General features: G+C 36.6%; 2 protein-coding genes across 2 annotated transcripts; one reads left to right on the forward strand and one right to left on the reverse strand.

Annotated features, from left to right (window-relative positions):
- Nucleotides 1-2309: 2309 nt before the first annotated feature.
- FAM171B (family with sequence similarity 171 member B) lies at nucleotides 2310-69683 on the forward strand. Its single transcript, XM_037850367.1, has 8 exons — nucleotides 2310-2631; nucleotides 44150-44383; nucleotides 47030-47122; nucleotides 49997-50155; nucleotides 58162-58332; nucleotides 58905-59021; nucleotides 64641-64758; nucleotides 65014-69683. The coding sequence occupies exons 1-8, from the start codon at nucleotides 2406-2408 to the stop codon at nucleotides 66356-66358; spliced, it is 2463 nt and encodes an 820-aa protein (XP_037706295.1). The 5' UTR covers nucleotides 2310-2405; the 3' UTR covers nucleotides 66359-69683.
- An 18534-nt stretch (nucleotides 69684-88217) lies between these two features.
- ZSWIM2 (zinc finger SWIM-type containing 2) lies at nucleotides 88218-118280 on the reverse strand. Its single transcript, XM_037849780.1, has 9 exons — nucleotides 117593-118280; nucleotides 116363-116439; nucleotides 113875-113915; nucleotides 103073-103283; nucleotides 101953-102204; nucleotides 98846-98930; nucleotides 95938-96050; nucleotides 89985-90138; nucleotides 88218-89066 (listed from the first exon to the last, which is right to left on the reverse strand). Exons 1-9 carry the CDS (start codon nucleotides 117755-117757, stop codon nucleotides 88254-88256), a joined length of 1911 nt encoding a protein of 636 aa, XP_037705708.1. The 5' UTR covers nucleotides 117758-118280; the 3' UTR covers nucleotides 88218-88253.
- Between the last annotated feature and the right edge of the window lie 25899 nt (nucleotides 118281-144179).

Below are 144179 nucleotides of genomic sequence, written 5' to 3' on the forward strand. Positions count from 1 at the left end.
ATATGTTTCCACAATTGGAAAAAATAAAAAATAAAAAAGACAGTCTAAATAGATGACAATTGAATGCTAAGGATGAACCTGGATGGGATCGGAGGATGGAGGACAGGAGGCTCAAAGGAACACAGCTGAGACATAAGGAAAAGGAAATATAGAATGTAAGCTTGATATTATTGTTGAATCTCTTGTGCTTCTTAGCTGCGCTTAATGGGATTGCATGAATGTTCTTGTTCATGGGAAGTGTATATGTGAATTATAGTGTTTGTTCAAGGATGTGTGCAGCTAGCTCTCATATGTTCAGAAGACAGAGCAATAAATGATGGATGATTGATAGGGAGGGAGGGACAGAAATAGCAATGTGACAGCATGTTAAAGTTGGTGGATTGGGGTATCGGGGGAGGGGGGTCAGGGTATGCTGGAGTTCTGTGTATGGGGTTTGTATTGTTTTTGCAACTGTTCCTATAACTATGAATTTATTTCAAAAAAAAAAAAAGAAATGACTGGAAAAAGGAGTGCAATTTACTCAAGTCACAAATGAAGGGGAGACATTACTTACAGAAACAAAAAACATAAGAGGATACTATGAACAGTTGCACACCAATATATTAGATAAACCAAAATAAATGGACAAATTCTTAGACTTACAAAAATACCTAAACTGAGTCAAGAAGAAATATATAAAAAAAAAAGTTAACATATAAAGTGCTTGAACAGTGCCTGACACACAGTAAATGCTATAGAAGTGCTTGCTGCTATCATCATCATCATCATCATTATTTTATTATTTCCCCTTTTTGATCTAAAATACTGAAACGCCCTTCTGTCAAAATCATTGCTCATGGTTTTCCAAGCTTACTGAGTTATTACACATCTCTGGGCTTTGCACACACACACTGCTCCACTTTTTAGACAACCCTTGCTGTCTTCTATGTGTGGAACTCATATTTTCCTTTAAACCCTCTCCTCCGCAGGTATTGGAGCCCCCATCCATACACCTGATTGTTTTCTTCCAATTCTGTGCAACCTCTCTACTTTGTAATGTTTCTCCCACTGCACCCATACACCTGATTGTTTTCTTCCAATTCTGCGCAACCTCTCTACTTTGTAATGTTTCTCCCACTGCACCCATACACTGGATGATAATTTGTTTATATGTTTTCTCCTGACCAAGTGGTGAGCTCTTGCAAAGCAGGGGTTGTATTTAACTTATTCCAAGTACCTGACTAAATGCTGACACATAGTATGCACCTAATACACATGTAGTGAAACAATTTTTGAACAAATACAAGTAGAGTCTGCAATTAGATAAAATGTAATTAAGAATATTTTATGAAATATGAAGAAATCCCCACTTGTGCAGAAAAGGCAAGTTTAACAAAAATCAGGAAGGATGCACTTTAATTTTTAGCCAACCAGTGATGCAACAAAGCCTATATGGTTAAGAGACCGTGGGCCTTGCAATTAGACTGTCTGGGATCATTCTCAGCTCTCCATCACCTGTTGGGTCTATGATCATCAGCCAGTTACTTAACCTCTCTGTCTCAGGTTTCTCACCTATAACTTGGGGATAATAATAGTGGCAAATACTGCTAGTAAATCAGACATATACCACACAACCCTTTACTGACAGGACTGCGAAAATCCCAGACTCGACAGAAATGAAGGTTTGGGTAGCAGCCCAAAAGAGGTAAGGTGGAACCAGAAGGTGAAAGACTCACAGAAAAGGTAGGGCCGAAGAGGAGAGGAACGAGTGATTATGTCCCCCATTTTTCACACAGGTCAGGAAAAATCAGACACTACTTTCTGAAGATAGACGCGTTTCTTCTCTGTGGAGGCAAAATGAATTCGGTCTAGGGTGAAAGGTGAAGTTTTTTATTTTGTGTTCTCTTTATTGCAAGACTATAGACTACGAATTGCCCTCTCGGTTTTTGGTAAAATGAAGAAATAAAAACCTGTGCACTTAAAAGTGTTAAGTATTTTTTGATTGGCTACCGTGTGCTTACAACAATTTATCGAATCTTGATTAGTTGGTGCCACGGTAAGTGTTGGGGGTGGGTGTTATTCCGTTTTTTGCAAACGTTCCTGGTGCTGCGAAAGAGGCTGCGGGATCGAAGTCTACCTTCCTCGAGAAAGCTCCGAAGCCTCCATCCAGCCCAGAGCCGCCGCACAGCGCCAAACACGTCCTCGCGGAGCAGCCAGTGGGGGCTGGGGGCTCGCCCCTCCCCGCGCGTCACGTGCACGAGGATGCAAATTTACTCCTTTTCCTCCTCCTCCTCTCGGTGAGGGTGTGCTGAGCAGACCGCGCCAGGGGGAGCCAGCGAGCGGGCGCGGCCGTGAGCCCGCAGCCCTGGCGTCCGCTGCTGCCCCGAGCCCCGCAATATGCCGCCGCGGCCCGCTGGCTCTTGGCCATGGCGAGGCTGTGCCGACGCGTCCCTTGCACCCTGCTCCTCGGCCTGGCGGTCGTGCTGCTGAAGGCGCGGCCGGTCCCCGCGGCCGCCAGAGCCGAGCTCAGCCGCTCGGACCTCAGCCTCATCCAGCAGCAGCAGCAGCAGCAGCAGCAGCAGCAGCAGCGGGAGGAAGCTGAGGAGGAGAAGCCAGAGCTGCCGGTGGCATCCTCCAACGTGACGGTTCCAGGTAGGTCCCGGCAGCCTTTCCACCTCTGCTTGCGATCCCATCTGGCCTCGCTGACTTCCTCACTCCATCCCTAGCCAATCGCTTTCCGTCGCCTGTCCCTGCTCATCCCCATCCCCGCGATCTCCCAACACTGCCCTCCCAGGACTCGGTCTTCGGCTCTTGTCGGGAATCTGCCCTTTGGATGATGAGCTTTCTGGGAAGCGCAGATCACTGCAGTCGGGTGGGGAGGGGTCGGGAGGTGAGGGAGTGGGGAAGGTGGGGGGTGGTGGTGGTGGCGGAGAACATTGCCTCGATTGATCTTTTTCTTCTCCCTTCTTTCTCAATTCTTCTTTTGCTCCGGTAACGATTATACACATACATAACACACACGCACACACACTTCTCGAATCCCTTTAGCATTTTGTTCTCTATCCGTTTCTTCCCGACAGACCGAGATTTCTTGCGATAGACACCCACACACTCTTTTCACCATATCTCCCCTCTCCCCGTCTGCTATGTTTAAATTTAGAGGAAAACAATCTGGATTTATTTTATTATTTATTTCCCTCTTTCCGTATCCCAGGAAAGACTTAAGGCAGTTTGCAAGAATACCTTCGGTACTGTTAAGATGAAACAACAAAATGAAATAGGAGGTGGTAATTGAAAGAAAGGGAAAAGGAAAGGGGTACAGATAAGATAAAGGCTGGAGTGATGTTAGTACAGCAAATGCCGGCCCCTAGAGAGGGAAATTTCTTTCTTTGTTGGTAGAACTTAAATGAGGCAGATTCTTCACACTGTTCACTGAGGGTGAGGAAATACAGCTGGGGTATATGTGACTGAAAAAGCCCCCCAGGTCCTACCTTTTTTCCCCCATTAAAGCTCCACTGGTAAGCAGAAGCTGTATTATCCATTTTAATAGACTCTCCCCATCCCCCATGCCAGTTCCCTTCACTACTGTAGAAATTGCCTGTTATTTGGGAAAGGACAAATCCCTCAATTTTCTGACAAGTGGGATTAGGTTTCTATACAACCAAAGTGAATTATATGTAGTGGTTTTTGTTTTTTTTTTTTAAAACACTCTCCTTCCTAACATTATACGAGATGCTGAAAATGAGGTTTAAAGAGTAGAATCAGCATTTTATTTTGTACTGCTTGCTCATCACCCAAGAGCAATACTCAGGGATGCCAGCTGCTATTCATGACACAGCCAGGATGATTTAATTTATCAGAGTGCGCTGCTCACAGGATGAAATCACAAAAGTGTGCAGGAAAGCGAGTGTTTCTGACCCCTTCGTAACCAATTAATAACACTCAAGTGTAAATAAAAGTCCTGAAAGGTATACAGTGTTTGGTGGTTTTCTCCCCAGATTTTATAACTGAATGTGATAATATGGTTTGGGTGAGGCTCCTGTAGTCCTGCTATTCACTAAACTTAAGGAAATTAAGATAGGAGAGTGATTGAGAGAAGAGGGATTTCAAAAATTAACTATGAAACGGAAGTCTGGGAGGTGTTGATAAATTTTTTTTGGTTTGCAATATGTTTTTGTTTATATTTGTCTTTCAGGAACATTTGTTAAAAGGGTTTGACCACAACAATGTACAAAACAGAGCCTATAAACAAAGTTAAAATATTCTTCTGAGCATACTGTGATCCCTCTAAATTCAACTTGTCTTTCTGCTTCAACCTTTGTTTCCCTACCATCTATAATCCAGACACAGCTAGAATGATTTTTTAAAATCGTTAGATAGGATCATTCCTGCTCACGGTACCCCGGTGATTTCCCATCTCTCTCCCATTAGAAGCCCTTCAAAAGCCTAGATAATCTTTATCCCCCTCCCCCTCTGCCCCGTCTCCCACCTCCTTCTCCTACAGCCCTTAGCCTAACTCTACTCCATCCTCATTGGCTTGGCTGCTTTCATGTTTCTTGAATTTGCATTTGGCTTTGGCCAACTTGCTAATTCTTCTGCCTAGAATTCTGGAACTTCATTTTCTTTAGGCTTTGCTTAATTGTCAGACTCTGAACAAAAAGATCTTTTCTGACCAGCTGATATAAAATAGTAATCTGCATACCCTTTTGCCCTTACCCTGATTTATCCTCCTCTATGGCACTTTTTATCCTCTGCCATTCTTCAAAGTCTATCTTCCCTTACTAGAATGTAAGCTCCATGAGAGTATGAACTTTGTTTTGTTCACTGTTGTATTTCTAGTACCTAGAAGAGTACCTGGTACACAATAGGCACTCAAATGTTTGTCGACTGAATGAACACGCTGGCCTTTGGGATCACTTTCTGGGAATTTGCTATTTAATGTCTTGTGAAATTCTCCTTCAGCTATAGAAAATTAATATAGAAATATTTGCAAGGAGAGGGTATAAAATATGTAATTTGGATCTTTAATTTTAGCTAATTTCAGTGTTTTCTCTTACGCTGACCATAGAGAACCGACTGATAGCAATAGTTGAGTCTACTCATTAGGTTCTGTCGAGAAGATTCTTTACCCAAGTGCACTTACAATCCTCTTATAACCTACAAGAGTATTAACATTTTTTAACTTTAAATAGCTGAGTTTAAATAGTTGAGCCTGAGTTCATTCTCTGTATGGTGCTTCTGATTCTTTGGACATGTTTTGTGAAAACTACAGAACTTTTCTCAGGCAACATTTAGAAAACTAATAAGAGATTCAGTGACTGGTACATGAATGGGCCTTATCTGTCCATACCTGGGTTAGTAGCCTCTGGATTTTGTTATTCTGAAAATTTATGTCATTAATTAGAAAGTGAGGTAAAAAAAAGTTGAATATGAGGTAACCAAATAAATCCAATTTGATTTGGTGGAAAGAATTATAGATTAAAAATCAGGATTTTTTTAAAAATTAAATATCCATTTTCTCGTTAATTTATAAAACACTGTCTTCAGAGAGTGGTGAAAATAAGACAAAAGTGGGAATCTGCCAAATCAGTGTTTTCTCCATCTGCACCAGTATTTGCTAGAAATAAATATTAGAGGGACCAGAAAGGAATTAATTTGGGAGTTGGTGGTAGCTAAGACAATCATATCATATTCAGTCTGACAGCCCATTAAATGGAAGATGTGCTGGGGGTAGGGGTAAGGAGAGCTGGAAAAAATAACGAGCTCTGTTTCAGATTCTCCATACGAAACACAGATATAGGCAATCTTCATTGTTTTTAAAGAAATGTCCTCTGTTCACAGAAGAAGCTTCTTGAGAGTTATTTTCATGTCATGAAAAATTTGATTGTATGGTTCAGTGATGTATATTTTTAAACTTTTTATTTTGAGAAATGTCAAATATGTGTAAAGTAAAGAATAGTATAATGAATGCCTTTACCCATCCCCCAGCTTCAACAATGATAAAAATTTTGCCATTATTTTTTTACCTACATGGTCATCCACTCCCTCTATATGTGGTTATTTTTACGTTTTTTTTTTGTTTGAGGTAAAATGTAGATATATGTAAACATATGGTATTGAAATGTATATAACAGTTCTATTTTGACAAAGAGATACAGCTGGGTAAAACTCACCCCTATCAAAATATAGAACATTTATATCATCCAGAAGGTTCCCTTGTGTCCCCTTCCCAAGCAATCCCTGTCCCCCATCCAGAGACAACTACTGTTCTGATTTTTTCATCACAGATTATTTTTGCATTTTTATAACTTAATAAAATGGAATCATGCAGCATGTACTCTTTTGTGTCCAGCTTCTTTAGCTTAGAATATTTTACATAGGTTTCATCCAAGCTGTTGCATGTTCAGCAGTTTATTCCTTTTGATTGCTGAGTAGTATTGTGTTGTATGGTTTGTTCCTTCTTACGTTCGTGGACATTTGGGTTGTTTCCCAGTTTGGGCTATTGTGAATGAAGCTAATGTGAGCATTCCTATATAGATCTTTTTTGGACATGTTTTCATTTCTCTTGAGTAAATAGGAGTGGAATTGCAGTCCAAGTGATATACTTTGGAAAGGTTAAAAAAATTTTTTTTGTTCGTATTGTATGGCAGGAACCTATCTCACTTAAAATGATTAACTAAAAATAATGAAATTTGATAGAGGGTATTACTGAATGTTTGTCTTAGGCTCAAATGACTTGATTTAAATAAACTTGATTGGACTCTCCTATCCATGAAAACATTTATTTAGTTAGTTTTTTCTGTTCAAGGAATTTGAAAATCAGTTGGAGGAGTGGGATTAGAAATTGACTTTTTATCTAAAGTATTCCTACTTTAAAGGCCATATTCCCAGATAGAGTAATTATGACTTCTTCCCAGGATTTTAATAACCAAAAGGAGCTATTTCTTGGTATTGATTGCAGGTTGAAAAACACATGCCATTGTGTTGAATATGAATCCAATTTGTTTTAATGGTGGTTTTACAGTGTTCTTAATGTGACTGAACAGCAACTGTACCAAATATTTTTCTGAAACAAAACTCTTCTCTCCAAGTATATAAATATTGAACTTGATTCTCTTTCAATGTTCTGTCTGACTGGGTTAGCTACAGCATTGTTGTCATCCGTTCACTTGGCTTAGTGTAATATTTCTTAATTTCCTTTTGTTCACATTTCCTTGGCTAGGAAATAGAAATGATATTTTCCATCTGTTATTGGTAAAAAAGTGTGCTTTGGAATATTTACCTGGAAAATTCTAAAACTATGGAAACTATGTGTTGTAGCAAAAGATATCATAAACTTAAAACAACTGTTTGCTTTCAAGATTCTGTTTGGAAATGCCTCTTTAATTGGCCCTTTGTGAAAGCACAATCCACATGGCCAAGATACATCAGGTTCTGTGCTTTTAAAATTCTTTTTCTATTATGAGTGTATCCATGTACTGATGACTAAGTAGTATTCTTAAATACTTGTTGACGATGTCCGTGAGTATAAAGGATGGTTTACTTGGGCCTGAAATGAGCGAATGATTCTGAGGGCCATTTCACATAGGGGAGAGGGTGTTAAGGAAATGGTATTCGCTTTCCATCATTACTGCTGTGGCAAACCCACCTCACTGACCGAGTGAACCAAGACTGTACAATGCCTCAGTAATGTCATATGCCTCTGTGAAACTTTGAGTTGGTAATTGATAATGCATGTCAAGCTCTCCATATTAAGGTTCTATGTCTTCCACAAAAATTGAGATTTAAAATTAATTTCATTTATATATGAGTGAGATTTCAATTTCAATTTAATGTGCTTTTTTTCTCAAGTTTCTGTATCATAACATTTAGTAAATAATTTAAAATTAAAAGAAACATGCTAGTTCTGTCAGTTACTGCACTTAGTTTAGTTTTATTCTTGTGCAGTAAATAAATATGATTTACAAACTCTATATTTTTAACTCATTTGTTAGTTCTGCTGAAATTTAGAGTACCTATGTAGCTATGCTCATAGCAATTCATGTCTGTGGACCTGAATGCTAGCCGGGCTTTAGGTGATTAGCCGATGGGTTAGAAGCTGGTAGAAATGTCTCGCCTCAACCCAGTGCTTGTGTTGTGAGTTAACCTGGCTTATCTCTGGGGTTAAGTGTTTCAGGGACGTTGTAGAATTCCATCTCCTTTGGACTTTCTAAAATAAAATAAAGCCAGTTTCCATGGTTTTATTCCTACTTACCCACTCCTCTGCTTTTTCATAATAGGAATGTTACACGTATAGAAACAGGATGGGTGGATAGATGATATTTTTCCCTAAGAGGTTAATTATAACCGAAATTGAATAGAAGCTGCAAAGCCCCTGGATTGTGTGATTTACTGAGTTTCCCATTCCACCCTTGCCCACTTCTTTATGCTTTTGGAAAGGATAGAAATTAAGCTGTGAAAATATGGCTCTGTCTATATGAAGGGATTATGTTTCCTCAAAACTTTTAAACATCTTGCTTAATGTTCTTTCACATTTGCATGAATAGAGTTTATAAATGTTTGAATGACTTGAGTCCAAGTGAGGAGAGACAAGATCATGAGACAGAATTACCAAGAGAATATCCATTTACTATAAAAATCAAGTAGAAGGAGGACACACATTTGTGTGAGGGGGAAATGTCACCAAGAATAATGGAGATAGAATTTATTTGACTATTTAACTAAGTAAAATGTACCATGCACGGATCAATAAGTGTGCTGTGAAAAAAGGATTATGATTAATTCAATAAAAACCTGTGTACTCATTTATGTTTAAATATAGTTGTATTCCAAACGTTTGCATTTAAAGATAAATTGTTCTCTTCATAAAGTAAATACTTCCCAAAGTATATTTTACAATATATGTGTTATTAGATTCTTGAATTTTAGTAGAAAAGTTGATTTCATACTTCTCCAAGTTTCAGTGTCATTATATTAATCAGAGTTTAATTCATCTTCATAATCATATGCAAGAAAAATATTTTATAGTAATGTGTTAATCAACCAATCTGATTTTCTAATGCTATTTACAATGATGCAATATCTAATATTAACTAAAATATGTAATAAGTTTTTAAAAAGAAAGGTGTTCACTTCTCAGATATTATTATGCTCTATGCTTCACCATAAGCCTTCTTGGAGTCACAGGCACTTGGATAGAATGAGGGAGAAACAACCTTCTTCTGAGTGCTTTGCTCTGGCAATGTTTGGAAGTGTTTGACACAAGCTGGAACACATCCAGATCTTAAAAGAAATTGTGGGACCACCTGGCAGTTATAAAACTTTTGGTTAAATATAACTTTCCTTAATAGCAAATATGACTAAGGTAAGAAGAGTGCACTTTTTCATAATCTAAACTTTCACTACCAACTGATTCAAGTTTGTGAATCAGAAGAGTCAAAAGAATGTGTATTTTAAAATTGCTTCTATACCATATTATTTCAAGTAGGGAAGAAGCTTTGTGAATCAGGAAAGTTTGGCAAATGTAGGGCATAAAGATGTAGGAAGTGAAGACTTTGGAGGCTCAAGAGAAAAGAAGAAAGAGATAATATTAACTCGTGACAAGTTAAGTTGGTCAGTAACCTTTAGGGGAGAAAAGTACTCACAAGTGGTGAATCTATTTTTTTTTTCTTGTTTTTTTTCCTCCCCATTCCTTTTACCTTTATTGTGCAGAGCTTCTAAGGAGCCAGTGGAAAGATGTGGGGGTTCATGAACACTCCAAAGTTAATTATACAGTGTTGCATTTATATAGTGTCTAGAGAGTCTATAGGATTTTTGAAGAATTCTTGATCTCCAAAAGGTTAAGAAAATCTGCCATGGTTAATTAAGCCCTTGTAAGGGGACTCAATATGAAGGGAACAAAAGGTAACATTCAGAATCAAATAACATTTGCACTCAAACGATATTTTTGTGTTTTCCTAAAGTGGGATTTTTCTGTTATTGTGTGCAGATGTGATGAGTAAAATCAGTAAGCATGACAGCAGTCTAGCCAATCCTGCTAGAAGGCTTTAACCCTTTAAAGAACTGATTGCTCTGGGTGTACATATCTTGGTCGATTCTTACGGCCTTTGGCTTTTCCTGTCAGTTTGTAGAATGGCTCCTAATTTGCAATAAATATCTTTCGATGAGTCACATGACCTTGAATTATTTTATAACCAAGTTTCACATGTATAATAAACTTGTATGATAACTTATACATGAAAAAACCCTCTGTTCAGAATTCTTTGGCAGTCAACACAGAAACTCTGCATCTTGGCTCCTGGCTATTCCACTGAAGGATGGAGTCACTGAGATTAAGTTAATAACTTTAATAAAGGCCCTAATGACTTTGCAAGACATCTAATCCCTCCAGGCCTGATTATAAACTTCAATCAGTTTTAGCAGATGAGGGTCTGCCCTGGTTGTTATTAATTCCCAAATAAGGCATTTAGAAATTTAGAAAGGACCGCCTTTCCCCCCTCTCCCTCCTGCCTCTAACAAGTATTAAACTTTGCTCTTTAAACAGTTTGGGGGTTACAAAAAGCAATTTCAGCCCACACTGGTTTAAATCAGTGGCTTAACCTGCTATTTTCATCATCAGCTCTGTTCCAGGCTTTCATCTCTAAACTCAAGGAAAACCATGTTTTTCTCGTCTGCTTTTTTGATTCACACCTCTCCTGGTTTCACTAAGAACTGACTGTATTAGAAAAGCTAGATGCTAATAAAGAATGCACACCAGAGCGGATAATTTCTTTGTTTTGATGAATAGCTTTACCTTGCAAAATTTTTCTTTTCCCTTGAAAATCCAAATGGAGTAATTTGTATTTCAGTACATTCTGATATTCTAAAAAGAAACAGTAGCACGTATTGAGACTTGGAAAGCTGCAATGGGAAACAGCACAGGAGCAAACGTGGAGGTAGAAAAGACACAGGCATCCCTGGCAAACGCAAGTCCTGTTGTGGCCATTGTGCTTCTTGTAGCAAAGGATGGGCTGAAACTATATAAAGGCCCTGTATGTGTGGCCCATCGTGATCCAGCAGCATAGAGGTAGTATGACAAAGGCAGGTGAAAATATGGCAACTCATTTTGCTTCCTTATCTTCCCCAAGACAATAGGCATATCAGTAATACAGTGTGAAGTCTGTAACTCTTGAATAATATTTAAATTATACCTAAATATTAATAATGAAAGTGTAAAATGTTTAATGCTGTAATTTGTAGGTCTTTAGAATATTTTTATTTTTTTAAACATCAAACTAGAAAAATATAGTTTATTTTTCCATTTAAATTTTAAATGCTCTGTCTGTTCTTGTCACGCTCCCCTCTCATAAGGTGACCTCCCATCCATTTGCTTTAAATGCCATCTCTATATTAGGACTCCCTGAGCTCACTCCTGAGTATACCCACCAGTTATTTTGACATTTTTCTGTGGATAGATCACAAGTATCTCTGTTTAAGTATGTCTAAAACTGAACTCTTGATATCCCACCACACCTTCCAGAATAAAAATTCTGCTCCTTCTTTATTGTTATTAAAAACCAATAAATGGCCCCATTGGCAAGCACGGGAAAGTCGAGGGTGCTGTCCTTGTAACCTCCACTATCTTCTTCCCTTCAGCTGATCAATCACCAGACCCCATGAAGTCTGTCTCCTAAATACTCCTCATCTGTTAATTTGTTTCCATCTTTGCTGCCCCTCGCCTAGCCCAGGTCACTTTTAGGCTCTAGTTCAGGTTAGCGTATTAACTGATCTCCTTTTATCCATTCTTGATACCCTAAAATCCATACTTGCCAAAGCAGCCTTGGGTATTACCCCCTTCCCCACCATGGTGATCAGGCTTTCATTGAGGACCATATTTTAACATGACATGTAAGGCTTTGCCTGATGTACAGCTCCAGTCGCAGCCCTAGCTTCTCTCCCACTCCACTATGTTCCAGTTCTCAGTACCTTGAGAGTGACAGGTTTTTCAGCTGGCCTTTGCACACATTTCCCTACATGCAACCCTTCCCCTATCCAGTACACACACGTGCACACACACACATTCTCCAGTCCCACATTGACTTGGCTAATAGTGTTCAAATTTCAGATATCAGCTTAAGAGCCACTTCTTTTAAAAAGATTATTCTTGGCTCTCAGTCTGATCCGGGTTCCTCTGTTATGTGTTCTCGTAAACATCCCCACTTGCCCATAGTCTGTAATTGATCTGTGGGTAGACAATGTTTCATATCTGTAGTCTTCTCTAGATTGGAAATTCCATGAGGCTAGAGACAATAATTATTTTTCTTGGGGCTGTATCCCTGATGCTGTATAAATATTTATTGAATTAATAAATTGATGTATCCATGTAGGTAAATATTTGGATAATTGAGTAACTTCCTTCATCCTCAAGCTTGAGCTGCCTTCTTTAGAAAGTTTACATGTGAACAGGTTCTTCTATAGAAAAGGGCTGGAAGGCTTTAGGAGTGAAGTGACTGCCAAAGTATACAGGTTTGGGATCAAAAGCAGTGTTTACTTTGAAAACAAACGTGTAGGAAGAGGCAGTAGTATTTACTGGAATTCAGCACAACATATGGTTTCTTTATGGGGTCAGAGGTAACAGACAGGATTCCTCCAAGAACTGATTCCTCTGTCCCTTCCTCCTTCCCTTTTCTCTCTCCCTCCCTTCCATCCTTCCTTCTCCTTCCTTTTTTCTTTGTAATAAAACTCATTGGGTGTATAGTATCTTCCGGGACTAGTTGCCTTACTAAAGATACAGAAATAAAATAGATTGTTACCACTTGCAGAGAACATCCAGGGTGGACATAGATAAAGAGACAAAAATGATAGTAGACTGTAAGTGCTATATTAGAGGAGCGTATAAGGATGGAAATACAAGATGGGGGAAAGTAATTCAGCCTAAGTTTACTAAAAGAAAGCGCATTTAAAGGGGAGTTTCAAATGATGTAGAAAGGCAGAAGAAGGAAATAATTTGTTTTCCTAGTTTTGATTTAGATCTATTTTTTCCATTTCCATTTCTTTCAGTGATAACAATACAATAATTTTTCCTCCTTTAAATTTAGTGTTCCCTAGAATTCTTTTTATTTTCTACTTTTATGACTTGTCATTCCAGCGATGATATTGCTAGGATGAAACAAAAGATTATTACTTCTTCCAAAAGCCCAGTCTGTTTTCTTGAAGGAAGTAGACTGATGACAGATTTTCCTTAAATAATTAAATTCAGAATTCAAACATAATCCCCATTTCTATCAATTTACTCCTGGGAGCTAGCAGTTGGTATTTTTTGCCTTTACATTGATACATAGTGGAAATACTTCCCCCTGCCACTAAAACAGTGGGGTGTCACCACCTTGACCAAATCGTGATGCTTTCGTATCAATTTTCAACATGAACACAACATAGACCAATTATGTCCTGCTCTTGCCTATAACCTCTCTCTCTGTCTCCCCCATCTGTGCCAATCTCCCAGACATTTCCTCAGTCTCTCATGAAAACAATCTGTCTTCTCTCCTTTCCTCTTCATTGACCCCAAATTTCATTCCCATACCCCACCACAAGTCAGTGAGTCATTTAAAATATGTCTGCTAATGATTGTGGTTGCAACATCTGAATTGAGAATCTTAAAAAACATAATTGCACAGAGCAGTTACCTGATTTATTGCTAAATTGGAAAGTTTATGAAAACTCAAGACAAATATCATGAATTTTATGTATTTATGAAGCTTTTCTTCATTAAGGTTAGATTAGAGATATACTTGCAGCAAGAAGCTACTTAGCTGGAAGTTACCAAAGCATAAGAAAGGATATCTCTTTTACCTCAAGCTATATACACTAATGTATTTTTGTGGATATAGTCAAAGAAGTTTGGCTTAAGCATCCTGTTGTGTTCCCTCTCTCCCTCCCTCCCTCTCTGTCTCTCTAAGTCCTGAAATTCTGTAAGCTTTCCAGGCTAGAGGGACTGAAATAATGAAACAGGTGGCTTACCACAGCAGGCATATGGGCTGTCTGCGGCTGTCTTCCCTCCGGCTCTGGCCCCAGTGGGTTCAGGTTCTCAGTTTTCTGAGGATACTTATGTGGCAGGTTGTCATTTTGAGCTTTCAAAGACTAAGGGGAGATTATACCTCATACACCACAATTGAGAATGTGAACTATATTGGCAGTATATGGAAGAGGCAATATGTAAATCGATTTAACGAAAGGTACTGTCTTAACAGAATGACTCCCCTTTTAGGCCATATCTATTTCTATCATTTCTCTGATCATCTACCCTGGAATCATCTTCAGCTATATGGCTTCTCTCATCTTCTTCCTCTCCTACAACTTGTCACTCACCAGGTTTTTTTTTTCTGGGGGGGTGGGGTGGAGGTGGGGGGTGTTAAATATAATTATTATTATCAATTCCTTTTTCTAAAAATTCAGTTTTATTAGGAGATGTTCACATACCATACAGTCATCTACAGTGTACAATCAGTTGTTCACAGTACCGTCATATAGTTGTGTGTTCATCACCACAATCCATTTCTAAACATTTCATTCCTCCAAAAAAATATAAAAATAAGAATAAAAGTGTAAAAGAACACCAAAAACATTTCATCCCCTATCCCACCCTATTTTCATTTAATTTTTGTCCCCATTTTTCTACTCATCTCTTTATACACTGAATAAAGAGTGTGAGCCATAAGGTTTTCACAGTCACACAGTTGCACCATGTAAGCAACATAGTTACACAGTCGTCTTCAGGAATCCCTATTACTAGGTTGCAGTTCAGCAGTTTCAGGTATTTCCTTCCAGCTATTCCAATACACTAAAAACTAAAAAGAGGTATCTATATAGCACATAAGAATACCCTCCAGAGTGACCTCTTGACTCTACCGAAAATCTCTCAGCCACTGAAACTTTATTTTGTTTCATTTTGCTTCCCCCTTTGGGTCAAGCATATTTTCTCAACCCCATGATGCCGAGTCCAGGCTCATCCCTGGGAGTCATGCCCTGTGTTGCCAGGGAGATTCACACCGCTGGGAGTCATGTCCCACGTAGAGGGGAGGGCAGTGGGTTTACCTGCCGAGTGGGCATAGGGAGAGAGAGGCCACATCTGGGCAACAAAAGAGGTTCTCTGGGGGTGACTCTTAGGCATCATTAAAAGAAGGCTTAGCTTCTCCTTGACGGCAACAGGCTTCATAAGGGCAAGCCTCAAATTGGTAGTCCTCAATGCTTGCAAATCAGTAGTAACCCAGGTGGGGAAGTTTAACATTTCCGCATTTTCCCCCAGTTCCTCAGGGGCAGGGGGGCCCTGCGAATACATTTTTATTCTCTTTCCAAATTACTTTCAGATGTATCGGGATTTCACACTAACCTATACAAGCCTACAAGATCTCACTTCCCACTCAGAGTTCCATAGAATTATTGTGTTTGAATAAACTGACTGTACAAGTTAAATTATTTAGTGTGCTACAGAAAACATAGGTCCTGCACCAAATAAACATCTCTCCCCTTGTTCTCATATGGAAGTTGAAGTTTTATAACACAGTCAATATTGTCCTTTACCCTATCATCAGGTTCTTTTAAGTATCTGATCACAGTGTCCTGTGGAAACATACCCATATTTTTCCACTAAGATGCAACAGTTGTTAAAATTTTATCATATATGCTTTATCTCAATTGGTATCTGTATTAGTCAGGGTTCTTCAGAGAAACAGAACTTCCAGGATACATTATATGTATGTATGAATTGGCTCATGCAACTGTGGGGATTGACAAGTCAGAACTCCGTAGGGCAGGCTACAAGCTGGAGACTCTGATGAAGGTGAAGTTGAATTTTCCAGCAGAAGCTGGCTGGCTGAAGTAGAGGCAGAAATTCTTCTTTCTGACTTCTGAAATCATCAGTTCTGGCTTTTAAGACCTCCCAACTGATTGGATGACGAGACTCCCTCATTGCTGAAGATAATCAGCCATAGATGCAAACAACTGATGATAGATGCAAATCCATTAACGAAATAACTCCGCAGTAACAATCAGGCCAGTGCTTGCTTGACCAAACAGCTGGCCACCATAACCTAGCCAAGTTGATAAATGCAATTAGCCATCTAAGTGTCTGCCTTTCTATCTACACACACACACACATACACATACTGGTTGCAGAGAGCCAGTTGAAACTTAGTTATATACATCATGACTTTTCATCCAAAAAAACTTCAGCATCCATCTTTTAAGTTCAAGGTAGCTTTCAATGGGCAAGTAATATATATTTTTGAAATAGTAAAGCAATTATTAAAAACTTTTCAGTAAACAATATAAAAAATCAGTGAAAAAAAGGTGTAGAAGTTCAAGTAATGAATGTATAAATGAGTCTAGTAAACTAGCTCTGTATGTGGAAAATTCTTACGATGGTTTCAGTTTGCTTTGTTATGTTTGTGCACATATTGTCTTACGTGTCCTCCAAGTTGTAGTAAAACTGAGTTTTGTGTAAAGATGAACATTTTAGCTATATTACTTTCCAAAATGGGAGGTGTTCTGCCAGGCTTTCAATTTATTTTGTGTTTGGCTCATTTCCTGCCAATCTAGGGTTGTTTTCCATTTGTCAACTCCACTCATTATATATAATTTTTGTGGTGGAGATACACAGAATTCTCTGGTCCCCTCTTTGCCTTTCTTCTGCTCATGCCCACGCTCATACATCCTTATGGCTGCTCTGGAAGCTACTGTGATCTTACCCAAATGAGACACATCCCTGGAATTTTTTGAAAGTGAGATTGAGAATCAGTTTTAGATGGAAGTGGTAAGATGTAAAACCTTTAAGTTGTTATTGGCCATGTACCCCACCATGTAGAGAAAGCCAGCCTGTGAATGGAAAGGATGAAGCCAGTACACAGAGATAGAATTCCTGATTCCAGTCATTCCTAGGATCTGGGTGAATAACTGTCATCCTCATGGTTTGGTTGTGCAACCTTTCCTTCTATTCCATGAGTTGATAAATTCCCATTTTTGCCTCAGTGAATTGTGGTTGAATTTCTGTAACATTGAACCAAAGAAATCCTATTTCTGTATGTTGGCTCTTACACTAAGTCCTAACTCTCAGCAAATTTTAAATCAATTGACACTCTTTTCCCCTATTGGCACTGCCCCACCCTTTTTGAATCCCTAATTTTTTTTTTTTTAATTTTATTGAGATTGTTCACATACCATGCAATCATCCAAAGAGCCGAAGTGCACCGTCATTTGCTAATGGTACCGTCATACAGCTGTGCATCCATCACCACAATTTTTTTTTTCAATTTTTAGAACATTTTCATTACTCCAGAAAAGAAATAAAGACGAAAAAGAAAATGCGAATCCTCCCATACCCCTAACCAACCCCCCTCCATCACTGACTCATAGTATTGGTATAGTATATTTTTTACTGTTGATGAAAGTGTTAAAATACTACTAACTGCAGTACATAGTTTGCAATAGGCATATTTTTCCCTATATACCCCTCTATTATTAATTTCTAGTTATAGTGTCATATATTTGTTCTAGTTCATGAAGGAGTGAATCCCTAATTTGAGCAGAAATTAATTTAGCTTTACTTTCTCCATGAAGCATTTGCAGTCTGTGATTACCTTTCTCTTTAGGATCTCATCAAATCACTTATAATCTCCTTCTGGTGATCAGTGCTTGATAATATGTTATCTTAAATTAGTCTCTAGTTGTTTCTGGTGTGCTGATCTTGTCTTTCTTGAATATTTATTCCCAAAATGTTTAGGATAATTTAAACAGTATTTTACTTAACATTATTAAATTCCTATTTCATTAATTTTGCTGTAGTTTAAAAATATAATGTTTAATTATCTAAGCACTTCATTATGAGATGTAATTTCTCATCATATCCTTTCCTTTGTACCCATTGCATGTTCTGCAATATTTTTAAGTTGGAGTAATTGATAGTTGTCTCTCTCCCTTTAGAATAAATTCCATGAAGTGTATGAGTTTGGTCTTCTGATGTATCTTCCTGCCTTTCACAGTGCCAGACACACAGTCTGTACTCCAGAATTCTTAATTTAAAAATATTTGTTCATTTCCAGATTTCTGGGCTTGGGGCAAATGCTGTAGGTATTAAGATGAATTTGAAGACAGTGAATTGGATAATACTATGAGATGCTTTGAGGCTAAGACCTGTCAGTCATATTAATATACAAAGTACAATTCTTAGTCCTGGAGTACTTTTTAGGCTCCTTTTTTTGCCCCATCTGTATTTCTGTTTCATTCCATTTCTATCCTTTTTTTTTTTTGTCTCTTATTAGCACTTAGTTTTGTTACTTTTTTGGTCCATGCTGATAACCTTATGCTTTCTCGCTCCTGCTCCATTTCTCACCTCCGTTTTTCCCCTCACTTCACAGTCCTAATTTAGATATCCTTAGGAGTCTGTCTTCCAAACAAGAATCCTATTTTTCCCCCCAAATACTGTCCACATTGCGAATAAGCACACTTAATCAGCCCTCAATAATTGTCAAATAAAAGTTCTCTTTGCCACAAAAAGCATGACAAATTAAGGCAGTCAAACTATTTTCGTGGCACTTAGAAAAATGAGTTTGAGCTAACTATTAGTTCATGATCATATTGTTGGACAGGAAAGACTGTGGTGAATTTGAGACTCAAGAAGGCCAGTGTGGCTGCCCTGGAGAGCAGGAGCAAGAGGGTTGTGGGATGGGGCTGTAAGTCTCTTCCAGCAGAGGAATCATTCTAGGGCTGTGTAGTTTCATGGCGAGAGCATGGGCTTTGGAGTTTGTATGGTGGGTATTTGAAACCTCCTCTACCCTTTTTAGGTGTGCTTTTGGGCAAATTAAATTTTCTCAGAGATGGAGAGGATGGTATTTATCTTGCAGAATGGTTAGAAGTTTTTGATATAATGCATGTAAAATACCTAGAATTTATACTGATGTTTATCAGTTGCTGTTATTAGAGAGGGTTTTTATTAAGTATTTCAGAAGTATGTGTATTCTGTTTTGCTGATTTATAGTCTATGATATTATGTTAGTAAGGGTTGAGCATGTAGACTGAAAAGTTAACAAACCAGTTTTCCCATTCTACCATGCATTGTTTTCATTGTTTAATTCATCTTCCTGAAAATTGAATCTAAAGTGCATGTATATTTCTGTAGTAAGAAATACTAAAGCATATTGTGGAATAATATTACTGTTTTTCTTTTAAAACAACCTAGAAACAATATTGTCTTTGGAACATTATTTAAAGCAAGCAAGCCAGCAAGAAAAATATATTTGAAAGCCCAAAATCAGAGTAGGGTATTCATATGTCAACTTCAAGTTTTCACAATTATAGTGATTACTTTTGTTTTGCTGAGAAGATAAATTGGCTTTTAAGAAAGGCTGAATTCAAACAGTAGTCTTCATTAATTTTTTCTGTCTGGAAAACCTCAACATGAACCAGTGTATTCACAGCATAGCAAAAAAGTCAACTAATATTGGCCGGGGGAAGTCCTTTGGAACACTTTTTACTGAAGAGAGAATATTTCTTCTTTATGGGAAAAACAAGAATGCTTTGCCGCTCTCCTCCTTTTTCTTTGCTAGCCTTGGCATTGTGCTGGGTAACAGTATTCTGCCAGTAAAACGGTATCTTGGAACAGTCTCTTTAGAAAAGAATTTTGCCACAAAGCAGATGAAATCTTATTTTTTGAACACTTTCCCCAAAGGAGTAGTAAATTATATTTCTCTCTATTATTGCAGTTGCTACACCATGGCAGAGAAGGACTTTAGCATCCTAGTGGAGGCAGCTGATTGATTAATATATTGATTAGATCTAGAAGATTATCTCATGTGAAATTCAAGCCAGAACTCTCAAATTGGTTTGGCAGTTGCATCTAAACACATTCAAATTTTCTAATGTTACTAATATTCACAAGTAAAATGACATTTTAAGGCGTTTTTCATTTAAAGATAAGATGAAAGAATGGAAGAGATAGAAACTGTACATTAAGAGAGAAGTGTTCATAAAATGTTTTTTATTCTTCTTTCTATGAGTAGGAAATGGGAGTAAAGTCATAAATTATAAAGGCCAAATAGGATTCACAAGGACGTAACTAAAAATTCCTAGTCAGGATAAGGGGTATGTCCAATTTAAAGTAGTAAATCAGATGAATATTTAGAAAGTTGGTGGGAAAAAACTGAATCAGAGCAAGTCATTTAGGAATTGTTTTTCATCCACTTTGGATTTACAAAGAATGAAGCAATATCAAACCAATCTTTTTACCTCCAGAGCCTGAGAAATGGCGGGAAGGCAGGATCAGCACTGGATTTATGTTAGGTTGACGGCAATAGTTTCTTGATGGTTGTATTGATGAATAAATGTTTGCTTGTTGATCAGTTAGATGGAATTGATTGACAGCTGTGGGAAAGGCTAATAAGACAGCTGAGTCTAAATTGATGGCTGGCTAAATGTAAGATTTGACCTCCATTGCTCAGTTCTTAACCTAAAGCAGCTTATGTTATTCTCTCAGGCTTTGTAAAAAGGTAATGCAAATTAGAAAAATTTATTTTAGAGGAGGTAATCTCTTAAAGTCTATGAAGTTCAATAACTAGAAAAATTAGATATGATATACTGTAATTCTAGGATAGAAAATTATTCAAACAGTCAAATAGAGAGATGGGCATAAAGTACAACACTCAAATTCAATTTAGCAATGCAGGTGAACATTTATTATGCTCTTTTTAAATGTGTATAAGAATTTGTCCAGTTTTCATACAAAGGATTAGGATTCCTGAATTCTATTGTATGTGCATTTTTAGCATTTCTAGGTCTTCCCAGATTGTAGTCTGTGAGTTTCTTTCCTCATGGGGTCTTGGCAGTTGATATTCTAAAGTTTTAAAAATATTTACCTATCTGATGGGGTGAAATATCACTTGATTGCTATTTAAATATCCATATTCCTGGCAATAGTTCAGTGCCTAGCATTTTTCCATATTTTTTCTCATCTGTTTTTTTTTCTGTGAGTTGTCCTTTAGTATGCATTGCCCATTTTTCTATTGGTTGGTTTTTATTTTTCTCATTGATTTTGTGGTTCTTTATATCTTCTGAATATTAATCCTTTGTAGCTTACATGTTTTGCAAATTCCTTTTTTTTTTTTTTTTTTTCCAATTTCTGGCTTGTCTTTTAAGATTGTTTTTTAGAATCTTTTGTGGCAAAAGTTTTTTATATTTTAACATCGCTAAATTTATTAATCACCACTTTTTTGCACCTGGTTTAAGGATTCTTATGTACCTTATTTAAGAGCTCTTTACCTAGTCTTGTGTAATAATAAAAACAAAAACAAACTCTGTATTTAATTCTAAAAGTTTTTCTGTCCATATTTAATTCATCTGCAATTTATTTTTGTGTAAGGTGTGATGTAGAGACTTAGATAAAATTATTTAAATCTTATTAGATTTTTTTCTTTTAATTAGCAAATTAAAAAAAAACCTATACTTTTTATTCAACATTTACAGTTAATTGGTGCTAAATTATTTTTAGTTAAATATTTATTCTTTTCTCTTAAATTATTTTATTTGTGAAGTAATATGGCTTTTAAAGCATTCAAAATGAAAGTGATGCATAGGGAAAATGATGTCACGACATACATGGGATTGGTATGAAGGACGCAATACTAGGCCTGGAAGGATGTTAGCAGAATTATTTATTAATGTGGAAAATGTTGCATTCAGCTTTTTTCTAAGGCCTGACATGTCAAAGATGAGGCTACCACTCATTATCTGAAACAAAAACCAAATGCTGAATTTATTGCTTGTTTGAGAGGGAGAGCTGTGCTGGTCTGGCATGGTCTCCCCCAGTGGAGCAGGAAACGGGCCTCACACAGGGATTTTGGCAGGTGTTGAGTTCTGAGATTGGGGGACTTTCAGGAGTAGTTGTGAGATGACCTTGAACAAGTTACATTTTGAATCCTGTTTCCTCATTTTTGAATTGGGAGGGGATATACCTAAATTGGGTTTGTGAGACTTGAGATGAGTTAATGTATAGAAAACACTTAGCCACTGAAACCTTATTTTGTTGCCTCCTTCCCTCCACCGCCCTTTTGGTCAAGAGGCTGTCCTGGAGGTTACTCCTATGTAAGCTTCACCTAGCTACACCAAATGACCACAGTATAAGTCCACGGCAACAATAGTCCCGAGAACCTTAAAGAATACCCAGATCCCTGAGACTCTGTAAAGGTTTCACTCACTAAGTTTATTCTTCAGAAACTTAAATTCTCCAGAAAACTCCTATGCCAGCTAAGTCCCAAAACCCAGAGGCAATAGCCTCTTCAAGAACATCAACCAGATGTGTCCTCCTTTCCCATAAAGTCAACACCCCTTTTTAACATGAACAGGAAAGTGATTAAACTAGAGAAAGGGGTAGCAACAGACAAGATGGAATTTAACAAAAGTTTATTTATGAATACTGAATCTTTATAAAATTTGCTTTTTCTTAGTTGCTGGGGTATTAGAGGAGCTAGAAGGAAAGAATTGAAATGATGGAACTGTAACACATAGCATCCTTCGAAATTTGTTTTATAGCTACTTGTTAAATTGTAATTTGAAATCTATCACCTTTTTGTATACATGTTATATTTCACTATAAGGAAATAACTGAAACTATGGTACTATAACTCATAACAACTTTGGAAATTTCCTATATAACTGCTTGTTAAAGCATGCTTTGAAAGATATTACCTTTTTTGTATATATGTTTTATTTCACAATAAGGAAATAAACTGTGGAACTATAACCTAAAATATTGTTTGAAATTTGTTCTCTAACTACTTGTTAAATTTCACTTGGGAAGTTATCACTTCTAGGTATACATGTTATATTCTACGATAAAAATTATGATAGAAAAAAACACTTAGAATGCTGACTCAGTAGGTGAAAGTGTTCTTATCCATCCCAGTGTTAATCTTTCTTGGTCAGTAAATGTATGTTGAAGACTTGAAATTTCTTACTTGAACTGGAGTTCCTCTTCTCTTCAGTTCATCTCAGATCAATGCAATGAATATTAAAATATATGACTAATATCTCTGCCTAACAGAAGTAATAAAAACAAATCAAGTGTTTTTTTCCCTCGTTGGTAACTTATCAATGTGGATCATTTATAAAAGTTTGCTTTAAGACTTTTTAGCAAATGTTAATGATCCTAACCCACTATATTATATAAATTGTCTTTTATGCAGAAGTATTTTATTGACATTGTTTAGTTTTGTAGAATGAACAGCCTTCATATAAACTTATTAAAGTGAAAGAAAAATTTCCAGAAGGGCCAAATTATACATATTGAAATATGTGCTAATTTTTCTGAGGAAGGTTTTGGTTAAGTTAGAGCATCTCTTCAAAAGTATTAGAGGAGATTTATGCTAAGAAGCTAAAGAAATATTTAATGTATAGAATAATAATACCAATCACTGTTAATATTCACTCAGGGGCAAGTGGTGTTCTAAGCACTTTGCATATATTATTTCATTTAATCTCCAGTAACCCTATAAGGTAGTCCTATTAGTCAAGTACTGTTATTGTCCTCATTTCATAGAATAAATTGAGGCACAGATAGGCTGTGTAACTTGCCACAATCACATCCCCTGGGTAGTAAGATGGAACCAGAATTGGAATCCTGGCTCTTAGAATAGATTGTACAAACTTTCTGGGAAAATGTGAAGCAGGGAGCATGTTGATGTCCCTAACAGTATTTAGAAACCCTCATTAATGGGAGTCTCTGAGCCCAGTGAAATTGCATGCAAAATTATGTGTGTGTGTGTGTGTGTGTGTGTGTGTGTGTGTGTGTGTGTGTTTGATGAGGGTGGGGGCGAAGAGAGATCTATAGATTCATCAGATTCACTCAAAGGGGTGTAAGATTAAACTGCAGCTGCTGCCGTATAAAGAGGAGAGATCTTTTAAGGGAAGTTATAGAATCACAGGGAGGGCCCAACGTTGAAAGCTCATTTAATTTATGTTTCCTTCCAGGCGGACAGTCTTACCGCTCAGTCCTCGGCCTTCAGTTCCATGCTCTAGTCAGGCTAGAATCTCTCCTGTCTGGATAGTTTCTGCCTGTAAAGGTGACCAGTGACTTTCTTCTCGTCACTTCTCTCAGGAATTATGCATGATGCTCCCAATCTGGCTTGGTGTCCCTAGTCTGCGTCTCCATAGCACTTACTCAAGCACTCTTCACATTCAGTTGAAATGGCCTGTTGATTTGTCCATGGCTTCCCACTAGGCTTCCCAGTCCATCAGTGAGTGTCAGCTTGATTGACAATTATTATGTACTCCATAAATAGTTGTTAAATAAATGAATACTATTTCCATTCTCCTAGTTGCCTCAAAAATTTCATCATTTTTAATCTTCAATTTCCAATGTTGAGTCAGTTGCCAAATCCTAAATATCTTTACTTTGAATCCTTTGTCACTGCCTTAGCTCTAATTTTGGCTTTCTTTATTTCATCCTTGATTTTCTACTAGCTACCCCCAGTTTCTCACTGTCTCAGTCCATTTTATACATTGCTCCTAGTGAGAGCTTTTTATACCAAAAAAATGCATTTCACAACACTGCTTAACCCTTCATTACATAGGCAGTAGAATGAAATTCAGTTTCTTCCTTGCTATACCTATCATTTTCTTAACATTGTTTTTATTTTCCTTTTTTTTAAAAAAAAAAAAAACCTCGCTGCCCTTTCTCATGCTATTCCTTGTTCCTGAAGTGCCCTTGTCTCAACTCTGTATTTTAAAATTTATCAACTCTTTAAAGTTCAGTCTTAATTAATTCCTATTTGAAAATGTCCCCGATTCCCTCATTTAGAATTCATATTCATATTTCCCTTTTCTGTATACCCATAATACTTTGTTCATATCATTTTTATTTTATTTTATGAACTACTTCAGGCTTGAAATTTGGCAATATTAAATATAACAACATATATAAAAATTTAACAGTTTCTAACACAAAGAAGATGTTGGATAAATGAAGCTATTCTGATGTATGCTTCCACTAAAGTTGGCACTTTACCTTATGCCTAGTTAGTATTCAATAAATATTTACTGAAATGGATTAAATCAAAAGATTAATTTTTGCAAATATTTCATGCTACCTTTGGATTTTTGTTTCATACAAAATGCATACTCTGTACTCATTGCTACTTGTCTTTTAAGATCCTTCAATTTAATCCTATTTTTCAATGAAAAAATAAATCAAGGAGTGACTCATTTGCTTAAAATTTCCAGGCCTGGCAATATCTTGCCTATCTGCTAATTCTGTAGACTGTCCCATTCATGCTCTGGAATTCATGCTGTGCTAATGCTTTATGTACTTGTTCTCATAACACCTGAATTTCTGTTTACTGGTCAGTATTCCTTTAGATGTCTGATCATGGGGAAGAATATTACATTTTACTCAAATGACAAAGGGGCATTGCAGAAAATGCTGGTGGCTCATTCTGTTTAAATCTAACCACTTTTAACAGCATGGTGGGTCTCATCTGCTTAAATATAATGCTGACAGCAGGTTCCACACTCTTCTAAAACATGTGCTAAAGTGTGTGTCTAGCAGGTTCTAAATAAGTTCCATTTTCTCTTCATTGATTTAAACATACTTTGCAAGTAGAAAGAACAAGGAGAGAAAGCCTTCTGTAAAAGGGATAATGGATGTTTCATTAAGTCCTTTCTGCTTTATTTTTCCATGAATAAAATCTATGAATTACCTAATGGAATCCCAAATCAACAAAGTAGTATATATTGGGTTCTTGTTCTTTGTCAGGTCATTGTTTGTGTATTTATTTTTCTTCATATGAGGTGCTCTCAACCCATTAAAAGGGTGTTAAGGAAAAAAAAAAAAACCAATGTTGGAATAAAAGGTAAGTTAATGGAAAATAGAATGATTTCAAAGCTTTGCTGAACATTCTTTTTCATGTTAGCTCCCTGGGGAGACAGGAACCATCACTTTATTACATTGTCTACAGTAAAATAAAATATGAATACTCTCCTGTTTACAGTCTAAATTATACTTTCTGGAAAGCAATTTAGTAATGTATATTAAAAAAACAGTATTATTTCCCCTCCCAAGGAAGTACTTGGAAATTCAGACAAAGATAGATGTACATGGATTTCATTATTTTAAAATGTGAAAAATTAGAAATGACTAAATATACAGCATAGGAGGAGAGTTAAATAAATAATAACCTATACGATGTTCTTCAATAATGAAATATGGTAATTTTGAAGAATATTTAATACCATGGATACATGCCCACAATATGATATTAGCTGACACACAGCATATTACATTGTTTATTGGCTTCTTTTTCCCTTTTTCCCTCTAATACATGCTCACTATAGTCAGATCATACTTTGTAGCAAGTCAAATTATACTCTTTCCAAATGACCCAATTGATGTAATCAATATTAACAATTTGGTGACTTTATTTCACATCTTTCTCCATTCTTACACAAACATGTATTCACATGTATATGCATATATACGATATCTTAATTTTGTAAATCTATTTTTTCAGTATGCTTTTTAAAAGTACTGGATGAAATCCAAGTTACCTCTGAGAAATGGGATTGCAAAATATTTTTATTTTCTTACATATTTTTCTGTTATTTTCAAAAATTTCCATTTAGAACATATAAAAATTTTTTTTTAAGTGAGTTAGCCCCACTCCAAGTTAAATAGTTAGTTTCAGTATGTGGAGAAAGGAAGAAATGACTAGAAAGTAGAAGATATTGGTGATTAAAAAATCAAAAAGGGAAAAATACCCTAAAGGACATTTTGGGGACATCTGAAAAAATTGTAATATAGACCATAAGCTTTTTATCAGTGTTAAACATTTCTTGAACTTGATAACTGTATATAAGCTGGTTATATAAATGAATGAATATGCTTTTTCTTAGGAAAGGTACACAAAGTATTAAGTATTCAAGTAGCATTATGTGTACAACCTACTCTCAAATGTTTAGAAAATAGATAGATAGATAGATAGATAGACAGACAGAAAGAAAGATATGACAAATGTGGCAAAATTTTAAAAGTTGGTGGATCTGGGTATCTGGGTAGGGGGTATGTTGGAGTCCTCTGTTTTTTTTTTTTTTTTTTTTTGCAATTGTCCATAAGTTTGAAGTTATTTAAAAGTAAAAAGTTTATCTAAAAATAAGCAACAATAACTATCAGTAGAAATAGTAGCCACCAAGGTCAATTTTAATTTATGTCTGTCCTACATCTCTGATTCTCGGGTGTACTCAAGCCTCTAGGGTTATGCAAAAGAAGGAACAGGAGCAAACCATGGAATAAATGTGGCATGCCATTTTATTCAAAGAAAAACAACTTAAATTCTTAGTTTTGTATTAAAAGAAACAACGTAGTTAAATTATGTATAAATTTTAAGGAAAAATATGAGTTTTAGAGGATAGCTTTAGGTCATATCCTTATTCCCTTGGGGGATACTTTTTAAAAATTCTAGTTCAGCAGTCCTTTTGAGTGTGCATGAATCAGCTGACACTTTTTACAAAGCTGATATTCTGGCCTCATCTGCAGTGATTCTCACATAATTGACTGGGGTGCGTCCTGAGAATGTAGCAAAAATTCCCCAGATGATTCTAGTGTGCACCCAGGGTTGAGAACCACTGTCCTAGGTCAAGAGAGTTAAGCATATGAAAATGATGAACAACAGAAATCCATTATGCAAATTGATAATCTTGAGGTTTTGTTAAGATTCTCATTCACTATTTCATTTATTTATTCATTCAAGCAACCAGTCATACATTCAGAAAACAGTTAAGCAGACATATGTCTACTTATAATACTAAATGTGTTTTTATCAAAGAAATATTATGTTTCCAAGAATATTCTAAGGCAAGAAAGTAAACAGGCACCTTTTAGAAAGATGTACAAGAGTTTACATATGATGGATTTCCTGCTCAATTTTGTTAGCCAGAATAATTTAATCATATAGTTCTCTGGACTCTCAAATAGTTCATCTGTACTTCTCTGGGTTCTATTACTTATCTTAGTCTTTACTACACATATTTTTTTTCCAGTATAATAGAACCCTTGACAAGGGCAGTGCTTGCATGTAGAAGGTACCTAATAAAAGTGATGGCCCAAACACAGAGGTTCCCAAACTAATATATCCTTAGTTTCTCAGTAATTTGTGTGTGTGTGTGGCAATCCTAGGCCCCCCCCAAAATATCTAATGATTCTATTTATTAAGTAGTTATGTTCAAGCAACTTAATAACTGTTAACAACTAAGTAGTCATTTGAAAAAAATAATACTTATTTGCTAATTACTGAATGATATGTATGTGCTTGTTAGGCTCTATACAACTTCTCAGACCTTGGAATGAGACTGAACACTTCCACCCTCATCTTCTGCTCGATACTGATTTCAATGTGGTATTTGTTTGCTCTTTATGAGAGCAACCAACTTCACAAATGCATAACACTCAAATCAAGTTTAGCGTGATCTGTTGTTGAAACTGAGCTCTCTCAAGTTTGTGTGTTGTTCAACAGAGTATCACTGTGCTTGCCTTGAAAATTTAAAATACCTTCTGTGAGTTGGTAGTGTCACCTTTGGTATCTTCTAGCATCAAATATTCAATATTCAATTCAGTATTTAGTTGCTAAGCCTATGCATACATTCTAAGAGAGAAGACTGGTCATACTCGTTCTTCTCAGCTTTACCTTACAAGACCTCTAAAATAGGTACTTTCAGAGGGCTTACTTAAAGTTTCAAGGCACTGTGACTCTGTGATAAGTACTTTACCGTATCATATTCCTTGAGTCTGAGATCAATTTTTTTTCACATTCTACTGTTTCTGAAATTTAAATGCATCATACAACTGATGGTAAATAAACATCCCTGCTGTGGGATAGAAATGTGTAGGTTATTCTGTGCCTAGCACCTAGGGATGAAGGCCTTTGGGCCATGCCAGGTAGTTCTCTTGGCAGGAGGCCAAAGCCTCTGGTCATCCCAGTTGGTACAGACAGTAACCCCACCTTAAAGCCCTATCTGTTGAAATGCTTTAACATTGTGGTGGTTTGGAGCTGTGTACCCGAGAAAAAACATGTTCTTAAACTTGATCCATTCCTATGGGTGTGAACCCATTGTAAGTAGGATTTTTTGCTGAGGTTACTTCAGTTAAGAAAGTATAGCCATCCTCAATCAGGATGGGTCTTAATCCTGTTACTGGAGTCCTTTATAAGCAGAATGAAATTCAGAAGAAGCAAAAAGCTGAACATGAACAGAACCTAGGATGGAAGGGAGAGACGAGGAGACGCTGCCATGTGCCTTGCAATGTGACAAGTTAAGGACCAAGGATTGCCAACAGTCAGCACCAGAATGCCACAGGCTGGACAGAAAGCGTCGCCTTGATGATGCCTTGATTGGGACTCTTTTTTCCAACCTCAAAATCAAGAGCAAATAAATTCCATTGCTTAAACAGAATCATTGCGTGATATTCATGTGAGCACAAGGAAACAAACAAACTTCGACTCCAGCAATAATGAATTCTCTTACTGACCTTTCAGAGCCCCTGGCTTACTAGTACTGCTCAAAATAGTAATCACCCTTTACAATTATTTGCTGTTTGGGGGTAGTACATCCTTGTCAGAAACTTTGAAGGATAATGTTTTGGGGATACTTTTTTGGGGGACATTTTCAGTTGAGGATGTTAAATCCTTTTCAGAATGTTAACTATATAAATAGCAGTAGTAAAATGCTGTCCTCTCCAGACTTCATCCATCAATTTATACCAAATGGGGAAGATTTAAAGGACATTGAGTCTTTGAGTGCAAAGGAGGCTAGAATAATCTGAATCTAATTCAAGAAATTCACACTTAATTAATTCATCCCAAAGGAGGTATTGTACCACAGCTAACTCTTCTAACCTAATTTCCATTATTACATTCATGAGAAGGAACACTCTGTCTGTTCCCCAAAGATTTTCTTGTCCTGCCCACATACCATTATCAACATATTAGAACACCTAGGGAGGAAAAAAAGCACATATTATACAGGAATGGATGACTCTTTTTAAATAACAATTTATTAAGGAACCTGAGTCTGTGTGAAATAGATTTTATAACTTTATATTCAAAACTTTTCTTGAATCATTTGCCCCCAGTTTTTCTATTAAATGGGGCTTCTTCCTTCATAGCAACCTTTTTGTTTTCACCTATATTACTTGTTCCCATTTTTTTATTGCCACCTCAATTTTGGTTCCAAGATGGTAAACTACCTAGTATTTTTCCAATTAATTTTTTTAAAGTTGGGTAATAGATAATTGGTAGAACTTTGTATTCAGATATTTGTTTAAGGACATTGGTTGTCTTAATCTTGTTTTTTGAAATCCTTTATCAGTATCAAAAGAATTAGCCTATTCATATTGTTGCATGTCTGTTGTAGAAGTTACCAAAGGGAGAAGTGGTCAAGAATCAAAGAATTTGTACTTTTGTATAAATGTTCTGTGCTCAGAAATGGTTACTCCCACACTTTCTCCTTGTCCTGCCCTCCACTGTAAGGTTTATTTACCTCATTTCACACATCTGCATCCTTTCTTGCAATTATTAAGGGGTTCTGAGCCAGTGGTTCTACCAAGTATTATCAGAGTAAAGAGTTTATTCATTCAGTTCAATGATTCATTCATTCAAAAATAAGTATTGATGTTTGAGGATACCTCAGTGAATAAAATGAAAAAAATCCATGACCTCATAGAACTCACTTTCTGGTAGGGGAGATAGATAATGGGTAAATTACGTAGTGTGTTAGAAGATAGTATGAAAAAAATTATGGGAAAAATAGATCAGTGTGTGAGGAGAATGTTAACATAGCAGGTCTGGTTGCTTATTCCTTGCATGTCTCCAGGGGTGGCTGGACCCATGACTGCCCCTTGGTCAGCCCCTGGGAATGTGGTCCCAGGAATGTTCTTTATATTCCTGATTAGTGGTATTTAATATGCCTGGAACAATAGTGCATGCTGTACTAGCTTGTCAGGACTTCTCAGGATTGTTTAGCAAGATTCATATGTACACCTGGTGTCTGTGCTGGGGTCCTGTGTTTTGGCTACCACGGCTGGTCACGTAGCAGTAGTGTATCTACATGGCCACTGCCCCTGTAACAGACTTGGACACTAAAATGCGATTGGCCTTCCCTTCACTGACACATGGATCTCTCCCTGCAGTTCACAACTAGAGAAAACACATCCTGAGCAGTTCCAGAAGGAGAACTTGGATGCCTGTGCTTGAACTCTCCGGACTTTGCTGATGCATATCTTTCTCCTGTTGCTTTACACTTTGTCCTTTAATGTAATAAACTCTTGCTGTGAGTATAACCTGCCTCACAGCAGTTTAAGTGCTGGGAAATCACCAAACTTGAAGGTGATTTTGAGAACCCTGAAATATAGAGTAAGAGGAATTGGGAAGGTAGAGATCATGAGAAGGTGTCTTTTGGACAAAGACCTTAAGGAGATGAGGGAGTGAGTCATTTGAATATCTGGGGGAGGTGAATGCTAGGAAGAAGCAACAGTCTGTGCAAAGACCTAGAGGTGAGTGCGTGCCTGGCATGCTCAAGGAAGTGCAGGGCGGCCAGAGTGTATCAGAATTGGGGAATTGAGCTGAGAGATGCAGGGAGGCACATCATGAGACTAGCACATTCTTTAGGTCAAAGAATGATGTCAGTCAGCACATGCTTGCTGAACAAATTACTAAATTCCCATCTTTCCTCTGAGGTGGAATACTCTGCTCTTGCGTTTTCTCAGCTAATGTTATTTCTGTTTTAGGTAGAGTCTTCACATATTCTGCTTACCCTTGTAGTTCTTGCCTTAATCTTTAAAAATCCTTGCTGAAGTAACCCAGAACAAGGTTCCCTCCTCCTTCCTCTCAGTATTCTTTTCACAATGATGCCAAGCATGGCCCTGATCTCAGATGGTAACTCAGTTCAATCTGAGCTAATGATATATCAATATCAGGGAAGAAGAAAACCAGTTCCCTCCACTGAAATTGGGCATGGTCACCTGGAGAAGGTTTAAGTATATGCCTGAACTGAGTGTTAAGGATAAGCAGTGTGATTGAATTCCCATGTTTTGGGGGCTATGCTATTCACCTCTTCCCCACATCTCTTTTTCAAAATTCATTACTGGTTTTGCCTCACAAAGGAGCCCTCTTGGACCCCTTAGTCTAAGTTAGGGGCCCATTCTGAAACCAGAACTTCTGTGACAGTCATGCTTGCCTCTATACAATGCTTCTTTCAGACATTTTAAATAAATAAAGTGATCTTTCACTTTTATCTCACCTGTGAACTGCTGGCTGTAGATTCTGCTAATGCTCCACACCCAGTACCTTCACATATAACGTGCTTAATACATGTATGTTGAATGAATTTGTGAGTGAGTGAGTGAAAATAATTGGAAGTTATTCTAAAGCAGGTTGAAAAGTTGGGAAGAAAAGGTAAAAGGGCGATAAATGCCTGTGGAGTGAACTTAGACAATATGTTTTAGGAGCTTGTGTCAGATTGATTTATTTCCATTGGAAAAAAACGGACCTTCTGGGTTGGCAACACGGAATCGAGTCCAAATACTAATGGTTCATCTCTTTTATTTGTTCCCTATTGAGTCATCTGTTATGTGCTAATTCTTCAGTTATGAGGACTCTTTCTGTTACCCATTTCATTGGTTTTGATGAGTCACTCAATTAAGCCTTCAGTCCTGAGGGAGTGAATGCATATTTTATTTGCTCCGTGACATTTTTCACCTTTTGAGATCATGTCCTTAATTTATCTTTTAAATTTTTTCTTAGATTTGACATTTTCTCTGTAATGAACATCAGCTTATTGCAAATATTTTTTTTTTCTTTTTTCTTCAAACACTCATATAGATTTCTTTTGCTTTTAAACTCTCATATCAGTAAGAATTTTGGATCCAATCTGGGACTTAAGCAATGAAAAAGGAGCCTTTTGTATTTTACTGAGGGTTTTTTTTTTTTTTAATTGAGCACCCTTTTGTTCTTGTCAAAGAAGGAGACTTGTGTATCAGTATTTGAAATGCTGTGAAGATTAAATGGTTTAAGCCCTTTTTTACTCTGCCTTACAGAATGTATAATAATATGGTCTTTTCTCTTTATAAGCTGCTTTGGTTTCGTCAGCTCTTAACTAAACTTTCAGCCCTTGGTCTGATAAAATGGGAAATCTGTGCTACTTCTCTGAAAGAAAGAGTTTTGAAACTACTTTGTTGGTATTTTGTAATAGTAAAAATTATTTAATCTTTGTTGTGATATACTTGCATGATAATTATTTAGCAGGTTTTGCTGTATATATAGTCTCTAGTCACAATTTCTAGATTAAATATTCTTATGAAAAAGTAGAGAAAAGTTGTATGAATTTCCAAGAGAAAAAGGAGTCTTAGTATTTGTTGTAACTACTATATTAATGCAAAATATTTCTCACAGACAACAGTTGGATTAAGATCAAGCTTTTACACTGAATCCTGGGGCAGCTGGCTATAACTTTAGGGAGCCTCTGTGTGGAAATGCTACAGTTATCTTTCCTTCCTCGGGTGCTTGGCTGCTTCTGATCTTCTGCATCTTCTTGCTTTCTCTACCTTTCTTCCTTCATTCTCCCTTTTTTTTCTTTGTTTTTCTCCACCCCTCTCCCATTCAGCTTCAATCCATACATTCTGAACATTTTACTAAGCTCAGTTTGAAACAAAATTGGCTGTCAAGAAGCCTACTCTCACGGACAGGGAAGACAAATACACAAAGAAGTAAAACATACATATTCTGTGCCATTAGACCAGTCAGTATGGAAGAGAAGATCCCACCATATTGAGATAAGGGCAAATTTATTTGAAGAGAGGTCATTTTACCTAAACATTGAAAGATGGATTAGGATTTTGAAAGATAGAAATGAAAAGGGGGCATTTAAGATAGAAGAAAGAAATGAATAGTGATATTACAGTAGGAAAGTAGGTTAGGCTTGGATAGTGGCCAGTGGCCTGTTTATATGACAGAGTAGAGCATAAAGTACTAGATAGTAAATAGTTTAGTCTTTTGGGGCCATATGGTCTCTGACGCAACTATTAACTCTGTCATTATAGCAGAAACAACCATAGGCAATACATAAATGAATGAGCATGGCTGTGAACCAATAACACTTTTAAATACAGTTGGTGGGCTAGAGTTGGTCTGTAGTTTGGCAGTCCCTGATAGAAGACTATGATTGATGGGAAATAAGTCTGGAAAGGGAAGTGGGGGCCAGATCTCAGAAGATTTTGAATGCTATGAATCAATTGATATTCTCATTTGTAAAATGATGATTGTTATGGCTCTACTAAAAGTTTTAAATACATAAACATTTAAATTTGGAACCAGTGTTTTATGTTTATATCTTAATATATTTGTATAATTATGCCCAGCTATAAATGATGATTTTTCAGTGACTGAATATTTTGTGTGAAAATGGTGAGTGGGAGCGAACTAGGCCTCCAAATGCCTCCAGTAAAATTTGATTTGGGTACTAGCCAGAAGTCTGGCATCTTTTGGATTCTCATCATGAAGTCTCCACTGGAATGAACCAAATACTCAGATTGTGGAAAGTGGGAGAAAATGTATGGCCCTTTGGGCATTTGAATTCCAAAGTACATAATAAATCCATATTTTTGGATAGTTATTGTAGGAATTGTTATATATACTGATTCTAAATTAATTTCTACATAATCTCATAGAAGAATCATACTATAGAAAGTCCTTCTCTTGCCTGTGTTGCTTTTTTTTTCCTTTATGTTGGTAAAGGAAATATTGTTTTTTCCTTTATGGTGGTAATTCTGTGTTATTTTTCACATGGTTTTCCCCTCAGAATAAACTTCAAGGCGGGATTGTGTCTTACTAACATTTGTATACCTAATACTTACCTAGTGCAGATCTTACCTAAAGTAGGCATTCAATAAACATCTGTTGAATGAATGAATATAGGTGAACATTTCTAATTGTTCCCAACCATTTTATTGAAATCTGTTTTTGTGTTCTTCATTTTTGTTTTCTAGTTCTCATCATAATGCATAAACCTCCATGAAGTTTTCTGAATTTTTAATTGTTAAAATATTTAATTTTTTATTTGACCTGTGATATTTTCATAAAAGCTTCCTGTAATGGTTTAGCAGGATTTTCCTGTAAAGGAAAAGAGTTGTAGTATATGAAATGAAATTATTGCTTGATGCTTGAAACATAATGGAAACCCAGTGGGCTAGTTTTTCTACTGGAGATATCTGAGAATGAGGTGGCGTTTCATCCTTTATAAGGATGATATCAAGTTTTCTTAAAAAGAAGTAGGATAGTAATTTTATCATCCCTGCTCACCTCAAGCTCTAGATGTCATCCAAATAAATATTTAGTAATAGTTTTTAACCCTTTCTGGACTTTGAATTTTGTATCTGTGTCCTATAGCAAAACCATAATACAGTGTTGGTTCTAATGTGCTTGCTCTAAGACATTAGTTTATACCTATTTTTCTTTTGTATTTTAGTGTTCCTTACTATTTAGCAATGCTTCTAATCATATGGTAGTTAAATCTTTCCCAGCAACTCATGACTTTGCTTATTGAAGCACATTTTATTTTTACTTGTTTCTCTCAGCATTTAGATTATATGTTTTCTTAGAGTACACTTGAAATCATTTGATATTGAACCATTTTTAAACCAGTGGTGACATATTGAAAGGAAGATTATGTAGGCAAGTTGTAATGATAATAATTAAGTGACAGAGAAAATAACATGTGCATGCATGGAAAGCTGAAAAATACAATGGACCAGAGTAGGCAGATTTTGGAGACAAAAACACCTCTGGTTGAAAATCATATATTTTATCACAGAATCTGCCTGATGTAAATGCCAAAGTACTTTTGTTGAAGGAGAGAACTATTAAGGGGATTTCTTAGGCATATATATTGCTTCTGGCTGCCGTCCTTGTTTGCTTGATCAAACTGTTGACACCACAGAAGTCAGAAGCATCCTGTTGTAAGTCATGTCCAAGTAATTGTCTACAACTTTTCCTTTTATTTGTAGAAAAAAAAGAGTTTTCATGCCTCTTTAGTGGCTTTGACTATTCTTGCAACCTAGTGTCTTTAAATGTTCCTTTTGCTGCTGCTTGTTCTGGAACCAGACACCCCAGGCTTGGGGATGGAGAAGAGAGATTTAAAGAATTTAAATTTAAAGAATGAGCATTTTCTTCTTGGCAGTGGTTGGGAGGAAATAGGCAGACTGGTAAATATGATGAAAACCAAATCCCTAAAGCTTTTCAACAAGAGATTGTGTGAGGTAAAGGAAAGCGGAACCTGTGAATATTGGCTATACCCTTATCAGGGGTGTAAATTTTAGCCTCAATTTCCTTGCCTTAAAAACAGGGAAATGTCTTGCAGGTTTATGTTAGATGAAAGTAGATAGTATGTGTAAAGTTTCTAGTACTGGGCCTGGTGTATGTGTGTGTGTCTCACATGAATAAACACATACATGTATATGCAACCTGTGTGTATATGTATGTGCATTATACACACACACACACATATATAATCACGCAAAAGAGCACATATGCATACATAAAACCTATGTTTTATGATGTTAGCAGTCACTAAATCGAGGGTTAGGGATGGACAGTTGCAAGGTAAGAGTTAGCTTTTTCCAGGTCGAGCTAGAGAGGCTCCTGCTAGTTGGGCCTATGTTATGTATTAAGTGTATTAAGCAACCTAATGTATGGATTTATTTAGGGGATCCCATCAGAGTGGGATACTGTGATTTTGATGGCTGAAGATTTGACCTTTGCAAATCTTTTTTTTCTAAATTTGATGTATATTTTCTCATCAAATTTATTATATTAATGTCATTATTATTCTTGAAAAGATAAAAACATCCATTCTGGATTAGAAAATATTTTAGAAAACATCTTGTGCATCAAACCCAGCTTGAAAATGTCAGGAGGTTTTAGTGTGTCTTATTTTGGCAACTGAATTGTTGCAAGGTTGAAACAGATGGGATATGCAGACTTTTTTATGAATTTAATTTAGGGTCTTACTACACAGAATAATTTGTCAGTAAATCCAAAGGCTCTGAGAATTTCTGAAATTAAGCTCTGGAGCAAATGAATCAATAAAAATATTGAGTCACATTCCTGAATATGATGTTCAAGGAGCCATTGTAAGTATATTTGAGTTGAGTAAGACTCATTTTCAAATTGTAATAGAAAATTACAGTTCCTTTATCTTTTAATTAGTCCAGTTTCTTGATCACATGAATTATCATCTTTTTGGACCTAAAACTATCCTTCCTTCCTTTACCTTCTCTTATAAAAGATAATAGTTGCCTATTAAATAAGATTGTATCTACAGTTGCACTCTACATCATATATTTTTTTTAATTTTATTTTGAAATAAATTCAGACTAACAGAAACAGTTGCAAAAACAGTACAAACCCTATACACAGAACTCCAGCGTACCCCAACCCCCCACCCCCGATACCCCATCCACCAACTTTAACATCCTGTCACACCACCATTTCTTTCTTTCCCTCCCTCCCTATCTATCATCCATCATCTATTGCTCTGTCCTCTGAACATATGAGAGCAAGCTGCACACATCCTTGAACAAACAATATAATTCACATATACCTTTCCCATGAACAATAACATTCTTTTATGCAATCCCATTAGCACAGCTAAGAAGTTCAAGAAATTCAACATTAATACAAAGCTTACATTCTATATTTCCTTTTTTTTTTCTTATGTCCCGTCTGTGTCCCTTTGAGCCTCCTCTCCTCTATCCTCAGATCCCATCCTTGGCATTTAATTGTCATCTATTTAGACTGCCTTTTTTTTTTTTTTTTTTTTTTCAATTCTAGAAACAGATGTACAGCCTAAATCTTCCCATTCCACCTCCTCCCTTGCATTCCATTAGTGGAATTAATAACATTTAGAATGTTGCAATGCTATCACTTTCCCACCATCCATTTCTAGAAGTTTCCCTTCACCCCAAACAAAAACCCTACACTCATTTCTTAACTCCCCATTGCCCCTTTCCCCACTTCTCGTAACCCATACTGTACTTTTCATCTCTTTGGTCATATTCTCTGATACTTTCTTTGTGTTTACCGTGGGGCTTAAATTTAATCCCTTAAATCTATAACAATCTTGTTTTTCTTTGATACCAACTTAACTTCAATAGGACACATAAACTATGTTCCTATACTCCATCATTCCCCCTCCTTTATGTAGTTCTTGTCAAAAATTACATATTTTATATTCAGTCCAAAACCACTGATTTATCATTACAGTTTATGTATTTTAGATCCTGTAGGAAGTAAATAGTGGAGTTACAAATGAAAAATACAGTAGTATTGGTATTTATATTTACCATGTGATCTTTACTGGAAATCTTTATTTCTGCATGTAGTTTCAATCAGTTGTTTAGTGTCCCTTCCTTTCAGCCTGCTTAACTCCCTTTAGCATTTCTTATGGGACTGATCTACTGGTGATGAAGTCCCTCAGCTTTTGATTATCTGGAAATGTTTTCATCTCCCCCTCATTTTTACCCTCCAGGTGTTTGTGAATTTTCTAAGTCTCTGATGGTTATTGACCTCTATTTGTACTCCATGTGGTCAGAGAATGTGCTTTGAACAAATTCAATTTTTTTTTTTTTTTTTTTTTTAATTTATTGAGGCTTGGTTTATGTTCCAGCATACGGTCCATTCTGGAGAAAGATCTGTAATCACTAGAGAAGAATGTGTGTCCCGGTGACCTGGAATATAATGTTCTATATATGTCTGTTAAAATTCTCTCTCTCTCTCTCCTTTCTTTGTTTCTCTGTCAGCAGGGCTCCCTTTAGTATCTGAAGTAGGGCAGGTCTTTTATTGGCAAACTCTCTCAGCATTTGTTTGCCTGTGAAAAATTTAAGCTCTCCCTCAAATTTGAAGGAGAGTTTTGCTGGAAAAAGTATCCTTGGTTGGAAATTTTTCTCTCTCAGAATTTTAAATATGTCATGCCACTGCCTTCTCACCTCCATGGTGACCGCTGAGTAGTCACTAGTTAGTCTTATGTTGTTTCCTTTTTATGTGGTGAGTTGTTTTTCTCTTGCTACTTTCAGAACTTGCTCCTTCTCTTCTGTATTTGACAGTCTGATCAGAATATGTCTTGGAGTGGGTTTGTTTGGATTTATTCTATTTGGAGTTCACTGGGCATTTATGCTTTGTGTATTTCTATTGTGTAGAAGGTCTGGGAAGTTTTCCCCAACAATTTCTTTGAATACTCTTTCTAGACCTTTACCTTCTCTTCCCCTTCTGGGACACCAATGATTCTTAAATTTGGACGTTTTATTTTATGTATCATATCCCTGAGATCCGTTTTGATTTTTTCAATTTTTTTCCCCATTCTTTCTTTTGTTCTTTCATTTTCCATTCTGTGGTCCTTGAGGAGGCTGAGTCGTTGTTCAGCTTCCTCTAATCTTGAATGATGAGTATCCAGAATCTTTTTAATTTGGCCAACAGTTTCTTTTGTTTCCATAAGACCTTCTTTTTTTTATTTACTCTTGGAATGTCTTCTTTATGCTCTTCTAGTGTCTTCTTTATGTCCTTTATATCCTGTGCCATGCTTTTCTTCATGTCCTTTATATCCTGGGCCATGCTCTTCTTCATGTCCTTTATATCCTGGGCCATGCTCTTCTTCATGTCCTTTATATCCTGGGCCATGCTCTCATTGTCTGTCTTTAGTTCTTTGATTAATTGCGCCAAGTACTGTGTCTCTTCTAATCTTCTGATTTGGGTGTTTGGGTTTGGGTTCTCCATATTGTCTGGTTTTATCATATGCTTTAAGATTTTCTGTTGTTTTTGGCCTCTTGGCATTTGCTCTACTTGATCTCTATTTTGTTAGAACTACAGCTTGGTGGCATACAATTTCTCTAACTAACCAGCAGATGGCATCCGTGAGTCACCTATTCCCCTCATGGTAGTTCTCCCCAACTTTGTCTTTGTGGTGTGTGGGGATCTGATTCTTGTGGGGTTCAATTGGTGCACTAAATTTGGGTATGTTGTTGGTGCTGTCCGCCCTGAATGTGGGGCATGTGTCTGGGTGGTTAGGGAGGCAGGGCAGCTTTAATAATCAAACTTCCCAGGTGTTCCCAGAGATTTAAGGCTGTTGCAAGAGCCTAAGCCTTCATTTCAGTCTTGTCACAGATTGTCTCTGCCGCTGACCCGCAAGTCCTTGGTATTGGCATAGGGTCCCTGGGATTTCCGAGCAGGTCCCCCTTCTCAGCCGTGCTCTTCCAGGACCTCTGCTGAGGGAAGGTTGTTCCATGTCACAAGTGTGCGCCGGCCCTCCAGGGAAGCCCTGAGCCGCCGGGCATGCTGGGGCATTCCCAGCCTGCTGTAAAGATGGCTGAATGGGATGTGTTAATTTCCCTCTTTTCGCATGGCTCCACCTTCCCAGCTCTGGGACAATTACTAAAGGCCACTGTCCATGGCCGATATTGTGGCGTGTGCGTGGTGCTGTGGGAAAGACTCCCCGTCGCACTGGGTTTCTTGGCGTGGCTCTGGGCTGTGGGTCTGGCCCTGGGCAGGAGCGTCCCCAGGCTGCCGGGGAGATGGCTGCAAGGGGAGCGGTTTCTTTCTCCTTTTGGCTCCCCTCTGCTCCGCTGGCCCCGAGACAATCAGCAGCAGGTGTGGGAAGGGCTATCCTCCACGCCAGACACTGAGGTGTTGGCCCAGCCCGCTCCTGCCGTGCCTCACTGCTTGGTTCTCCCAGTTGTATCCACAGCCGCTCCTGGGTTTTTTTGTTTTTTTTTTTAAAAGAACTAGTCCGTTTCCAAATGCCAACCCACCATTTCCCCATACCGCAGTGCAGCCGCTGGACTTTCAGCTGGCTCATTCACTCATTTCAGAATGCAGACTCCCAGTTTCACCTAGTGCATGGTCCCTGTGGATTTAGCAGACCTTGTCCAGCTGGTGCGTTGCTGGAACTGGTGTTCTGGGTCACTTTCTGGTTTTTATCTAGTATTTTTCACAGAGGTGTTTTTTTGCCCTGTCTCACCTAGCCGCCATCTTAGGTTCTCCCTGCACTCTACATCATTTAAGATTTTTGGAAGCAAGCAGCAGAAACTGACTCTGGCTACAAGCAATAAAGGGAATTTATAGAAAGGATTATGATGTAGCTTACAGATTAGCACAACCGAACTTCTGGAAGGTGAGGGAACAGGGAAGCTTTGGGAAGCACAGTAAGTAGAAGCCAGTAGACTTTTTCTGTAAGATGATTCAGCTCCAGCAATCTTTAGTTTCTGTATTGTCATTCACCTTGCACGCTCTTGATAGAGTTTGTCTGACCAGCATTAGTAAGGTATTTCATGCTAATGGCTCAATAAATTAGGGTGGAAAGATTAGGGACTGGGCAGTGAGATTTTAAATTGGACAGCAGCTACTTGTCCTCTACACTCATAAATAGTTTTTTTGTATTGGATGGACCATTTCATGAGCCCATCATGTATTATTTATTACAACATTTTATTTTATTTTTTTAACCCTTAGAAGCCATGGTTTGGCATAAGGGTGTGTGTGTGGCCAGGGGAAACATTTTTATCTTTTTAATCGACTTTAAACAAGAATTTGAGTTCTTGTAAATGATCACAATCGTATATTCCATGAATTAATTTTAGTAGTGTAACCCCAAAACTCACTATTACATGGTTCAAAGAAGGCTTTAGAGTCATTCATGGGTGAACTTGAAGGCTGGCGTGGCCTCTTAATTTTGGTGAGACTTTGGGAAGTTTGTATATCCTGTTCAAATCCTCATTTCCTTCTTGGGAAAGTCATTGAACTCATTATTATGTATTATACAAAGTTATATTGAGATTTTTGTGATAATCTATATAAAAGGCTTGGCTCCAGGAAGATATATTTATTTCCAACCTTTCTTCATATTTTGATTATAAATTATTACAAACATGATTTTTTAAAAATTTTAGAGTGAAATAACAGTTATGAGCTGAATTTATGATATTACTGAAAAAAATAGTTAAATAATTTGAGGAATAGTTGGAGTCAAGGCCCAAGTCCTATTTGACCTTTTAGTGCTTGAGTCTCCTAAATGTGTCTAATAAAATTAGTGATAGTAATGACTACTTACAAATAATTTGACCTTCTTCAAGGTTATTTATTATCATTAAAAAATTCAGAGGTGTGGATAAAGTTTAGTTACCTATATTTTGCTTTGGAATCTCATTTCCATATTTACTTTTGAATATATATATGAATATAATTATCCTAGAAATTAATAGTGTTTCAGACACACTAATGGTACCCCCATTTTAAGATACGGTTGTCCAGAACATAATCTTCCTTTTTCTCTCCTTTTCTCAATCAGTTCTTCCTCTTCCTACACAGTAAACTGGGAATAGAGTTGCTGTAGGGTATAATTAAGCAGTTGTAGTGTGATAGTTTAAGAGCACAAGCATTGAGGAGAGATGGTGCCAAGTTTGTATCCTGTTGCTTCATCTACTGTGGGTTGACAATGGCTAATTTACAAACCGTGCTCACTCTTTGTTACCAATATGTAAACTGAAGAAAACGACAGTATCCTTCACAGTGCTCAGTACCTGGCTCATTAACCCTCAGCACATTATTTATATATAATTATTATTTTATATAAGAGGAAATATACCAAAAATTTGCTTGTGTCTGAATATATAGAGATGAATATATAGGGAATAGTGTTTGGATAACATTTAACTTCATGTTTAGACTGATGAAGGATCAGAGCTCTTTTCCAATTTGCTGAATCATACCTTCCCTAGGACTGAGCAATTATTATAGTGGTTCTATTTGTATTTAAAAAGTCTTTGTTAGGATCCAGAAGCAATTTAAAGTCCAGTTTATTTTAACTAATTTAGAATAGTCAAGGCCTAACAACAATTTGGTAGCAATGTTCTGGCTCAATCGGCATTGATTAGGATTTTTTATTTGATGTCTGTTCTTTATAAAAATTATTATTTTGAGTAAAAATGGGTTTGTCTATGCATCTGCATAGTAGCATAATCAAGTCTTTTGAGATATTTCTTATCAGTGTACTCTGAAGCTTCTGAAGTGGTCTCCTATGTGGGGTAATAATTGTTATTACTAATGATAACCTCACATTTATTAAGGGACAGGCAGACACTGTACTAAGCACATCATTTGCATTATTTCATTGTATTACTTCAAAGTAGTTACTATTCTCCTGATTTTACAGATGAGTAAAAGAGGTGAGTAACTTACCCAAAGATACACACTAAGGAATGGCAAAGATGGATTTTGACTGATTCCAAAGTCTATTTGCAGTGGAAGAGAAAGCATCTTTGGCAAAGAGGTTGTGTACATGCTTTACAATGCCATTTTCATGGTGGTACAAGTTCTTTTGCAGCCAGTAATTACCATTAGTAAATGTTATTTTTTGAGAACAGTGCAAAGAAAAAAATTAAAATCTATACTGTTGACTCAGGATCCATGAACATATCATCAAAATCGGTACTCAAGGAATAAAGTGAAGATTTAAGTGGAAGCAAGCTTTAATTCACATTTTCCTCAATTTATTATGCTGGTATGTTTTCTTATATATTTAACAGATAATACTTTTTGATATTTTAGAGAAAGATTTTTGTTTGATGTTTTGTACACCTGGAACTAAAAAATACCCCCTCTTTTCCAGACAACAGAATAAAATAAAGGACCTAGCCATGCACAAATGGGTTTGTTTAGGTGACATTTTATTCTAAGAAATTTGGCTACTTGGGAATTAGTATTAAATTTACATGATTTAATAACATTAGAATTAGAGAGAGGAAGTAAAAATGCTTTATTCTTGAGGAAAACCTCTGTCTTTCAATTATTCACTGCCATCATTTTTTTCTTTTAATTGGTAGAAAAATGGAATAAAAATATTGTGCCTTATTAATAATAAATATTCAAATTTATTTAGTTTGAGGAAGACTAATGAATTTATTGGAATGTCTTTATGCTTCTTTTGTTCCATCACCTATACATAGCTATTTCCTAAATTTAACCAGTTTTGTAGTTTTTTAGATGTCTTGTCATGTCTTTTAAAATATAGTGACATATGCGTTCTAGGATCTAACCTGCAATTTGTGGCTTTCTTTTTCTTTCAGTATCTGTATTTATGCTGAAAGTCCAGGTGAATGACATCATCAGTCATCAGTACCTGAGTCAAGCTGTTGTAGAAGTGTTTGTAAACTACAAGAAGACAAATTCCACACTAACTAAAAATAATGGAGCAGTGTTCATAAACGTACCCTATAAACTAGGGCTCAGCTTAACTATTATTGCCTACAAAGATGGCTACGTGTTGACACCACTGCCTTGGAAGACTGGAAGAATGCCAAGTAAGCACGTAATGTTTTCCCTTCATTAAATGTAAATGATATTTCCTCTGTTTTGGACATCTGTTCTGGTATACTGAACATGAGAAGTCAATTTAAGGAGATTAGAAGGGAGTGCCAGTTTGAAGAAAACATGAAGGCATTTTTCCTCTTAAAGAGGTTTGAAGGAATCCTGAGTAAGGCTCTGCTGTGGTGTAAAGCTTGTCTGCAGGTGGCAGTAAGGGGAGGGGTGCACTCAAAGGATGAGCAGGGCCAGGTGATGACATCTTCAAAAGATGAGACAAGCAGTTTAGATTCATGTGCTAAATAATAAGGCAGGTACTGTAACATCTTGAGCACATTGTGTGTAAGTTGTTTGGCAGTGAGAGTCACTCAGCAGTGTATAATGAATAGGCCAAAAGCAGGGCTTGAGTTGATTCAGGGACTCCTGCTAGGAAACTGCTGGCAGTGCTCCTGATATATGGTAACAAGAGCCTACTTAAATAAAGTAAATGCACAAAACCATGGCCTGGCAGTTTTCAAAATTGGAAATACAAGTGATTAATAAACGTGTACAGAATGTCTCCCTGGTAATCTTAAGATCTGTAAACTAAAGAAATACATATTTCTTAGATTTTTCACTTTAGAAAATTTCTTATAAATGATTATACTCAATATTGACAAAACAAAGTGAGATCAACATTCTCACGCCCTGTTTGTGGGAGTATAAATTGGCAAAATTATCTGTATTAGTTTCCTAGCTGCTAAAACAAATACCATTCAGTGGATTGGCTTAAACAACTGGAATTTGTTGGCTCACAGTTTTGAGGCTAGGAGAAGTCCAAAATGGAGGTGTCAGCAAGGCACTGCTTTTTCCTGATAGCATTCTGGGGGGCTGGTTGCTGGTGATGCTTGGTCCTTGGGTTTTCTGTCACTTGGCAGTGCACATGGTGTGACGTCTTCTTCCTCTTCTGGGTTCCATTGGCTTCCCCCTTCTGGCTCTTCCTGTGGCTTCTCTTTCCGTGTCTGATTTCCTTTGCTAATAAGGACATCAGCCATAATGGATTAAGGCCCCCCTCATGCTCTTTGGGCATACCTTAACTAATATTATCTTCAAAAGTCCTGCTTACAAATGGGTTCACTCCCACAGGACCAGGGGTTTGGACCTGAACATGTCTTCTGTTGGGGATGTGATTCAGTCCCCAGCGTTATCTGAATAACAATTTGGAAATATATATTTCAAAACTGTTCAAAGTCTTCCTAATCTTTCATCCAGTATTTCACTATAAGGAATCTTTTCTAAAGACCAACATATAAATAAGAAAATGGACAGATATTCATGCACAACAATGTTTATTCAAAGATTATTTTTATAATAATAGTGAAAAATGGGAACAATCGATGCAATATTAGTGTAGTGATTCAGTAAATCTCGATGCCTCAATAAACGTAATATGAAACATTAAAAGCCATGTTATGAAAAGTTTTTATTGAGAGTGAGAAGTGCATATGATATTATCTTAAGTGAAAAAAGTGTGAAAATATTCTGAATACATTGTCATACTCTCTATTTTAAAAATCACAGGAAAAATCTAGGAAGAGCTATACCAAATTATTACTCATGGTTGTCTCTATGGTAATACTGCAATGATCATTTACTTCTACCCCTACATCAGTGTGTACTTTTGGTTTTTACCCTAGTTTCTCCATATTTTCTTTGAAGTAACTTAAAATAGTAAATGTGTTTCCATGCAAACATAGCTTATCCTCTCATAAGAGGTTTGGGATATTACACTATTTCTATTAATTTTAAGTACTTACATAGCATACAGGAGAGATATCAGATGAAAACACATGCTTTTGGTAACTCCTCAAAACTTATTTTTCTTTTGCAGGGTCGGTAAGCTTATTTGATCTGTTCTTGCCATAAAATGATTTTTTGGCATTGTTACTTTTGGCATTTGGTATTTTGTCCCAGCTTCTTGCTCCCAATCTTGAAATAATTAAGTCATCTTTCAGGTGATCTACATTTACTCATTCCACCAGTTAATCCGGGTGCCTTCCCTAGTATTCAGACCCAGCCCCATCCTGTGTGAGTACTAAAGGGTTGCTTATAAATCATTTTGTGTGTTAAACCATTTCCTCCTTTGCCAACTCAGAGTCGTCTGGCAAACCATACCCTGTGAAGAAGAGCATTGCACTCTTATATGGGAAAGGAAAAATGAAGAGTGGATATAGTTTCTAACTTGGAGAAACTTGACTCATGTAACCAAGAAAAAACAATTTCAAAATCTTAAGTAAAAAAGTAACAGTTATGTAGAGAAGATAGCCAAGAGCTATCCAACCTTTTAACTTGACCATATATATCTGTGGTTAGTTACAGAACATGATTGATTGCCTTGGTACAATCTACTATATGAAATGGAAAAGATTAGTAAAATAAAACAGTGATACCTGGTGTTTTTTTCTCTTTACTGTGATCCTCTTTTTTCCTCCATCATATTTTACATTCATTCTTCTTTATTTATTTTGAATTGCTCCTCCCATCACATAGTTTGTTTTTTCCCCCACTTTTTAGGACCTGTTGGAACAGAACTATACTTGTCCCAGTTTTTTTTTTTTTTTTTTGCCACATTTAATAAAATGTTCTGATTGTGCTATATTTCACAGTATATTCATCAGTTACACTTTCACTGTTCCCGCAAAACCAAGCAAATATATGGCTATTTGAAGACACTGTTTTAATTACTGGAAAATTAGCTGGTAAGTAAAACACTTCTTAGCTGATAAATAAACACTTGATTATTATGTAAGTGTACTTCTTCACTAATGAAGTGAATTATTCATTAGTGAAGTGAATAATAGTGAATAATTAGTGAAGTGATTATTATGTAACTGTACTTCTTCACTAAAGAATCTGTTTTTATTATAGCTTGGAAAAAACCTGAGTTGATCAGGGATGATTAGTATTGACTATGAGTTGATCTAAACTGATTCTCATTTCACTATCAAACTTTGGTATGGGTTTCTTTTGTGTAGGAGAAATCATTCTCTCCTTTACTGTTTTAGTCTCTCAAATAGGAATGTTTGACTTTCAGAAATATTGGAAGAAAATTCTGCCCTTCTTTACAAGTCTCATCTTTTATTCTTCCCCTTGGGACTCGAGTGGTTAGTGGAATTGGGAAAAGGATTACACATATGCTTCTCAGACCTTTGAGGCTTTCTAATTTGTAGGTCACTTTCTTTCCTGTCTCCAGCAGGAGGTCTTACTGCATATCATGTAAAACATCCATAAATGATTATTTGCTTTTTTGTTTGTTTCTTTCTTTCTTTGTTTTATATTGGGGAATTAATGTTTAGGACTAAAGCATCAGTAGGAAAGTCTGATAAAAGCAGAAATTCATCAAAATAGGGTCTGATAGAGTCATGATAAAAAGATTTGTGAAAATTTTTTTCATTTTCAGAAGTGACCTCTTACTTATTCCTAATACTGTTATTTGGGGAAAAAATTAAAGTAGGACTTGATTAGTCTTGGAATAATTTACTGAGTGAGGCTGTAGAATCTCTCACTCTTGAAATGCCAAGGCTTTTGGCAGATTTTGAGCCATGGAATTTGCAGGTGCGTGGCAGAAAGGATGGATGTGGAATTGCGTGTGGAAGGATTAAAAAGTAAATGGGAACCACATACATGGAGAGAGATGCTTCATTTTCTGCTGGCTATATTGAAATCACGTTCTCCAAAGTCCTCTTCAGTGTTTTATTTATTTTGGTTTTGTTTTGACATATTCCTACTCTTACTGGGCTCTTCAAACCCTGTTGCAAATTGTAGTTTCTACTGGAATACATGAAATGGGTCACTGTGCCAAGCCATGGTGAGTGCACATTTGTACTGGCCATGCTTTGGCTTGTCTCTGTGAGAACAGGACAAGCTTTCTTGACTTCTCAGGTCACTTCCTTTTACTGCCTCTTCCCAAATAGTTGTCCTATTGGTAAGGCCAACAAGGAAGGATGGATATTCTGATGATGTGAAATCTTTTCATAGAAAAAACACATCCTCACCCCCTAACCTCGATAAAACTTTTGTATTTTTCCTTGCAAGATTTGATTAGAAAGGTGCTCAGTTTGTACAATGAAAGTGTGTTAGGCCTAAGTGAATGTGTTTGCAGGCAAAAGGAGCAGGAGAAATTGGAAACTTGAGTGATGTACAAAATCTTAAAGAAGCTCAGCTAGATATTGTCCTTAGTGAACCTTTTTTCATTTGTAAGAAATTTGTATTTTCAACAACATTAAGCCACATATTTTAAAAGAGTAAGTTGTAGATTATACCTATAGGTGATAAGAAAGTATGAGATTGGGCCTTCAAACAGCTCAACCAAAGGAGAATATATTCTGATTGTGTTGTTTTTTCATATATCCCTTAATCATTATCTTGATTATTTTCCTAGCTTCAGTCATAAAAAATAAACCATAAACTGATTTTGAGAATTACCTTGCATTATTGTATTCATCAATCGTCATGTAACTCTTTAAAAACTGATACTTCTTTTTCACCCTAATAATTTGACCAGTGGCTTCTGTCTTTACCAGTGAATTTATGAAAGTCCAAAGCAAAAGCAGATGTTTCTGATAATTTTTGGTTTTAATGATTTCAGAATTGACTGGCCCTTGAATTGTTAAATAAAATGTATTGATTACAGAAATATCAACATTGTCACTGAGTTCTCACTCCATAATTTATGATAGAAGATAGTCACTTCATAGTTATTAAAATGTGATATTTATCTGACCTTTGGAAGAATTTTAATGCAACAGTTTTAAGTGTAAGCAGTTTTAAGTTTCTCTATCAGAAACCTACCCACTTAGGTATATATTTGAATATCACCAAAGACTCTTATCTGTTGCAAGTTGCAGAAAACCCAGTCCTAAAGTAGCTTAAGCAAAAAGGAGGTATTTATTTATTTACTTATCAACTAATTAATAAGTGTAGAGGTAGGGGCAACCTTAGACATGGCTTGATCAGGGCCTCAGTTGAAATCATTGAGATTTTTCTCTCTCCTTTTCTCAACTCTCCACTCCTTGAATATTAAATTCATTCCCAAACAGGTTCTCCCTTTTTGGTAACAAAATATCTGTAGCAACTCCCAAATACATATCAGCTCACCTAAAATTCGGTGAGGTCTTGTCCTCCAGAAGTCCCTGCAAAACTTACATATGACTGGGGCAAGGGCCCATCATTGAACAAATCACTGTGGCCAAGGGAATAATGAAATGCTTCTGATTGGCCTCAGCCCATCCTGCCATGCATCTGTTACAGAGATAAAACACCAAGTACAATTGTGGTGAGTAGTTTTTCTCTAGATTCCCATCTAGAGAAATCAGGTTACTGTTACCCAAAAAATATATATATATTGGGCAGCAGAATCAAGGATTCTATAGTATAAAGGCAACCTGTGGGATCTAAAGAGAGATCTTATTTCGTCAGTTCTGAATTTAAAATAATAATTATATGATGATATGTCAGTGATGTTTAGAGATAATTACAAGTGCTTCTTTAAAAGTAAAATATCTTGACAAATGAGGCTGTACTTAATATGTATTTGTTTTGTCTGTTTGTTAATTGAGGTTTCCTTTTTCCAGATGCCAAATCTCAACCAAGTGTTCAGTTTTCAAAAGCCTTGATTAAACTACCCACCAACCATCATATTAGCAACATTACAGGATATCTTACAGTCCTACAACAATTTTTGAAAGTGGACAATTTTCTGTATACAACTGGAATTATTCTCAATAAATCAGGTATTATTTAATTTTTACATGCTGTAATCATTTATAGTAAATCATTCATCAAATACTATTTAGATAATTGATGTTCAACTAAGCTTCAGAGGATACATATCACCTTTGAAACACAAATCTAGTTATTAAAATGTTGATAAGCAATTCCCTTTGATCTAATGAAAGAAAGATTATACCAGAGTCTTCTGCATTTATTAATTCAAATTAATGGAAATTTCATTTACAGGGTACTTCTGATTCAGTGGAGGGGTAAGCAAGATATAGAAATGAGTTATGATTATCATGTAACTTTGCAAATTTAAAAATACATTTTATAGGGGAAGGAAACAAACAAACAGACAAAGGTACCCAGTGTTCTTTTTAACTTTAATTGCTCTTTTTCACTTGAATTATTATTCTTGTTATTTTTGTGTGTGTGCTAATGAAGGTGTCAGGGATTGATTTAGGTGATGAATGTACAACTATGTAATGGTACTGTGAACAATCGAATGTACAATTTGTTTTGTATGACTGTGTGGTATGTGAATATATCTCAATAAAATGAAGATTTAAAAAAAATACATTTTAAAATGGAAATTTGTTTCAAAGAGCTTTACATGTATCTTCACAATTTGAGCAATTCATTCTTATCGAACTGGTCAAAAGTTTCAATTATTGTTGAGGTGTAAAATGGTTATATATTGGAGTAAATTGTTGTAAAATTTTCTTTTCACATATATTTGCTTTTCTCTATGAATAAAATTTAAATAAATACTTAAACTATCTCTATGCCCAAGTCAGCAGCATTAACACACTTATTTAAGGCTGTCATGATCTAAAAGTTAAGTGAATGATGGAATTTTTAAAATTTTATTTAACAACACACCCATGAGTAATCACCTTAAAAAACACTCTGTACTCCATCTGTACATTCACACTTGTTCCACCCTTTTTACCACTTGTTGCAACAAAACTGGAACTCTGCTTTTGAAAATCACCTTCAGACAGACTGTAATTGTGACAGTTTCAGTTGTGTCAAATTGTTTTCCTTTTTAGGTTCATTTCAGTTGGGGGGCATCAGCCAGAAATCACAGTGATAAGGGCAGATAGGTGTTTTGGTAAGGTGGGTATTTTTTTTTTTTTGCCTGCTTTAGCCCATGCTGTCAGTACCCCAGACCGACGGCTTTCACAGGTTCTGTTTCAGGTGTGTGTTTCCTATTGCGTGTACCTGTGACTGCACAAGGGCCTCTCTTGGTGCATGAAGCAGGTTTGGGTTAAGTCCTCAACCAGTGATGGATAAAAATTGGTACATAAATACCCAGGGTTCCTTGGCTCAGTCAGAAGAACTCTGAGCTAGGTTCTGTCCCCAGTGAGACAGAGCTGGAGTTGCCCCCGTGATAACCTGCTCATTAACACATTCTGGGTTGGCTCCCCTCCTTCTTTTATTTTACTACTTCATTCCCTTAGTGGTAATCATTACTTGGAATTATCTCCCAAATAAAAGATTTGTACTCAAATCATTGTCTCAGGGCCTGCATTCTGGGGAAGCCAGTCTAAGATATCTGCCACTGTTTTCCATGGGTAAGTTTAAAGGATGCTCAAAATAAAAATGTTTATTATAAGACTGGCAACAATATATACTATCACAAATGAAATGTGCTGTGCTGGGGGGTATTCATCAACAAGATTCAGTGGATTCAGGAGGGAGGGGTCATAATATGTTCTGCCCCTCAGTATTCCTCTAGCGCCTGCTTTTGAGACCATTAAATGTTTCAGTTATCCTGCGAATGCTGCTGACATTTAAAAAGTTGTGGAGCAGAGCTGTCAAATGGGGATGTGCTTCTGTTTAGTCCAGTGTGGCAGCCACTAGCCACGTGCACCTGCCTGGCTCTTGAAATTTGACTGAGGAACTAAATTCCTTATTTTATTTAATTTAAATTTAAATAGCCACATGTGGCCCACTGTATTGGACTGTACGGTTCTAACATCCTGTGATTTATTTTTAAAGTTTTCTCTTATTAAAGTTTTCTTGTTCCTCTCTCATCTTTCAATCTCTACCCCCACTGCCAGTACTGTTTTTTTTTTCTTCCTCTTTGGGTTGGCTTTATCTCAGATGGTGTGGTGTCGATGTCAGCAGCTTCAGCTGCATTCAATTTGTGAAGCCACTAACTGCATAGAGCTGGGGAGGGGTGAGTTAGGGATGGGGTTGTGAGACCAGGCACTTCAGAGAGCCAGCAGCTGACTTTACGAAGTTTGATATTAATATTATAATACTTACATAAAGATTAAATAGGAGTCAGCAAGATGGCGGCTAGGTGAGATGGAGCAAAAATCACCTCCGTGGAAAACACTAGATAAAAATCCAGAAAGTGACCAAGAACACCACTTCCAGAGTAGCACCAGCCGGACAAGGTCTGCGAAAGCCACAGGGAATGTGCATTTGGTGAAACCAGGAGTCTGCATTCTGAAACGAGTGACTGAGTCGGCTGAATCCCTCGGCCATGCTGCAGTGTGGGGAAATGGTGGGTTGGCGTTTTAAAAAAAAAAAAGAAGCCTGGGAACAGCTGCAGATAAGACGGGAGTGGTCTGGACTAATGCCTCAGTGTCTGGGGTGGAGGATACCCCTTCCCACACCCACTGCTGATTGTCTCAGGTCCAGGGGAGCAAAGGGGGAGCCAAAAGGAGAGAAAAAAAAAAAAAACAAAAACGCACGACTTGCAGCCGTCTCCCTAGTGGGCGGGGCTACTACTGCCCAGGGCCAAACACACAGCACAGAGCCGAGCCAAGAAACCCAGCCTGACGGAGTCTTTCCCGCAGCACTGCTCACAAGACACAGTATCGGCTGTGGACAGTTGACTTGAATACACCCATGGCTGATTGTCCCGGAGCTGGGAGAGTGGAGCTGTGCAGAAAGGGGGAAGTTAACGCGTCCCATTCAACCATCTTTGAAGCAGGCTGGGAACGCCCCTACACAGCCCGGCGGCCCAGGGCTTCCCTGGAGGCCGGCGCTCACTTGTGACGTGGCATGGTCCTCCCCGCCTCAGCAGAGGTCCTGGGAAAGCACAGCAGGGAGGGGGGATCCGCTCGGAAATCCCAGGGAACCTACACCAATACCAAGGACTTTTGTGTCAGCGGCAGAGAACAGTCTTAAATCTCTGGGAACACCTGGGAGGTTTGATTATTAAACCTGCCCTTCCTTCCTAACCGCTCAGTCACACGCCCCTCATTGAGGGCAGACAGCACCAACAACACACCCAAATTAAGTGCACCAATTGGACCCCACAAGAATCAGATCCCTGCATACCACAAAGTTGGGGAGAACTGACTTCAGGGGAATAAGTGACTCATGGACACCATCTGCTGGTTAGTTAGAGAAAGTGTATGCCACCAAGCTGCAATTCTAAGAGATTAAAGATCAAGTAAAGCAAATGCCAAGAGGCCAAAAACAACAGAAAATCTTAAAGCATATGATAAAACCAGACAACATGGAGAACCCGAACCCAAACACTCAAATCAAAAGATCAGAAGACACAAAGTTCTTGGCCCAATTAATCAAAGAACTACAGACAGGCAATGAGAGCATGGCACAGGATATAAAGGACTTGAAGAAGAGCATGGCACAGAATATAAAAGACATAAAGAAGACCCTAGAAGAGCATAAAGAAGATATTGCAAGAGTAAATAAAAAAATAGAAGATCTTATGGAAATTAAAGAAACTGTAGGCCAAATTAAAAAGACTCTGGATACTCATAATACAAGATTAGAGGAGGTTGAACAATAACTCAGCCTCCTCGATGAGCACAGAACAGAAAATGAAAGAACAAAAGAAAGAATGGCGAAAATAATTGAAAAAATCAAAATGGATCTCAGGGATATGATAGATAAAATAAAACATCCAAATTTAAGACTCATTGGTGTCCCAGAAGGGAAAGAGAAGGGTAAAGGTCTAGAAAGAGTAGTCAAAGAAATTGTTGGGGAAAACTTCCCAAACCTTCTACACAATATAAATACACAAAGCGTAAATGCCGGGCAAACTCCAAATAGAATAAATCCAAATAAACCCACTCCAAGACATATTCTGATTGACTGTCAAATACTGAAGACAAGGAGCAAGTTCTGAAAGCAGCAAGAGAAAAGCAACTCACCACATACAAAGGAAACAACATAAGACTAAGTAGTGACTACTCAACGGCCACCATGGAGGCTAGAAGGCAGTGGCATGACATATTTAAAATTCTGAGAGAGAAAAATTTCCAACCAAGAATACTTTATCCAGCAAAACTCTCCTTCAAATTTGAGGGGGAGCTTAAATTTTTCACAGACAAACAAATGCTGAGAGATTTTGCTAATAAAAGACCTGCCCTACTTCAGATACTAAAGGGAGCCCTACAGACAGAGAAACAAAGAAAGGAGAGAGAGATATAGAGAATTTCAACAGACATGTATAGAATATTACATCCCAGATCACTGGGACACACATTCTTCACTAGTGATCACGGATCTTTCTCCAGAATGGACTGTATGCGGGGACATAAAAACAAGCCTCAATAAAATAAAAAATAAAAAAATGAATTTGTTCAAAGCACATTCTCTGACCACAATGGAATACAGATAGAAGTCAATAACCATCAGAGACTTGGAGAATTCACAAACACCTGAAGGATAAAAATGAGGGGGAGATGAAAACATTCCCGGATAATCAAAAGCTGAGGGACTTCATCACAAGTAGATCAGTCCTAAGCAGGCTGAAAGGAGGGGACACTAAACAATTGACTGAAACCACATGAAGAAATAAAGATTTCCAGTAAAGATCACATGGTAAATATAAATACCAATACTACTGTATTGTTGATTTATAACTCCACTATTTACTTCCTACAGGATCTAAAATACGTAAACTGTAATGATAAATCAGTGGTTTTGGACTCAATGTAAAATATGTAATTTTTGACAAGAACTACATAAAGGTGGGGGAATGGAGGAGTATAGGAACACAGTTTATGTGTCCTATTGAAGTTAAGTTGGTATAAAAGAAAAACAAGATTGTTATAGATTTAAGATGTTAAATTTAAGCCCCATGGTAAACACAAAGAAAGTATCAGAGAATATGACCAAAGAGATGAAAAGTAGAGTAGGGGTTCCAAGAAGTGGGGGAAGGGGCAATGGGGAGTTAAGAAAGGAGTGTAGGGTTTTTGTTTGGGGTGAAGGGAAACTTCTAGAAATGGATGGTTGGAAGGTGATAGCATTGCAACATTCTAAATGTGATTAATCCCACTAATGGAATGCTAGGGAGGGGTGGAATAGGAAGATTTAGGCTGTATATATCTTTCCACAATTGAAAAAAAAATAAGACAGTCTAAATAGATGACAATTAAATGCCAAGGATGATCCTGGATGGGATCTGAGGTCAGAGAAGAGGCTCAAAGAGACACAGATGGGACACAAGAAAAAAAAAAAAAGGAAATATAGAATGTAAGCTTTATATCAATGTTGAATTTCTTGAACTTCTTAGCTGCGTTTAATGAGATTGCATAAAATAATGTTCTTGTTCATCGGAAAGGTATATGTGAATTATATTGTTTGTTCAAAGATATGTGCAGCTCTTTCTCTTATGTTCAGAGGACAGAGCAATAGATGATGGGTGTTAGGGAGGGAGGGAGGGAGGGAGGGAGAGAGGGAGGGAAAGAAAGAGACAGTGGTGTGACAGGATCTTAAAGGTGATGGATCGGGGCATCGGGGAGGGGGGTCGGGGTATGATGGAGTTCAATGTATGGGGTTTGTACTGTTTTTGCAACTGTTCCTGTAAGATTGAACTTATATCAAAATAAAATGTATTAAAAAAAGATTAAATAATACTTTATTTTTGCTTACAGTCTACTGGTCGACAAAGTATTTATGGCATTATTTTGATCATCTTATGATTAGTGTTGTGGGCAATTTATTAGAGCTAATTGTCCTGTATTGTAAGCGAAATGTTTCAGTAAGCCAATAATTGTCCTGTATCATAACTACAAACAAATACCAGATGATCATAGCAGTGATACTGAGAACCCCTTCCCATGGCCTCTACCTTAGCTCACCAGGGCTGCTCTGACAAATTCCACACAGAGGGATGGCTTAAACAACTTACTATCTCACGGTTTTGAAGGCTAGAAGTCCAAAATCATGGTCTTAGCAGGTCCTGCCTTCTCCGAGTCTGTAGCATTCTGGTGCTGGCTTGCTGCAGTCCTTGGGGCTCCTTGGCTTGCATCTCTGCCTCCCTCACTTGGTGATCTGCTCTTCTTTCCGTCTATTCCTCCTTATTCCACTGACTTCTGGCTTCTGTGATAGCATCTGACTTTCCTTTCTTTATATGGTCTCCAGTCATACGGATTAAGATCCACCCTGATTCAATTTTTTGGTGACACCTTAACGAGCATAATCTTCAAATGGTACTGTTTATAAATGGATCCACATGCACAATGATGTGGATTAAGAACCTGTCCTTTTTGGGCTGCACGACTCAATCCTCAGTAGCCTCCAAGGCCCTATATGTTCTTGCCTCTCTCTCCTACCCTTTGGTCTCTCTCTAGCCCCTTGGTGTTTCTTCCCCAGTTATGCCACACTCATCCTAACTTGGGAGCTTTCACTTGTTTCTTTCACCTGGAAAGCTCTTTAGCTCTTTGCATGGATGGCCCCTTCTTGTCTTTTTAGTCACAGCTCAAATGTCCCCTCCTCCAAGAGGCCTTCCCTGACTACCTAATTGCATTGCCTTCCTAGTTTTTCTTCACAGCACTGATAAGGCACCTTCTATCCTGTGCTTATATTCTGGTGGAGGAAACTGACAAGGAATAAAGAAAATGCCTAAACAAGGATGGTAGATAGATAATGAAGCTTGTGAAAACTTACTGCAGGCAGTGTTAAGAGAGCATGTACTTATTGTATCTTTGGTTCCTGTATGTGTACATGGTGCCAGTAGGGGCTCTGTAAATACTTGTTAAATGAATGAACAAAACCAGCTCTTCAGCTAAAGACTCAAATGTTTAGCCTCAAGGAACAAATAATATGTAGTAAGTATATTTTTATCCAACTACTTTTAATGTGTTAGGAAAATACTTAGAAAATGTAAAATTGTTAAACTGTCTGTAAAAGATTAATACTGTAATTTTAAATTTATCTATAACCATATTATTTTATTCATTGGAAATATTCTGTTTGTGTATTTTAACTTTGGCATTGCTAATATTTCAAAAACAAAAAAGGAATGCACTTTCTAAAAGCTTTTAAAATGGGAGTAATAGAAATTGATAGGTAGTTCCTGATATTTAAGAAGGCATATTATAAATTGTATAATGAAATCTTTACAACCTTAGGCAAAGCAATATAACCAATTTGTCTATTAATCTCTCTTTTCCCTGTTTCAAGCTTTGAAGTCACAGTCAATTCTTTCAGTTGTACTATTAATAATTAAGTATATTTCAAGGCATATTTAATTTTATCAGATAATGATATTACATAGTTATTTTATGTTTCATTGTCAAGTCTATCCGTTAAAAATTGCATTTTGAATCAGAATGGTTTTTACATAAGGCAGCTTTAAGCACTGCAGCTGGGTCTGTTCTAGTTCTCTCTGAAACAGATGATCTTGGGAGAAGAACCAGGTATCGTGGGTCCAGATCTGCCTTGATGATATGGTATCGTAGAACCTTTATTTGGGTATGGTATTAGTGAGATTTGTTTTTTTGGTGGTTAGTTTTTCTGTTTTCAAAAACGTTGATTGGATTCCATTGCCCTTAAAAATCGGATGATTCTGACAGAATTAGATGTCTTAGGCTTTTACTGATTTATCAGTGTTGCATAACATATAACATGTTTGTATTTTATTTTAAAAATTCTTAGTGAGGGTCCAGGATCTATTTGATATTAAAATGGATAACCCTGGGTGAAATAAAAGAACCAGATATTTTAGACACATAGTAGTTTGTCATTATTATGTATCTACTATCTATGTTTCTGTATGATTTTAATGAAATGTCTTCTTTTTTAGGTTTTGAAAGCATTGAATTGACTCCTCTTGCTGCAATATGTGTGAAAATTTATTCTGGAGGAAAAGAATTAAAGGTGGATGGTGCTATTCAAATTTCTCTCCCCCTTCTACATACAAATGGTATAAATGCAGGGGATCATATACCTGCCTGGACATTTGATATGACTACAGGTATGTAAGCTTGGTGAAAATATTTTGAATATTTTTCTTTTGAATATTTGATTCTCCTATCTTAGAACTTGGTATAGCAATAATTTTTTAATAATATTACTTATTTTAAGTATTTTGCCATTGGCTAAAATTGGCCCTGCTATCGGGGAAAATGATGCCAGTAAGTTATGTCAAAGAATCCCTTCCATTTTTATTCTCCCAGTCATACTGAAGCATAAATTGGGATTTCATTACTCATATCCTCACAACATATCTCAGTATGCCCAACTTAAACATTTTTGGGGAATTGTCATGATTTCCCTATGTATGCCTGCATCCTTAGTTTATGATGATTTTATTTCCTTCAGTCATAGCAAAGCATTCAAATTATTCTGTTCTATCCTAAATATTATTTTATGATATATCATATACTATATATTTGATCTCATGGTAACATATTGCCACAGTTTTTTATAATCATTGAAAAAGTCATAAAGTATTTTAGATATGACTCTCAGCAAATGCTTATCAGCTTTAAAGATATATAAACGATAGTTAATGGATTGGTAGTTGTTACTTGCCTTCTTTTTTAGGTGCTTGGGTAAATCATGGCCAAGGAACGGTCAAGGAATATAGCAGTCATTTAATTTGGACCTATGACGCACCACATTTGGGCTACTGGTTAGCAGCTCCACGTCCAGGAACTAAAGGTACTATAAAAATGAAACAAAAAATTTTAAAAAAATAATCCAAATTGTAATGCTGGAATTGATATTAGCAAATCTGGATTTTATTCCAAGCATTGCCACTTACCTGCCGTATGACACCAGAAAAATCACATCATATCTTGACCTCAGCTTTTTTATTTCATGTGTATAAGAAAAGATTAAGCTAAATGAACTCTTAAGTCCCATACAGCTATAAGGTCTGAAGAGTCTTATGAAATATGAGGATTGTTCAAATCAGGTATTTTCTTTTTTAGTGTACTATTTATGAATAAATTCTTCTCTGATAAATTAGAGCTTTTTGTTTAAAAAAAAGCAAGAAAAAAGATTCTGGGTACCTTAAAAAATGTATTAGAAGGATATAGGGAGTTGAGAGGATCACAGAGAAGGCAGAAGAATCATATTCTAAAGGGAGTCTCAGAAGCACCAGAGGGCCCAGTTAGCAGCCTACTCAACTGTCTTCTCCAGGTTGCTCCTGTGTGGCAGATGTCTCCAGTTCTTTGTAGTCTTTTCCTCTCTTTGTTCATGATCGGTCCAGGAAGGAAGAATCTGGTTGGCCCAACCTTGGGTCATGAGCCTATCTATTGGTGGGGGTAAGAGGGAAGAGCTCTTGAGTAATAGTGTGCCCACACTGTTTCCAGAGAGGACAGGTGTTACCCCAAATGAAGACTCACCTGATCTGAAGAACAGCCAGTGCAGACTGGCTGCACTGTCACCTGCTGCAGAGCTCTTCTTCTGGGTTCCCTTCATTTTCATCTGAGTGACTTATTTTTGCTATTCTTTTGTGACTAACTTTTATTTTGTGCATCTCTTATTTTTCATTTTCTTGGTTTACCACATAGTTCTAGAAGTAGTGGTACACTAGTAGCTTCTGAGAAAGGATACATAGAAGATAAGTGTTTTGCAAGCTTTCAGGTCTGAAAGTGTCTTTTTCCTATACTTGTCTATAACTGATATTCAACTGAGCATAGAATTCTAGGTTGGAAATAATTTTCCCTCAGAGTTTTGAAGGGATTCCTCCCATCATCTCCTGACATCCACTAAGTTTCATGCTATTTAAGACTTGATATTTTGTATGAGGCCTATTTTTCTTCCCTGGAAGGTGATAGGATCCTCTCTTTATCCACACCATGCTGAAATTTCATTATACCATGTCTTGGTGTGGGTCTATTTTCAGTCATCTTACAGAACATATAATGGACCATCAGTCTGGAAATGTATGTGTTCCATATCTGGGAAGTTTTCTAGAATATTTTCTCAATTTTTTTCTGTTCACTTTTTTAAGACCTCCTGTTATTTTGATGCTGGCCCTCCTGGAGAATTCTATTATTATTTTGTGATGCTTTTTTTGGGGGGGTGGGGTGGTTGGTAGGCTTATTGATCTACTCTGAAAAATATCCTTGACCTATACCCTAGCCCTTCTATTGAGGTTTCTGTTTCTCATCGTATTTTTCATTTCTAGGCATTCTTTTGTTTTTGCTGAATGTTCCTTTTATAGTTTTTATTTTTATTTCATGATTATAATATTTTATCTCTCTAAGGACATTAATAATATATTTTAAAAACTTCTTTCCTCCTTGTATTATGTGTTCCCTCCAAATATTTATTTGCTTTGATCTGTGTCTTAGTTTGCCAGATCTGCCAAGATACATACCACACCACACATTGGGTTAGCTTAAACACCAAGCATTTACTGTCTCACAGTTTTGAAGGCTAGAAGTTTCTCCAAATGAAGATGTTGGCAAGGCCATGCTTTCTCCCAAGTGGTAGTGTTCGGTGATGGCCGTCCTCGGTCACATGGTGAGCTCTCTCGTTTCTTGTGTCTGCTCTTTGGCTAGGGAATTTCTTCCCTTTATACGGTCTCTGGTCAGACAGAATTAAGGCTCACGCTGATTTAGTTTGTGGAAGATCCTTTTCACAAATTAGTCTATATCTTAACTGATAATATCATCTTCAGAGGTCCTTTGTATACAAATAGGTTCATGCCATAGGAATGTGGATTAAGATTTGAACATGTCTTTTGTGGGGTACCTCATTTAATTCCCAACAATCTGTCTTTCATATTAGATGCTTTAGATAAATAACTGATGATCCTTGGCTGGCAGATCATATTGAAGAGCAGAGCATTGAATACTCAATTGTAAACTCCATGTATGTGGATGGAGCTTACAGACTACGGCATTATAGCATGGCCTGACTGTGCCTTGTTTTGTGGAAAATTTTGATTTCAGTATCTTTGGCTCTTTTTTGAGGGGTTGGTCAGATTTGCCAGAGGACTTTGTCCAGTGCCAGCCAGAAGAAGGCTGGGGATCAATAGCCAAACTTGCCGTATAGAAAGCTGTCAGCTGTGTTTTGTGTCCCCTAGGCCAGAGGTGCTCACTTACTCTCTCTCTTTTTTTAACCTTCTCGAGAGCTTAAACCCCCAAATCATCTGCCAGGGTTGGGAAGGGGAATTTGCTGGCTGTGCATTGTTCGCAGAGGGTGTTTGGGATCTGTTTTGTGCCCGGTTTTCACTACCTGAAGAATGAAATCCTGAGGAGCTTGTTGCTGCCACTTCCTGTCTCTTTCGGGTGTTCTGGTAAAATCCAGATGTGTCTTAGCTTTCTCACTGCCAGCTTTGCTATGTCAACTTTCCAGCATTCATCATTTTGTTGCTGTTGTCTCTTTTCTCATTCTTCCTTGTTCTTACGGGTTTGTGGGATTAAAGAAAAAAAACAAAGCCAAACTTGTAGTGTCACTTGAGTGAGGTTTTAGGAGAAAGTAAAGATTAAATGCATATCATGCATTCCTCCATCTTTAACCACATGCCGGAGATGATTCCTGACAATTTCATGCTGGCCAGGAATAGTCCCAGCACATACCCTGATCCAGGACTATGTTTCTCTGCAGCCTTCTATTATCTCTCTTTATTATGCTATCTATTAATTAGAAGGTTCTCCAACTTTTTTTCTGAGAAAGTGTCTTTAAAATATCATTTGATTTTTGTTGTCATTTATGTTTACAATGTTTGAGTTTTAGACCATGCAAGACACCAAGACTTTTTTTAGTGAAGCCAAAATTTAGTATTCCAATAGGAGAAATATGAGCCATTAACCAAATATGATCAAGAGGGTTATTGTCTCTGTACTATGTGAACTTAGTGCTTAAGAGATTATTTGGAAAACAGGAGGGTGTTTATTTTTGACATTCATGATACAAAATATCATGTAGTCTTGCCAGCTGTATGGCCTTATGTCATTCTAAATTTGCAGTTGTAATGAAATATTGATGAAAAAAGAACAATTAATATTTAACACATCAACTTAACTGAATCCAAGTTATTTAATTTTTAATAAAAATAACCTAAGGAGCATTTGAGTTTTATAGAGAAGTGTATCTTCCACTAAAAAATAATTGAAACAACCAATTTATATAAGTGACTTTATAAATTATAAAAGCTGAAGTCATTTTATTAAATACACTGAAGGTCTGTTTCAGCTTATCTGTTGGAAAAGATTTTATGTGTATTGGAGTACTAAAATAGAAGCATGGGAGTCCTACTTGGCTTGCACTAGATACCTTCTCGTGATGCTTTTGAAAAATTTATTCTGCAAGTATATCCTAGCCAAAGGAATATTTTGCTAAAAGTATTGATAACTCAGTTGTAGCTCTGGCTTTCTCAGTAACTAATTGGATGACTTTGAAATAGGTACTGTCCATCTGAGTCTTCGTTTCTTTGTTTCTAGATTAGGAGAGTTAAATATGGCAGTTCCTTAGAAGCAGAAGTTACATTTCACCCAGTTATAACTTTACTCTTTTACGCCTATGTATCCTGAATAAAAATTTGCAGATAGAATTAAGTTACTCCAATTTCTTTTTAACTTTGTTTGAAGAAATTTCATATTGTGCAGTGTTATACTTGGGTTCCTGTTGTGTATGGTAAACACTTTATTACCAGTTACCATGTATGAAACTGTGGACAATCTTGAAGTATCTGTTCTTATATAACTTTGAATTTTCATTTAACAGCAACAGTGTAGTGTAGCTAACACTTATTGAGTGCTTATCATGTGCCAAGCATTGTTCTAAGTCGTTTATAAATATTAACTCATTTAATTCTCTCAACAACCTATATGAGTTAAGTATAACTATTATTATTTTTATGCTTTACAGATGAGGGAAGTCAGGCAGAAATACATAAAATGTGTCCCAGATCATATAAAAATAAATGTTGAGGCCATAATTCCAATTTAGATACTTTGGCACCAAAGTCTGTATGAATAATCACAATGTTGCTTATTCAAATTTTTTATTATTACTGTTAGTATTACTTTATTTTCATAAAATTAGATGATGGAAAATTTAATGGATACTCCTAAAGACCTTGTGATCCCTCAGTCTCTTCCAGTGTCCTTGGTGCATTGGGAGCCTGTCATATTTGAGATTACCAGTTACCCAGCTGTCCCACCTCCTCTCATCACGCTGTCACCCGGAATATATATTAAAAACTAGTTGATACTCTATTCTGTGAGCACAATGAAGTCTTGGTGATGTGAAGCAGATTACCTCAAGATTAGTGCCAAGTAGCATTAATTTTCATGCAGAATCTTAGTAACCTGCACTCACCATTCTAGAGTTCTAGCCAGCCTTTACTGCAGCAAGGCGTAAAACAGCAGCATTTCACGTGTGCTCTCAGAACATGAGATGAGTGGGTCGACTGTGCCTCTGCTGGTCTTGGCTGATGTGGGATCAAGGCATCTTCTTATTCTAGAGCCCAGGCTGAAGAAGTCGGAACTTTTATTCCTTCAATCTGAGAATTTTGTATTCTCTCTGTTCCTTTTACTCCTGCTTGCTTTTGGCAAATTCTTTTCTGAATTTATCTTTAAAATGTTTTCCCATCAAGTGCAGCTAATAACAATTAACACTCACAACTCACTATTTCAAAGTGTTTTCACACAAAGCTGAAATTAGCTGGAAACACTTTCTCCTAGTTTATTTTACCAAATATTTTGCAACTATATAACTTGGGTCACCACTTTTTTCCTTCCTCTTGCTCACTGTCCACTGCTTGGCTTGGAAGCCCATGTCGTATATTTTAGATTTTTGTGGTAGCAGCATCTCAGCATCTAGGTACAAATTTCTGTGTTACCTATTGCTGCAGTAACAACCCCACTTTCTCAGTGGTTTACCACAGCAAACTTTATTTGTTGCTTACAGTTCATGAATGTCTTGGATTGGCTGCAGCTTTTAGGCTTGGTTTGGCTGAGCTCAATGTGATTTCTTATTCCTGAAATCAGGTAGAAGGAAGAGTGACTCTCTGGGATATACTTATTCATGTATTAGATGTCCAGAGCAACAAGGCAGAGCCAAACCAAGCAAGTTCATTTAAGGTGCTCACATTTTAATGAGCAAAGCAAGTCAAATAAATGGCCAAGCCCAAAGTCATTGAGGTGGGGTAGACTTCTTCACCAATAGGGTAGCCTGCCACGGGAGGAGAACAAACAAATAAAATTGTGTATTAATATTCAGTCTGCCTCATCCATGATATGGCATAATTGAAAATTTGATCCAAAATAATGTATTTTCTCTTTTTCTGTTTGTTTATATTAAACCATGTATGTTCAGGTATAAATGAAGATTCCAAGAACATAACTGCCTACCACACAGTGTTTCTTACAGCCATATTAGGGGGAACAATAGTCATTGTCATTGGATTTTTTGCTATCCTTCTTTGTTATTGCAGGTAAGAACAATATTATTCAATGTTTATAAACACAGGAGACTATCAAATTATAGTATTTCAGTATTTTCTGGGCCTTACAAAGGTTATTTGTGGCAATCAATTTTTTGAACTTTAAAATCTATAGATTAAAACCAAAAATGGATTTATTTTAACATTAACATTATATATATGATGTGCATGTATTGTTTTTTTTTTTTTTAAGGAAGCTTCTAGATCATAACTTTCATACATTTTTTCTCATTTCTTTTATTCTAGGGATAAGTGTGGTGGTTCACAGAAAAGAGAAAGAAATATCACTAAACTTGAGGTCCTCAAGAGAGACCAGACAACTTCAACGACACACATAAATCATATCAGTTCCGTCAAAGTTGCAATAAAAGCTGAGGACAAGTCACAGTTGTTCAACTCCAAAAACTCCTCATACAGCCCTCAAAAGAGGGAACCACCAAAGGCAGAAACAGAAGAAAGAGTTTCCATGGTGAAAACCAGGGATAATTTTAGAATCTACAATGAAGACGTTTCATTTCTGTCAATCCATCAAAATAATTATGCAAGAAACCCAGCACAGTCTTTGGAGCCCAATGTTGTGTCCAAACAAACTAAACATATTAACAACAATCTTTCTCCATCTCTAGGTGATGCTAAAGAAGAAAACAGGTATCTCACAGGTAATGAAGAGGTGTTTGGGCATTCCCACATTCCGGAACAGCTCATGCATATCTATAGCCAACCCATTGCTATCCTTCAAACATCTGACCTTTTCTCCACTCCAGAGCAGTTACATACTGCTAAGTCAGCTACTTTGCCAAGAAAGGGACAGTTAGTCTATGGCCAATTGATGGAACCAGTAAACAGAGAGAACTTTACACAGACACTACCCAAAATGCCAATGCATTCTCTTGCACAGCCCCCAGATGCCAGGGAAGAGAATATTGTACTTGAAGGTCAGCAGAGCTTGCCATCCCAAACTTCAGATTGGAGCCGATATTCTAACAGCTTACTAGAATCTGTCTCTGTTCCTGGAACACTAAATGAAGCTGTTGTAATGACTCCATTTTCCTCGGAGCTTCAGGGAATTTCAGAGCAGACCCTCCTGGAGCTGTCCAAAGGAAAGCCCTCCCCCCATCCCAGAGCCTGGTTTGTGTCTCTTGATGGAAAGCCAGTTGCACAAGTGAGGCATTCCTTTATAGACCTGAAAAGGGGCAAGAGAACCCAGAGCAATGACACGAGTTTGGACTCTGGAGTGGACATGAATGAGCATCACTTGAGTAGGAAGCTTGAGAGGGAGAAAACCTTCATCAAAAGCATGCATCAACCTAAGATACTTTACTTAGAAGATTTAGACCTGAGCAGTAGTGAGAGTGGAACCACTGTCTGTTCCCCTGAGGACCCAGCCTTAAGGCACATACTAGATGGAGGGAGTGGAGCTATCATAGAGCACCCAATGGAAGAGTCCCCAGGAAGAAAAAGCACTGTTGAAGATTTTGAAGCCAACACATCTCCCACTAAAAAACGGGGAAGACCACCACTAGCCAAAAGAGATAGCAAGACTAATATCTGGAAGAAGCGAGAAGAACGCCCACTAATTCCCATAAATTAACACACATGGGTAGTTGTGTTCTGATGTCTTGTGCTGTTCTTGCTTCTTGTTGTAAACTGCCATATGAACTTGTTGAGAAGTTGAGACTGGGCAATCTCATGGTCCCTGGACGTGTCTCAAGCAGAGTAAATAGCAAAATGATAATGCAGTTATCAGGAAGAAAGACACAGAAGAATGCTTTTTCTGGCCTATTCTTTTCATTTATTTTTGGGTGATGAATTTGAAGTATCCAAGTTTTCAAAATGTAGTCTCAAGATGTTAGTTATCTGAAAATGTTGCTCAGTCAGTTAATTTGGCCCTGACTCGCTTAAGGGATAGCATAGTAAAACATGTTCTGAGGTTGCTTCCAAAAATGTTGCCTTTGCTTTGTGCGATGTCACTGTTATGTTGTTCTCTGCCTATACTTGAATGTGACTTGATAAATGTCCTGGACTGATGTTATTCTAGAGTTTAAAGGCCAAACAGCATTTTATTTTATGTGATAAATAGCATGTGTATTTTGTCACCCAAAAAGTAAATCCCAACTCAGTTCATATAAGATGGGTAAGAAGCTACTTGGTGATTAGAAAGGGAAACATCAGCTCTTCGGTTGTTTTTGGATGTAACTTCACGAAATAAATAATGAAGTGTTAATTTGTTATTTAGAAATCTGAGAAATGAATGCCCTGATATTGAATTTTTGTTTTAAATTATCTTTTCCCTCAAAAGTGAAGTGAGTTTAGCTGTCAAGGAAAACTTTTTAGCAATCTAGAAGAAAAACGAAAGACTTTGGTTTAAGGCCGACACTGTATGATAAAATTCAGTCTCAAGATTATTATATTAAAAACCCAAATTCATTCATTTAAAGTTTATTGAACTTTATTAAAAAATCAGTGAGGTAAAAGTTTATTATAAACACCAAAAATTTAACAAAATACATGAAGATAAAGGAAGTAACATTTCAAGTTTTTTTTTCTGAAATTGACAAGCAGAAAAAGAAATGCCATTTCCCTGAGGTTCAAAAATGCCTTCAAAACATTAGGTGTATTTTTAAATGTTACTTTTTTTCTGCTAACATTCATAAAAGATGTTTCAGTTTCATCAGAAAGGTGGAAATTTTCCATTAAATCACTTACGGTCTTTACAACATATTTTTTTTCAGTTTTGGAAGTAATATGTCCATATTCCTTTCATCGTTGAAAGGAATTTAGTGTGCATATATTCAGCAAATGTTTCTGATTTTAAGTGTCTTCAACCCTGAATTATCATTCATATGTCCTAAAAATAAAAGGTCTTTAAAATAAAATCAGTTGATTCCATTTTTCTTAAAATTTCCGTGAAATCAAAATGTCTGAAGTAGCTTCTCCTTTTCCTCAGGGGAAAAATGAAACTAAATGCTTTATTTTCATCCCTTACTCTTCAACATGGAAGCAACTTAGAGACCTAAGCCACATAAATAAGTTAAAAGAACCAAAATAACTACATTAGCTTTAGTAAAATTGTAGATAGATGTAAAATAAAAGAAACAATAGCTTTTTTTCTCAAGATAGTAGACTTCAGCCAATTTTTGTGTGTAACCACTTCTGAAACTATCTAACCTTTCAGATAACTCCTACCTTTCTGTTATTAACCCAAAGAAATTAAAAGAAGTAGACAAAAATTTGCTATATTTTATCCCAATCCATAGAAGAGGTGAATATTTTGGGCAACATCTAAGCTTACTTTTTTTTTTTTTTTCCTTTTTTTTGAGTAGTGGTAAGGTCCACAATTAGAGGAGGCTTCTTACTGATTTTATACAGAAAGATGCAGAAAAGGGGCATAAATGAAATGAAAATGATTTGGAAAAGATTAAGAAGTTAGTGCTCTGCTGAAGTGCCTTTGATACAGACTTGCTTTATTAGAAGGATATAATGACATCTTTCTTAAATGTGCATTTTCTTTCTGTTAGGCAAATTCAACAGATGTGCAGTTTTTAATTAAAAAAAATATAGAGCTAGTGTTTCACGTTGGAACAATTAATTTTGCATGTAAGTAACAAAGATCTCTTTCTTTTGTGTGTTTAATTCTTTTTTTGAATCTGCCATATATTGATAAATTCTTTATGTTGACGTGAAATTAGAAACTATACAGTAGAATATTGCATCTCTTCAATTTTTAAGTGCTTTTTCCCCCCTCTTTTAAATAAAAATGTTTCATTTCTCATCTTGGTAATGGAATATGTATGTTGACATAAGGATATACCATTCAAGTATGCCACTTATTTTATTCATTCTTACATAAAGGAAATGAGCATATGTAGTCCAAGGGCTTTTCTAGAAGTACTTCTTTGGTTTCAGAATAAAACATTATTTTTTATACACTGCACATTCTGTTCTCAGTTGGGAATTAATTTATCTTTTCTAATGATCTAAAGTGTATAACTTCTCATTTATGAGTAGTTCACAAACTTCCTGTTAAAAAGCAGAAGCCATCCACATTTTTCTTAACCCAAGTGATAATAAATGAACAATATTCACAACTTTCTTAAATTTTTAAATTGAAAACCTATACAGTTTTTTGCAAATATAAACCTAGATAATTTTGGTCACAAATTGTTAACATTTGTATATCCTTTGTACATACTTTGGATATATCTTAAAGGCAAAATTATCCCTCAATTAACTGATGGATTTGTTTACTAAAGCACAGTTATATGTATTTTTGAATGCATATTGTGATCTTGAGACTTTATAAAATCAGTTTTTATGATATTTATGCAGTTGTATAGGGATTAAGCCCTTTTTTAATATATAGTATACCACGGAAGTCACAACTGTTGAGGAATAAAAGCACTTCTTTGCTTTGGCAATCATTTTTAGATCATTCTGTGTGTGTTTGAACCCTCTGGTATCAATATGTATTATAGGATTTTAGTGATTTGTGGTTCAAATAATGTCCCTCAAAACTGCCCAGAAAAGTGAAGCTCAAAACTACAAGCTAATTTTTAATGTATGAGTTATTTACTTTTCCCCATGTACCAACATTGTAAAAGACTTTGACTGTATTAATTTCCACCTCAGACCTAGAATTGACATTTTGCCCTCTTATTTCCAAGTGTTTCTATCTTTCATACTCTTTCATTAGAGGAATCTCTCCTTTCAGTGTATTTATTACAGTTACTACTATATTTACTGTTGAAAACTGTAACAATCTGAAGATTTGTAAAATGTTAAACATAGTTCATTAAAGATAATACAAATAAATCTAAAAATGTACTTGATGCATTGTTTAATTTCGGGTAAACTACACAACATTCCTCCCTAAATTGTCATTTAATCTAGTAAATATTCGAGTATTGTGAGTTTTCTTTATTACACTCCCTATAGTAAAATCAGCCATATATTTTTGTTTGTTTATATAATGAATTTGATTTCTCTTTATATTTCATGTTCTCCAGAATTCACATTTTTATATGGACAAATTGATTTCTAGCCAATAAAAAGATTTACTTATTAAAATAATCTGGTAAAATGTAAGATAAATTGCAATTCCCAAAACACCTAAGTGGGAAAATGATACAAGATCCCCCACCTCTTCCTAGTTTTTGGACATTATCTTAGTTTCCTAGGGCTTCCATAACGAAGTTTCACAAACTGGTGGGTTAAACAACAAAAATTCAGACATTTATTGTCTCATAGTTCTGGATGCTAGAAGTCCGAATTCAAGGTTTTGGCAGGGCCATGCTTCCTCTGTAGCCTGTAGGGTTCTGGTGGTAGCTTGTGGCAATCTATGGTGTTCACAGTACTAGAAATACCTTTTTAAATACTACCAGGAATTGGGGTCTGAATCCACTTGACGTAACACGTTCACATATGCTATGATATTGGTGTTGTTGTAGATACTTCCACTGGGTCCCTGCCAAGTGGAGCCAGGCTGTGGCTGCCTGTATTTCAGGGTTTGTTCTGTATCTAGAAGAGTCGGGAGTTTTATCAGGAATGATGTCACCTCTGGAAGAGGCTCATGGCACTTGAACTAACATGGGTCTGATATTTAACAAAAAACAAATTTAATAAATCACAGTGAGAAACAGAGCTGCAAACAGAGTTGATCATCACATTCTCTTCTCAGAAGGGAATGAATATGGGAAGACTAATACTTAAGTGTAGGAAGAAAAAAAACTTAAAAAAGAAGATGAAAATAAAATTTTTAAAAGTCTAGGAATAGTAGTTGGATGGGGATAAGAGCTATTTTACTCAGTTTATCACAAGTGATGCCCTTATCAGTACTTGGTAATTCTGGCAGCTAATCAGGGATTCCTCCCTTGAACTACATGCTGGAAAAATCAAGCGTTAACAACTACACCACAGTGTTCCTTTATCTACACTCCATAACTACCTTTTGGCCGCCTCCTCATAGGTGGATTCCTTCATTATAATACATGGAAACAGCTTAATTCTATCAGTAAGCTCTCTAAATCAATTTGTAGGGTTAATTTCTTCTGAGAAAACTGCCCTATTGTCCTAGATTTGGATTTACTGACTCCTTCAAAATAAGTATTTGTTTCTTAATTTTTCTTTCTTATCTTTTCCCTTTATTTTGAGCCTTAACTTATTTGGGGACTGTAGACTTCTGTCCTTTGAATTAACATTTTTTAAAGAAACATCTTCAGGGTTTGACTAGAAAAGAACAGTCTGGAAACCAATCACAATTTATGTTGAATACCAAGAAAATTAATAAACTTTATTACAAATGGTGGAAAAACATTTTCATCTGATATATATATATATATATATATATATATATATATATATATATATAAACAAACTTGCATAGGAAAAAAATCACCAAAACCATTTTATTTCTAAAATAGCTAAGCAAAAAGATCACATTTTGACTACACTGTGGTGCTTGTTAAAATATTGCCATAACATTTCTCTCCATATTGCTAGCTACCGTAGATGAATGCCTTTCTATTTCTATCAAGAAATTCACATATTTAAAGAAGCGTATATTATTTTTTTTTCTCTTAGATGACAAAAACTTTCCTAGTTGAACCCTATGTTTCCTGATTTTCAAAACGACACTTGCTATGTTGTGAACAGTATTTGACAGTCCCTTAGGGAAAGCCCGGTTACTCACCTGAGTTTCATTTTTTTTCTTTTGTTCTTGCTCAGGTTGACTAGGAGTTTCATAATTCGTATGCTGACTGGGTCTAATCCTTGTAGACCTTATTAAAACACCAAACTAACTGCAGACAGTCTGATTCAAAACAAACCAGATAATTACATTCCCAGGAGACTCTGGTCTTATTACACTTAAACAGCTTGGTTAAAACCCTTTCATAAGTATGATACTAAAAAGATAATTTGAGGCTATTAAGTGACATAGAGTAAATACTCCAAAATAATTTTTATTTTATACATCCTGGTATTTCATTCCAGGAAATATAGTTTTGTTTTACATTAAAAATCCTTCTTAACAGTAAACAAATTTATTCAGCTTAAATTTATCTCTAGTAGCCAGCATTCTCTAATAAGAACCATTTTGAAACCCTGATTTCTAATTTAGATAACTTCTGAAAGATTTATGTCCATTAAACAGAGAAGTTTAATTATTGACATGTACTTTTACAAATATATTTTTTCATTGTTCATCAGTTAAATCTGATTTTTTTCTACCTTGAGTTACTTTTCATTGTTTTATGGATGATTTAACAAAGAATATTACTAATTTGAATACTGATCATTTACAAGGATGTTGATGATAAGTAGCTAAGGTTTTAGAATTCAGGAGTTTGTCACCCTTTTCTAGAGGGTGCGTGCATTTAAAAATAAAAGGAAGAAACACAAAGAAATACTTAGTTCTCTAACCAGTAATTATTTTTTCCTAGTGTATAGATGAATGGCGAAAAAAAAAAAAAAGGTCTGCCAAAGTGCATGTTATGCTAATGATCTTTAACCAAATACCTGTTTTCTGAAACCCTGGTTTTTCAAAAAGTAATACTATTGGTTTGTCATTTTCTTTTTCTGGGATCAGACATACAAGAACTAACTGTAATGAATTAGTTATAAGAGAACTGTACTTGTTCTACTTAATTTGGGACATTATCTGTTTCTTCCTGCTTCTTTTAGAAGTCAAGGTAAAATTTGGCAGCATCAATATTACCCTTAGTAAACAGCTCTACTCTGAATCAGGAAATTTCTTAAATTCTGTTTCTCCAAGATGGACTTCCCAATTAACTTCTAACACATGTACTTATGGCATGTACTGAATTGTATTGAGCTGTTACTTGTCTTGCTTATGTTTGTTTCATTAGGTCATATGATCTTTATGGGCAGGACCATGCTCTATAATCCTTTATATTCCCAACAGTACCTTTGATATCAATAAATATTTAGTAATGGAGTTACAGATTGGAATGAATGATAATGGATTTTGTCCATGGGCAAACTACTGAAAGGTTTTGAGAGAGAAGTGGTGTGATGAAGTGTGCTTCTTAGATTGCTCGGGAAGCAAAAAGTGAAGAATGGCTTTGGGGAAAGGGGAGGTAGGGAAGATGCAAAATTTGTCTGGCAGAGAACTAGCTTATATAATTTGGCGGGCTCTCTTTAAGTGAATAATACAATGTTGTAAATTTAGGCATGAAAATATTTATTAGGATAAGAAATCATGATATATCACAAAATTTAAAATTTAACACACACCACAATCTTCACAAAGTCCAGACAAATAAAATAATACACTCTGCAATATTTTTTCCCTATATTTGGGAATTTTTCTTCTAGCATGGTTGCACAAAATTTATTACAGGTAATTGAGATTCATAAAACATGACTTCAAACATAGATATTCCCACATTTTGTAGTTTTGCTACAAGTTTATATCATATAAACACAGGCATTGTCATAAATTCTATTAAAAATGATTCTTGCCCACTCCACCCCAAAAAAGATGTGGTGTCTTTATAAATATATGCGCTGTATTTTTGCAAATATTCCTGACAGAAGAAAACTTCCCTTCTGATAGGCATTGTTTAGAACAGACTCCTCTACTTATAATTATTTGTGTCTCAAAATTGGGAGAATTTCTCATAGAATAACTTCTGGCTTAGGATGTTTAATATCTTGTGTGTCCTCCACTAACCATGCCCTTCTGATGCCAGGCATAGAAGAACACATTCATATCACGCTATGACTTCTGGATATGAACTTCCATGACTTCTGGATATGAACTTTCATGTTGGTAAGTCTGCACTAGGATGGCTAGCAAAACAACCAAACCTCTCCTAAACGGAACCTTCCTTACCTGGATCCCAAAAGTGCCCTTGGGCACTCCATCACTTTCTGACAGGTGAAGTATGAGGGAGGAAAGTCCAAGTAGAAGCAAACAGTATAGTCTTAATTGATTGCACTTCAAATATCTTATTTTTGCAAATTTTATTAAAATCTCTTACCATGTGAACACACTGGGAAGTTCCCTCGGGGACCTTGAAAGGTGTTTCTGCAAGTGACAGGACAGGCCCTGAGGCCTAAACATCATTAGCTTCACAACAAATTCCACTAAGGATGAGAATGAGGATGGGGAGGTTGCTGAGGCAATTTAGACATCTGTTGAAATAGTCTAAGTGAGGTTGGGTTCCTAAAAGAGTGACAGTGAGGACAGGAAAAGTAAATAGATTAAATTCTACTCATGGGCTTTAATTGGCAGGACCTGATGGATTGTATAAAGTCACTATAGTAGAGAAAAAAGTCAAAGATGACTTCTGTTTTCTACTTGAGGTAAGTTGCTGAATGATTGTGGGAGAGGATATGGAAATTTGTCATTTTCTGTTGGATATTTTGAGCTATACAGAACAATGGGGCATCTAGGAAATTCCACATGTACCTATGAATCACTTTGGGTTTAGATGTTAGAGTAACATCAGATGTTAGGTCTGATGCAGGCAATAGAGATTTGGCAAATTCAGGTGGTCACTGAAGCTACAGGTGGAGGTGGGATGGCCCAGAAAAAGTGCGCAGAGTGAGAAATTATTTCCACTGAAGTTGTTAAATTATTATTTGTATAATTAAAAACAACTTAAAAATATAAATAAAATAGCAATCCTATTTAAGAGGACCAAGTTTTATAAATAAACTGATAAGCATAAGTTTTAAGTTAAAAGAAAAAAGAGACTACAAAGTCTCCATTTAAATTTCATAAACAACTTTATTTTACTATACATCTCGAATAGGGTATACATTCAAGTTTTGTAAGTAGAATCTCATTTAAAAATAAGTGGTAGATAAAGAATTATTTTATGTTAATTTTCTTCCTAAATATAACTGATTACTGAATTGGAATTTTTCTGTATTGCATTTGCACAGTCTTAGCTCAATGTAAATCTTCAATAAGTATTTGATTAACAGGGGAGCACAAACCAGGAGATGCAGATTCAAGTCTTTCTAGAAAACCTGTTTCCTCATCTGTTAGATGGGTTTGGCATAGATAATAATAGTAATACCTCTCTTACATGGCTGTTCTGAGACTGAAATAAGATGTTATGAATGGAAAGCACAGACTAGGTAAATATTACTAACTGTTTTCATGATACTGTGAGTTCCTCTTGGGAGATGCTGAACTGGATGATCTTTATTTTCTTAAACCAAGCAGTCAACCAATGCTTGTGAAATGGATTAATTTAATTTAATGACAAGAGGTTACTCAAGTGATTCAATCTTATTAATCAGTGGGATTATCTCTAATTAAGAGCTAAATATCATCATTGCAACCTAACTCTGTATCACAGATATTTAGTTATCATAGCCTCCAGTGCCAGGTTTCTCCTCACAGCCTTGTTTGTTGAGCTTTTTCATCAACACTAGATACTGGGAAAAGAAGAGAACCACAGCATAGGGGCAGTACTGCTCAGCTATTTTCATGCACAATTTGCCTCCACACTTAATTTGATGTCTCAACTTAATAATAACCTCAGCTTTCTGAAATGATGTAGCAACAATTGTTTAAAAGGCATAAAGAAGAGGGTTTTTATAGGCCTATTATCCATTGATTCATGAATCAGAGAAACTTGGATTGTCCTTAAATGTGCTTCCTCAACAGTTTTTTTCCTAAGTTTTTATTAATCTAAAGTATTTGTATTATACAATTTCCAAGTATATAAATTAAATAGTTTCTTCAGAAAAAAATGATTTTTATGAAACTTTTCTTTTTCTTGATCTTTTCACTGATATTTCTGATGTATTCTAACACTTGTAACAGAAGGGTAGGCATGTTGAGGCGGCGCTTTTCTGCTTTCCTGAAGTCTATAAAAAAGGACAAAGGTACGTGTTTGAAGTCCAGAGAACTGTCAGTTACTAGACCAGCCTTCTCCTCAAGGGGTTTTCTGGGATTCCCTTTCAGCAAATTGGCCCCAACCCTCCTGAACCCACCTTGTCAACTTAAGAGGAGGTCTGGGGAGCAGACAATGTGTCCTTTTCTGGGGAGGGATCGTTTACGAAGGGAAACTATCATCTCTCTCACCTCTCATGATGGAGTAAAAGGGGGCACTTTACTGTGATTTCTCCCAGATGCTTGGGGGACAAGAGTCTCTGGTGATGTTCGGGGGTGTCTGCAGTAAGGGGAGATGCATGAATGGATTGTTGACTTGTCCTGTTACAAGTAGGGGAAAAGCATTGGAGGAGATGGTGTCATGGTGCATCCTGGTCTGGTGGGGAAATTCAGAGAGTGTCTGGGCCCACACACAAAAATGTATCTTTCACGAGGCACAGGTGATTTCAATAATCAGCTGGGTTTGGGGACTGCTGCTCATGTATTTCTAATTTAAATATACTCCTTGGAGCAGCAGCAGCAGCAACACCTTGGAAATTATTTTAATTGAAGAATCTTAGGTGCTGCCCCAGATATATTGGATTCATGTTTGCATTTTAAGAAGATCCCCAGATGATTTGTAAACACAATCTAGTTTGAGAAGCTTGACTTTAATACTCCATCATTACTAAGTAAAATCTTTTATGACCTGAACTACATGATATGGGAACCAGATTCAACCATCTGATAAGGCCTTGCCTTACTATGTGAATCCCATGGTCCTTTCTTTCCTTGGCTCATATGAAAGCCTCATTTTCTACCACTGTTCCTCTTACTGGAACACTGTATTCCAGCCTCACTTGCTTCTTTGTATTCATTGAAACTTCCAAGACTTTACCAGCATTGGGGTGTTGCATTTTCCCTTCTTTCTCTTGGAATGCTCCTATATGGTTCTGGATCTTTGTCATTTAGGTTTCAGCTCAGTTCCTGAGACCACCTCTCACCCAACCTTAGTTGGTTTCTGATCCCTAATCCCAAGGCATTTCCTATCACACTATCCTGTCCTTGTTTTTGTCTATTCATAGAGATTTTTACTATTTGTAATTATCTAGTTTGCTTCCTTGCACATCCATCCATCCATCCATCCAGCCAGCCAGCCAGCCAGCCAGCCAGCCAGCTAGCCAGCCATCATCTCTCTATCATTTATTTATTCCTCTCTTCTCCAGTACAGCATAAGCTCCCTGAGGACAGGGATCTTCTCTGTCCCTTGAAACTGAGATTCAATAGTACGGTGACTACCTACTTGTTTTTCTGAACTGTTATACCAAATTTACATTGTTCCTCAAGTTACTAATCCATTTACTTCTTGAAACTAACACTTTGCTGAAAACACAAAATAAGGTTTTCAGAAGCATACATATCTGTATATCTCTGTGTACACGCGTGCATACACACACATACACACAGTCTCTTGAGTTCTAGTGTCGGAAGCATGGAACCTCAATGTTATATACTGAATGAAAATTACTTCAGAAAAGAAATAGTTTTTCTGGTTTGAGATTTCTTTTCAAGAGAAAAAGCAGACATGTCTTTAGTGGAATAATATTTGTAGAAGAGGGACTGTTTAAAATTTCTGGGCATTTATAAAGAATTCTAAACACAACAAAGATTTTGTAAAATTAAAAAAAAAGTAATAAGACAACCCATTTTGTAATTTAAATAATCCTTGGAAAGATCTCCTCATATAAAGTGAAAGGTAACCTTTAGTGCATTGTATGGAGAACTTCTAGGAATTATACAGCTAAATTCCTATACCTATAGGTATTTTCATATCCTTTTGATCATTTTTTTCCTATAGACAATATACTTTTCTATTAAATTATGTCATACTCTTGTATGAAAGTCTGGAACTCTCTGGCTCCTAGTAAAACAGGAACTCATTTTTATATCATCCTGTAAAATAATGAAGGCATTTGGAAAGCTAAAAATACATGTAGATATGTAATTTTCATTCAGATTTAATTTTTAAACACTTTTAAACAGCAGATAAAATACTAATCAACCAGAGGAAATTTGAGTAAAACTTACATAGGTTACAATATAAAATAATATATCTTAAAACTTACTCTGTCATCAAAATGATCAGCTAAAGGTTAAAAGTATTACATTGGTTATATTTTCTTATAAACAAAAGAATATAAATAAGGGCTGGTGCCTTATTTTATTTTCAAAATCCATACCAGATTTATAATCATTTCATTATTTTAAAGTACCTACATAGTTAGTCCTATAAATATATTGAAATAATCAGTATCAGAGTATCTGTTGTAAAAATTTGCATTTTTCAAAACAGCTGATTTTATGAAATTTTGCATTTGACAACCATGATCATTAGATCCTTATTCTATTTCTTTCTGCTGTAAGTGAACATTTAGAATATTAACTTCTAAATCATTAATTTATATTATCCCTAGGAAGAAGAAAATTGTTATTTTATTGTAAAGAATCAGTGACTTGACTATATGAAATGTTGAGAAAAATTATTTTATCTTAGTGGTTTTCTAAAGAGTAAAAGGAACCAATTTTATTCTTTTAGCTCGCATATGTTTTTCCTAAAGTCATAACTCATAAAGGGGAGAATTTTTGTCATTTTACCTTGGTGGTCTTGCTCAGGTATTGTTGAAATAGCAAGCACTGTAGCAGCATACTTCTAGTCCATTCTTGACAATTTGAAATGAAAGCAACTACTTAAAATGTTTAAATTATCTTTGCTATATTTCTCCTTTGCATTGTAAGAATCATATACTAGCAATACCTACCAAATTAAAGTTGCATATCTGAGGCACAATTTGAATTTCAATTTTATATCCTCCACTTCTTACTCTCAGGGTTTCAAATGTTCAAATAAGGATACATCTTGGAAATGTGTTTCGGTTTTGAAACAGATGGCCACAAAGCAGTACAGTTCATTTACAAACTGAAATTAAACTTTCAAACACTCAAGCCTCTCCAGTGATTTAAAACCTTTGTGATATGCCAAATTGTCTCTTTTTATATGAATCATTGGTCCCTCTTCTTAGCTTGAAAAATGCTGCCTCCACTCCAGAAAGATCAGTCCCTCATCCAATAATAATAACATTTTAGCTTTAAAAATATTGGTCATTGTCTTCAAAGAACCCATTAAATGTAGAACTTGTTTCACAGTAGTCATCACTTAGGAAAAAAGCAGTTCCATCAGTTTTTAATCCTCTAATTGCTTTTGGAAATGTTCCTGCAAACATGTACCTCTGAATATTTCATTATAATGCCTTCTTTGAATAAAATATTTATTACCATATATGCAAGCAGTACATTATATATATGGTAAATAATCATGATAATAATCATGAAGGTATTTGCTCAGTATAATATTGACTATAAATTAAATACACTCCATTGTTAGGAACAAAGTTTTGCCTTCATGGACTCCAAAGAAAATTCTCTAGCTATAATCACCAAAAGATTGGTTTAAAATGGGATAATATAATACACTCCTTCAATTAAATCTCAGAGAGAATGGGGATGGGGGAGGGTGAGAGGGAAGAGGAGGGTGGGATAGGAAGAAAACATTAGATAGACTGGGAGCAAGTAAATTTGGATTTTCTTTTCAGTTTTGGTTCCCCACTTGCTGTGTGATCTTGATGAGACACTAAACCCTTTAAACTTCATTCTTCTCATAAAGAAAATAGGTTGATCTCCAAAAATTCTTTGACTCTTAAATTCTGTAACTTTTGGTGAGGGGACAAGGAAAATGAAGAGAAAAGCAAAAGGATTTGTTCCAACTGCTGGCCTCCAGTCCACCCACCATGTTCCCTCTTTGGCCCTGGTTTACTTTTCCCGCCCTTGCTTAGCCCCAACCGGCCACCATTCTCCTGTGGATCCAGGCTCTTGCTGCTTCATCACGTGGTTTCCTTGCTGCAACACTAGGTGGCACCATGGGGCTCCATAAATTTGCCACTGATGACTCGAGGGTAAGGAGCATAATAATGCTGAGTTGCACGCCAAGCCATTGGGTCTTTCCACCAGGTCACAACTGACCAGGAACAAAAAATCTTAAGTGTTTGACATTTCCTGTTCTCTCTGCCTCAAATTCTCATTTCATGGTCACTTTCTAAGTCCCAGTCATCTTTCTCCTCTCACTTTTATCTGTACTTGCTTTGTGTTTCCTTTCCTCTTGCCTAACATACTCCTCTTCACAACCCAAACCCTACATTTTCCTCTGGACTCTGGATTCCACTACCATGAGCTCTCTGCATACTTTACCTTTTCATAAAACATTTCATATCCTCCTCCCCTCTTTACTCAAGCTGCATCTCTCCTAAGGACTCAACTTCCCACAACCCTGTCAGACACTTTATTTTCTCATGCTGTCCTTGCCTCAGTTTTCTCCTGACTCTTTGTTGGCATTTCAGATCTCAGCTCTGGGTTTTCTAAGTCCCTTGAGGGGTTTACCATTGGTCTGAGGGTCAAGTCGTTTCTTTATGCCTCTCCTTTTATACCCCCGTCATCTGCATACGTTCTGAACACTCCCTCATGCTCAATGATGATTTCTGGCACTGGGCTTACAAATTTTCTTTCCTTCTTACCTACTGTTATCAAGAAGGACTTAAATATAAGGCTGCCCCGGATATCACCTGTTCTTCTCAGTTACCTTAATGTTTTTGCTCCTATGGCCTCCTCTTGGCCATCTCAGTCATCCCATGGCCATATCTGGGACATTACTCAGTGTCCCACCTCTGAAATCTCTTCATTATGCACGATATTCTCTGATCCAAACTTCCTATCCTTGCAGCTTGCCTGATTAAGTACTCCTGTTTGACCAATCTCTGTCTTCTAATCCACTGATTCATTTGTTTTTACCTGATAGGTCAGCCTTCTAAATTCACTTCTAATCTATCTTAGATTTTGAGTGCATCTCTCCAACCTCTCTCTTGTTGAGACCCTAAACTTTCTTGTTCACTTGCCATTAATTGCATTGCCAAACAAAACTGCAACCATGAATGAATTCAACTCTCCAGTTTCTCTACAGTTGAACACAGACTGTTCGTGCAGCTTCAAAACAAAACAAAACCAAAACAAAACACCCATTGTCTTAGTTTCCCAGCTGTGATCACAAATACTGTGCATTCACAAATGCCACATAATGAGTTGGCTTAAACAATGGGAATATATTGGTCATAGTTTTGAGGCTATGAAAAGTCCAACATTGCAGCACCAGCAAGGTGATGCTTTCTCCCCAAAGACTGTGGCATTCTAGGGCTGGCTGCTGGTGATCCTTGGGTCCTTGGCTTTTCTGTCACATGGCAATGCACATGACAGTGTCTTCGCATCTGCTCCTCCATGTGGCTTTGTCTTCATAAAGCCACCAGGAATAAGATTAAGACCCAACTTAATTCAATTGGGCCACACCTTAACTAAAAATAGCGTCTTCAAATGGTCCTATTTACAATGTGTTCACACCTACAGGAATGTATTAAAGTTAAGAACATGTATTTTTCTGAGGTATATAATTCAACCTGCAGTACCTAGTAAGTCAGATTGGTGACACTAAATAAATACATAGCCAACAAATTTAAAAGGTCCTTAAAACTTCCTGAATTTCTGTTGTTTCACTAGTCAGCTTGGTTCCCATTTCCCCGAAAAAAAAGGGGGGTTCTTTAATCATTTTCAATACCTCAAACCTCTTTACTCTATTTGTTCTCTGCCAAGCTAGACGGCAACTTCACTGCCTCCTGCCAGCAAACATACCACCCTAACTACATGATAATATTCTCTCTTTCCTTCTGCTATAGTGGATAAGTCCCTGCAACCTCCTGTAGGCTATCCCACCACTTGTGTTCCAGATCCTTCCCCTCCCAGGATAATTGCTGTATCAATTATCATATACATCAGCTGTATCTTCAATGACATTTAAACAGGTTCAAATTTCAGCTTTAAAAAATCCTTGAATTTTTTGTTTATTGTGTGCATCTCCTTCCAGCTACTATTTTCTCTCTCCTTTCAGTCATCACTTCACTTCTTGAGTTGTACATACCCTGTTTTCACATCCTCAACTGCCATTCTCTCTTCAGCCCAATCCAATCTTGCTTTTGTTTCCATCACTCCACTAAATTGTCCTAGCTAAGGTCACTAATAACCTTATTGCTACACCAAAAGTGCACTCTTTTTTCCTTATCTGAGTGGTCTGAGAAAGTAGGTGGTAAGGGAGGGTTACTGGGAGCTGGGCCAATCCTTTGTTCTGAAATTTTTTTTTCCTGTTTTTTTTCCCCCTCCTATCCTTCTGACAACTTATTTTCATGTATTCAGTAGATCAACAAATATTAAGAGCACCTACATATATCAGGAACTGTACGCTGAGCATATAGCAGTGAACAAGATAGCAAAGTCCTTACCAACAAGTACCTCATATTTTAAGCAGAAGGGATTAAGTAATTTCATATAGTCTTCAAAAGTGCTATGAAGAAAAGAGAAAACAGTTAAATATTCTGTTAGGTACTGTCTTAGCTTTCCAGGGCTACTGTAACAAAGTACTACAGTCCAATTGGCTTAATAACAGGAACTTATTGTCTCACAGTTTTGGAGGCTAAAGTTTGAAGTCAAGGTGTTTACAGGGCCACGCTTCCTCAGAAGGATTCTGGAGATGCCTTGCCGACAATCCATGGCGTAACTCGATCTCTACCTCTGTCACATGGCCATCTATCTCTGCACCAGTCATCTGTATCTCTCCACATTTCCTCTCTTTATAAGGACTCTAGTTATATTGTATTAGGGGCCACTCTCATCCAGTTTGGCTTCATCATAACTGAACATCTTCAAAGATCCTTTTTACAAATGAGTTCACATGAACAGGAATGGGGGTAGGACTTGATGACTTTTGGGGGGACACAATTCAAGCTGTAACATATGTTATATAACAACATATTCCAATTGATAACATTTCTCACTCTTCCTCAGCCTCCTTTGCTTTCATCTCCTCCAGAGCTTTAAATTTGGAGTTGCTGAGAGCTCTGTCCTAGGCCCTCTACTTCCTTTATGTTCTTTCCTGGACTGATATGATCTATTTGCATAACTTCTATCTACATGTCTATGATCTCTAAATTTATATTTCCATCCCAATCCTCTCTTCTGAGCTCTAAAGTTATAGTTAACTGCTTACCTCAAGGATCCAGACTGGTGGAGATTGTGCACGAGATTTTCACTTTGCCTGGAAGTGACATCCTTCACTTTCTCTCACACTTCACTGGGCAGAGCTAGTCACAGGGCTCTGCCTAATGAGAAAGGGGTGGGCATGGCTAGTTTCCCAAATGCCCAGGAAGAAACCAGTTATTTATCAGCACAAATCATATCTAACATAAAGAGAATTGTTTCTCTCTACTTGTTCCTCCTCCCCCTTACAGATCACCTCCTAAATGTTTAATTCATCTGATTTTCTCTCTTTCTTCTTATAGTAAACAGAAGCTGCATTGCTTAGATCTGCTTCAAGGAAGGACTTGTTGCCTCAGCTGCTGAGAGTGGTATCAGCAGGCAGCCTGCAGCCATCAGCTTCTTTAGGGTCTGTCTTAGCTGAGGAAAGCCACTGCACCAAGAGCACACCTTTTCTGAGGTGAACCCCATCCCAAGACTGCTCAAGGGAGGGGAATGACCAAGGTTGTGCGGTTCTACTTCTGCCTCTGGCAAATCCAACTTTCTTTCCCCAGGGCAGGGACTAGGGTGAGAAGAGATGAACAAATGTCAAAATTTTAAATAAAGACAGGATCATTCCACTCCCTTCTACAGATGTTAATGCCTAATAAATATCCTGCACACCAAATTCTAAACATTTGCATTTGGAAAACCCAACAAGTTGGTACCATGAGTGGTCTGAGAAAGTAGGTGATAAGTGGGGGCTGGTAGCTGGACCACTTACCACTGAGCTGGCAATGAGGACTCCCATTACTGGTAAGTGGAACACAGCCCGGGCAATACATGCCAAATTATTTAAACTCTCTCCAGGGTGAATAGTGAGGGTCAGAGGAGTACTTACTAGCTGGTGTGATGTATCAGATATTTGAGAATTACTGGGGAAATTCTAAGTATAAGGACAATGGGATGGGATGACTATTGTTAAAAACCCATTGCTACCCTAAAGAAAGACAATGAAAAATTATAGGCTATTAATATTGAACACCAATTGTGAAAGTCAGTGGGCTTCCCAGGTAGCTTACAAGGAAGTCTCCTGCAATAGGAAAACAGAAAATTGTGGACTAGGACTTAATGGAGTGATGGAGTGGTTGAGCTTCAGAGAAGGCATGTAACTAGGGTTAAATCATGGCATAACCCAGCCAGGGATTTGCTGGGCTTAATAAGGAGACGCTCTTACAGAACTAGGCTCACTGATAGCAGTAATATCATTCTCTGCCCAACCAGTTATTATAAGTTATTTGTTAAATCTTAATTTCTTGGTTACAGCCAGGGTGTCACTCACCCCCCCTCATCCCCCACCCTCCCACAAAATAAAGGCTGGATGTTAGCATTTAACTGCCAGAATCCAAGTGGATGCAATTATGTAATAAGTAGCAGGGTAAGAGTAGCAATAGAGCTGATTAATTAAACACAGTGTCACTAGGAGCAAAATAGATGGGCATCCAACAAGGGTATTTTACTCAGCCTGCACCATCATAAGTAATTAAGGATAGATGGCCAGTAGGTTGAGGGAAATTGCCCAATGAAAAGTTCTGGACCTGAGGTAGTTTTTAGGCCCAGATGAAAGAGAAGTCCAAGTCCCTAGTAGGAAGGAAATTTTAATACCACAGCAAATATACTCAGTAAATGAATCCACCTTGACTTTGTTCCCAACCTGGGTTACTGTTAGAGTGACCAACTATCCTGGTTTGCCCAGAACTGAGAGGCTTCTCAGAAAACAGGACTTTAAAAGTTGGGGAAGTCATAGGCAAACCAGCATGAGTTAGTCACCCTGTTATTGTGCACTGGGAAATGGGGAAGAGCTGAACATTTTGAGGACTGTTGGTCATATGGTTAGAATTGACAGTGATACCCAGAGACTAGAAGCATTATTATGGTCCCTCTGTTAGAGTGGGGGCATATAGAGACCAGGTAATAAATGGAGTCCTAGAAAATATCTGGCTTATGGTGGGTTCACTATTTATGCAGACCTATCCAAGTTATTTCCCAGTCCCTAAAAGTATAATTAAGTACGACATACTAAATAACTGGCACAAGCCCCATATTGGGTCCTTGGCCTACAGGGTAAGCTTATGATGGTGGGAGAGCCAAGTAGAAGCCTCTAAAACTGTTCCTCCCAACCTAATAAAGATAAATAAAAAAAACAGTATTGCACCCAAAGGGAGATGAATGAATTTAGTGCCACTCTTCAGACTCTAAAGGACACATGGGTGTTGGTCCCTAGCAAATCTCCATTTAATTCACTGTCATGGGCCTTGCAGAAACTAGAAGTATTCTGGAAGATGACAGCAGACTACTGCAAACACAACTGCATAATAGCCCCAAGTGCAGCAGCCATGCCAGGTGTGGTGTTTTTGCCAGAGGAAATCGACCTGTCTTCAGGTACATGAATCAAAGCCATTGATATAATGAGTCCTTTTCTATTTCAGTGAGAAAAGAGGATCAGAAAGAGTTATTTACATGGACTAGGCAATAATCCACATTTACAGTTTTGCCATTGGACTACGTTAACCCTCCTATACTCTGAACATCTGAATACCCTGCAGAACATTACACTGATTCACTACATCAATGCTATTTTGTTAATTGGGCCAGATAAATAAGAAGTTACTATTATGTTGGATGCCTTGGTAAGACACATGCTCAAGGGCATGAGAGATAAACTCTTCAGGGGACTTCACATCAGAAAAAACCTTAGGGGTCCAGTGGACAAGGGCATGCCAGGATATCCCCCCCACACACAAGTAAGTAAATGTTCACATCTTTCATTTCCTGTCACTAAGAAGGAAGCTCAACACCTGGTAGGTATCTCTGAGTTATGGAGGCAGCATAGTCCACACCTGGGAATACTGTTGTGACTCATATGCTAGATAACACTAATGGCTGCCAGCCTTTGGTGGGACCCAGACCAGGAAAGAGACTGGTGCAAGAAGCAATGCTGCTTGGGCCATGCAATCTGGCAGATCCTATGGTATTAGAGATATTGACTGTGGAGTCAAGATGACATGTGGAGTTTATGGAAAGCCCAAGTGGAAGAATCACATGTGCACTCCTGAAGTTTTGGAGCAAGGTCATGAAACCTGCAGTAAAGAATTATATGCATTTTGAAAAACAACTTATGGCATGCTCTGGTAGAGATGGAGCACCTGACCATGGGACACCAAGTGATTGATCGTGTATCCCTAAATGCCTGTCATGAGGCGGGGTCTGTCAGATCCACCAAGTCAGCAAAGTTGGTTGAGTTCAGAAACATCATTTTATAGGAGTGGTCATCTGGACTCAACCATGAGCAGTTATCAGAAGGCATGAGCAGAGAGCCCAGTTTACCATGTTATCCATCACTGTTGTACTAGTGCCCCTCCCTATGGTCACACCTTATGACTCATTTTTGGATGAGTCAGCTGGGTATGTGGGTTCAAACTGGACATGTGTGATAGCTGCTCTGCAGCCTTACTAGGGGTGGCCTTAAAAGACAGTGGTGAGAGAAAATTCTCCCAGTGGGCAGAGCTTTTGTCATTGCTTTCACCCACCTGTCCATCCACATGCCTCTACCTTAGACCCCTGGTTGGCAGTCTTTCAATCTTTGCTCTTCTGGGTTGATCAGTGGACCAGGTCACTCATCACTGCCCTTGAGTTTGTATTATGCTAATATTAGACCATTTCTCCTTTCACACACAGAGGATGACCTTTAGTCTTAGAATTCAGACACCTTTTGCGAAGATCACTTTACCTAGTAAATAGGAAACCAAGGCATTGCTTAACTTCCTCCCTTTGAGTAACGTAATTCACATCTGGACTCTTTATGGGCAAGGCTTGCTTAGAGGGACATACTGAATTGTTACTGTAGTAATAAATATCTATTCTTGTTTTGTAATAATGGGTAGAATATTTTGTATATATTACTGCAATAATAAAACTCAGAGTAATTGCAGAATGACCATTCAACAAGTTTGACAATTATAGGAATAGTGTCCATGCCTTTCTTGTAACTGCAAAATGAGTATTACAGCATCATTGTTTTTCTTAAGTAGCATCCCAACTTCTTATTGTTCTTTTATAGTTCTTCCATATATGTTTTGCATTCGCAAGCATTTCTTATCTCTTTTTTGCCTCTCATAACAGCTTTACTGAGATATAATTCACATACCATACAATTTGCCCATTTGAAGTGTACAATTCGGTGGTATTTAGTATGTTCACAGAGCTGTGTAATATTCCTCATTTTAAAATATCCTTTTCAAAAGGAGAGTGCAGTTTCTATTAGAATATAGATACTATTGATTAACTGGAAAATATTTTGCAGTTTCTGTAACCCTACCTTACAAAAAATCAGTTTATAAAATCCTGGATTGCTAACAAATATATTCAGCCTTCCAGTTTTATATCAGAAACAAGCCAAACTGTTTTATTTTTTTAAATGTAGCTCATGTTCTAATTAACTCAGTTACTGTTTCTGAACTGCATTTTTGTATTTACTATCTGTTTGTGATTAACTTCAATTTAATTAATCATTCCCTTAAATTCAAATGCTATTTTCAAAGAACTTTCTTTGCTTGCTATGTTCAAAATTTGTTTCATGGACCTGTGTATTCCATTATCACAAGACAAAAATATCATGTGAGTTTTTTCCTTGTTGAATCATCAATGTTTTAAAAAAATAAAATTTGAAAAGCTACTGAGCCATAGAATTTTAAAAATAAAATAAGAATCAAGGGGTTATATTTTGCAAATGAACATTCTGAAACAATGGTTAATTATTTTGGAAATAGAGCAAGTTTTTAAAAGCAGATCTTTTAATAGTGATTTTATCAAGAAATTCAATCATACTCAAAATAAAATTTTCCTGTAACTAAAATGGTAAAGCCATTATAAATGTGGCACAGCTTATAGCATCATAAATATATTTTACTTTAATTTCATGTTTAAGAAAACTACTAATAGAAAATATATTCAAAAGAAAACCACCATCTAGATAGTCCTATAGGATGTGCGGTGAATTTTAGTGCAAGAAAAATGCAAAAAAGACACAAGTACCTGGAAATAACCCCTACATGTTGTATGCTATCAAGTGGAATATATGAAAACAGTGATTCAAAGCAAGGGTAAATCTGTTTCTTTAACTAAAAATTGTTTCAAAAATCAGTGTAAAATCAGATATAAAAGCTCTACAATAGTTTATAATTCATAATAACCTTAACATACTCATAAAGCTACCTATTACATTAAATCTTATAAAGAATGGGGTCATTTCCTTTAAATGTGGTAAAGCTATTCAGAGACAAGTAAGCAAAATTACCACAAAAACTTTTATATGCATTTGTCAAGAGTATATATGTGTTTTATATATTGTACAAACTAAACATTTTTTTATGTTCAGGATTCAAATATTTCTGATGTTAATCGAAACACTTTTTCACAACTGAACTCCTTCCATTATTAAAGATAGTTCAGTACTTTTTGTATTTAAGGAGTGAGATACAAGTCTTCTAGATAGATAACTAGATTTTTGTCTCATTTTCCCCATACAATTATTGTATCTTTTTGACAAACTAAGTTTAGTTGTATCCCCATTGACAATAAGATTTAAATCCTCTGGGAATAAAGTATTTGATCTCCTAATGTTCTCTTTTGTTTTAATACCAAGAGTCTTCTTTGGACTGTGGTTAATAAGTTTACAGTCTTTGGTCATCTTCTGACTTTGACCAGTGTGATATTTTTCACTGATATATGAACTTTCCATTCTAGTAGAATATATAATCTTCTCGTGAGCAATAGAAGGAAGAGATGTTTGAGATGTCATTTTTCCAAATGATCCAGTGGGTAAATCTTGAAGATACCTGGGGAAATGTTGGCTAATTGTATATTCAAAGATTAACTTCCTTGAATTTGAATCATCTAATTTGATAGAATGCAGATTATCTATTGCTATATTCTGATATGCATCTGTAGGACTTTGTGTTGTATTCAACTTTTCAGAATTACTTTGAGGTATGCTAGGTAAAATTCCAAATCTATTTTGTTTTAAGACTAATCCAGTACCAGGAATAAAAAGTTCTGGTTCTTCCTGCTTTGATGGATGAATGATGTCTGCGTTTGAATCAGACTGATGTGCTTGTCCACTTATTGCTGAATCTTTCCAGATTAAGGGGTTATATATAACTTGCCCATCGACAGGGCATGAATTGCACTTGTGGAGTAGCCAACTGTCAATACATTTCCTATGAAACTTAAAAAAAGGTTATAAATTAATCACAGCTATTATTATCTTGTTCATAATATATATTACTTATATAAATTATCCCATTTCATAATTGTGTGACTATAAAAATTATATAGTAAAAACTGAAGATAATAATAATTTATCAACTTTGGACATATTTTGAAGAGGTCCATAAAAAATATAATTAGTTATGGACTTATCTCCATTTTCAACATTAAAATGGAAATCCTCTTATAGATATAACTTTTGTGATTTTGTTAAAACCTCACCAATTATTTAATCCATTAATTAGAGTAATAAATAATTAGAGTTAAAAATGTATCCGATGACAGTAAGATATAAAATAACATCACATTCTTGGGAAAAGAAAACAAACTATCAGACTTAAAAGTAAGGGTGACGCTAAAGATATAAATGTTTATCTATTAAAACAACTTTTTTTCAGAAAAAACTTGGTTATCAATTTTTGTCTAACTATATAGTGATTAAGCAACTTTAGACTCTGATTCTAGTGAGTGCATATGAAATAATAAAAATCTATGCTAATTTAGGCATTTTTGTTTCATCCAAAGAAATAATAAAATATAAAAATATTTTAATAAATAAAGAATAAAAAATAACAAAATAACAGTATTCCATAAACTTTTTCCTTTTATAGGTAACTAAAGTAGATAAAAGACTCTTACTTAGAGTGTCACTTTGTGTTCCCTAAATAGTACATATAGAAATGAATCAATCAATAGGAATCCATCCTCAGTGAGCAGAGCTGCCTTCTCATTAATTTCTGCAGCAGCTCTTCTATGTATATTGTGCAATTTGAACATCTCTGCATATAATGCACAACTAAGAAGAGACTTAAATCATCACTTCTTTTGTGAAAACTGGCCCTACAGGGAGATTCAAACTAAAATGATGTGATTTTACCTTGTGAGAACATGGTAGCAATCTTGTATGTTGACCAAGACGAAATGCCTTCAAACAAAGTCGACACTGGAAGCCTGGAGCAAGCAGCTTACTATTCCTCGTAATTAGTAAGAGAGGCAGTGACTTTACAACACATTTCGGTGTGTAAACCTGGCTGAATGAGAATAAGCAGAGAGACACGAATGCTCATATAGGATTACAAATCAGGAAGTAATCAGTAGCACAGGTAAAACCTCTATATAAATAATGCAACTGAAACCAAGTTGTCCTTGAACTAAAGATAAGAAGTCTCATAATTATAAAGGTTTTTTTTTTGAATCCAAAGTTTTTATTTATTTATATTCTGTTCATTATTGCTGTATTCATACCTGTTCAGAGTATATAAGATTTATGACACATAATCTTGGCCTGTATATTTTTTCAGTTAATGTTCAAAGATCCCTGGTTTCACAGAGTCATCATATTTATGTTTAGAATTGTGTGAAAAAATAGAAGCTGAACATCATAAAATTTTGAGGTACAGCTTTTACCTCAATTATTAGCAAGTACATCTTTGATTTCATTGCCTACAACTTATTACAATATTCTGCATTCATCACTCCCAGATCACTTCACAATCCTACATTTTAATTTAGTTTTCATTTATAGGTTAGTAGGCAAAACTCTGAAATCATTGTTGAATTGTTCTGCAAAGCATTCTGGTTAGATGTTTTCCCCAGTCTGATATTCCTGAGGTGAACTCCAGCTGAACACATTTTGATTTGATTTTAGGGTAGACATTTCTTCAGTATGGGAAATTAAGCTTTGAAGGATAAATTCAAAGCTACCAAAGACTTTTCTTCAATCCATATATATACAGAGAATAATGTATAAAATGTGAAACTTCACGTATATTGCACACATGGCTCTGTAATTTAAGGATTTCACACATTTCTTCATTGAGTACTAATTACCTCAATAATTATCTCCTAGAGTTGATGAGCTGAAATCTATTATAAGTAATTACATAGTGTTCCTACCAGGATAGAGCAATCACATTATTAAGGATAGATTGTAAATAAAGGCATTTAGGCATTGATTACATTGACAGAGATTTACACTACAGTTTTGTTTTTGTTTTTTTTTTAATTTTTAAATGTGGTAGCTGTGTCTGAAAACTCTTCCATAAGCACAACATATTTAATGAGTTCTCTGATGTTCCTAATGGCAGATTTATGTCTAAAGGCTTTCACACATAGATGGCAGACATGTTTTCTCCCCAGTGTTACTATCTCATGTTGTCTGAAGATAAGTCTATCAGTGAAGGCTTCCCCACAAAAAAAGCTGACATATGGTTTCTTCCCAGTGTGAGTTCTTCCAAGTTCTCTAAGAGTACCACACTGACCAAATGATTCCCTCATAAATGTAAGACCTATGGTTTCTCCCCTGTGTGATTTCTCACCTGTTGGATGGGAGTAAAACTATAACTGAAGTCTTTCCCACATAGATGGAATGTCTATGGTTTCTCCCCAGTGTGAGTTCTCTCATGCAGCCTAAGGCTACCACTTTGACTGAAAGATTTCCCACATAGATTGCAGACATATGGTTTTTCCTCATTTTGCATTCACATATGTTGTCTGAGGATAGAACTATGAATGAAGTGTTTACCACAAAGATAGCAAACATATGGTTTCTCACCAGTGTGTTTTCTCATGTTGCCTAAGGCCATCATGATGACTGAAGGATTTCCCACACAGATGGCTGATGTGCAGTTTCTACCCAGTGTGAGTTCTCTCATGTTTCCCAAGGGTCCTCCAACAACTGAAGGATTTCCCACATAGAAGACAGATGTATTGTTTCTCCCCTATGTGCATTCTCATGTGTTGTTTGAGGGTAAACCCATTAGTAAAGTCTTTCCCACATAGATGACAAACATGAGGTTTCTCCTTAGTGTGAGTTCTCTCATGTTTCCTAGGGGTACAACAATGACTGAAGGATTTCCCACATAGATGGCATACATATGGTTTCTCCCCAGTGTGAGTTCTCTTATGTTCCCTAAGGCTACTACAATGACTGAAGCATTTCCCACATAGATGGCAGGCATATGGTTTCTCCCCAGTGTGTGTTCTCACATGTTCTGTGAAGTTAAACTTACTAGCGAAGAATTTACCACAAAAATGGCAAACATATGGTTTCTCAACCATGTGAGTTTTCTCATGATTCTTAAGGCTACCAGGATAACTGAAGGATTTCCCACATACATGGCAGATGTATGGTTTCTCCCCGGTGTGACCTCTCTCATGTTCCTTAAGGTTACGACATCGACTGAAGGATTTCCCACATAGATGGCAGATGTATGGTTTCTCCCCAGTGTGACTTCTCTCATGTTCCTTAAGGCAACAACATCGATGGAAGGATTTCCCACATAGACGGCAGACGTGGAAGAATATGGTTACTTCCATACTGAATTTGCTTATGTCTACTAAAGAATGACTGGGAATTGATAGCTTTCTGAAATTGTACATTTAGATAGGGGTTTGTTTCCATGTCAGACAATGTGGAGTGAATTAAATCTTCTCCCAAATCATTACTTTCAAAGGGATCCTCTCCAATCTTAGAAATCTGCTTTAACTGAATAGTATATTTGTCCTTATCACAGACACATGGCATGTTTATCAGTTCTTCTTTTCTGTGCTCATTTTGTCTGCTTGTTATCTGTCCTTGTAGAAATCCTAATCCTTCCCTCCACAGTTCCTATCCTTGTTCCAACTGAGAAACCACTTCTGATTCGCAGAGCTGATACCCCACTGACACCAGATGATTGACACTCTCCAGCATAACATCTCTGAACATGTTTCTCTGGGTTGTGTCCATCAAGGCCCACTCTTCAGCATCAAAGTCTATAGTTACATCATTGAAGGTCACGGATTCCAGTGTTTGCATCGTCAAATGTCTGCCATCAACCATTTTCCTCTGGTTTTTCACTCTCAGCCTGAGCAATAACCATCCAATGCAGAATTCAAGTAAATTGGGAAACAAAATGAAGCAAAGTCTCCATTGAGTGTTCCTCCTCTATAATTTGGAGCTCAGAGCTTCTTTTGTTCTGTAGCATCTCTCTTTTAGTGCCATTGATAACTTCAGGAGACCTGGAAGATATTTCACAGCTCTTCTTCCTTAGGCAGTTGGGGCTTGCCTGGATCTTTCAATGCAGTCTGTAGGCCTGCTCCGAACCTGCTTTCCGCCACAGCCCTTGGGGTCCTGGATGTGGGGGGCAAGAAACCCTCTCCTCCAGCTCCCGGAGGTAAGTCTCTTCATCAGCCAAGGGGCTGAGAGTGTGAATGTCCCACCTTGGGGGTCCAGGAACCCACACGAGCAGCACCTTGTTCAGACCTTGTGTCCCAGGTTTGGTGCCAAAACTGTGGAAGGGGCACTTCCCAGATCTGGGATCATCACTCGGCGCAGGCAAATGACCTAAAGTTTTAAAAATCTCTTTTATTGATTCTGAATGAGATGGATTTAACTTCATTGTCAATTTCATAAGAACAAAATATTTAATTTTGTCAAATTAAAATACTAACTTGAAATTTTTTGGTTTGCCTATTTTAATGTCAATGGAACCATACAAAATTTTGATAAGAAACCTATACTCAAATTATGTCTCTCTGAGCCTACCTTTAGGCAAGTGTTTAGAAAAATATAGCCCAATTTGCTTTGTCATCACATGAGACGTGAGGGCAGAGTAAGCCATATTAAATATTACGAGCTACTATGGTGAGTCGGTAGATCATAATCTATGAGGAAATTCATTTTCTCTCAGGTATATGCTTACTTTTTCAGTATTGTTAAGACTACATTAATGCAATGCTAAAAACACCAATCCGCTTTTTGTGCCGAAAGTACCAGCCAATATACTAAAATGATACAATGTGAATTAACTGTTATATGATATCATTAGAAACTGGTAAATCAGACAAAACAAAAATTTAAAAACAAATGCTTGGTTAAAAGGTCACATGCATTCTTTTTATTCAAAAGTCATTCAGAACAAAGTCCAAATATATTCTTCAGAAAAGTTCATATTTCTCACTACATTACAAATAGAGCCCTACCATGCTACAGAAATGACTTTACCATGGTCATTTAATTGTCAAATAATTTTTTTTAAAAACTATGTTTTTGGTACGCCTTTAAGATTTCAACCACTCTATCTTGAAACCCCTCCTCCCTTTTTCCACTCTTTTCTTTCTAGAATGTCCTTCTTCCCCTAATGCCTCCTTCCTCCTCTCCCCACATCCAAATATCTCCCTAACATTGTGTTATATAACTTATTACTCTAATAGGCTGAAACATAATACCTAGCAAGGGCCAGCAGAAAGGGAAAGGGAAAGTCTTTGAATAGGCTCATTTTTAAGACCAAGCATTTTATGCCACCCAATAGTTGTGTCCAAAGCATGTAGAGTACCAACAAGAGATGACCTAAATATCTACTGGGGGTTGAAAAGAAGCTAATAATTTTTTAGTGAGAATAAGCATAATTATTTTTGTTAATTGAAATTTTAAAAAAACTTTATTTCAACTTGATCTCATCCTTTAAAATACTGTCTCTCTTGTATATGTTTTACAGTGTATATAATGTGTTAGCAGTACACAGTGTGCCAGTTTGAGTGTATTGTGTCCCCCAAAATGCCATTCTCTTTGATGCAGTCTTGTAGGGGCAGACATTATTAGTGTTGATTAGATTGTAATTCTTTGATTGAGTGTTTCCATGGAGATGCAACCCACCCAACTGTAGGTGATAACCCTGATTAGATAATTTCCATGGAGGCGTGGCCCCGCCCATTCAGCATGGGCCTTAATTAGTTTACTAGAGCATTATATAAGCTTAGACAGAAGGAGCAAGCTTGCTACAGCCAAGAGGGACACTTTGAAGAATGTACAAGAGCTGAGAGAGGAGCTGCAGATTAGAGACAGTTTGAAGATGGCTGTTGAAAGCAGACTTTTGCTCCGGAGAAGCTAAGAGAGGAAAAATGCCCCAAGAGCAACTAAGAGTGACATTTTTGAGGAACTGCAGCCTAGAGAGGAATGTCCTGGGAGAAAGCCATTTAGAAACCAGAACTCTGGAGCAGATGCCAGCCACGTGCCTTCCCAGCTAACAGAGGTTTTTTGGACACCATTAGCCATCCTTCAGTGTAGGTACCCGATTGCTGATGCATTACCTTGGACACTTTATGGCCTTAAGACTGTAACTTTGTAAACAAATAAATCCCCTTTAGAAAAGTTGATCCATTTCTGGTGTTTTGCATTCTGGCAGCATTAGCAAACTGGAACACATAGTGGGTTTGTTTTTAGTTAATCAGGAGTATGACAAAAATGTCTGGAGGCCTATGCACAGTATACAGCCCAATCAGTGTTGTGAAATGTAAGCAATCAGCTCTGCACTCTTCTTCCATGTAAGTGGAGTAGAGGAATAGGGAGAGAGGCTTATTACTTCAAAGCCAAATCACAAATTCCCTTGTATCTTTACTTTATGTAACTTATGTAAGTTTTAATTTTACATTTGGATGATCATTTAATTGGTGAGGAAACCACTGTATCTCTAACACCTAGTATCTGGAAGTAGGAATAGAGATGATGATGATGATAACAGATAACATTATTTGAATGTTTACTGAATATAACTCATTTTATACTCACAAAATTCTTATGAGGTTGGTTCTATAATTATCCCCTCTTTAAAGATGAGGAAAATGTGGCAGAGAGAAGTGAAGTAGCCAGCGCCAAAGTCACACAGCCAACATCCGGTTGAAACAGGACTGGATTCAGGCAAAGTCTTGCTTTTAACTTGCATGCTATGATGTCTCCTACTATATAATAGTTCTCAATAAATATTTATTGAATGGGGTTACTCAAACTGAAAAATTATTCATAGGTCCCAAGTAAAACAAGAAAATGTAAATTTTACTTAGAATCTTACCCTTGCTTTTCTTGAAAAGGTGGCATCATTTTTTCCACCTCATTTTTAATATCTGTATCGTTTACAATTTCATCGGATCTTTTTTCTAGCAATCTCCATCTTTGGTTTCTCTTCTATAAAAGGCAAAAAGTAGCTGTTACTTTGTAAATCATGGAAATATTTATTTTGTGGATTAAAATTAGTAGCCTGAATATCAATAACGTAATATGAATTAATACTCATCATCTTAAACATACCTGTTATTTTGTACCACATTAAAGAATTATAAAATATTGGTGTGTAATATGCTATTGCCCAGCTAATGACATTTACTTTTTTTTTAGTTTGCATTGATTGTATTTTCCCCCCAATTCCACCCTATTTTTAGCACCTTGCAATGTTGACATTCATTTGTTCTACCTCATGTAAAAACATATTTGTACCCTTTATTACAATTGTTGAGCACCCTAGGTTTCACTGAGTTATACAGTCCCAGTCTTTATCTTGTCTTTCATTCTGGTGTCCCACATGCTCCTAACCTTCCTCTTTCAACCATGCTCACAGTCATCTTTGTTCAGTATACTTACATTGCTGTGCTACTATCTCCCAAAATTGTTTTCCAAACCTCTCACTCTTGTCTTTTCCTTTCTGTCTGCAGTGCTTCCTTTAGTGTTTCCTGTAGAGCAGATATCTTGTTCACAAACTCTGTCATTGTTTGTCAGAGAATATTTTAAGCTCTCCCTCATATCTGAAGGACAGTTTTGCTGGATATAGGATTCTTGGTTGGTGGTTTTTCTCTTTCAGTATCTTAAATATATCACTCCACTTCCCTCTTGCCTCCATGGTTTCTATTGAGAAATCCATACATAGTCTTATCAAGCTTCCTTTGTATGTGATGGATCGCTTTTCTCTTACTGCTTTCAGGATTTTCTCTTTATCTTTGATGTTTGATAATCTGATTACTAAATGTCTTGGCATAGGCCTATTCAGATCTATTCTGTCTGGGGTATACTGTGCTTCTTGGATCCATAATTTTATGTCTTTCATAAAAGATGGGAAATTCTCATTGATTATTTCCTCCATTATTGCTTCTGCCTTTTTTCCCTTTTCTTCTTCTGGGACACCAATGACACACATATTCCTTCATTTCATTTTGTCCTTATGTTCCCAGAGATGTTGCTCATATTTTTCCATTCTTTTATTGATCCATTCTTTTGTGTGTAGGCTTTCAGGTGCCTTGTTCTCCAGTTCCTGAGTGTTTTCTTCTGCCTCTTGAGATCTGCTGTTGTATGTTTCCACTGGGTCTTTTATCTCGTGTTGTGCCTTTCCTTTACATAGATTCTGCCAGTTGTTTTCGCGAATGTTTGATTTCTACCTTGTGTACACCCAGTGTTTTCATTATATGCTTCATTTCTTTTGCCATATATTCCCCAAACTTTTTGAGTTGATTTAGTATTAGTTGTTCAAATTCCTGTATCTCAGTTGAAGTGTAAGTTTGTTCTTTTGACTGTGCCATAACTTCATTTTTCTTAGTGTAGGTTGTAGTTTTCTGTTGTCTAGGCATTTGGCCTCCTTGGTTACCCCAATCAGGATTTCCCAGACCAGAATGGGCTCAGGTCTTGAAAGGAGGGAACAGTATCCTGTTTCCCTGAGGGTGTCTCAGAAGATTGGTACACCCTGTGAGGCCTCAAGTCATTGTGCTTTTCTGCCCAGCAGGTGGCACTTGTCAGTCTGTAGCTCCCAACTGGTGTAAGGGGGTGTGGCCCTTGGCTGTTTTCCCCCAGGCTCTGAGGTCTGGTTCTGAATGGAAGGCAGGTAGTAGGCTTGGCACCACCTCTTTCCTCTTAGGGAAGATACCCCCGCTAGGGAGAGGTCATTAGCATTTGAATAAACTCTCTGCCTGTGCTATCTCCACCCTTGTCTGGGTCAGAGCACTGGGAAATGAAAATGGCTGAGGCTTTCTCCACTGAGCTGAAAAAGGGACAGAATGCCCCCTTCAAGGCTAGTCCTTGGCCACCCTCTGGCTCTCCAAGGTCAGTCATCACCAAAAGCTGCTGTCTCCTTGTTGGGGATTCATATCTTGTATTGAGCAGTCCACATTTGCTAATTAAAACCCCAGTGGGAGCTCAGCTGAGCTATATTTGCTTGCTCAGAGAGTGCTGCTCTCTAGCACTGTGAGGCTTTGCAGTTTGGGCCATGGGGGAGGGAGCTCCCGGCTTGGATCTGCAGTTTTTACTTATAGATTTTAGGGCATTCCTCCTAATTCAGGTTGGTGTATGATGAATGGACAGTCGTGTTTGTCCCCCTGCAGTTATTCCAGATTATTTACTAGTTGTACCTGGTTGTTTATTAGTTGTTCCAGGGGGACAAACTAGCTTCCACTCCTCTCTATGCCGCCATCTTCTTCCCCCATCCGACATTTACTTTTAAGGCAAAGATATTGATCAATAATGATAACTGAGGATACTTTATTTTATGTTGCGTAGTAAGTGGAAGGCAACATTATTATTCAGCATTAGGAGTTACTGCTATTTAAGTGTACAGTTCAAATGATCTCAATAAAATTCCGTAAGTTTCATTATTGTTGATGTAAGAAAATTTAAAAGAAAATCATAAATGTTAGTAATGCTATGATAAAAATCAATTTGTAATGTTAAGTTTTTTTTAAATTACTTTTCAAGTTTGATGGCTTAAGACTTACATATAATGCCATCAAATATTTGTTACTGTGTCTAATTTTATAAATTACCAGTGCAAGAACTGGTTGCCTTAACATCCCTTTGAAAAAGAGTTCTCCTAAAAATATGATCTTAGGTTTTTATTCAAAACCAGTTATATTCTAGAAGGTTGTCTATTGTTATTATTAGATTTACTCTACTTAGATTTACAACAGGACAAATAAAAATTAAATTCAAGATGGATACTGTACCTCACGAAATGCAAATATATGGGGAAGATGGCAGCATCTACCAAAACATTCCTGGCATAAGTGAAATTCGATACATTCAGTACACCTAAAAATGCAAAACACCAAAAAGTTTTTTAAAAACCTAATTGCTTTGATAGTTTTTGGTGAAAAATTCTGGCCATAACTCTTTGGGAACTATCCAGACATGACAAGGCCAATTTTCAGTCACATCCTATATTACTTTCCTATGCTGCTGTAACAAATTACCACAAATGTCACAGCTTAAACAACAAAAATTAATTTGCTAAAAAAATTTATTTTCTGTAGGATGGAAGTTTGACACAGGTGTCACTAGGCTAAAATCAGGGGGTCAGCCAGCTGTTTTCATCTTTTTGGAGGTTTTAGGGGAGAATCCATTTCTTGCCCTTTCCAGCTGTTCGAGGCCACCTACACTCCTAGGCTCGTGGCCCCTTTCTCCATCTTCAAAGTAAGCAGCATTGCATTTCTTGGTGCCTTTCTTCCATAGTCACATTTCCTTCTGACTCTTCTCTGCCTCCCTTTTCCACTTTTAAGAACACTTGTGATTACATCGAGCCCACCTGGATGATCTGGGATACTTTCCCTATCTCAAAGTCAGTTGATTTAGCAATGTTAATTTCATCTGCAACTTTAATTCCCCTTTGACAGCAACCTAATTGATATACAGGTTCTGGGGATTAGTATGTAAACATATTTGTGGGGGTATTATTTTCCCTCCCACATAACCCTTCTAGGATGACTTCCCACATACCCTTAGCTTTCATTTATCTCTTTCTCTAAATTCCTATAATATTTACAGGTTATTAGATATTCTGTTTGATTATCCAGTGTTACATGAGTATTAGAGTTATACTTAGCAACATACATCCTGAAAACAGGGATTGTATTGTACTATATCCCCTCTCTTTCCTGACAACATAGTAAAGTAAATATATAAAAAGCTCTTAGTAAAAATTACTGATAAATTTAAAAAAAAGCCTTCACCTTTCACAAAAGCCCAATCTCAAGCTTACATTATTTATTAAAAAAATTGTCACAAGCAGAGCATTTTAATTTACTTCCAGCAATATTCATCAAATAAATAGCATTCTGAACAGTAATCCAATAAACTTATTTTCTTGTTCAAGTTATCAAAGATTGAGAAGACTATTTCCATGAGAAATTTGGGAAACTACATCCTTCTGACATCTTAGAAAAGGCAAGTGATAATTTATTCATCATTACTATTTATACATACAGGGAAGATTCTTAACAATTAACAGCGATGGTTGAAAGCAATGGAGCAGTTTACTAAATATGACAGAATATACTGGGCTAGAAAAAGTTAAGCAGCTCTATCAACATGTATCTGATATTTTTCAAGTTAACAACTTAAAAGATAATGTAGCTATATTGTGAAATTCTCACGAATAAGGAACTAAAGAGATTTATAGTTTATCTTATCTCCTGCTCAATCCATTCCTAAAACTATTGGAAATAGTTTGTTTTTCAGGCTGATGATTAAAATTTCAATCCTTAAAGGGATTGGAAGGAGGGTGAAGTCACAATTGTTGGAAACAGGTTCTTTAATTTGTAAAAGAGGATTGAGATAGAGGTGAATAATTGTTGGTTAACGCCACAGAGGAGGACTTAAAGGAAGAGAAGATGTTCTCAAAGGAGAATGTAGAGCAGTAGGCAGGGGCAGAACCATGGAGAATACCTGTTAGTAGGGGGTAGTAGAAAGAATAGTCCAGGAGGAGAGAAAAGAGCAGTCAAAAAGCTCAAGAGTGACAGGGAAGTGCACTGTCATTAATAAAATACTTACAAGAAAGATTTGACCACACATTCACCATTTGAGGAATACATGACTATAAGGACTGAGAATTTTACACCGTGGCTCTCGCAGGTCCTTGTTGCCCATCCTGCTCCTCCCAAACCCCTCTTGCACATGTGATCTTAGCCCCTAACTGTTCCTAGTCACTCTTCTTGACAAAATCTAAATTGCCCAAATAATGACTAATCCCCAAGATCAATTCCTTCCTTTTTCTAGAACCCTCTTTAACCAACTATTTCTGAAACTAGCTGAACTTGAGCTGATTCCTGCTAAACTTCTGCTAAAATTTTGTTCTTTTTCCTCAAGTTAGAATGATCCCTTTTGGCTAAAGGAGCTCTGGATGGCTTTCTTCTATGTGACACATGCAAAAACAAACAAACAAACAAACAAATCCACGAAGGACTAAAACAATTCAAAGGGAAAAGACATCATTTGCTGTTGGGAATGATAAAGTTTTATGACAGGGTTTAAAATAGAAATATATATAACTTAAATTGGGTTCATCATACTGTAATTCCATGAAGACTGAAAAGTAAAACTAACACATTTCAGAAAGTTTTTTTTAAGAAAGATTGAAACTATATATTTTTAACATACAGTTAACCTAAAATTTTAATTGTTAAGAAAACATAATCTCCCAGACATACCTAGCAATTAACTGATATATTTTAGTGGAAACTGTGATAAAGTTTAGGGGTTACTCATGAATTTAATGAAAATTATTTTCTCTAATAATTATGTTTTTTTGTTCTTGTTGAGGCATAAAATAAGAAAATAAAACCCACACCCATTGCAATGTGGAGTAGGGGAAACTGAAGTAAACATTCAATTTAGTCAATATCCCTCTAGCTCATTTCTAGTGGTTTTTGGCAGTGGCATCACTGATGGATCAAAGAAAGTTACAGGGAGTGAGCAGTACAGTAAGACTCTGAACTTGGAAATTCATCTAGGACAAGGCAACAAAGCCTGTGCTCAATGCTTCTAGGAGGGGTGCTATTTCAGGCTGCCAACCTAGACAGGATTGCAAAGCCAATATCCTCGTGAAAATGAAGAAAATAGGATAACTGGAGTTCTTGTGGTACTGGGCTGAAAAAGATCACCAGTCTGGAAATCCTAAATAAGCAAATGTCATGTAGGACAATCATATGCTGGAGGAAGAAGCCATGCTAAAGAACAGGTACTCTAATGTTTAAAGTTTCCTAAAACAAAAACAAAAAAACAAAACAAAACAAAAAAAGTTAGAATACATGATTATAAGTTTGCTGGTGACACTTACTTATAACATTTTCCTTCAATTGGAAATTGTTTACAGTTATTACAGGGAATTCCAAGGTGTTTGTCTAGTCGTTCTTTCTCAGCTGCAGTAACAAGTTTGCCAGAGTTTTTGAATTCCTCTAAAATAAGTTTCAGTGGTGCAAACTCTTTCCTGCACAGAGGACATTTCAACATGGAAGTGTTCATTGTCATTTCCTGATAATTAGCCAAGATCTTCATGCATTTGATATGAATACTATTTCCACAGCCATATCTGTCAAAAATAAAATTCAAGTTTACCATTTATGATACAGCAAAATTATAAATATATATACATACATATATAATTTTTTGTGAAACTGTCTTTATTTCTCATAAAAATAGACTCTGATCTAAATTTCCAGATATAACTTGATTACACAAATACACACATTCTCCTCCCCATCTCTATCAGCAATCAATTTTTAATTTAGTGTATCAGAATCCCAAACATAAATTCCCCCATATTTAAATGAAATAGTGAAAGGTTTTGCATCCTAAAATATTTTTCATTTGTAATGTGAGAATGTCTAGAGTCTTAACACAAAGGAAAACTAACAATAATTATTTATTATTTTTTAAAAAAAGTTCCAATAGCAAAGCATTGCCCAAATTTTCCAATTCAGACTTTACAAGTGCCTTGAAGAATAGTAGGAATATAAGGGACTCTCAATAAATATTTGTGCATAAATGAAATTTTGAATAAATTGTTAAAATTTAAAGATAGGATTTTGAAAACTGCAAAAGAATTTTCACAATTTGAAAGGAAAATAATCTACTTTCAGAAAACTCTGTAAATATTCATGCAAATAAAGCAAAATCATAAAAATTATCATACTTTAGTAATTTAAATTGGTGGGGGTAATAACTGTAGAATTATGTTTTAATTCTCATCCTTTAAAATGAAGTTATAAAATATTTATAGTTAAAACAGGACCTTTCAGAACTTATAAGTTAGGAAACAAAAAAGAGCTAATTAAACATAAGTTGACTGTAGGTAAAACTTTAGATTGTATCTCTGTTAATATAGCACAATCAATTACAAACATATTAAATAAGAATTTTTCCATAAGCTTTTAGAATCTAAAGTAAATATATATTACCTGCAAAAGGTGATAGGAAGCTTTTTTTCTAAAAGCACTTCTTGACAAATAGAGCAGATATCCTCCGAATCTATTTCCTTCTGTTTAATGCACCCATCTTTTTCAATTTGTGAATTTTCATCATTTCTTCCTTGTTGAGGAGTTGGAACTCGATGTATCCCTCGCAGCAAATCACTGATTTCTCCTTCCAAGAGACCCAACTGGAAAGCATCTAGTGAAAAATCCTGAAGTATTAAAATTCAGTGGCAGAAATGGAGATATAGAAATGCTATAAAAACTTATGCTGAAAGTTACAATTTTCTTTCAAATATCAGAAATATGTCCCATATCAGAATACATTTCTTTGTATTTCTTACAGAGGGAAAAGGCCAGAAAGGGTCATTTAAGAATGGAATGGAAGTGTTTCCTTTTCCCTTGTTACTGACAAGTCAGTGGAAATGGTACATAATAAGGGTATTGGGATAATTAGTGTTCATCCTTGGATTGGTGTCATAACCATGTCTTACATTTTGAGCTGTTCACACCTTTTCATAAACAAATATTTTATCATCTGTTGGGGACTGAATCAGGTCCTTCACAAAAGGCACGTTCAGGTCCCAACCCCCGGTCCTGTGGGTGTGAACCCATCTCTAAGTAGGGCCTTTGAAGATGTTATTTGTTAAGTTGTGCCCAAACTGAATGAGGGTGGGCCTCAATCCAATAGGGCTAAAGTCTTACAAGCAAAGGAAACTGGACATGGCAAAAGAAGCCACAGGAAACAGCCCAAAACTGGTAGTCAACACCCAGAAGAGAAAGGAGAAGGTGCTGACATGTGCACTGCCATGTGGGGGGAAAGCCAAGGAACCCCAAAGGTTGTCAACCAGCCAGAAGATACACTCCGTGGGAGGAAGCAAAACTTCTAAGCTCTGAAACCATGAGCCAATAAATTCCTGTTGTTAAGCCAACCCATAGTATGGTATTTGTTTTAGCTGCGAGGAAACTAAAATGTCAACATAAAAAGGTGATACATAGATGACAAGAATATTTAAAGAAAGCACAGATATATAAAGCAGAAACAGGGATATCTTAGTAGTTAGCATAATCAATATTTGTTAGCTGAATAAGTGAATGAATGGATAATAGCAGAACAAGACTCAGTTAAAGATGCTTTTTTATCAGTCTCAGTTTTGTGTGATCCCTATAAGAGGAGTGTCTTGGAGGTCACAGCCTTCACAGATTGGGCAGTAAACCTTGGTACAATCTAACAGGAATCATATTGCCTATACCCTTGAGATGTACATTCTTTGAATTCTTAGTTTTCTCCATCCTGCTGTTTTTATAGTTTTGATGAGGGCATTCTAGATTCTTCATTCCCTGGCCTATATGTTCCTTCCCCTTTCCTCTCCCTCTCCTAATACTTCATAATTTAAATACCAGGTATTAGTCCCCCGGAGTTCCATTCATTTTATGCATTCTTTAATACATATAGATTAAACAATTACTTGTGAGATAATGAAAAGTGCCATTTTTCCTGGAAAGATCTTCCTTGTCTTAAAACTGTGCATTGAAGGGATTATTAAGAAAGTGAAAAGATAAGAAAAGAGTTTCAAATCATATCTTGAGCTTAGTATCAAGAATATACAAAGAACTTTTACAATGCAACAACACAAAGACAACCCAATTTAAAAAATGGGCAAATATACAAATGGCCAATAAAACATGAAAAGATGCTCAAAATCATTAGCCATTAGGGAAATGCAAATCAAAACCACAATGAAATACCACTTCACACTCAGAAGGATGGCTATTATTTTAAAATGGAAAATATGTGTTGGAGAGATGCAGAGCAGTTGGAATGCTAGTGCATTTTGATGGGAATGTAAAATGGTGCCACCACTGTTGAAAGCAGTATGTTGGTTCCTCAAGAAGTTAAATATAGAATTACCATATGGCCTGGTGTGCCAGTTTGAAACTGTTATGGACACCAGAAGAGTCTTGTTGGGTGGAACCTCTTGATTGAGTGTTTGCATGGAGATGTGACTCACACAACTGTGGTTGACGTCTTTGATTAAATTATTTCCATGGAGGTGTGGGTCCCGCCCACTCAGGGTGGGGTCTTGGTTGGTTCACTGGATTACTTAAGAGAATTCAAGAGCCGACACAGATGCTTGCTGATGCTTGGAGATGCTGGGAGATGCAGACAGAAGGATGTTTGGAGGTGCTAAGCTATGAGATGAAGCCCTGAGTTTGTCCTGGAGAAGCTAAGAGAGGAACCCCAGATGCTTAGAAACGACCTGGGAGAAAGAAGCAAGGATGCACAGGAGCTGAGAGAGAGGAGTGAAGACAGAAGCCCAGAGACATTTGGAGAAAGCCATTTTGAAACACAACCCAGGAGCAAAGGACCAGCAGTTGCACACCACGTGCCTTCTCAGGTATTCCAAATGCCATCAGCCTTTCTTTAGTGAAGGTATACTTTTGTTGATGCCTTGGTTTGGACACTTTTATGGCCTTAGAACTGTAAATTTGTATCCCAATAAATCCCTTTATAAAAGCCAAAGCCAATCCATTTCTGGTATTTTGCATAATGGCAGCTGTAGCAAACTGGAACATCTGGCAATCCCACTTCTCATATATACCCAAAGAGAATGAAAACAAGGTTGCAAACAAGTATTTGTTCACCAATGTTTATAGCAGCATTATTCACAACTGCTAAAAGCTAGAAACAACCCAAGTGTCCATCAACAAATTAATAAACAAAATGTGGTACATAGACACAAGAGAGTGTTATTCAGCCATAAGAAAGAATGAAGTTATGAGACATGCTGCAACATGGAAGAAACTTGAAAACGTGATGCTCAGTGAAACAGGCAAGGCACATAAACACAATATTGTATGACATCACTTATAAGACATGACTAGATACAGCAAATTTGCAAAGATAGAAAGCAGATTAGAGGTTACTGAGGGGTCAGGGTAGGGAGAGTGTAAATAAAAAAAATAGACACATTAATATATAAGATTCACTAAATAATAAACATTATGAGACAGAGGAAAAAAAAGCAATAGTTAATATTGGTATTGAGATAACTGTGTGGCACTGTGAAGGGAATTTTATTAATTCAAACCAAATACCAATCTCAAACTCATACCAACATGACTACAAATGGATTCTATAAAGAAAAATAAAAATATTAATAATAGGAAACCTAGCAGAAAATATTGCCCAAAGACTGTTTATCAGTATTATTGGAAAAAGACAACTTTAAATGATTGAAGCAATACATAGGAAAGGAAAAAAAGAAAAAGGTCAGATTTAACAACACAGAAAAGGTGATGTGTATAAAAAAAATTAAGCTATACAGAAAAGAATTATAACAGATTATGACAATATTTGCATAGAGGGGTTAATCACTGTAATATTTAGGGTGAGTTTATCATTTTATTCCAATAAATAAACAGCCAAAGTACAATTCATACCTGAGAAAGTACAAATAGTGAACTGTCTAATAGAAGATATTCAATTTCATTAGTGTCAAAGAAAGATGAGTTACAATAAGAATGAAGCACTAGCATTGACTAAAACCTATAGTACAAGCAACAATAAATAAAATAGTCATGTCTTGTTTGCCTTATGTTATTTCTTCCTGTATTTTAAAAAGTCATTTGGTAAATAAAATCTGAGGAACCATGCCGAGAGCCCCACCCCCCTGGCAGGCTGAGCTGCAAAACCTTGCTGTGGTGGAAAGTGGCAGAGCACTCTCCAAGAAAGTGAAAATAGCTCAGCTGAGCTCCAACTTGGGTTTTAATTAACAAATGTGGACTACTGAATACAAGCTACAAACCCCCAACAAGCAGACAGAGGCTTTTTGTGGTGACTGACTTTAAAGAACCAGAAGACTCATCTGTCCTGGGAGGGGGAGCCCAGAAGACCAGATGTTACAACCAGCCAATGAGTGAAATTGGGGGTCCATGGGCTGGCTCTGAAAGGTGGCTTTCTGTCCCTTTTTCTCTCTCTCAACCTGAGCGGCTCAATGGAGAAAACCTCAGCCATTTTCAGTTCACAGCACTCTACCCAGACAGGGGTGGAGATAGCAGAATCATAGAGACAAAGAACCCATTTAATGCAGATGATAACTCCCTAGGGGTGTATCTTCCCTAAGAGGAAGGAGGTGTGGCCTAGCTCTACTACTGGCCTTCCATTCAGAACCAGACCCCAGAGCCTGGGAAATAACAGCCAAAACAGAACCTAAGGGGGGCACACCTCCTTACACCAGCCAGGAGACATAGGCTGACAGGCGCCACTTGCTGGGAAGTTTAGGAAAGGTTAGGAAAATCACAGTGGCTAGAGGTCTCACAGGGTGTGTCAATCTTCTAAGACACACCCCCAGGGAACCTTGATACTGAATATTGTCTCCTTCTGATACCTGAGCCTGTTCTGGTCTGGGAAAACCTGACTGGGGTAACCAAGGGGTAACTGATGCCTGGACAACAGAAACTACAACCTACACTAAGAGAAATGAAGATATGGCCCAGTCAAAGGAACAAACTTACACTTCAACTGAGATACAGAAATTGAAACAACTAATGCTAAATCAATTCAACAACTTTAGGGAAGATATGGCAGAAGAGATGAAGGGAATAATGAAAACACTGGGTGAACATAAGGTAGAAATCAAAAGTTTGAAAAAAAACTGGCAGAATATATGGAAATGAAAGGAACAACACAAGAGATGAAAGACACAATGGAGACATAAAACAGCAGATCTCAAGAGGCAGAAGAAAATATTTAGAAACTGGAGAACAAGGCACCTGAAAGCCTACACAAAAAAGAACAGATAGGGAAAAGGATGGAAAACTATGACCGTCTCAGGGAACTGAATGACAACATGAAACATATGAATGTACGTGTCATGGATATCCCAGAAGGAGAAGAGAAGGGAAAAGGTGCAGAAGCAATAATAGAGGAAATAATCAATGAAAATTCCCCATCTCTTATGAAAGACATCAAATTACAGATCCAAGTGAAGCATACCCCAAACAGAATAGATCTAAATAGGCCCACCAAGACACTTAATAATCACTTAATTGTGAAACATCGAAGACAAAGAGAGAATCCTGAAAGCAGCAAGAGAAAAGCAATCCATCACATACAAAGGATGTTTGATAAGACTATGTGCGGATTTCTCAGTAGAAACCATGCAGGAAAGGAGAAAGTGGTGTGATATATTTAAGATACTGAAAGAGAAAAACCACCAAGAATCCCATATCTGGCAAAACTGTCTGTCAAATATGAGGGAGAGTTTAAAATATTCTCTGACAAAGAGACAATGAGAGATTTGTGAACAAGATACCTGTGCTACAGGAAATACTAAAGGGAGCACTATAGACAGATAGGAAAAGACAGGAGTGAGAGGTTTAGAACACAATTTTGGGTGATGGTAGCACAGCAATGTAAGTACACTGAACAAAGATGACTGTGAGTATGGTTGAAAGAGGAAGGTTAGGAGCATGGGGGACACCAGAAGGAAAGATGAAAGTAAAAGACTGGGACTGTATAACTCAGTGAAAACTAGAGTGCTCAACAATTGTGATAAAATGTACAAATATGTTTTTTCATGAGGGAGAACAAATGAATGTCAGCCTTTCAAGGTGTTAAAAATAGGGTGGTATGGGGGAAAATACAATCAGTGCAAACTGAGACTACAGTTAACAGAAACATTGTATTATGCTTCCTTTAATGTAACAAAGGCAATATACCAAAGCTCAAATGCCTATAAGAGGGGGACATAAAAGAGGGGTATGAGACTCTTGGCACTGGTGGTGATGTCTGACTTTTATTCTACTTTAGTTTAATTCTATCTTTCCTTTCATTGCTTTTTAGCTGTCATTTTTTTTTCTTTTTCTTTTTCTTTTTCTTTTTCTTTTGTCTCTCTATGTTCTTTGACTTTTCCTCCTTCTTTGTGGAAGAAATGGAGATGTCCTTATATAGATAGTTGTGATGGTGGTCAATACATAAATATGTGACTATACAGGAAACCATTGATTGTTTACTTAGGATGGAAAGTATGGTCGGTGAACAAAACCATTTTAAAAAAACGAGTTGATGAAGAAACCTTGAGGGCACTACATTGAGTGAAATAAGTCAGACACATAAGGACAAATATTGCAGGGTCTCACTGATATGAACTAATTATAATATGTAAACACATAAACATGAAATATAAGTCAACAGCATATAGAACAAAGCTAAAGAATGGGGAGTGGCTGCTTATTACGAGCAGAATTATCAACTAGATTGAACTTAAGTGTTTGGAAGTGGGCAGAGGTGATGGAGGCATGTTACTGTGAGAATAACTAATAGTGCTGAATGGTATGTGAATGTGGTGGGAAGGGGAAGCTTAGAGTCATGTATGTCACCAGAAGGAAAGTTGGAGGTCAAAAGATGGGAATGTATAAATCAGTGAATCTTGTGGTGGACAATGTCCGTGATTAACTGTACAAATATTAGTTCTTTCATGAACTACAACAAATGTATGACACTATAACTAGAAGTTAATAATAGGTATATAGGGAAAAAATATACCTTGCAAACTATGTACTAGAGTTAATGGTATTTTAACATTATTTGATCAACAGAAACAAATGTACTATACCAATACTATGAGTCAATAATGGAGGGGAGGTGGTTAGGGGTATGGGAGGAATTGAGTTTTCTTTTTTTTTGTCTTTATTTCCTTTCTGGAGTGATGAAAATGCTTTAAAAATTGGAAAACAATTAATTGTGGTGTTGTATGCACAGCTGTATGATAGTACCATGGACAACTGATTGTGTACTTTGGATCTCTGGATAATTGTATGGTATGTGAATAATCTCAATAAAATTAAAATTAAAAAAAAAGTCATTTGAAGGCATTTGAGATCTTCTAAGAGCATGTTAAGATGTTTGAGAGAATGGAAATTATTTAATATACTGGGAATGAATAGATTATTATGAACCTTGTATTTGGCACTTTTCCTGTTTTATGCAACTTTTTTCCCCTAAAATTGTCTCTATATATGTTTAATTATTTTCTTTGGAATACTTAAATATACTGTTAATGCTTTTCTTTGTATGCTTAAGTAATATGGTTAAAAAATACTGTGATGGTTTGGAACTGTATGTACCCCAGAAAATCATGTTCTTAAAGCTAATCCATTCCTGTGGGTATAAACCCATTGTAATTAGGATCTTGTGATGAGGCTACTTCAGTTAAGGTGTGACCCACCTCATTCAGGATGGGTCTTAATCCTCTTACTGGAGTCGTTTATAAATGGAATGAATACAGACAAACACAGAGAAAACCATGGAAGCAAGAACATGAAAGCAATGAAACAAAAAGAGAAAGTAGAGTCAAGCAGATGCTACCACATGCCTTGCCACATGGCAGAAGAGCTAAGGATCAATGGCAGCAGGTCTTTAAGAAGAAAGTATCATCTTGATGACGCCTTGATTTGGACATTTTCTCAGTCTCAAAACTGAAAGCTAATAAATTCCCTTTGTTCAGGTCAATCCATTTCATGGTATATGCTTTAAGCACCCTAGGAAACTAAAACGAGTACCTAAAATATGAATCTAAAAACAAACAAAACTAACAGAAAATTGATATATTACTGAAATTATTATAAAACAGCAAAATTATTTTAAAGAGCAATTTGGAAATACATATGGGGGCAGACATAAAAATATTAATACTTTATTCCAAAGTTCAACTAATGAGAATTTAGGCTATAGAAATATGAAAAAGAAGAAAAACTTCTTGCAAAAACATAACAAGTGTTCAAAAATAAATTAAATGCCTAATAATGGAAGAATATTAAATAATAAATACTATGTAGCCTTTGATGACTTTAATTATGGAGATTGGTCCATATGAAATTTCTGTTTTTGTAGATCAAAAACATTCAAATATTAGCAGTTCATATGAGTCAGTCTTGAAAAAGCACCTGGCATTACATCTAGCTAACAGGCAGCACAACAAATATTTATTTGTTGTATAGAGCTGTTCTGTCCAATATAGTAGCCACTAGTCATTTGTGACACCTGAAAAATGGCTAATGTGACTAAGAAACTGAATTTTAAATTTTGTTTAATTTGGATTTAAATTTCAAAACTGATAATCTATAGTTAATGGAAAACTTTTAAGTATGTTTGTAACAATTTGTGTACTATGTGAATTTATTTTTCAACTGAAAGTTTTATGAAGTCTAAATGCAGATCAAGTGTTTCTGATATAAACAGTGTCTTAATTGAGAAGCACTATAAGTGTAAAATACACACTAGATTTTGATCACTTAGTACAAAAAAAGAATCACTTAGTATAAAAAAGAATGTAAAATGTCTCACTAATAATTTTAATGTTGATCATGTATTAATGTTTTGGTTTGCTAAAGCTGCCAGAATGCAATATACCAGAAATGGATTGCCTTTATAAAGGGGATTTATTAGTTTACAAATTTACAGTTCTAAGTCCATAAAAGTGTCCAAACTAAGGCATCAACAAGAGGATACCTTTCCTGAGGAAAGGCCGATGGCATCTGGGGTGCCTCTGTCACACAGAAAGGCACATGGCTGGCTCTACTGAACCTTCTCTCCTGGGTTAGTTTCTGGTTTCAGTGGCTTTCTCCAAAATGTCTCTGGAATTCTGTCTCTCTTAGCTTCTCTCTCTCAGCTCCTCTGCGTCCTTGTTTGTTTCTTCCAGGGCATTTCTCTCTAAGTGTCTCGGAGTCCACTCTTAGCTTCTCCAGGGCAAACTCTGTGCTTCATCTCCTAACTTAGTATCTCTGAACGTCTTTCTGTCTGCATCTCCAAGCATTTGTGTCTGTATCAGCTCTCAGCTCTCTCTCTCTCCCTGAGCTGTCTTAAGGACTCCAGTAAACTACTTACTACCCTCCTTCAATGGGTGGGTCACATCTCCATGGAAATAATCTAATTAAAAGGTCCCACCCACAATTGGGTGTGTCACATCTCCATGGCAACAACCTAATCAAAAGATACACCCACAAAAGGTCTGCCCCCACAAGAGTGGATTAAAAGAACATAGTTTTTTTATGGGGTACATAACAGATTCAAACCAGCACAGTTGAAATGATAATACTTTGATATTTGGGTTAAATTAAAATATATTATTAAAATTAGTTTCACCTGTTTCTTTTTATTTATTTTTTTAAGGAGACTACTAAAAAATTTAAAATTACATGGTAGCTTACCTTATATTTCTATTAGATAGCCCAAGCATAGATGCTTGTACAAAATGAAAAGCAATGTAGAATAACTAAGGCTGTAGACAACAGGTAATCATTAATCTTCAGGTGGATAAAAAAGAGAAATGGAAAAGAAAATGTGTGTGGTATCACACAACCTAATCATTGGACATGAAGGGACTGGGAGAGGGGATGGAGGAGAGTGTAAGTGACATTTCTGAAAGAACCTTTATCTGCAGTGTGAAGAGGGATTGGGAAGTGCAGGCACTGGAAACAAGAAGGCTACAAAAAATTGTACCAATGAAGGATGAAAGTTGAATAAAAGTGATAATGGGGATGGAGAGATAGGAATAGTTGAAAGAAAGGTAGGATATAAAATAGGATTTATAGAATGACTTGAAACATGAGAAGAGGATGGGAGAGGAAAAAAAATCAAGAATTCGAAGGTTTCTAGCTCTGGTGACTAAATGAAAAAGAAAGTCAATATGAGAGGTAAGGGAATAGGAAAGGAGAACACAAATGGGGGGAAATTGGCATTTAAAACGTCTGTGGGACAACCAAATAGAACTACCCAGAAGGCAGTTGGAAATATTGGTTTGTTGTTAAGATGTGAGAATCACACAGTTGGAGACACCAAAATGGGAGACATTTCTAAAGGAATGTGTAAAGAGTGAGAGAAGAGTACAAAAGAAAAATCACTGTGAAACACTAAAATAATATTAATTTATGATCTGGTATAACTTCAAGACCCTTTTAAATGTGGCTACTATGATTGTAATTATATAATAGTTAGGGGGAAATGAAGCATGTCAACTTGCCTAAAATAGAGCCAGGACTCTGAACTGAAGAAGCACTGTTTAAGACTGATCAGCACTTTAATTATTTATGAATATTTATTAATACATAGAAAATGCAGTGAGGTTCTTGGACATGTCTAGCATAGGTCAAACAGCTCCATCACAGGGAACACTTCATAATGACAGTATCTTTATTTAAAAATTTACAAAGTTAAATGATTTTTTATAAAATTATTTTTCTTTCTCTTTTTTTACATTTGAAGACTCTGGAAATTAAAGTTGCACAACTATATTCCTGACTCTAAACTCATAATTAAGTACCGACATAAGCCCTTTTTTTTTTTTCACTCTTAAAAAACATTATTTTGCATAAAAATTTGTCGGTGAATGTTTTTGAATGAAATTATGTGTTACACCAAACTCTCTTTTTCTGGGATCTAAAAAATTATACTTGTTATTTTTCTTACAAATTAAAATAAGTTTGGATTAAGAATCACTGTGAACTTTTCTATGCTTAGAACAAACAAGGGATTTTTTTTTTTTTTTTTACCCAATAACTGATCATTGTTTCATTTCTATTTTTATTAAGTGCCTTTGAGTTTGAAAAAGGCATATGAAGTTACATTTCATATTAAGGAAGAAAAATGTTTGACTTAAGCGGAATAAGCTGGGCTAATAGCCGACAGTCATCAGATCCTCTAGAAAAATAATTGTCTAAATTTCGAACTCTAAATAAAAAGTTCTTAAATTTATTAACTTCAAATTAGTAAAAAGAAAATAACTTACATTCATGATTCCTTGGAAGCTTGAATTTTTTCAACAAGATCCTAATATTTACAAGTAGAACAACAAAATTTAAAACATTTATTTCTGACATAAGCTCAAAAGACATTATTTAGTTTTAATTTTAGAATTGGAATTGCTTCATAAGATTTATAATGCTGACAATATTATGAATCAACTTAAAACTCTCAACTTTTAAATAATAGTTAAATTTTGTTTTAAAATAAGCATGTTTTTTCAAGAGTGTCCTTAATGGAAGCTAGTAAAGAGATTTCCTAGAAAGAGTCCATGTATTTCTTTGTGACACATAGTTACACACAGAGAGAAGTTAGTGAGGGAATTTAGGTATTTATAGTGCTTCCTTTATGCTTCCCCAGAAATGAAGCAATTTTCTGGATAGAGTACCAAATGACTGTTTTCCTACATATGCCACTTTAATGCAGGATAGAAAAATATTTTAATATCTCATCAATTAAAATGAATATGGCTTTTATTTTTTTAAGTGGGAAATAAATATATATTTAATCATTTTTTATTGTAGAATACAACATATATACATAGAAGGGATAACTTTCCAAGTGCAATTTAACACGTAGTTAGAAAGCAAATTTCAAATTATATTATGGGTTACAATTCCACAGTTTCAGTTATGTCCTTATTGTGAAATATAATATATATACAAAAAGATAATATCTTTCAAAGTATGATTTAACAAGTAGTTATATAGGAAATTTTCGAAGTTGTTATGAGTTACAGTACCACAGTTTCAGTTAAAGTGGCCAAGAGAATTCAAAAAGTCAGGAGGCTGCCCTGGAAGTTACTCCTATGTAAACTTCACCTAGATATGCCAAATGACTACAGTATGATAAGCCCAAGACAATAGTAGTCCCAAAAACCTTAAAGAATACCTGGATCACTATCTGAGACTCTATAAAAGTTTCACTAAGTTTATTCTTCAGAAACTTAAATCCTTCAGAGAACTCCTATGCCAGTTAAGTCCCCAAACCCAGAGGCAACAGCTTCTTCAAAAATAGCAACCAGATGTGTCCCCTTTTCTCATAAAATCAATACCCCTCTTCAACCTGAACAAGTTAGGGTGGTCACTGCCTAGATATCCCTGATGATCAGGAAAGTGATTAAACTAGAGAAAGGGGTAGCAACAGACAAAATGGAATTTAACAAAGGATTATGAATACCTAATCTCTGTATAATTTTCTTTTTCTTAGTTGCTAGAGTATTAGAACAGCTAGAAGGAAAGAACTGAAATGGTAGAGCTGTAACGCATAGCATCCTTTGAAATTTGTTCCATAGCTACCTGTTAAATTGTAATTTGAAAGCTATCACCTTTTTGTATATATGTTATATTTCACAATAGGGAAATAACTGAAACTATGGAAATATATATTTAATACTTGAATTATATTACCATTTAGATTATGGTTAATATACTGTACAAAACAAATTGTACTCCAAAAAAAATCATAACAGAATGCCTTTTCCCTGAGGAAGGTGACATAAAATAAAAATGGAAAAAAAATCTATTTTAAGTATAATCATAATACAAAATAGGAAGTTTTAGAAGGACCATATTTTATATCTGTGTGTCAACTGGAGCAGGTAACTTCTATTAATAGACACTCAATAAACATTGATCAAAACAAAGCAAGACAAAACTTGGTAAATAAAAGCATTAGAAATAACAGATATACATTGTTTTTTCAATTTCATCTTTGACTTTTTTCCTCAAATATCAATTACAAGTTGTCTATAATAATATATTTAATGATCTGTTGGTATTAGTATAGGTAGGTGAAACAAAATGAGTTTGATTTAAACTAAACTGAGAGGTTTTGTTTTTTTTTTTTCCATTTCTGGGGATCCCTACAAATTGGCTCTGACAGTAGAGGAAAATTTTCAGATTCTACAAAAGTAATCTACAGTAGAGTTCTACTTTTATTTCAAAAGATTCAAGTATAAAAGACTCATACTTTTATTTCAAAAGATTCATAATTAAATGAAATTTTTCTGAAACTTGATCAACCTAGGCCAGCATAGAAAAAAATTATACTTCAATCCCTGTGTCTATACATGGGAAGTGAGGACAAATGATTTCCAATCAAAATTTGTTTTGGGAACACAAGGTTCTTGAAGAACAATAATGTCTCACAATGAACTGTATGATTATCATCAATCATGTGAATCTGATAGTTTTTTCCTATTGTATAGATAGATTTTACATTTTTGCATCATGAGAATCTAAAGATTGACTTGCTCTTACTAAAAACATGTTGAGATGGTGGTATATTTCCCAACTTAAACCCTACTCAATTTGCAGAATGAAATAAAATACTGAAAAGTATATTTGTAAGCTATGACCATTTTAAATTTATATTCCGTGAACACCAAAGTTCTTTAATCTTGCAGCACTCAAACCGTGGAAAAAACAAAATATATTTTCTGTGTGGAAGATTTTCATTACAAAGTCACTTACCAACAGATATGCTTACAAAGATCCCCTCCTTTCAGAAATATGAAACAGTTACAGGAATGAGGATTTCCTAGGAAAACCTTTAAAAGAAAAATGCATACTTACAAAAAAAAAAAAAAACCTGTTAATTTTTTTAGGGTTAGAGCAAAACTTAGTTTAAAGGTAATTGGATTGAAAGAGATTTGTAAAGGTAATTTAGTTAAGGTGACCCCAAAGGTTGGTTAGACTCTACTGAAAAATCTTAACTCGTGAACAAATCTCCATGCTGATTTTCACTTCCAGATTCTTTGCCTTGGTCAACAACTTGCATTATCAATTAAGATCCTTTTAAAGTAACCTGTACTAGGGCAGCTGAAAATACATCTAATTTTAAAAGCTTAAAAAAAATCTATCTTTACTGTAAGGAAATTCTACCTTGGTGGGGAGAGGGCTGTGTGTGCTAAAGACCTTTTGTAAGGTAGCTCATCTTGGGTTTTTGTGTTTTGCGCTTTTGAATTGGTGAGTTTCCTTTGTTAAATTTAATTTTATTCAGGAGGAGTTAGTATCATTAAGACTATATTCGCTACAATAATCGTGCTGTAAACAACAAAGTTAAAAAAATGGACATCTTAAACACAAGACTAAACTGTATTTTCAGTATTTAAAATGGATGACTCAAACTAAAAATTTTCAAGTCAACTCCTAGGAGGTGGTGCAGTGGGTGATTTTTGCGTGGGGAGGGAGAGACATGCAAATATGAAATAAAAGTTAAAAAAACAACTTTGATTCATTAAGACCCTTCCAAGACATAGCCATTTTAAACCATACTTTAAAAGGGTAGTGTTAAGGCTTCAGAGTTCGCAAACAGATTTTATTTATTTAGCAAATACTTACAGTATGTAAGCAGATTGTAGGATTTTCATTTCATATGATTTACAGGGCTAATAAACGCTAACAAAGATCCAAGAACGCACGCAATGCACACGGCTCCCTTTCACTCGCCTAAAGATCAAGGGCCAGCATCTTACAAGAACTGCATGCAACTTGGGGTCATAAGCTCCAAAAAGGAAACTTTTCTAATAAACACTATTTCCCTCTATAATGTGCACGTCTATCTGTGGGGTCTGTAGCTCTCCTGGGAACGCGACTTTGGGGTGATACAGCGAGTGTTCTTAGGGATTGCGAGGGTGGCGAAAGACACAAGGCTCGCTTCCGGGCCTTGCGGAGGAGAAGCGAGTTGGGGGAGGTAGTTACACGAAAATCCCTGTTCTCCGGCTCCTCCTCCCTCAGCAGGAAGCCGGTGGGGCCCATCTCTCTTAGGAGGTAGATGCTGCTGCTCAGCGCCTGGTCTTGCTGCCAACTGAGACGGTCGCTCACATGTCTTCGCCTTTCAGAGCCCTTACAGCCCCCACGAAGCATTCTGCCTATGTGCGGGCCGTGGCGGCCTCTCGGCTTGGCTTCCTGAGGCGCCCGCCGGTCTCCATAACGACGGCGCGGCGGCCGGTTGCCTTGGTGACGGCGTTTGGGCTACGTGCTGTCCCGGCGTGCCTTGCGCCCGGTTTATGGTTGTTGACGAAAGTCAGGCTGATGTCGATTTTGCAGTTCTGGCCACGCTCCACTCCTTCATGTGTCTAACTACCAAATGTCTGATTGAAAAGCTGGCGGCCGAAGGCATAGCTGTCAAATCTCTGGCAGACGGCTTTCTTTCTGCTTATTTATCACGGGCAGGGCTGGTAAAATCTGTTATGAAAGATGGACAACCCGTTGCAGTTTGAACTCTGGATGCTGAAATCAACCCGTGATAATTCACCGTCTTTATCAGAAAGCCCGGCTTGATTGTTGACTTCAGTAATATTCCACAAACCTTGCCAGATTGCCCACTACGTGCATGCACCAAGCGAGTCGCTGGAGAAAAAGATACAGGAGACAGGAGATCTGATCCTTAGGGAGCTAGAACCTTAAATTGGTGTGTGTGTTTGCGGCCGGGTTAGGGGTAGGAAGCGGCGGAGAGATGGTCTTAAAGCGAAAGAGCAGTTCTTCATTGTAATGGTTGGGTAGAGGTGGGTGTAGGAGACGGAATTCATTGATACTATGGGTATATCGCCTCTAGGTTTATAAAATACCTTTTCTACGGAATAAGATTTTTAAGGTATGTAATTTTGACCTGAGAATTAAAATTGAGCTTTGTTAATACGTTCTAGAGGGAGGGCTGTAATTAACGATGTAATAAAGGTCAAGTAAAAAGGCCATATTACTGTAATCTATCTAAAAATCTGAAATCAGGAGGTAGCACCACTTGGCAGCTCAGTAACATAAACACGGAGGAGGAAATTTGTACCATTTTTTTTTTTCATGTGAGGAAACCACAACTGGATTATGTCAAGAGCAGAAGAGGAAAAAATGGCAAAGATACAAGATGAAAGAAGATGATGGTAATGGCAGCTTTCACGTGTAAGATACCTGGATAAACACCATCCCGCCCCAGATCTAACATTTTAACATACTGAATTTTCTTTCTAGTCTCCTATTGTGTCTAATAGCAAGTAACATGTATGTACTACAGCACCCCCAACTTCAGCGTCAATTTAATGGTGCTAGATGTTATAGCGAAATACTGTAAATTAGGAGAAAACATCATATTGAAAGCAAAAAAAAAAAAAACAAACTTAAGTTGAATTCACTTTTTTTATGTATCAACACTCATAATTTAAAAAACTTGAGATAAATTAATAACAATCCACACTTTCTATATAACAAGATAAATTGGGTTTTGGAATGGAAGCACTATATTCACCCACCATTCTTTCTCTCTCTCTTTTGCATTCGCACACACGTACAATTTTGTTTATAAATTAGTTATTTAAGAATTAGCTTGATGAGAACTTTAAAAACACAAAAGCAAATAATTGTTAATACTGTTGTATTTTTCTTAAAATTAGGCAATGATACTTGCTCCAAGTGTAAATGATAAACAACATTTTTAAAAAGGCCACATTTGGGGGGATGGTAAAAGTAACAGTATTTGTGCTGTCATGGAAATTAAAAAGGAAAAGCACAGATTGCTAGACAGAACTTTAGTCCAGCTGTAGGACTTTTGTTTTTGTATCTATCAGTTAAGACTTTAAAAACATTTTTATAGCTAGGTGACTATCCCATATGTTTATTTCATCTTGTAAGAGCATATGATGGGTAATATTTTACAAATATTAAATCAGGGCGTTAAATTCTCCTTGCACTCTGCAGTGTTCCCTTTCAAGGTATATTTGAAGGCCTATTGCCCCTGAGAAGTGAGAGATGGTTACTGCCGGGAACAAAGAAGTCATTGATAAGCTTTGAGTCTCATGGATTAATTTTTTTTTTTTTTTTTTTTTTTTTTTTTTTTGAGCTAGCCATTATAATTCAGGAATAGATTTGACTGCTGTAAGCGTTTACAATCTAGGGACCATTACAATAATCATTTCCCTGTTAGGTGTGCTCTAAGATTTAATTCTGAGTTTACACATTGTAGTTAGTCCATAATGATGAGGCATTATAGTGTTTGCCTTGGTTTCTGGCATACTTCACTCAACATGCTGTCTACAGGATCCATTCACCTCATTGCATGTCTCACAGCTTCACTCCTTCTTGTAGTTGCTCAATATTCCATTGTATGCATACACCGTAATTCACCATTCTGTTCCTCAGTCAGTGTACCCTTAGGCCACCTCCACCCATTGTAAATCATGAACACTGCCTCCACAAACACCAGTGTGCAAATGTTCACCCATGTCTCCGCTCCCGGATCCTCCAAATACATACCCCATGATGAGTTGCAGGACCCCATGGCCCCACATACTCAGCTTCGTGTGGAGCCACCACAGTGACCTCCAGAAAGGCTACTCCATTCTGCCTCCTCATCAACAGTAAATAGGTACACCCCTCTCTCCATGTTTTGTCCAGCACTTTTACCTCTATTTATACTTTTTCCTACAATCTTATAGAGATATAGTCACATAACGTATAACCATCCACAGTGTACAATCAGTTGTTCACGGCATCATCACATAGTTGTACATTTATCACCACAATCAGCACTTGAACGTATTGATTATTACGAAAATGTGTTTTTTTTTTGTTTTTTTGGTGAATAATAAAAATGATAATAAAACGAAAAATGAAAATGTCATACAATACGATATAGTAGTAAGGACAAAAAACAATACCACTACTGAGAATCCCATATCCCTCCCTTATATCCCCTTCTCATACACATTTAACTTTGGTATATTGCCTTTGTTACATTTAATGGACGCATATTGGAATGTTACTGTTGACCATAGATTCCAGTTTGCTTTGATTATGTTTTTTTCCCAAATACCATCCCTTTTTTTCAACACTCTTGATGGTTGACATTCATTTGCTTTCCCACATGCAAAAACATTTTTATATTTGTATATTTAGTAACAGTCATTGGCCACTCCAGTTTTCGCCAAGTTATGCAGTCCCAGTCTTTATCATCTATCTTTACCTCTGGTGTCATACACTCCTCTATCCCACCTCTTTCAGCTTTACTTACAGACATCTTTGTTCCATGTACTTACAATATTGTGCTATCATCACACAGTATTATGCTATCCATTTCTGGATCTATACAGTCATTCCTGCTGAACATTTATGTAGTCCTTCAGCATCAAATGCCTGATCTCTACCCTCTTTCTATCTCCTGTTAGCTTTTAACTCTCAAAGTTTGCTTATTGTGTAATTTCATGTTAGTGAGACCATACAGAATTTGTCCTTTTGTTTCTGGCTGACTTCACTCAACATAATGTCCTCAAGGTTCATCCACATTATTACATGATCCATGTCTTTGTTCTGTCTTACAGCTGCATAATATTCCATCATGTGTATACACCACAGTTTGTTTATCTACTCATCCGTTGATGGACATTTGGGCTGCTTCCATCTCTTGGCAATTGTGAATAGTGCTGCAGTAAACATTGGTTTACAAATGTCCATTGGTGTCTTAGCTTTCAGTTCCTTTGAGTATATACCTAGCAATGGAATACCTGGGTCATGTGGGAAATCTATACTTAGCTTCCTGAGGAACCTCCATACTGTCTTCCAGAGTGGTTGCACCATTCTACATTTCCACCAGCAATGAATAAGTGTACCTCTTTCTCCACATCCTCTCCAGCACTTGTAATTTTCTGTTTTTTGGATAATGGCATTCTGGTAGGTGTGAGATGGTATCTCACTGTAGTTTTGATTTGCATTTTCCTAATAGTCAGTGAAGTTGAGCATTTTTTCATATGTTTTTGAGCCATTTGTATTTCCTCTTTGGAAAACTGTCTGTCCATGTCTTTTGCCCCTTTTTAAATTGGGTTGTTTACCTTTTTGTTGTTGAGTTGTAGGACTGCTTTATATATTAGGGATATTAAGCCCTTATCTGATATGTGGTTTCCAAATATTGTCTCCCATTGTGTAGGCTGCCTTTTTACTTTTCTAACAAAGTCCTTTGATGTGCAAAGGTGTTTGATTTTGAGGAGATCCCATTTGTCTATTTGTTCTTTCGTTGCCCGCGCTTTGGGTGTGAGGTCTAGGAAACCACCTCCTATCACAAGATCTTTAAGATAGGGCCGTACGTTTTCTTCTAAGAGTATTATGATCTTAGTGCTTTGATCCAGTTAGAGTTAATTTTTGTATGGGTGTGAGGTAGGAGTCCTCTTTCATTCTTTTGGAAATGGATATCCAGTTCTCCAAACACCATTTATTGAAGAGGCTGCTCTGTCCCAGTTGATTTGGCTTGACTGCCTTATCAAAGATCAATTGTCCGTAGATGCTAGAGTCTATTTCTGAGCACTCAATTAGATTCCATTGGTTGGTATCTCTGTCCTTATGCCAGTACCATGTGGTTTTGAGCACTGTAGCATTGTAATATGCTTCAAAGTCAGGTAGTGTGAGACCTCCCACTTCATTTCTCTTTCTCAAGATATTTTTGGCTATTTGGGGTCCCTTGCCCCTCCAAATAAATTTGGTTATTGGTTTTTCTATTTCTGCAAAGTAAGTTGTTGGGATTTTAATTGGTATTGCATTGAATCTATAAATCAGTTTAGGTAGAATTGACATCTTAATTACATTTAGTCTTCTGATCCATGAACATGGTATGTTCTTCCATTTTTTTTAAGGTCCTATTCAATTTCTTTTAGCAGTTTCTTGTAATTTTCTTTGTATAGGTCTTTTGTGGCCTTCATTAAATTTATTCCTAAATACTTGATTCTTTTGGTTGCTATTGTAAATGGAATTTTTTAAAATTTCTTCCTCTTGTTGCACATTACTTGTGTATAAGAACACTACAGATTTTTGCATGTTGATCTTGTAGCCTGCCACTTTGCTGTATTCATTGATTAGCTCTAATAGTTTTGCTGTAGATTTTTCTGGATTGTCTGCATATAGAATCATGTCATCTGCAAACAGTGAAAGTTTTATTTCTTCCTCTCCTATTTGGATGCCTTTTATTTCTTTTTCTTGCCTGATTGCTCTAGCTAGCACTTCCAGCACAATGTTGAATAACAATGGTGACATTGTTCCAGATCTTAGAGGGAAAGCTTTCAGTCTCTCCCCATTGAGTATGATGTTAGCTGTGGGTTGTTCATATATTACCTTTATCATATTGAGAAAATTCCCTTCTATTCCTATCCTTTGAAGTGTTTTCATCAAGAAAGGATGTTGGAAAAAAAAAAAAGGAAAGAAAGGATGTTGAATTTTGTCAAATGCCTTTTCTGTATTGATTGAGATGATCATGTGGTTCTTTTGCTTTGACTTATTGATGTGGTGTATTACATTAATTGATTTTCTTATGTTGAACCAGCCTTGCATACCTGGAATAAGCCCCACTTGGTCATGGTGTATAATTCTTTTGATGTGCTGTTGGATTCGATTTGCAAGTATTTTGTTGAGGATTTTTGCATCTATATTCATTAAAGAGATTGGTCTATAATTTTCTTTTTTTGTAATGTCTTTGTCTGATTTTGGTATTAGGGTGATGTTGGCTTCATAGAATGAGTTGGGTGGTTTTCCCTCCTCTTCAGTTTTTTTTGAAGAGGTTGAGCAGGATTGGTATTGATTCTTTCTTGAATGCTTGGTAGAATTCACATGTGAAACCATCTGGTCCTGGGCTTTTCTTTTTTGGGAGCTTTTTGATGACTGACTCAATCTCTTTACTTGTGATTGGTTTGTTGAGGTCCTCTATTTCTTCTCGGGTCAATGTTGGTTGTTTATGCTTTCCTAGGAAGTTGTCCATTTCGTGTAAATTGTCCAGTTTATTAGCATATAGTTGCTCATAGTACCTTCTCATTATTTCCTTTATTTCTGCAGGGTCAATAGTTATGTTTCCTTTCCCATTTATGATTGCATTTATTTGCATCTGCTCTTTTTTTGTTTGTTTGTTTGTTTGTTAGACTAGCTGGCAGTCCATCAATTTTGTTGATTTTCTTGAAGAACCAGCTTCTGGTTTTGTTGATTCTCTCTATTGCTTTCCTGTTCTCAGTTTCATTTATTTCTGCTCTGATCTTTGTTATTTCCTTCCTTCTGTTTGCTTTGGGGTTTATTTGCTGATCTTTCTCTAGTTCTTCCAGGTGGACAGTTAATTCCTCAATTTTTGATCTCTCTTCTCTTTTAATATAGGCATTTAGGACAATAAATTTCCCTCTCAGCACCACCTTTGCTGCATCCCATAACTTTTGATATGTTGTGTTTTCATTGTCACTTGCCTCAAGGTAATTACTAATTTCTCTTGTAATTTCTTCCTTTACCCACTGGTTATCTAAAAATGTGTTGTTTAGTCTCCATATATTTGTGAATTTTTCAGTCTTCTGCCTGTTATTTATTTCCAACTTTATTCCGTTATGATCTTAGTGTTTTTTGTAATATCAATATTTTTAAATTTGTTGAGGCTTGCTTTGTGACCCAGCATGTTGTCTATCCTAGAAAATGTTCCATGAGCACTCGAGAAGAATGTGTGTATCCTGCTGTTGTGGGATGTAGTGTTCTATAAATGTCTGCCAAGTCTAGTTCATTTATCATACTATTCAACATCTGTGTTTCTTTATTGATCTTCTGTCTAAATGTTCTGTGCATTGACGAGAGCTGTGTATTGAAGTCTCCAACCATTATTGTGGAGTTATCTACTTCTCCTTTCAGTGTTCTCAGTGTCTGCCTCATGAATTTGGAGTACTCTGGCTTGGTGCATAAATGTTTATGATTGTTATGTTTTCTTGATGAATTGACCCTTTCATTACTATACAGTGTCCTTCTTTGTCTCTTTTAATTGTTTTACTTTTGAGTCTACTTTGTCTGATATTAATATAGCTACTCCCGCTTTTTTCTGGTTGCTATTTGCATGTCAGGGATTAATTTTTAACCTCTTTAGCCAGACAATTTGGCCACGAAAGACAGGATTTAATACATGACTATAGCTCTCATTTAACATATAAAAAGCTGGGCATTAGATCTTGGAGTTTTATTGAAGAAAAGGCCCTGGTGGATTGTAGGAAGAAGAAGAGTAACAGAAGTCAGTGGAAGAAGTCAGCCACCAGTCTTGGCATGGGTGTGTGTATGTTGGGTTGGGGACAGTGTTATGTTGAAGGGGTGGATTGAAATATTGAGATAGGCTTGGGAAAGGCTGAGAATACCTGGGTCAGGTTAGAGGTGGGGCATACTTCTGGAATTGTGTTAGGGAGGTGTGGGCTACTAGGAAACTTCAGCTTTTTTTAGAGCCATATCTAAACACATGCAATATACAGAGGTACCAGTGGTAAACAGATAAGTAGATGACATAGATGTAATGCTCTGATTCTGGAGTTTGTGAATGGGCACATGACCAATTTATAAGATCTTAGAGCTTTAATGACCTGCCCAGTAAAATGAGTGCCTTGGTCACTAGAAATAATTGAAGGTATTCCCCAGGCAGGAAATACCTTTTCTAAAAGGTTGACAACTGTTACAGCATCTGCCTTACTGTCCATCCTGAGAATAAACAGACAATGACTAGGGCATAGTTGTAGTTTAATGCTGGGTGGTAGTTGAATGAAGTCTAGTTGTAATTGCTTAAAGGGGCCAGAAGGTGGCAATGTATAACCTCTAGCAACTTGCATGGTTTTCCCTGGGGTTCTGCTACAGAAAAATTATGCATTTATTGTAAATGGGGGTAACAGCCTTATGAAAATTTCCCCACTGATATTTATTTAGTATTTGAGCAATTTGTTGGCACTATGGTGAGCTAAGGAGTGTAGGGTTTTAAGGATAGGTTCCTTTAAAGATTCAGAAAGCACCAAGCCACCCACTTACTCTTCCAAAAAAGTTTGCTGGAATTAAAAATCCATCCTTCATATAGCCAATCCTGGTTTTTGGCCATAGGTGCTTCTTTTACCCTCAGGTGCTCTGAGGTTAGTAATATTAGGGATTGATGTGTACAAGAGAGAAGATTGAGTGAGTACATCTGAAAGTGGCTGTCTTTACATAGACAGCTGCTAATGCATTTCCTTGGTATTCTGGTTTTAATTTTTTAGTATGAGCCTCAGTTTTAATAATAGCGACAGATTGAGGAAGTAAGAGGGCAGTTAGTAAGTCACTGATTAGTTGTCCAGTTTTTTTATGGGGGATGCAGTTGAGGTAAGGAAACCCCTTTGTTTCTATAGTATTCCAAAATCATAGACAACTCCAAAAGCTGAAAGCATATTGGCTGGCAGTGTGAATGTTTACTTTTTTTTTTAAATATATATATGACAGTATACAAGCTCTAGTAAGAGTATATAGTTCTGCTTGTTGGGACAATGTAGACTGAGATAAGTTACCCCTTTCAGTTAGTTTGAGTTGGGTTGTGACTGCATATACAGCTTGAAATTTTCCATTAATTCATCATACAGGATCTGTCAACAAAGAGAATAGGTCAGGGTTATGCAATGGTATTTCTTGTAAATCAGGATGGGGAGTCACTAACTGAGAGGTAATCAGCTCACAGTTTTGAGGCTCTCCTTTGTCTGGCAAAGGTAATAGGGTAGCAGGGTTAAGGGTATTGCATCTTTTTAGAATTAAATTAGAAGGTGAGAGTAAAAGGATTTCATAGGAAGCCAATTGGCTAAAGGATAGATGCTGAATAAATTCAGAGTTTAAGTGGTTTGGACAGCATGAGGGGTTTGTATATATATATATTGTTGCCCAGTATTTTTCTACAGACTTTGACTATTTTTGCAGCTGCAACTATGGCTTTTAAATGGGAAGGTTGTACTTGAGCCACAGCATCTACTTGTAAGTTATAATAGGCAACAGGTCTTAGCTTTGCCGCAGGTTCTTATGTAGTTAAGTCAAGAGTCTGTCCATTTCCCTCATGAATGAATAGTTTAGAATAGCTTAGAATAGTTTGGTAGTCCCAAGGCTGGAGGGACTAATACAGCCATCTTAAGTTGTTGAAAGGCCTGCTTGTGAGGTTAGCCCATGGTAAAGTTTCAGGTGTACTGGCTTTAGTTAACATAAGGAGGTGATGCCAATAAAGAAAAATTTGGAACCCAGAGTTGGCAATAACCTGCCAGTCCAAGGAATCCCCTTAATTGTCTTTTTGTTGTGGGCTTAGGAAATTCCTGAATCAGTCTTATTCTTTTGGGTGATAGAGAATTCCTTCAGCATTTAAATCACAGCCCAAGTAGTGGATTATCTCTCAAGTAAGTTGTGGTTTTTCCTTAGAAACTTTATGTCCCTTTAGAGCTAGCTGTTGGAGTAAATAGAATCTCTTAAGGAATCCTCTTTAGTGGAGGAGCAGAGCACTAAATAGCCCACATATAGAGTGGATCCATTAGAAAATTGTAGGGTTCTCAGGTCCTGATATAACACCTGAGAGAAATAAGAAGGTGCCTTTGTAAAGCCTTGAGACATAACTGTCAAAGTGTATTGCTGATTATTCCACATGAAAGCAAATAGGTATTGACTACCTGGATCTACCGTAATGCTGAAGAAAGCAAAACATAGATCCACAATGGTAAGCCATTTAGAATCGGGGAGGGGGGGAGCCTTGGATAACAGGGCATTTGGGTTTGAAACTATAGGAAAGCCAAGGGATGACTAATTTGTTAAATCTTGCTAATGGCTCTTAAATCTGTGACCATTAGGTTTCTTTACAGGTAAAATAGGAGTGTTACAAGGACTAGTGCAGGGAATAATTAGTCTTTGAGATACTAAGTCTTTATTGGATTTAGGCCAGCAATGGCCTCGGGTGTAAGTGGATATTAAGGAAGTTTTGGTAAGGGTTTGGGTGTGTCTATCCATACTTTTATAGGTTGGGCACTTTGGATTCTTTCTATGTCAGTACTGGATATATCCCAAAAGATTCTGGTGTAGCAGATAGGTCGGGGTGTCACAAGTAATTTCCTCATCCTCAACATTTAAAAAAGTTTGCAAAGAGTTTATGAGGTCTGCCTCAGTGTCTATGGAAAATTCTATAGAGAGTTCTCCCTCTAGGGAGAAGCAAATTATGCCTCTCATTTTTGACAGCAAGTCTCTTCCCATAAGATTTATGGGGGCTGAGTCACAAAGCAAAAAAAGGAATGTTTTTCAGTAAAGGGGCCTAAGGACATTCGGATTGGTTGGGATAAATACTTCCATTGGGCTTTATTGTTAACCTCCACTATTATAATTTGCTTTTGACTCTGAGTGACCTGTTGTTTTAGCAGTGTGTGGTTCAGAGTTGAAAGTGGGGCACCAGAATCTAGAAGAACCTTACTGTTTCTCCTTTTTTTTTAAAATTCAGTTTTATTGAGATATATTCACATACCATACAGTCATCCACAGTGTACAGTTGTTCATAGTACCATCATATAGTTGTGCATTCATCACCACAATCAATTTTTGAACATTTTAATTACTCAGAAAAAAAAGAATAAAAATAATAGTAAGAAAGAACACCTAAAACATCCCATTCCCCCATCCCACTCTATTTTTCAGTTAATTTTTGTCCCCATTTTTCTACTCATCTGTCCATACACTGGAAAAAGGAAGTGTGAGCCACAGGGTTTTTATAGTCGTCTTTGAGAAGCAAGCTATTGGGTTGCAGTTCGACGGTTTCAGGTATTTCCTTCTGTCTATTCCAATACACTAAAAACTAAAAAGGGATATCTGTATCACACATAAGAATACCCTCCAGAATGACCACTCAACTCCATCTGAAGTCTCTCAGTCACTGAAACTTTGTTTCATTTAGCTTCCCACTTTTGGTCAAGAAGACTTTCTCAATCCCATGTTGCCAGGTCTAGGCTCATCCCTGGGAGTCATGTCCCACATTGCCAGGGAGATTTACACTCCTGGGAGGCATGTTCTGTGTAGGGGGGAGGGCAGTGGGTTTATCTGCCGAGTGTGCTTAGAGGGAGGCCACATCTGAGCAATGAAAGAGGTTCTTTGGGGGTGACTCTTAGGCACCATTACAAATAGGCTTAGCCTCTCCTTTGCAGTAACAAGCTTCATAATGGCAAGCCCTAAGATTGAGGGCTCGGCCTACTAACTTGGTAGTCCTCAATATTTATATCAGTAATTCCCCACCCATTTATTTTTAATTCAGTTTCACCTTGTGTATTTAAAGGGATTAAGAGGAAGAGGCCACTGAGGTTCCCAGAGCCCAGTTGACAATTGAGCAGGGTTTTCTTTATGCCCTGGTAAAAAGCTATTTTCATATTTCTTGGGGCAATCTCTCTTCCAATGACTGTGTTGATTGCAAATTAGGCACCTATTTATAGGCCATTGTGTTTGGTTGTTTGATTCCTGGACTTAAAATCATAATTTGTGTGAAACCCTCCATAAGTCTGTCTAGGTCAAGGTCCTTGAAATTGTTTCAATTACAAAGACATAATTTTTGGCAGTTTTCTACTTTTTATCTGTTTCTAAAATTCTTTCAATATGTTCAGCCAATATAAGTCCAGCTAGATCCATTGCCTCGGCCTATTCTTTGCTTTTTTTTTTGTAAGTCCCCATATTTTGGGGGATAGGCCGTTTACAAGTAGAGCCACTAATGTGGACTTGGTATGGTAGTTATTTCTTTAAATCCTAAGTGTTTTGGAAAAAAGGGTTTCTATTTGAGTTTTAAAATCTTATACATAGATTCATTCTTTTTTTGTTTACTGGTTTGAATGATCGACCAATCAGTGTGTGCTGGAAAAAATCTAGGAATGGCTTTTAGTAAATTAGCCACAGTTTTGGGTTTTTTTTTTTCTTGCTGTCACCGCCTAAGAGGGCTTTTGTAGCCAAAGGACTAAAGAAAACACCTGACATGTTCTGAGACATGAGCTTTTATTATGGGGCTTACCTACAGGGTGGGGAAGTTGAGTCACATTGCCCTGAATTCAGGAGCTTCTCTGAATGGATTCAGGAGCCGCTCTGAATGGCAGCAAGTTCAGAGCTCAATGTGGAAATAGTCCGTGCTTTGTGTGTGTGTGTGTCGGGGGGGGGGGGGGGGTGCTGAATAAACTTGTTATAAGGGCTTGACATTCCAATGTGTATGAGAGCATAAGGTGGGAGCAGAGTCTTTCAATGTAGGGAGGGATTGATTGTAATCAACAGGGAGGAGGGGAAGATTATAGATTATTTTGTAGGTAACAGTATCTCAGGGAGTCTCAGAGAGGAGGTAGTTTTGGGTATAGATTACATTTAGCACCTGATATTTCAAGGAGAATAGGTCAAACCTTAACTTTCCTAGGTCAAGCAGTCTTCAAGACATTTGGGGGCCCGGGGTTCCCACACTTGCCCACAGGCAGACAGCGCTGTGGAGATTTGAGGGTTTTGAGTATCTTCCCCAGGCTCTAGCCATTCTGCTTCACACATTGACTTTTGAGCTTCTCTTGGGCCTGCTGAATGTGAATTAATTGATAAAGATCTGGTAGCGTCGGGGTCCTAGTCTCCTATAATTTATTTAAATTCTTCATAGAATTTTTGAGGCTCTTTCCATGGCTTGGGGAATCCCTTGATTATCTCTTGTAATTCAACCTTTGATCATGGAGAAAAAGTTATTCGTGGTGGTTCTCCAGTAACCACAGGGGGACCAATTTTAAAAGGCAACTGTTTAACTTCTTTATCTGGCAAGTAGGGTAACTCTGTTAGTGTGTTAACAGGGGAGATACTCAGGCAGAGATGGATAAAGAGAAGGTGCAGTTGGGGTAGGAGAGGTGCATGACTAATGCTCGTGAGCATGAAGGGCTTGAGCTTTTAATTGTTCACTTGCTTTTTTATTAAAGGAGTCATTTAAGGAAGCTATTTTAGAATCTTGAAGGTTTTTTGGATGACTCAGCCTACCAATTAAAATAGGCATCCCATTTGTTCTTCCTTAATTGGGAGTCAGTCTTTTCAAGTGTACTTCTAAGATGAGTAATGTTATTCAGCTGAAAAGTTCTCCATAAGGGTTATTGTAATTCTAAGTTATCCTTTGTGATCTTCTGCCATTTAATTAAGTGCAACTCCGTGCCCCATAATTCTTAAAGATAAAAACCAAAGGTCCCTATAAGGGACCTTCCTGCTAAAAATAATCAGCTGTTAACCTTTGGGCAGGGGCTCAGTGAGATCTAACCCAGAGGTAATTCACCTATGAGGAGACAGAGAGGACAGCTAATACAATGGACTCCAGCAGGCACCACACCTGTCACTCAGGTTATCTGTAGAGTCATCAGCAGTTTCCTTTGGGTCTCTTTGTGGTCGCCAAATAATTGTTAAATAAGAACTTGAGCAAAATTTGGTTAGATCTCAAGAGAGTTTTCTTAAATCATTTCATGAATTGAGGAAATTCCAATCCCCATGAGATAGACAGGAATTCCATTGAACAAAGAGAACTGCAAGTTTTTATAGACAGAACAAGGGAGTACATTGGGAGGAAATCTTCACTAGTTAATGCAGACTACATTCCTTAATATGCTCAGTGCAGATGGTTGCTTAGCTGGCGAAAGGATGGGGAGTTGCTGTTCTCTGATCGGCTGAATTAAATTCTATTTTTCTGGGCAAGCTTGGCCTTTACAGGGAATAGAAGCTTACTTAGATTTTGTTTGTCTGTTTGTTTTGCTGATAAGGGGCTTAGCATGGGGAGTGTATCATTGGGCTTACTATATTTTATTTATCACCCCCAATGGCCCTTGCCCTTGTATTAGTCCTTACTCTGTGAATATAATGAAATGTCACGTCCATGAATATGTCACGTTACATGGCAAAAGAGATTTTGCAAATGTTATTAAGGTTACTGAGAGTTGACTTTGTGTTAGTAAAAATGGAGATAATATAGGCAGACTTGATCTGATGACACGAACCCTTTAAAGCAGAGCATTTTCTCTGTCTGATGGCAGAAGGAGACATGAGAAAATTGAAACATGAGAAGGATGTGATGTGCCATTGCTGGCTTTGAAGATGGAAGGGGACTTGTGCAAGGAATACTGGGGATTTCTAGAAGAAAAAGGGTCCCCCAGATGATATCCAAGAAGGAAATGGGGATCTTAGACCTATAGATTCTTTTAAAGGATACAAATTATCTGTTTTGTACTTGGTCTTGTTTGAATATTTGTTTTTTAGTTTTTCTTATCTATTAGTTTCTCTTTCACCATTTTTTTCCTCAATCTTTTTTACTGCTTTCTGAGAGAGTTTTTAATATTTTCTCTTCTGTTCCTAATGCATTTGAAAATTATGCCATCGCATGTTTATTTCACAACTTAAAAACAGAAAACAACTCAGTTCACTTATTTCTGCTTGTTTTTCTCAAAGTTCTCCTTTTATCTCAGCTATTTCTCCTGTGATTGCAGACAGTTATGTTACCTTTTGTTTTATCTCTTTCTTATAGATACCATGTTTTAGTGAATTTTATCAAACATAGAAATCAGAGGCTATCTAATATTTAATATTTCTTTTTTAAAAGTGCATCCTTCCTCTGCCTTTTAAGAGGTGTGTCTTTGGTGGTCGTTATGGCATCTTTTCCTAGTTGCCTCTTTTTCTATTATTCATCCTTAATGGTGGTAATTCCTTCTAAGCCTCAAAAATTTGCCCTTAAGAGGGGGCAAATGGAGTCTTCTTGTTTAAATTCAGTTTCTACTTGGAATTGTTAAAATTCTTCTGTAACATTTTAATCTGGTGGGAAGATTCACAGTTCAGTGATCCAGGAATAGGAAGAAGCTACGACTGTGGTCAATACTACTAGGGGAATTTGTCTCTATGAGGTTTCTTCTCATGCTTTGGAAAACAGTTTTTTCAGAGGCTTTACCCCATGTGGTCCATTTGCCTTTCTAAGGCTGTAGCCCACAGCATCAAAGAAGAGCCAAGTTGCTAAAGGGAGAAATTCCTTATTAATGGCACTGTTATTTTATTTTGTGTGACTTTCTTTATCACTAGGTCTCCTGACACACCTGTTCTTGAAATCATTTTGTTCCTCCCACTGTTGCTGCAGCTCTCCTCGTCAGGGTTAGAGTTGTCTCTCAGAGACAAGACCCTTGATTACCGATACAGTGTCTCTCCCCTGGTTCCTCTTGCACAGTTCACTTTAAGTATTGTGGGTCAGTGGTCCAGATTTTCTCCTATTGTTTTTATTTCTTTAATCTTTATGTCATGAAGGAGTCCAGCAGTGTTAGAGGTCTTTGTTTTAGTTGTCAACTTCATTCAGAAGATTCTGTGCACTACATTTCCCCCCATTTATTGTTGAGATATATTCACATATCCTACAATCATCCAAAGTGTACAATCAATTGTTCATAGTACCATAATATAGTTGTGCATTCATCACAATGTTTGAACATTTTCATTACTCCAAAAAAAAAAAAAGAATAAAAGTTAAAGTAGAAAAGAGTACCCAAAACATCCTCTCCCCACTTCCACCCCTATTATTCATTTAATTTTTGTCCTCATTTTTCTACTCTTCTGTCCATACACTGGATAGAGGAAGTGTGTGCATTACATTTTAAGAGGTGTTCTTAGAACACTTAAGAAGGAATAGTTTTTTAAAATACTGAGAGGGTTCATGTGTTAGGGAGGCAGATTTTGGCTCATTATAAAAAGGAACTTTTGGATAATTTCAGCTGCCTAAAAATGAACTGGCTTTCTTATGATGTTTAGAGGTTCTCATACAGAAAACATTTAAGGGCATACTGAGTGGGCATATTTCAGGAAATTAGGTTGGCCTAAATATCTTCTAAGGGGCATTTTAACTTTGAGTCTATAATTACGTAGACTAATTATGTAAGGTTATTTAAACTAGTTGTCTCCAACTGTTTGATTGCCATGAAAGACATATCTATTTTAAGATTTATGTACAATTTTCAGTAGCGTTCATAAATCTCTCTAAAAATATATATGGAAATATTACCTTAGTTATGATGAAAGAAAATCATCATGAAAACTTTTTGTGACTTCTCTAAACATATGCACAACTTCTCCTATTCTATGTATAAATATAAGTATCTTATTCATAGGAGAATCTTTCTTGGGGACCACATGATTCAAAGTATTGGCAGTGTAAATATTTGACATTAGGGTTTATGTAAATTAAAAATTAAATTAATGTTAAATAAATTAGTGACTTATTTTGCATTAATTGCTTGGAAAATACATCCAATCCTATCTCTTCCCTTTAGTCTTCAAGATGGCGATTTTTTGGATATTGTTTTACCACTATTCTGAATATTATCTTTGTAACCAATGGTTACACCTGATAGTCTCAAGGTAGAGTCATTTGGATATTATTATAAATAGAAAAGTAGAAAAAAAGGTGATTATAAGTAGAAAAAGAAAAAGGAATGGATAATTTGGGTTTCTGTGTTTTCAGAGTCAGCAAGAAAATATGGTACTTTGACTTACTCCCTGTGGGAAATCTCAAAGTGAAAAGATGCCCTGGAGTGAATATCAATATGAATACCATGCCATCATTTCATTCCAAAAAGTGGTGGAGTTGTTCCTGAACTCCACTGGTATAGCAGTAGATAGGTGTGGGCAATATTGTCATAAGTAAGGCAGATTACAAAAGACATAAGTCACTACTACACACCCATGCATACTTTTCAGTGACTCTTCTTCCCAGAGTCTCTGATGAATAGGAGGTAGTTTGCATCATTATCCTTCTATTACTGTTAATCAAGCTAGGAATGGACACTGTTCAACAGGGTTTATAGACCAGTCTGTCTGCAGTGGCCTGGCTAGTGAACAGGACCTGGGTTTCCTTTGTTGGAAGCTGAACTGAGATTGAAAGGGAAGTTGTTTGTGCATGTGTGGGGAATAGTATTAGGTAAACCTGTGACAGGCTTCAGGGTCACAGTGATAGCAGAGCACTAGACTAAACTTTTGTGGACTTCTGCAAAAGTCCCCAGAGCTACCATGAATCTAAACAACTCTCCAGCTTTAGCCTCATTGAGATCCATATTATAGTCACTCCTCTCAGATTAGTATGCTATTCCCTGATAAACCCTCTTGCTTGACTTAGCTCGCGTAAGTCTCTTTTGTGCATGTGTGACCAAACGAGTCACTAAAATAAGGCTCTGCATTAACTTAATGGTTGTGAAGATATAAATGAAAAAATGGGGTTCAGATATTTTAGGAGATAAAATAAAAATACCTTAGAAACCAATAGGATATGGGTGGTAGGGAGAGAAAAGAGTCAAAGAGGAGTCCCAAATCTCTGAGATGGGTAACACAGGAGAAAGTACAGGGTTGAGAAAGAAGATTTTGAATCCAGGTGTAAACATGTTAGAAGTGTGATGTCTGTGGGACTTCCAATGAAGATGTGTTTCAGAGAGTTGTATATATCAGTTTGGATTCATCTTAATACAATACAATTATTTTTTCCCAAAAGGATGTGTTAATTGAAACTTCTTTTAAATTGAATTATTTATAATTAAGGATTTTGACAATGGTTTACATGGCTCTGCCAGTTTGAATGTATTATTTCCCCCAAAACCCCTTGTTCTTTAATGCAGTCTTGTGGGGGCAGATGTATCAGTGTTGATTAGGTTGGAATCTTTGGATTACATTGCTTCCAAGGAGATGTGACCCACCCAATTGTGGGTAATACCATTGATTAGGTTATTTCCAGGGAGGTGTGGCCCTGCCCATTCAACATGGGTCCTGATTTAATCACTGGAGTACTTTAAAAGGGAGCCACACAGGCCCAGATGTTTGCTGATGCAGATGCTTAGACATGCTTGGAGTTGCGGACCCCCGATGTTGGCTACATCCAAGAGAGACATTTTGGAGACTGCCATTGAGAGCAGACTTTTGCTGACACTTTGCTCTGGAGGAGCTAAGAGAGGACAAAACACCCCAAGAGCAACATCTTAAAGAATTCCCAGGAGCTGAGAGAGGAGCTGGAATACAACCTGGGATCAGCAGGTGCCAGTCATGTGCCTTCCCAACTAACAAGTACAACAGGAATGAGAGTGGAGACAACAGCAAGATAATTTTGGAAAATAGACTTACTGATGAGTGATAGGTACATAGCAGACTTGTAGAAGCTATGTGCTGAACTTGTGTTGCAAAAGGTAAGAACCAACCCAGTTTACCTTGAAGAATTCCAAAAGGGTCTAAGAATTTATGGAATCAGCTACGCCTGGAAGTTGGGGAATGTAGTGGGATGTTGTTCTCAAATAAGGAAAACTGACTGAATTTGCTTAGGAAGAAGTTATATCCGAAGATGGCCTTCCTCAATCTGAATATTTGGGTCATTTTGTCCACTCAGGAAAAGCAGCAGAGGTATATTCTCTGGAGGAGGGAAGCAGAAGGGCTCCCCACTGAAGTGCCTAGTCAGATCACCTACAGTGACTCTTATAGTCTGCAAGTCAGTAAGTCCCACCTGCACACTCAGAGTTTCAAACTGGATTGACCTTTAAATATAAGCTGGTAACCAACAATTAGAAATCTGAGGGAGGCCGTTAACATAAAAGATAGTGATCAAAGGCTAAAAGCAAAAAAACTTTGAGGAAGAAACAGAGACTCTGTAGGAAGAAGAAAATATGAAAACAATTTGCATTCTCTTTTAAGAGAGAGAGAACAGAGCCTATTGAGACGATAAAAAGGAACAGAAGGCTGTAATAAAGAAATATTAAGAGAAAAAAAGCCTTTTGGAAATTAAAAATATGGCAGGAAAAAACGTAAGAGGATCTTAAGAGGTGAGGAAGTCTCTCCAAAAATAAAGCAAAACAAAAACACAAATCAAAGCCTAATCAACCTCCACAACCAACAACAAAAAACAAAGTGATAAACTTCAAGGGAGCAAAGATTACTGTAGGACAGTACAAGAAGTCCACTATCTAATTAATAGAAATTCCAGAAAGAGACCAGATAAAAGAAAGGGGAGGGGAGGATAAACATTGAAGAAACAATTCAATAACATTTCCTGGAATTAAAAGGCAAGAACTTATTGAAAGGGCTCATCAAGTAATACATTTCTGCTGAGTGTGGGTATATAGGTTGGACATTGAACCATTCCAGGGGAGCATCTGTGTGCTGAAGTGGATTTCTGTAGTGGATAACCTGTGCGAGTGTATAGGTTGGGCATTGAAACACTCGGGGGGAGGGGGGGAGCCTGTTTGCATAAGTGGAGTTGTGCAATGTTTAACCTGTGTGCTGTACATGGTAGCTCTGAGTGTCCAGTACAATGTTGGAAAATACACCCACCAAGGCCGATGAATCCTGGAGAGAAAAAGAAGATTCTGCACTTTGTGTATGTGTGTGTGTGTGTGTTTACTTCTTATCAACAATGGAGTAATGCTGTAAGACATGGAGTAATGCCTTCAATAGTCTAAGGAAAACAATTTCCAAACTAAAATGCTATAGCTAGCTGAATTTAATATTATGCAGATTGGATAAAAACTTTTTAGGCATGCAAATGCTCAAGATATTTACCTCCCATCATTTTTTTTTCCCCTCAGGAAGCTACTAGAGTATGTGCTCCACCAAAAGAAAGAAATAAACCAAGAAGGAGAAAGATGGAGGATACAGGACACAGGAAATCTAACAGAAGGTACAGGTGAACGCAATCCTCAGTATAATAATGTGTATAATGAGTAGATGGAAAACGGTCCATACTGAAGTGGTTCAAGAAAACTCCAGATTTGTTTTTTTTGTTTTTTTTTTTTTTGTTTTTTTTTTTGCAAGACATGAAAGTGCTAGAATATGTGATGGGTCTAAAGGTTTTGAGATTGTTGTATAATTATCAGTTTGGTGTTGAATTAGTGATGAGGATAGAAAATTAAGAAACAAAATGTGTCAGATACATCCTATATGCCCCCTCAGATCACCTTGGCCATAGGTCCTTTGGGGGCCTCTGGGCATTTGTTTCACCCCAGTAGCAGTGTGACTGGCTGACCTTAGGTGGTCCTAAACTGACAGTGCCTCACACTTCATGTCCAGCCACGCACCCTTGGGTTTCCATTCTTGAGGTTGACCTATTGCTGTTAGGTGTGAGATGTTGCTCAGGTGACCAAACATCCTGGTTTCCTGGGGACTGAGGGTTGCATGGGATGCAGAGCTTTCAACTTTAAACCCAGGAAAATCAAGTGCATGCAAACCAGTAGGACTGGAGTTCAAAAATGCTGTGGAGTTAACATCTCTAGGGAAACTAATGGGAGATTAGAACCAGTGAGTAAGTGGTTCCCTCTGTCCTCAACACAAACTGTTTTGAGATATAGACTCTCTGAACATGGTCCTGTAAGATTAAGCTATGCTACTTCCTCATATTTGCTTCTTTTATTTTCCTGCCCCTGCTTTCCTGGGTGTTCACTGCCCAGTAAAATATTGGCATTCAAGTTTTACTGTAGGCTCTGGTTTCTAGAGAAACAGGCTGAGAGGAAAACAAACAAGCAAACAAACAAGATCTTTTCAACAACTATTAGTTCTAGTACAGAAATGCAAAACATAATCATAGTTTATCACATGGCTTGACTCTGAGCTTTTCTGTATTCATGACATTTGAAATACAGAAAAGTGATCTAACTAAAATTATGGATTAACTCTTTTGTGAGATTGAAAGGGTGGGAAGGATGTGTGTGTGTGGTGGAGCAGGGGTGAGAAAAAGTTAAATCATCGTCTTCCACAGTGGGAAGTCAATAGAAAAATTAAGTTGTTTGAATATATAGACATAAAAGCAAAAAGAATCAACTGAAATGAAAGTATTTGCCTCTGGAGATGAGGAATTAAATGGAAGACAGAGGGATAGGGGCTGTTGTTTTTCTTAATAAATATTGATTCTTCAAACTGTTTATTTAGCATATTGACTAAAATACAAATAAAGAAAACTCCACTGGCAGCTTTTCAATAATCTAATTTTCATAGAACTTGGTGAGGTGTTTATTATCACTTGAGGTTCAATATTGTCTGCTTTCAACTGCTTCAAGTAATTTCTTACTAAGTTGGTTCCAAGGCCAGCTTGTCTTTTACCATATATTTATGATATGTGTATCATGTATGTGTATGTGTGTTTGCAATGTTAATTTATTCTATTTGGTAATTTAAGTATGATAGGCTTAAAAACATAGTTTCCTTGGGAACACCGGAATCCTTTTATTCCACTAGGTGTCAGTATAGCACCTTGATTTTAACATAGTACTGTGAATTTAACAAAATGCAATGCTTTAAGTGGCAAACTATTTATTAAATAATTACTTGTTTGTAAACGTTTTTATTTTTCTTTCTGAGGATTATGAAGCAAAATTTTATATTTGATAATGAAATAATCTTGTGTGTTATTTGCCTACCCAAATGTTCATATCTGTTCTTTACCTATTTAGATTTTTAGCTGCTCAAATTAGGTAAGCTTTGGTGCTAATTTACATCAAGGGAACAGAAAAAGAAAATAATCACACACAGGAATGACAGTAATGAGTATGTTTCCTGCATCTGCATTTGTGTGTTCATTCGGTGGTTTTTTTCTTCAGTAGGTTATGAAAGACATTTGGCCAATGAAGAAGGTCAAAAGTATAACATGCCCTCCTTCCACTAACTAGCTTATCGGTATGTTTTAAAGGATATGAGCAATAATTGACTAGCTTAGTGTCGTGGTGATTGGTAAGCTTTCTTGTTCATTGGACATGTTGGGTAATTCATAAGTTAGATACTTTTAACTTATTTTTTTCCCCAATGTACTATCGTTGGCTTTGGTTATATTTGATTTGAATTTGATTTAACTGAACATCACCTTCATCCCATACTAAACAGTGAAAATGTGCCTTGGGTCATATCTTCATAGGACGGAAATAACTGAATATTTATGAAAATTGTTTCATATTGAGTTCTGTTTTTATTATTAAGCACAAGATTTGTCATTTTGCTTAATATACCTGTCGGTACATTTCAAAGGAAAAATGACATGTATTTTTCAAATAACAGTACATAAAAATCTATTAAAATGTGCTTGTTTGGATAGATATGGTCAACATTTTAATAAGTTTTCAGCCATGGCAGGGGAAGGGGGGCAAAGAGAATACTCATTTGCAAGGTATTATGATTTTAATGAAGAAGTGTAAATATCTCATTCATTAGTTAACTTTCAATCATAATATTGGAGTTTTTTCTTTGGATTTGTTTCCCAAACTATACAGGAAATTACTTCTCCATGCTATTTTTTTCATAGTAAATTACTTATTTTCAATGTTACTTTACTCACAAAATTAACCAATTACATAATAAAAACAATATTAGATAATACAAGCTATAGAAATTTTGTGACATTATTTTATCTCATACTATAAGGAAGGAGTATAGAGAAATGTTCAGTAAATTGATATCTCTAAAGGTTTTTTTTCAAAACAGTATTTAAAAAATTTAGATTGAAGACATTTTATATGATACAACTATAAGATGGAAGATTCTCTTCTCCTTCCTCCCACCTCTCTCTCTCTCTCTCTCTCTTTCATCTATCTGCTATATCCTCCAAAAATAGAAGGAGCATGTCTAGCTTTATCTCCTGTTCATTATGATTATAACAGCAGTGCTTGGAACATAATAAATGCATAATAAAAATAAATTAAAAGAATGAATTAATGAAGCACAAATAGAAGATACATGTGTAAGAGTCTTGGCCACTAATGAAAGCAGAAGTTTGTGGAGTTCTGGAAGACTGTTGGGGTTTTCTACTTTGAAAGGCTTGGTGGTGGCATTTGTCAACATTTGGAACTCCGGGAAGAGGCACATGTTTGACAGGAAAGACAACAAATTCAGTTTTGACCTTTTTGAGGCAGAGTAGCAGACAGCAAAGTGAAGCTGTCTGACAGGCACTGGCTATAAAGAATGTGCATTTAGGAGGAATGTTTGAGTTGGAGACACAGAAGTCTTCATGATGTAGGAGGGGTTAGAGAAGTGGATGAGATAACAGAGCTTGTTGAATGAGGAGAGACTAAAATGAAAGAAGAAACCTTGCACATGACTGACATTTTAAGGGTAGCAGTGAAAGAGGGTCCTGTAAAATAGGTTGGAAAGGAAGGAATAAAGCTGTAAGAGATCAAGAGATCAATAAATTTCATGAAAAATGGAGTCTTCACAAGTGTCAAATGCTGCAAAAGAGCCCAGCCATATAAAAATTAAAAGGAGTTCATGGATTTGTGAATTAGCAAATTCTTGGTGCTTCTTACAAGAGCTGATTTAGGGCAGTTGTGAGAATGAATTACTGATTACAATTTGATTGAGGATTAAGTAGGAGGTGAGGAAGTGAAGACAATGAGTATAGACTACATGTTGATGTAACATGGATATTAAAAGAAGGGTGAAAGAGAACATAGCAGCTCAAGGTTTGTTAAAGCCAACTAATCCAAGGCTGGGTCCTTGTGGAGAAATGTGTCAGTTTAAAGACTGAGAAATGTGTCCTTCTTGAGGTCCACAAAGACTTTAAATGTACATGGGCTTGGACTACTTTTAAGGGATTCAATGCCTAGATTCTCAACTTCTATCTTCACTCTTTCCTAAAATTAATTGGCCTTAGGACTTAACTTGGGTTGAAACATCATGCTTGTTTTCTTTTCCAACTTTCCTTTTACAACCACACATCTTCCACTTTCAAAACAAAATCACATCTCATGCCCATTCTGGTGCTCATCACTGCAGGGTGTAGAAATCACTTGGTTACCAAACAAAAGAAAAATTGGTATTGATGATAAAAAAACAAATGCTTCTAATGACTGGGAAACAAATCGTTTTGAAAGTCAAGGGGTTTCTCTAATTCTTGGATTTCAAACAATTGGAAAAGTTATTATCTGATAGATCATTAAAACATATTCGATAATAGTGATTTTGATACATAATTGAAAGGAGTTCAAATACTTGAGTCATATTGCTAATACCATAACTTCTATTCCCATCTACCTATTCATATGAACAATTTTTCTCGGTAGCTGCATCTATAAAACAACAACAGAAAATAGGAATTAAATTTATACTGAACACTGTCTTCTACCAATAAGTAATATTTATTCATAGTTACATAAATGAGTTGAAAAACAAAATCCAGCCCCTTTTATGCCATTAAGAGATGCCTTTCAATAGAATTTTGCTTTTATGTTTAATAATTAATCAATTTGAAATATATTTATGTCTTTGATCAGTATTATAGTATTATTACTTAAAATGAAATCTCAACCCCAAAGAAAATCCAAACAACTAGAGACTTTTGGCATATAAGATTAAAAGCCTTTAACTTCAAATTATATATATACACATACACATTTTCTTGGAGATAATTATAATAGCTTAATCAATAAAATACTTTCTAGAATATTGAAAATTCTGAATGGGGAAGTGGAATAGAAATATAAGTTCAAGGAGAAATGAAAATATAAATTTTCTAGCAGTTAAAGGAGAGCTTGCTGATGAATTTGAAAACTCATGAAGATGAGTATCAGATCTCTATAATATTTGGGTTTCATTGAACATATTTAAAAGAGTGAAATTACAGTTAACAAAAATTCTTGTTTTAAAATTTTAATGGAAGAATTTTGGTTTCAATTAAAAAAATACTTGAGTAGTGTGGATTGAATTATGTACCTCAATTTAGACATGTTCTTGGTCTTAATCTACATTTTTGTGGGTGTGAACTCAGTGTAAATAGGACGTCTTGAAGATGCTATTTTTAGTTAAGGTGTGGCCCAACTGAATGAGGTTGGGTCTTAATCTGGATTACCGTAGTCCCTTATAAGTAGAAGAAATTCAGACATAGAGAAAGCAACAGGGAGGAGCTGGAAGCTAGAGGTCAACAGAAGCCAGAAAAGAAAGGAGAGGACATGGCCATGGAATGCAAGGCAGGGATACAAGCCAAGGCACCCCAGGAATCTCCAGCAGCTGGCACCAGAATGCTATTGATCCTAGGAGAAAGCACCACCTTGCTTACGCATTGATTTTGCCACAAAACCATCAGCCAATAAATTCCTCTTGTTAAGCCGAAACCTGTTTGTGGTATTTGTCATTGCAGCCTAGAAAACTAAGACAAGTAGGTAAATAGTTTTTCAAATGAGGAAAAGAAGAGCTTGAAAATACAAGCAAGAAGTGCTTTAAAAAGTATACCCCTAATTAGAGCACATGAGAGGGAAAGTCACTGAGGGACTCGCATTTTCTGTTGGACTGGGAAAACAGTTATATGATGGAATTAGTGCCTTCAGGTTTGGGGGTTGTAAGTGTACAGAGGTCTCGGATGATGTCAGCAGTTCCATGAGGCAGATATCTGTGAATCTAATCTTTCCTCGGGATTTTAAATATTAAATCAATGTGGAGTAATTTAATGAGTCTTAGGAAGGCACTCAGGACAACAGTGGCTGTTATGGGATGGATCTTGAAGAGAACTCTTCTATCACGCGGTGAGAACAGATTCAGTAAAGCTGAGAAAACTTACCTCTTGATGGTTTAAAGGTTGATTGTCTTCTTCAGTGCAGTTTCCCCAGTGTTTAGGATCCTTTCTGTCACAGGGTGCTCAACAATTTTTCCCTGAGTGAATTGGCAGTGGTTAGAGGTAACTACAACTCCTTAGTCTTCATTTAGTGGAACTAGTTTGGGTTGCCAATTTGTAATAAAACTTATTTGAATTTATGTATTACTCTTTCACTGTACACAGAAAGAAACAAAAATAGGACCCAATTATATATTTATGTTTATATAATTCAGTTGGAAAGTTCTCTTCCAAATAAATCACACATTTCTTTCATAGCTAAAAGAGAGAGGTGCTACATGTTACAAAAAAGAAAATAAATTATAATTCAAATATTATTATTAAATTCCATTCTAAATACTATAAGTATTTGCATATGGCATAGGGTGTTAAAGAAAAGAGTGTCTATTCAGAAGACAGCGGAGAAGTAATAGACAAAGGGTTAATCAGATTTCCTGGTATGTAGCTGAAATTGCCACAGAAGTAGCTTATAACAGGCCAGAATGGTCATGTAAAACAAGATTAGCAACAGTCTCCAACTGACATTCTTGGAAACATGGGAAAATCTCTGAAGTTAAGAAATATTTTTAGATTAAAAGTCTTAATGATATTTTCTGTCAATTAAAATGACTATAATTGGCAGCTGTTTAGTCAAGAGTTATTTAGTAGCAAATTATAGAAATCCAGCTTTAATTAGTTTAAACCAAAAGTGGGAATTTATTGGCCCATAAAATTGGGAAGCCCAGGGTGCATCCCTGGATGTAGGAACTTAAATGATATCATCTTGAACCCCTTCTTTCTTTTTCTCTTGGCCTCACTGACTTTTTTGTTAACACTCACTTCTAGGCTGACTTTCCCTGCTCTGCGGCCAAGAGAGGCTCAAAAGCTCCAAGCTTGGTTGGTACTTAGTGCCTTTAATCTTTGAAGGAGAAGGTGTGTCTTTTTCCTGACAATTTTAACAAACAAAGCTGGGAA

This window comes from Choloepus didactylus, chromosome 9, assembly GCF_015220235.1.
Source record: "Choloepus didactylus isolate mChoDid1 chromosome 9, mChoDid1.pri, whole genome shotgun sequence".
Taxonomy (NCBI): Eukaryota; Metazoa; Chordata; class Mammalia; order Pilosa; family Megalonychidae; genus Choloepus; species Choloepus didactylus.

Bases quoted from the DNA above. Each gene is read 5' to 3' on its own strand.
- FAM171B (XM_037850367.1), top strand. From the start codon at position 2,406: ATGGCGAGGCTGTGCCGACGCGTCCCTTGCACCCTGCTCCTCGGCCTG. The intron at 50,156-58,161 runs GTATTATTTAAT...CTTCTTTTTTAG, and splicing joins AATTATTCTCAATAAATCAG to GTTTTGAAAGCATTGAATTG. The intron at 59,022-64,640 runs GTACTATAAAAA...ATGTATGTTCAG, and splicing joins TCCACGTCCAGGAACTAAAG to GTATAAATGAAGATTCCAAG.
- ZSWIM2 (XM_037849780.1), bottom strand. From the start codon at position 117,757: ATGCTTCGTGGGGGCTGTAAGGGCTCTGAAAGGCGAAGACATGTGAGC. The intron at 96,051-98,845 runs GTACAGTATCCA...TGCCTTTTATAG, and splicing joins ATATATTTGCATTTCGTGAG to AAGAGAAACCAAAGATGGAG. The intron at 90,139-95,937 runs GTAAGATTCTAA...ATTCTCATTCAG, and splicing joins CCTTTTCAAGAAAAGCAAGG to CCAGGTTTACACACCGAAAT.